Source organism: Alligator mississippiensis, chromosome 1, assembly GCF_030867095.1.
Source record: "Alligator mississippiensis isolate rAllMis1 chromosome 1, rAllMis1, whole genome shotgun sequence".
Taxonomy (NCBI): Eukaryota; Metazoa; Chordata; order Crocodylia; family Alligatoridae; genus Alligator; species Alligator mississippiensis.
Window position 1 is genome coordinate 153,517,469 of NC_081824.1, and position 104,853 is coordinate 153,622,321.

The window sequence follows — 104,853 nt, forward strand, 5'->3', positions numbered from 1 at the left end:
TACTGTGAGGCCTGAAGAAGCCCGGCAGGAAATAACAGCAGACAACTCAGAAATGGAGGAACCCATAATGTTTGACCTTTCATAAAAGTTACTGTACTTTCTTGCATGCTACCCCACTCTAAATAAAACATGCACCTGGATTCATACTTGACTGTGACAGAGTATCCAGGAAGTGTGGCATCTCAGGAGACAGTCTGGGTCAGGCCGCAGGAGCTCCTTGGTGTGATACTACATCAACAAGGCTAGGCCCCCCCCCCCCCCCCCCCCCCCCAGACCCTTGAAAGGACAGTAGTAAGACTGTTACTTCTTTACTCTAAATTCTTCTTTATATATTTTCCCGTAAATAATAAAGCGCTGTTTCTACACCACAAGCCTCATCAAGATACTACAGACTGCATGCAACAGCTCATTCACCTTCAGCCAGCATAGTGGCTCTTCAGCCAAAAGCTACTGCCTCACCAGTGGCTATGAGAGGGTTAACACCAGACCGAAGAAGTGACAGTCATCTTAGCAGCCGTGGGTCACAGTGCCTGCTTATGCTATTCCACCCTGCTTTTATTCCAGAAAAGAAAAAAAACAGCTTCTCTACTTAAGTTGCATGCCCCAATTATGGAGGTATGATTTTGGGAGAAAATACATATGGTGTGTGAGCAAATATGGTACTTATGACAAAATTCAATTAGTCATACTGTTAGATACTATTCTATTCAGGGGCCAGCAATAGTAAGGACAGCTTACAGAGCTGTACAAAACATGGCAGCTACAGCTAAAGTACTTGGGGTAGGATGCCTGGGGGAAGCTGGTAAGTAATGGAGAGGGGAGTAAGGTGAGTGCTAGGTATCTGAGAAAGGTGGAAACCCATTGTTGCAGAGGGGCAAGGTTTGTTAGCCACTAGTGGCTGCTGGGTGCCTGTTTTCTGGTTGGTGAGAGAGCACTGGAGCTGGTAGAAGGGGCTGGCAGGTGGGTTGTGGGTGGCTGGTGCTAAAGGGATGCTGAAGTTTGTCCTCTGGTGAATGCTTCTGCCCTTGGGGTTGATGATGGGCTTTGTGGTGGCCTGGTAAAGCTTGCTGTGGAGGAAGGTAAGGGAGTAAGTACCAATACTGGGCCCCACACCATATGTGGTACCCTACCATTTACCCATGCTCCTTTCTAGCCTGGATTCAGCAAGAAGCTTTCATGTTAGGCCAGCAAAAACCAGGGCAGCCTCTATCAATTAGAAACTGCAACTGCAGCTCAGTCAGATGTGTTAGACCCAGGATGAGCTATGTCTGATCATGACAGAGCCAGCAACTATGAGTGGTACAGGAGGAACAGGACATTTTGGCTGCCCAACTGACTGGCTAATGTTCAGTGCAGGAAACGCATGCACCAGACTGAGAACCAGATGATAAGTGGCTGGACTGCTACCCTTCTTTTCAGAAATCATGACTTAAGAGAACCAGCCAAACTGTGCCACTACTGTTTAGGCAACTTATTAAAAAAACAGTCACCTAAGCATGACTCCAAATACTTCTTCACTGGTTTCTTCAAGTTCAAGGCCTATGCTTTGATCTCCCCAGGCAAAGAACAGAACTCTGTGGAGGTACCAGCACTAACACACAATTACAAATAACCACTTTATAACTGAATGCTAATGGCCAGTAGATGGTGTGTAGTTACCAGAGTTGTACCACCGCCTCCATTAACCATGTTCAGAATTTCTGGATTCTTCTTTTTTTTGAAGCTTGGAGTTATGTTTGGTAGGTCCTTCTGGGGAGACTTGGTGCCTGAAGCCTTGTGTTTGATCTATATGATCTTTCATATATGTACATAGGTGCTTTGATGTGGGATCTTACACAGGAGAATCAGAGGCACTATCATGCACGTCATATTACAAACAAAGGGTATTTTTTTGACCAAGGGTAAAATTATACAAATTTCCCTTCCAAGAGGAAAATTATTAAGGAAAGTTTGAGGAGTGAAAGAGCAACGTGTACAGCGGGCAACACTGTAAGCTGAATAAATAATGGGGGTTAAGAAAACAAAGGAGAGTAAAACGAAGCTATGGTCTGCATGGGAGGGGAGGCTCTGTTGTGAATGTCCACCCTCCCTTCCATGCTGAGAAGGAAAAGCTGCAGGTTTCAGTGTGAGAGGAGGAGCTGTTGTGCATGGACATACCACAAAACACCCACTTTGATACCATTACTAAAAATGCTAAATTCTTATTTCCAAGGGGTCAGAGATCAAGACCCACAGTTTAATTAGCTGCTATAAGAAGAGGCCTTTCCCAGCTGAACTTCTTCCACTCGCTCCCCAGCCAAACTGAACACTAGTGTGGGCTTGAAAATGAGTAGCAATGTTTCATTTCCTTCTGGTCTTCCAAAATTCAACAGATCAGCAGACACCACAGGTTCTACTTAACTCATTGTGACCAGCTCCACTGATAATGAATCCGTGTGATGTTCTGCTATTTAAAGTCATTCATGTTGTTTGAAGTGGAATTTCAAATCAAAGCCAGGAGCCATGACCTCTGGGGATTTTTAATTGTAGGGTACTCCAGCAAGATTTCCTTAAAATGCTAGTCTGCACATGCAGCAGCAATTCAAAGCTGTCATCTTGCAACTGATAATGCAGGCTGCTGCCCCCACACAGAGTCCCTTTGATATTACTGAACCTCCATTAGCTGCAGCTGCTCACCCACTGGCTTGAAGCATGCCAATCTTGGCATGAGTCTAGGGAGATCAGTGGCATATTATGACGAATAGGTCTGTGTGAAATTTCACCAGCCATTTCATTCTGACAGTTTTGACCAATTTGGAGGTCGAAACAGCAAAACCAGAACAAAACAAAGGCTCTCAAAATAGCCTAGAAACAAAACAAGGCTGGTTGAAACATTTTGAAAGTCGAAACGTTTCAACCATAGGCTGGGGATGGAAAGTCAGTCCAGCCAGGATGACTTCCCATCCTCATTGCAAGATCCAGCAGGGGGTGGCGAGGCAGCCCAGCTGGGCTGCTTTCCTGTCCCCTGTGCTACATTGCACCAGGGGTGAGATGCAGCCCAGCTGGAATGCTTCCTCATCCCCCATGCTTCAGCAATGTAGCGTGGGGCACAGAGAAGCAGCCCAGCTGGGCTGCCTCCCGCCCCCAGGTATGATCTAGCGCTGGGGACAGGAAATCACCCCAGCTGGGCTGACTTCCCATCCCCAGTGAAACTCAAAACAGCCTTTCTGTTTCAGTGGAACAGAACAGGACAGCTGTTTCGACTTGAAATGAAATTTGTTATAAAACACTGTTCTGTCGAACCGTCGAAACTCAAGGCGAAATGGAACGGTGCCGTTTCGCATAGCCCTAATGACCAACTACAGGGGCTGACAACCTTTAAAAGTTGCAGGCCAGACTGACCCAATTCAGGGCAGAGGAGGGCTGGTAGGTAGGTACTAGGATGCATCTGCTGCCCCCTCTGCTTCTTTTCCCTGCACCTTCATGGGGAAAGCACCTGCCACTGCTGCTTTTTCCTGTGCCCACCAGGGAAAAGTGGCAGCAGGTGCTGGATAAAGCAGCGGCAGCAGGCACTTTCCCAGTGCAGATGGCGGGCACTTCTCCTGTGCTGGTACAGGGAAAAGCAGCAGTGGTGAGTGTTTCCCCTGTGCCCGCTGTGGCTGCCTTTCCCTGTGCCAGCTACTGCTGCTGAAACCCCATGTCTGAGGGCTGGATTAAAAGACTCTGTGGGCCAGATCTGGCCCACAGGCCATAGGTTGCTGATCCCTGACCAACTCCATCTGCATGAGCTTTATACAAAATAAATGTATATTTGATATAAAAGCACAAGCTACCGTACAAAGCAAAATAACTCTGCCTTGGAAATCCAGACAGTCTTGACAAACCTCTGGAAACTCTTCTTGTGTCAGAATGGGTTTGGGTCAGTCTAGGAAGCATGGAGCATTACACTGACTTACGACAGGAAAAAAAAGCTGAGGATTTGATATGTTCAGCAACCCAGCTGGCACCTTCACTGAGAGGCCTCTGAGACTACGTAAACCAATTCTGTAACAAGTATCTGAGGTATTCACATATTAGTTCTATGAATCAGAGTATCACAGAGAACCTGGGCTGGAAGGGCCCTCCAGAAGGTATCTAGTCCAACACCTTATCTGAGGCAGGGTCATCCCTAATCAAATCATCTTTTACAAATCCATTGTTTAACCTTTTAGCAAAACTACACAGTCAATCCTGACACAAAACCCAAGACATAGCATCTTAACCTGCCACAGGTGATGCAAGGAACCATACAGCTAACATCCTACTGTTGCAAAGGTTGTTAAACCTCAGCTTGAAGGCTCATAGTCAATGGGTGTATCTACACATTAATTAATGCGCTGTAATTATGACATATTAAGTTTGATACCTGTAATTACAGGTACTACCTTAATGTGCCGTAATCAGCACTACTGTGCATTAGCTGCAGTACATGTTTTTTTGGTGACGCTGATGCACAGTAGACTAATTCTCCTGCACATTAGCTCATTAGCACAGGTTTTGTCTGCCATGCTAATGCGCAGGAGAATTAGTCTACTGTGCTCAAAGCATCTTGTGTAGATGCACCCATCGTGACTTACTGAAGCTCTAAATCAGATTATGTTAATGCTGTCACCAGAGTGAACATACAGCTAAGTTTGTAAACATCTTGCAAATTGTTAGACTATACCAGTGACTAACTGGAGGATAATTAAATATATATTTAGCAAATAGATAAATGGCTGATTTGAATAGATCACTCAGATCTGGAAATGTAATTTGAGTTTTGCTGCTTGAGGGCATGCATAGATTCCTGCATTTCTAATTGAATTCTGTAAACTCCATGAAGGTAGACTGCATCTGGCATTTCTGAATATTTTGATGACATATACTTGAACTGACGGTCTGTTTTAGAAACTAAAACTCACTGGCACCAGTAGGAATGAAGAATGGATCAAATGCAGATTGAATGAGAAAATAAAATTCAATTTGACTCTTCCTTCCTCCTGAACTTCCATTACTTTTACATAAATACATTAGTGTAATTTTAAATAGTGATTTTCTATATACTGTATACTAACAGTGCTTGAATTTTAAAAATCATATTTTTTAAAATATTTCAGTTTCTGAGAGAACCCTTTAAACAGCATGCCCTGGACTTATTTTAAAGCTGTAAAAAAACAGGCTTTTTCCTGCTGCCTTACTATTTATAAAGATTTTTACAGCAAGACAGGAAATGGTGTGAGCCTTAATCCTGTAGAGACATGTGCTTAAATTTATGCATGATGAATTACTTCCCTGATTCAAGAAAACTATATCTGAGAGATAAGCAGTGGGCTTAAAGTGCAGGCAGGCAGATTGAGATCAAGCCTCAGGGACAAAAAACCATAAATACCTGAGCAGCTAGATATTGGAAAACACTTCCAAAAGAAACTGCAGAATCTGCCTTACTGGAGACTTCAAGACCAGGCTGGATAGGCAGCAGCCAAAGATGGGTTAAGTACAGTAAAACTTGTTTAATGGAGGGCGGGGGGAGTGGGGGGACATGGACTAGATGATCCTTGAAATCCCCTCAGTCCTTATGACCCTCAATATCCTGCAGTTAGGCTTCATTAGGAGGGATTCAGGGACACTTAATTCACCCCAGTCTCAGAATTGTCTGGTGGTTAGGATTCATGTGCTCTCTTCGGTTATAGGAAAGTAGGGCTGGAAGGGACCTCACAAGGTCATGTAGTCCACCCGCCCCTGCTCAAGACAGGAGCATCCCTGACTAAACCATCCCAGCCAAGTGTGTCCAACCTGCTTTTGATAGTTTCCAAGCATGGAGAATTCACAGCTTCCCTGGGTAGCCTGTTCCAATTCTTGACCACCCTTATAGTTAGAAAGTTCCTCTTAATTTCCAACCTAAATTTTCCCTGCTGCAGCTTGAAGCCATTGCTCCTAGTCCTGCCCCCTGTGGCCACAGAGAAAAGCACATTTCAAGCTTCTCTATAACCATCCTTCAGGTATTTGAAGACTGCTATTGAATTCCCCATCTGTCTTCTCTTCACCAGACTAAATAACCCTAGTTCTTTCTGCCTTTCCTTATACGTCTTGTCTCTCAGGCCCCAGATCATTTTTGTGGCTCAGTGCTGGACCCTGTCCAAATTATCCACACCGTTCTTAAAGTGTGGGGCCCAAAACTGGGCACAATACTCCAAGTGAGGCCTCACCAGAGTATGACATTCAGGTTCAAATATCCTGGAGGAGGAAGGAATTGAATACAGGTCTCTCTAATCCTGGACATGTGCTCTAGCCACTTTGCTATTTCATCAGCTAATTCACAAGATAAACCCAGAAATATCAGAGGAATCCATGATGTCCAAACCATTCTGACCTGTTGTGGTCTGAGTTTTTTGCAACAAAAGAATTGTTCTATTATTTTTCTGTAGTCAAAAAGCAAGTGAAAGCTAGGAGCTGGTGTTTTTCGAGGGGTGCCTTGAGCCTAAAAAGGTTGAGAACCAGTGCTCTATGCCTTTCTTGAGGTCTAGACAGACAATGTGTTGTGTGAGTCATCTGTGCGGGGCCTGGGAATGCTCAGAAAATGACATGATTCAGCCCAGTAACACCTACCAGTTTTCCGTGTTACTATGCTTGTAGTTTGGCCCATGTGCATCATGCAGTCCTGACCAAAGCAGAATTGCCACATAAGTCAATGGACAATTTGTTTGAGTGCAGGTTCAAATCCCATGATTACTTCCATTAAGTACAGTTTATTATCCTGTAGGAGTTTGTTCATACTGTTGTTATTTGATTTGGCATAGCACCTAAAACCCCTCATCATGGACTAGGACACAGTGCCCTTCCTCCTTATAAGGTCTTCTAGATGGTAGTAAATAATAGTTGGAGTTTTACAATGACTTTCACACAAGCATCTCCCAGTACTTCATAAATAGGTCTCACAATACCCTTAGCAGCTTGAGAAGAGCCACCTGGCTCCTTTTACAAGTGAGTAAACTAAGCATAGGGATGGCTGAGCCAAAACTTTTGAGAGTGGGGACTAATTATGGGTGCCCAATTTCTGACTTCAAAGACCTGATTTTCCAAGGCACTCAGAGTCCAGAATTTCAGCTGACGTTAGTGGGAAATGTAAGTGCTCAGTATCCTGGGGTCAGGCTCTATATCTGAGGTGGGAACTCAGAAATGGTGTGCTTTGGAAGAATTGGTCTTGAGTGACTGGTTTGGTGTCCCCTATTGAACTATCAGGAGAGCCAGGAAGAGATGTGAATCCCAGTTACCCCGTTCTCATCACTGTACACCCTGCCCTCCTGTAGGATAGGTCTAGGTCCCCACTCAGAAAGAAGACAGTCAACCATACTGAGTCCAGTATGCAGCTCCCTTAGTTAGTTTCAATTCCAGAATAGAAAAATGGTTCAAATATAAAGGAACTACAGCCCACACCAGCCCAGCCCTAAGGAGCCCGATCTCAACTTCAACAGCACACAGTCAACTTCTTAGAGCAAAACTGCTTCCTCCCAACCTCTCCCACTTCTCAGACACTTCTTGGGAGTCCTCTGAAACCTCCAAGCTGTGCTCCAGCCTCATCAGCATGTACCTCTTACCTGCTGGCTGTTCCTTGGTTTGCTTTCAAAGGTGCAAACCAATCTGTTACACCTCTCCAAAATAGACTTACCTACCACCACCACTGCTAGTTCACTAACTAGGAACCTGATAGTGAGTGTGTCTTGTTCATGAAAGAGTATTTTTGAAAAGAATGGTTTTTGATCAGCAATGCAGCCATTTTCCTTGGGTATTTCTGCACTCAAACCCAGCTCAAGCTGAGGGGGGGAAAATACAAACCACGTAACTGGCTACAGCACTGGTTGAAACATGTGAAGTTGGTTTCCTTGCAGCTGACCAAATAAGGGATCAGATTAAGTGCATGAGAAACAATTTAGACATCTCATTGCAGCTTAAAAATGATCTTAATAGAGAAATGAAATGGATATATATAATAGCAACTTCTATCTGGATGGTTCTAGGCAAGATTTCATCTATGGAATATTAATCTCCCCAGAAGTATCTGTCCCAAAGGAAAACTTGTTTCTGTTGTTTCAGTATATTAATTTATGGCTAGTATTAAAAATACCTTTATTAGAAAACTCCTGACTCCCAAATTAATTAATTTACCTGTTCAGTTGAACACCTGAGAAGAGCCTAAATCAGTGGCCACATGGAATCTAACGGAGGGGAACCTGAAGATTGTAGCTGGCATGTAGGTTTCAGCCATTGCAAAAGTTGATCCTTCTGTGACAGGACATAATAGGTGTCTACCTATAAACACATATTGTGGTAAATGATCCCTCCATTCTCTTTGCTTGTTTTCTAGACAGACAATCAGGCAAACAACACTATGCCACTGAGATAACAAGCACAGAACCAACAGTGACCTGAACAAACCATTTGCAAAGACAGGTTGAAATACTTTCACAAAGGGTCAGATAAGGCTCCCAGTTACTTCAATGGCCAATAGAACATCAGTTGAATGGCAAGTACAATTGTAAACATAGATAATTTTCAAGCAAAAAGTGGACAAATCCACTAAATACATTTTTTCCTGTGAAGAATTTACTGTTTTTACTCTTGAGCACAAAAGATAACTGAGGATGGAGAAAGTCCATATATAATTATAGCCAAGGGAATGATTTCTAACACATAATTTGTTCAACAAAATCTGTTTTTCTCTGCCCACAAAGCAGCTGGTCTTTGATCATGGTTTCCTGTTCATTTATTGTACACAATTATGCAATCATCTCATTCTGTCACTTTTAACTGTTTGACTGTATTGGATACTCCAGGTGTGCTCACTGCCTGGGCATGGTGAGATGGCTATTCTATAAGATGCCCAATGGAAATGTTGTAGTAGATGACGGTCCCTGTGTGATGCCGATATGTTATTGTAGCAGGATGCTGGAATTAGAGAATGGGAACATTCTCAGTTATTTTGTTGATCAACCCTTTCTGGGCACGGCATGAGCAGCTGAGCCACTCAGTGCTTAATCAAACTTCCTGAGAGTTTTAATTTGTATGGTCAGAGGAAACAGCTCTTACTTCCATCTTTCTGACCTGCTGACCTATATACACAAATAAAGCCATTGGCAGAATTCAAGTGGAGCAGAACTTAAAACAAGGGAAACAGTTTAAATGGTTATTGTGTGAAATGCTGCCAAATCCCCAGACATGTGCATTGGATCTTGGATGTAACATTTAGTTCTTGTAAACAAGACAGTTGTACAGTCTATTTCCTCCAGTGTTTCACAACCTGGCTGATAGCAAGAACTTTATTTTAAAGCAGGTTCTTGTGCTGTTTCAAACCTTTTTTCACAGCAGAATGCCATGAGAAACAGACCATATTTAACCCTACGTTAAACTGATGCAGTGTGACACTGTCACTGAAGAGCCATTTATCCTCTTATCCTCTAATAAATCGCCTGTCATTCTTCATTATAAGCCCATGAATTAAAATCTAATGTGTTGTGACAAAATGGTGTATTTGGAGAACTGCAGAGCAAGAAGTCTGCCAACTTGGAAAGGTACTTAGGAGGATGCTGCAATTCTGTGAGCTACTCGGAACTGGCAGCTGTACTAGGAGGGAATGCTATGGGGATAACAAGCAAAGGAAGAACAACAGATTTTTCCAAATGCTTCTCAGATATAGAAGGAAATGCCAGATCCCTCATTTCACTAAAATGTAAATGTTTCAGCTCCTCCCCAGTGGGGGGAAATCAGGGACATACTTCCTGGCAACATATATAACAAGTTTACAGATTAATTATTTTATAAGTGCTTGGTTATATTCTATTGTGTAGGGTAAAGTGACTCTGCAAGCGAACTGAATGGTCAAGATTTTCAAGCAGTTTAGGGGATTAAAACACTTAGTCTTTCATTTTGGGGGAATGCTTTGCATCTGAACTCTTGCACTTTATTTACACTGCATTGTATAGTGCCTCCTGGCTAGCTCTGTGTCCCACTGATCCTCTCACGAACTTGATGCTGAGTTGCAATTTATTTCTTTTCAGATCCTTGCTGACACAATTTTCGTTATGGGGTAACTGCAAGAAAAAATTATCCACATGTTGCTTACTTAACAATATACGTTTTGAAGCCTTTAGGAGTAGACCTGAATGGAAACATTTCTGAAATCTTTAGCTAACATACATCTCCAAGAAATCAGAGAATAATTTACCCTTTTTTTGTACTAGTGAGTAAAATCACCCAACTTTCTAGCTCATAGTTTCATAGTTGGTGGGGTCAGGAGGGACCTGAGCAGATCATCAAGTCCGACCCCCTGCCATGGGCAGGAAAGGATGCTGGGGTCAAATGACCCTGGCTAGGTGATCGTCTAGCCTCCTTTTGAAGACCCCCCAAGGCAGGAGCGACCACCACTTCCCTTGGAAGTTGGTTCCAGCTCCTGGCCACCCTGACTGTGAAGTAGTGCCTCCTGATGTCTAGCCTGAACCTACTCTCCATCAATTTATGGCTGTTATTCTTTGTTACTCCCAGTACTGATCAGGGGAACAGGGACCCTCCCATGGCCTGCTGGTCCCCCTTGGCCAGTTTATAGATGGCCACCAGATCCCCTTGCAAAGGCTGAACAGGTTCAGATCCTGTAGCCTCTCCTTGTAGGGCCTGCCCTGCTGCCCCCTGACCATGCGAGTGGCTCTTCTCTGGACCCTCTTGATGCTGTCCATATCCGTCCTGAAGTGTGGCATCCAGAACCGGATGCAGTACTCCAACTGCAGCCTGACCAATGTCACATAGGGGGGAGTCCTTTTTCAACCCAATTCAAAACAACTTGAACTCCCCACTTCCCCAAATCATATATTTCTAAAATCCACAGCATCTAAAGAGATGACTGACTTCCAGTGGTCATATTGGTATGGACTGGGAGTTTTTGCCTTCTTCTTTAGCAGGGGTGGTGTGGCTCTCTGACCAGGACCTCTTGAGACATATTGTAGAAGCTACTGTGGTCACCCTCCCTGCTTTACCTGTGGCAGGTTAGGGTGTTAAGTTTATGCTGTGTCAGGGTTTAGACAATGGTTTGTATGGGATGGTTTGGATAGGGATGACCTTGCTTCTAGCAGGGGGTTGGACTAGATGACCTCTTAAGGTCCCTTCCAGTCCTACTTCTCTATGGCTCTGTGACAGTCCAAGGCAATTTGTAACTGAGAGCCACTCAAGAACAGCAGATTCTGTGGTTGAAGGTAGATGGTGCACAGTACAGGACAGTTGGGTAGAGAAACAGGTGAGGGAATTTGGCCAAGAACAGCACCAACAGCTTCTCATTTTATGAAAGGTGCCATAACAGTCTTTGCATTTGGGCAAAAGCAACAGTATGTTCAGGTTTTTAACAGTTCTTTCAATATATAGTAACTAAAAAAAAGATGAATGCCTGAGCCAAATCTACTGGGATGGCAGAGCCAAGCTAGCTTACAGGAAACACCTTTCCCCACACAAAATGTAATTTAAGCTCACTGCTGCAGTACACTGCTGAAGCCTCAAATTTCACAAGATTCAAGGCGGGATTGGACTTTTATATGGGTAACAAGAATTGCCAGAGTTATGACTTAATTGTAACAAAAAATCATTTGGGGAGGGAACAAAAACTAATGTTACCAGGTATAAATTAGTCTGCAATTATAAGGAAATGAGACCTTCCAAAGAGAGGGATTTCTTGCATCTTCCTCTGATCTGGTGCTAGCTATCATCAGGGACAGGATAGAGGCCCGAATGGGCACAGTATTTATAACAGCTCCCATTCTGCTGAGTGCTTAGGCTTGACATCTAGGCCAACATGTCAGTCCCTCAACACTAGGTCACTCCAGCTGGCTACTTCTAGAAATACCTATGGAGACTGGCCCAGGAAATGCATAGGCAGGACGCACTCGGCTGGGTGGATGGGATGGGGCTGCAGGCGCGCAGGGAGCAGTGTCTGGCAGTGGGACAGGCAGGCGGGGCCAGGACCATGGGGCACTGCCTGCACAGGGCTGGGGCCCAGGGCAGACCCGGCATGCCCCTGCCCATGGAAGCAACGCTGCTCTTGCGGACACGCAGGCAGAAGAGCATGGCTCTGACACTGGGCCTTGTCCAGCGCTGACACCACTCTGCAATCTGGGCCTCAGCCTTTGTGCCACTCAACCATGCCACTCGCTGATGCTGCTCCCTGCCCACCCACGACCCCATCCCATCTGCCTGGCCAAGCATGCCCTGCCTGTGCGGGTCCTGGGCCAGTCTCCCCAGTGACCACACTCACCCACTCTGCCTGGAGCCTCTGACTGTGCATGTGGGGCAGATAGGTCAGGGAGCCCAGGCAGTGGGGCTGGGGCTGGCAACAGTGGTGACGTCAGCAGTGGGAGCTGGGCAGTGAGCTGCTGTGCTGGGCTGCTGAGAAGCAGTCTGACTGTTGCATTGCTGCAGCCTCGTTGTGCACCTGTGGGCAGTGGGAATGGTCCTATGCACCACAGCCTGGGCTACCCCGTGCATCTGGGCTAGGCAGGACCAAGGGATCTACCATAGGCCAGATGCCTTGGCATGTCAGATATCCCCATGGGCCATATTTTGCCCACCCCTGGATTAAAAGGACTGACATAACCGGGATAGGGGAAAAACAGGTAACATTTGCAAGAAGATAACTTACAGGCACAAGATACCACTTCCCCCCCACTCCTTGCAGGTGAGACCTTTTTTTTTTCTTTTTTTACAAAAAAAAATCTTTATTGGCTGTACTACAGATAGCTGTACAGAGTGTAAACTTTAAAGCACCACCTGATATTTGAATAATTCTGGAGGAACAGGTATTAAGCACCTTCATATCAGCACATTTTTTTGGTATTTACAGTTTAAAAATGTACCTGATTAAGTGTAGATATAAAATGAATTACAAAAGTTATAAAGAGTTATACAAAGAACTTTAAAACATTCTATATAGAGTTTGGTATTTTTATGATAAATATATCAGTAAAAGAGGAAATTGTCACACAGCTTAGGCTCAAAATTGGCTCTGCTTTAACACTGTTTAAATCTGGAGGAGAATGGCCTGCAGATGTTAGCTGCTGTGGGGTAGGTATTATAATTTACTGCTGTGATCAGGAGTTATTAAAAGGTAGCTGCTTTTATCCAAGACCTCCACAATCATGCTTTGTTTTGCTGCTGCAGATGAGCTACCTTGCCAGCAGAAGGCACAGATGTGAAATCACATCCCCAGAAATGTGCTGCTACATTACAAGAGGCAAATGATCTTTTATTGGACCAATTATGTAGCTGGGAGAGAGGTTTGACAACCTTTTGGGCACAAACTGCCCTTTCTCAGGTCTGTCCTGAGGAAAGGTACATTGCACTCAGAAGCTTGTCTACCCCTATCCCAACCATACTGGTGGTCCAAATAAAAGATATTGCCCCAAAATGCTCACCTCTCTAACATTTCCTAGGCCATCAGGGCTACAACAACATTATAACCCCACTGCTACAGTATGGACTTTTCAGAACTGTGCTTTCATATAAGAATGTGTAATTTCTTATGGAGGGATGGTGCAGGACTCCCCTGCCTGTTTCACATAAATTCTGTCAGTGAAGACACACTCCACCTTGTGTGTCAGTTTCCAGTGCAGATGGTTTGCTCTTGTTTTAAATGGCACCTGAAATGGGCAAACTCTTTATTCATTCTGAAGCCCTGAGACAGAGGCAACACTTCTGACAATAAAATACTCAATGGCTGTGGTTGCTCATAGTCTGTGAAAGAACCCCACCCTCCCATAACCAAGCTTGCCAAATAGGACAGAAAATGATAGGATAAAACGAACATATCATTTTGAGCTTAAAGAAGAGTATTGGGTTCAGTTTTTTGGAGCCACATTTAAAAAAATGGAGAAGTTAGAGAGGGTCCAGCAGTGAATGAAAAAAATGATGAAGAGCTTGGAAGGCAAGTCATATGAGAAGAAGCTGAAGGAAATAAGCATCTTGAGCTTGCAGAAAAAGCTCTTAACATGATAACAATCTCCAAATATCTGAAAGGCTAACAGAAAGATGAGGGAGAATGCCTTTTCTTTCTAGCTGTAGAGAACAGGATGAGGACCAATGGCTGGAAATTGCAGCAAAGTAGGTTTAGAAAAGATATCAGGAAGAACTTCTTCACTGTTAGAACGGTAAGGCAGTGGAACAGACTGTCCAGGGATGCTGTGGACTCTCCATCGCTGGAGGTGTTCAAGAAAGGATTGGATAAGCATTGCTCAGGGATGCTACACCTATGCTCTACTATGGCTATTTCCTATGCTTTGCGGCTTTGCTGGTTACCACATGGGGCTAGGAAGGATGTTTCCCCACTCTCCTTTTGCTATACATGTCTGGGGGCTTTTTTTTGTCTTCCTCAGAAGCACTGGGTGTTGGCTACAGCTCAGGCTGGGGATTTTGACTGTGGCATGCCAATGCTTCTGCCCACAACAAAACCCAGAGGTTCCTGGCTAGAAAATCTTGTCTCTTTGTTCAGGGCCAGACTGATTACTACAGTTGGGGCCAGGAAGGAATTTTACCCCATGGTCAGACGGATACATTGTGGGGGTTTGCATTTCTCTGTAGCATTCCTTCTTGGATTTCTCTTGGATTTCAACAGCCTTTACAGCAGCAGGACATTGGCCACTGTTGTCCCCTTGCTTTACCTGTGGCAGGTTCAGGTGCTATGCTTTGTGGTTGTGTGACAGGTTGCCTGCATAGTTTTAGTAGTAGGTTAGATAATGGATTTGTATGGGATAGTCTGGATAGCAATGATCCTGCCTCAGGTAGGCGGTTGGATTAGATGATCTCCAGAGGTCCCTTCAAGCCCTGCTTTTTTATGCTTATATGCATCACAAACAATAGAAATGAAACACTACTAAGGAAATGTGTCCCTTTAAAAAAATAAACCAGCAACTAACCAACACTCATTTGTGATGAGTAATGTGAGTTGGGATTTGTATTTAGACTCTCAGCTCTGAGGATATTAAAAAGCTATCTGTCAGCCAGACACAAAAAATAAGGCTTTCTGGAAAAAATCCAGTGAAAGTTGTACAACACCCACTAGAGCTTGTTTTAATAGAAGAGCTCATAGAGTATGAAGAGGCAATGTGAGCTGGTGGAGAAGTCTGCTGTCAGTGTCCCCTTTAAGCTGTGTGATGCATGTGGCTAAACAGGTGCACTCATGCTGCACTGCCAGGCATGCCTGCGTGGCCACACACACTGCACAGCTTAGAGGGAATGCTGCCTACTGTATGCTAGAGTATACTCATTAAGGTTTTTTGTAATAAAATTAACAGCCAAAGTAATGGTCTGAATGAGCAGTGTGAATGTATACAATCTTATGCCACACAATCCCATACAATCTTATACCTAATAAATTCACCTGGGAGCTACTGGCCTGCAGTCTGGCCAGCTAAGGTTCAGCTGGATCCCAACTTCATCTTTAACTACAGGAAGAAAGTACTGGGCATTACACACTTGGCTGAATGCCGCCAAACAGTGTGTGCATGTATGTGTGTGCACGCACTTGCATGTGTGTGTTGTGGCTTGCTCCCTGTCAGCAGCATGGAGAACTTATCATGAAGGGTCTTCATTGTGTTGATAGCTGTGAACTATTTACAGTACATTTCCAACAGGACACTGCAGCTCTAACACATTCTGTGTGCTAGCTCTCAGTTTTGTTCTATACAATCCACTCCAACAGTGTTGTCAGGACAGCGGCAAGAGCGGCCTGCTGGGGTGGTCAGGCATAAATGAGTACAGCCTCCATTATTCACTTCGCAATAACTATGTCCTGCAAGAGAAGGGCAAGTAAAATATAAAAAAGGCATTAAAAGCAATTCTGTTAATATGTTAAATCAGGAAAGTCAAAGAAATGTAAGCTACAAAGTTAGGTGCATGGCTGCTTTGCTCTTTTGTTTTAGATACAGAAGATCCTGGGTGCCTGGGTCCGATACTCATCAGATAGGAAGTACTGATATGGGTGCCATGGGATGGAGCCAGTGGAAGGTGTGAGGCACTGGAGGATTTCATAAATTGTTGTTTCAAAGATATTCATTTTTCCTTTTATATTCTGTAGCTCAAGCTATGTATGAAGAAGGGGAAAGGAGAGAGATTTTTCCTTGAAAGGAATTACATACATTTCCAAATTTCACAGGGGGCTTTTGGAATATGAAACTATGTAGTACAATAACTCAGAAGCTTAACCATTCCACAGGATGAGCATGACTTTTCCCATCTTATCACTTACTGCTGCCTTAACTTTTCCTCTTCTACACAACAGTGGCGTCCACCGAGGACAGTTGGAAGATGAAGATGCTTGTATTCTTATGAGTTGAAAAAATAAAGGCATAAGCACTACCCTTAAAGATGAAAGAGGCATGCCATCCAGGCAATAATAGGGTTACTTTTTGAATGAAGTATTTATGTACTCTGGACCTGGTTTTAAAAGACTGTTCCATGTATCCACCTGTCTTTCGATTCATATCCACAGGCTATTTCCTCATCTCCTACCTCTATAACATTCATATGGCAGCTTCAGCAAAGACTTACATGGAATATACTCTGTGCATTTTCAGCTTCTCTCAGTGTTACTTAGCAGGTGGAAAATATGTGACCTGCCTACTTCCTGGTGACCAACAGCAAATACTGTACAGGCACCACTGGGGAACCATTGGGTAGTAAATGAAAGGAGTTATGGGATGGGTGGTTACCTGGTGGGCACTGAGCCAAGGCTGTAGTTATTCCATAGAGACGGGAACGTTTGTGGGGCTGGAAGTTATCATTCTCTTTTGAAACTGTGCGATCCACAGCTACAACAGCATCCCTGCAACAATGAAAATGGAGAAAATGGAGCAATGAACAAAGGCGTTCTCCTTAAGTGACCTCAAAAGAACAGCGTTGGAAGAGGAAGCACTAGATTCCATTTACATTTTAATACTCTACCTACCAATAATATTGACAAAGATAGCAGAAGATTAGCCAGCTTCACGGTGCTGCAGGGCAACCCAAATGTCATAGTCCACACTGTGGGCAGCAGAGAGATCTTCCAGTAGTCTTATTTGTTGTTGTTATTACTTTGAAGGATAGTCACAAGCACAAAAAGTTCCCCAACTTCTCATCAAAATATGGGTTAATGAAGAAGCTCCACCTGACTTAAAGAATGCCAATGTTGTGACCATCTTCAAGGAAGGGGACAACTCAGTGTGTGGGAACTACTGAGGCATTGCCCTCCTCTCTGTTGCCGGGAAGATTCTTACTCACATCCTGCTGAATTGCCTCCTCCCCCTTGCTGAAGATGTCCTTCCAGGATCTCCAGCATGGCTTTAGACCTCATGGGGTACCACTGACATGATTTCTGCATGACAGATCCAGGAGAAGTGTAGGGAGCAACATCAGGAGCTATTTATTCATTCATTAACCTAACCAATGCCTTTGACTCCATCAATTGTGAAGCCTTATGGAAGGTGCTGGCTAGGTTTGGTTGTCCACTGAAGTTCATCAGCATCCTCAGGCTACTCATGATGGGAAGACTGCCACAGTCCTTTGCAATGGATCAGAGATAGACCCATTTACCATCCATACTGGTGTCAAGCAGGGCTGCGTCATCACCCCAACTCTTTTCTCCATCTATCTTGCTGTGATTTTGATTCTCATCTGTGACCTCCTTGCTCCTGGAATTGGGTTTGAGTATTGAATGGATAGTCAGCTTTTCAACCTGTGGCACCTTCACAGCAAAATGAAAGTTACCAAGACTGGCATCACCAACCTTCAGTATGCTGACGACTGTTATTCTCGTGCACGCTGAGACCAAGCTATAATCTAGCCTTGACCTTTTATTCAGGTGCCTATTAAGCCTGTGCAAACAGGGAAGTATTCAATTTGGATTTGGATGATTCGGAGGACAGTGATTCAATTCAGAGATTCACATCACTGTCCCGAATCAATTCGGCCGAATCGGCTTCAGAAGATTCAGCGCCGATTCGGAGAGATTTGGTGATTCAGCAATAGACTATAGTGGGGAATCACTGAAATACCTATAACTTTTTCATCCAAATCTGCCAAAAAATGACAACAGCAGGATTGGTAGCCCCTTCTGAGGGCATGAAGCCTGCCAAGTTTCAAGGAGATAGATGCAGGGGTTTCTGGGAAACTGCACCTCAAGCTTCTGAAAGCAAAACTTGTGACATGTGTGACTGTGTGTGTGCTAAGCAGCGGGATGAAAACAGCAGGCGTGGTAGCCCCTTCTGAGGCCATGAAGCATGCCAGGTTTTAAGGAGATAGGTGCAAGGGTTTCTGGGAAACTGCACCTTAAGCTTCTGAAAGCAAAACTTGTGACGTGTGACTTTGTGTGTGTGTTAAAGCACAGAAGGATGAAAACAGCAGGGATGGTAGCCTGTAGCAGGGGGCCTTCCCGGTGCCAGCTAGATCTCTGCCCACCCACCTGTTTCTGGGCCAGTCGCCTGCCCCTCTTTTGCTCAGGCAGAAAAAGCTCAGAAAAGGGACAGAAAGTCTGCAGACAGAAGCTTATATGACGAATTTTCTCTGAATCAAATTGGCGACCAAAGCTTCGCATACCCCTAGTGTCTATCATAGTCTGGGGCTCTCCCTTAACATTGGGAAAATAAAGGTGTTCCATCAGCCTGCCCCAGCACAAGCTGCTCTCCTCCCCCAAATATTGCCATTGGTGAGGAACCCCTGGAAAACACTGAGCATTTCCTGTACCTTGGCAACCAACTCTCCCAGTTGGTCAGTCTTGATGCAGAAATCAAACATCGGATTTGCTGTGCCAGCATATCCTTCAGAAAGCTCTTTTGCCATATCTCTACTGACCAATATCTACAGATGGAAACTAAGATCCTGGTCTACAGTTCAGTGGTTATCTCCACACTCTTCCACCAGGTAAGAAACATGGGTGACATATCAAAGCCATCTTAAGTGCCTGGAGTGGTTTCATCAGCACTGCCTCCGGAAGATCCTTCAGATTAGATGGGAAGACCACTGTACCAATGCCAGCATCTTCTCTTCAGTTAACATAGCCAGCATTGAGGCAAAGATCATAAAACACTGACTCTGCTGGGCCACTGTGTGCAGATGGTTGACACTTGTCTCCTGAAGCAAGTCCTCTTCTTGCAACTTAGTCACGGTAAGAAGACCCGCGGAAGACAAAAGAAATACTACAAGGACACCCTGAAAGCATACCTTGGGTGGCACTAACTTTACAAGTTGGGAAATACTGGCTGGTAACAGGTTTCAAAGCCACTGCACCAAACATCAAGCTACAGCTCACTTTGAAGAGAACTGTCTTGCTCAGGAAGCCAAGAAATAGAGGAGGAAGGAAAATCCACAACATCCTGGCCAACAGCTTTGCCTGGCACCACCTATTATATCTGTGGAAAAAACTCTTCAGTCATCTTAAAACTCACCAATAACCCCCCTCCCCGCAAACATCATCCTTATATCGAGGGACAGCCGAAGAGACTATGCTCCACCTCTTGCCTTCTCAATCCCTGAGGATTATCCGTGGCATACACATAATGACATGGTCCATTGTTATAGAAAATACTCTATTTGAAGAGGAGTCTGATATTCAAAAAGGAAAGAGGCAGGCACTCAGCCACTTGGGTGAAGTTATTACTGGTTAGAAGCAAAAAACTAACAGAACTGTGACATTTTCTATTTGTTATTTATAAAAGACATTCTAGAGTAACTTTTCAGAGATATTGGATCAAAACCTTGCAATCTCTTACTCGCATTAAAAGCTCTTATTGCTGACCAGCCTCGTTGAAACCAATGGGACTATTTGTGGAAGAGTCTTCAGCTAAAGAGCTTGAGTGACATTTTTACTTGGATTAAAAGCAGTTATTTTTGGAATATTTAGTCCAGAATTTGACTAGCATCTTCAGGTACAGTTTTAAATTATGTTAAAGGTTTAAATAATTTGACTTCAGCAAACATTAATGTATTGAAAGCTACATTTTAATTTTGTATTTTTTGGTGGAATGTTGATATACAAAGACCTGTAACTGATGATTTCTATACATCAAAGCAAGTGCTGCTATCCAGAAAACACATTCACTCCTGCCTCTTTTTCCAAGAACTGCAGGGCACTTACATCGCATCCCCTTTCTATAGATGCTTGGGTGGCCATCATAGAGGACATTCCAGTTTTCTGCTACTCTGTCCTCTATTGATATGAAACCCGATGCCTTTATGTCCTCTATTTTTCTTCAAGAGAAAAATAGAGGACATAAAGGTGTCCGGTTTCATATCAATAGAGGACAGAGGACAACTGGACTGTCCTCTATGATGGCCACCCTCATAGGTGCCCACCCTGCTAATAGGTGCCCACTGCACCAAACCAGTACTCCCACCCCATGTGTACAGAGTTGCATGGGACCTCCCCCCCAATACTGCACTGGCGCTCCTGGGTCACCCTGAGTCCCCAAGCCACAGGCTCCACTGGCCCTGTGGGCTGTCACACTCCTCCCCCAGAGGTGAGCATGGGCAGTGGAAGCTGATGGAGGAAGCAGTCTGGAATTTTGGGAGGCAGCAACAAGGAGAGCAATGAGTGGGGCAGGGCACAGACTGGAAGCCAGGGACCCACAAGTTAGCTCCTTAGGGGCTGCATGTGGCCCATGGGCCGCCAGTTGGACAGCCTTGACTTACATGACAAATTACTAACCAAAAAAAACAGTTAACAAGGGACATTGCTAGGTCAGCTCGAAATATCCACTACGCCCTACCTCAGCTGATTGCCAGGAAAGAATAATGGAAGCCTCCCAGAAAGAATACATATGCTGCCAGAAGGACAGATGTATTTTACTTCAGTTTCTACCAGACAGTGAAAAAGATCAAAATACAACTCCATAATTTCTTTAACTGATAACCTACCTCCTCCAGTCTGTGTAATACAAATTCTTCCCATAGCTTGTAATGCTGAAAGGGTACAGGATTCCTTCAAGGACCTTTCGTCGACCAGGCTGACTGAGGTTCATACATTCCAACTTCTTGGTGCCTGAATAAAGTAAAACAATTTAATCTTTGTGTGTGACAAATGGTTCTTTTGTGGGGATATGATGGGGGAGAGCTGTGCAATGACATTTACAAAACAAGTATGTAATGAGTATAGCTTCTCAGTGCTCTCTTTTGCCCTGCCCAGCCAAAGCTTGTCCACGTCACATCTCTGCCTGTGACAGGGCCCAAAGGCTATGTCCACAAAAGGACTTGGGTGCTGTAGCACTGAGCGCTACAAGACAGAACTTTTTACCCACTTACTTAGTGGAATGCAAAATTCCAAGTTACATGTTGAGACTCCCTCTGCAGTGCATAGGGAAAAGTATGAGTCTCAGAACTGCACCCACAAATGTTATCACACCGAGCAGGAAGCCTCCTAAAGCAGCCAACAGAAAATGCTGAGGAGATGGGTATGACACAGGCCCTGTCCCTCTCAAGGACTTGGAACCCAACTCCAGGCACAGGAAAGTACTTATCGCCATCTGGGATTCACAGGCTTCCTTGTGGCACTGTGCTGCATGGTTGCTCCAGGCTGCCCATTTCCACTAGGGCAAGGGTATACAGCAGAAGCTAGGGGAGGGTAGGAGAGCCCCAAGCAGCCATGACACTAGGGGCAGACTGCCAGTTGGACAGCCTGATATAATTAAGGCCAAATATTGTGGTTTTATAGACATGGATCTCAAGCAAACTAGCATGATTCCTTTCTCTGATGACACTGCAAGTTTGGTATACTTTGATTCTGGTAAGGTGTTTGAATTGGTGCCACACCACAGGGTGGGTAACCACTTGTCTGCCATTGCTATCCCTGCATTTTACCTGTGGCACCTCATGGTGTATTTCTGATTGGAGCTGGATTATTTTTAGGACGCTTTGGGAAAATGGAAATATGGAGGACAGGAGTAAATTGTCCAGAAGGCCCTTTGCTGTCTTATGTTCCTAAAATAAAATAATATTACATCTGACCAGTAAAACACACATTTGATCTCATAAGTAAATTGCAAATGGAGAATCCTGGGGGATGATGATTGGGGATGATGACAGCATGGTGTTGTAAGGACTGGCATCATGCCAGATGCTACTCAATACTGTATGAATATTGAAGAAATTTAAAATAAATTTAAGCATGAATGAACTGCTGAAAATATTTGGCAAATAATGAAGAGGGCACAGTAGTCATAAAAGGCAGTAATAAAAGGCAAAATAGGATTTAAACACAGCCACATTCAAGGCCATAAGTCTAGGAGCAAGAAATATAGGCCAAATGGGAGACTACATGCTAGAAAGCAGTAACTCTGAAAAGTATTTGTGGTCTTAACAGACCAGCAACTTCACATGAGCAGCACATTGCTCTGGCAAAATAAAAGGCTAATGTAATTTTTGGATGTATAAGCAGTGGAATGATGAGTAGAAGGTGACTTTTACCAGTTTACATGGCACTGGTGAAAGCAACACTGGTAAACTGTGTTGTGTTCTGGTGTCCATGTAGTATAAAAGTTGATGAAAGATTGAAGAGGGGTGCTGAAAAGAGCCCCAAAATGAGTAGAGGCCTGGAGAAAATCCCCCTCAGTGAGAGACCTATAGGGCTCAATCTGTTTACCTAACCAAGAGGCTTGAGAGGTGATTTGATTTAGAGTTTTGGAGAGAAAATTGTGGGCACTAAAGGGCTTTTTAGCAGAGAAGCCATAGCAACAACTACAATCTGGAGGTGAAGTCAGAAATAAGGCAGACATTTTTAATAGTGAAGGTGACTGACCACTGGAACAAACTACCAGGGGATGTGGCAGATTCTTCTCTCTCGATATCTTCAAATCAAAATTAGAAGACTTTTTTGGAAGATATGCGTTAGCCAGTAACAGGTGTTTGGCAGTAATAAGTGGGTGAAATTTAACAGCCTTTGTTATCAGGAAAGATTCTGACCTGAGGTCTGTACTATCTCTACCTATTCTGGCCTGAAGCATTAATAATCCATCAAGACCCAAATTCCAAAACTAGGGGTTAAATACTGATTAAAAATTAGCTTGTTTACAGCAAACCCAAAAGAAAATCTATAGTCTTCCTGGAGCTTTCTCCTTTCAGAACGGGAATCCTACAGCACGTAAACATATTCTTAGTGAATTCAAGCAAGAGTTAATAAATAAAAGCAGTGGATGACTCTGAGGTATATTTCTGAAGCCTGAGAAAAACAAAGTCCAAAGAACTCCATGCATGCTTCACTGCATCACTGCAGGGGTCAATGTGTTGAGTCTGCTCTGAATTTGCACTATGGGAATCTCTCTTTACCTGCATCTGCCCAGCACAGCATTGATGAGTAAATGTCAAATGTCAGCCCATTTGGTAATCCAAGATCATCCTTTACAAGAATTCTTCTGTTTGTGCCATCCATGTATGAGGTTTCAATTTTTGGAGCATCTCTGTTCCAATCTGTCCAGTAAAGATTTCTGGATGGGGAAGAAATGCGAAAGTTAAACTGAATGACCAAAACCAAATTACTATTTTTAACTGAGGAAATCCTTCAATGAAGCAAGAAGCAGCAAGGAGAAGTAATTAAAATAGGAGGAAGAAGCATATGTAGCTCTGATACAAGATACCTGAAATATAGAGAAGCTGTATCAAATGTAGCAGCTCCTTAAACACATGATGTCTCTGCATTGTGTAGGAGTCGATTTGTCAGATGCCAAATAAAAACCTCCATGTCAGCCATACAAAGTTAGTCAAGTTACTGTTTTCTTTATGGAGTCCTCCAGCCTACTATTTCTACATTGACTAAGGAGGAGGAACATGTGCTACATGTTTATGGGTTAAATCCACGTGAATTCAGGAAGAATATTTGAAGAGTCAACTTCTTGCCAACCACTGTCTGCTGCCTCAAAAAAGACTTCTCATGAGACCATATAGCAATGACTACCATTAAATCAGCTTTTCACCCACTATTTTGCTGCTTTGGATATGTTCCCTGAAGTTGCTAATTAATGTGTCTTCTTGAAGGAGCACTTTGTTGAATAGTAAGGAAAACTATGTGGGGGATCTACGTTGGTAAGCAGTCACATGGGCAGACTTTTACACCCACATGGAGTCCTGATAAAGCACTTCAATGATGCTCTGCACAGATACGTAAGAATGTGTGAATCCAGTTGTACACCTGTCTCTCTGATTGCACATGTTTTGCTGTGCACCTTGTGTACTTACATTTATCCACCTCCCAAACTCCATTCTTCTAGGTAGTCTGGGAGAGGAGCAGAGAGGGGGCTCAGCTCACCTTATAGTTAATTACAGTTTCATAGATGTTAGGGGATGGAAGGGACCTTAAGATCATTGGGTCCAGCCCCACTGCACTTGGGCAGGAAAGACTGCTGGGGTCATATGACCGCAGCAAGGTGGGTGTCAAGATGCTTTTTGAAGATCGCCAGGGTGGGTGACTCTGGGTACCAGGGTACCACCTCTGTGGGGAGCCTGTTCCAAACCCTTGGCACTCGACTTGATGAGAAAAGCTTATCACATTTAATGTGAATGAGAAAAATTAGTCGCACTATTTATTCTTAAACATCTGCATACTTTAACTGTCACTGGCTTGTTGATTTCATCACAAATCTTGTTCAGATAACATCTGGAGAGAGGATGTTCCTTCCAAAGACTCACTCTCCTTCTAGTGAGAAATCCATGATTCATTCCCCAATTCTTACTTATAAACATATCAAATTCTTGCTGCCTTGGCTGAGAAGTCATTGTTCTTTGCAGAAAACTGCACGTTTTGCATAGCACTATTTTTAGTGGCTCGCCATTTTCATTCAGTTTTATTAGAAATTAAGCACTTGGATAAAAAACCCTTTTCTAGGTAATAGCCATATAATTGGAAAATTATTTTTTGACAATAGAAATTAAAAGATACAACATTTAAAAGAACATATATGAATAAGAACCCATCCTGCATTAGCAGGATATTTAAATTTAATATTACATACTTTTTTCTTGATTAACATTAATTTTCTTTTGATATTTGGCAAAAAAATAAGTCACATAATAGAACTGCATTAAAAAATGTGACTCCAGTTCCACAAACATATAGGACATGTGCATACAACTATTACAGAAGTTACTCTGTGCTTATTGCTCCTGAGCACACTCTTAATCCATGGCAGACGAAAGCCAAACCTCAGTAGTTTACCTCACTTTCTTTGAGGGCTAAGTTGCTGAGGTTTGCTCTCTCATGGCAGGTAAAAGTATACAAACAGGCAGCTACCAGACAACAGCTGTTTAGTAGTAAAATTTGACCCCTATTTCCTTCTCTTGCACTCTCTAGTTTATGCGCCCAGGTGGTACAATAGAAGTGTAATTTTATGTACTCCAGTGCAGTTTCATTAGCCAAAAAGATTATTTCTGTGCTTACACTTCAACATTTTAGGTACAGGGTTTTCAAAGTATTTAAGTGTCTAAAGATGCACATAGACAGCCAATGTGATTTTCAAAAACATCCATGTGCCTAACACCATTTGAATTCAAGGAAGGAGCCATGCAGTATTTTTTAAACTACACCTGCCATTAAAACAAGGAAAACAGCAACTGCTTATTCTAATCTAATATTTTTAACTACAGCAATTAACTAGCAATATTGTGAAGGAGGGAACCACTTCTCAATGTGAGCAGTGTGCTGAAAGCAACTTTTCATGCAATATTTATATGTTTGTCTCTATCACTTTATTATCTAATTGGCATTTTGGTAGAAGTTTTTACTTCCAATAAGAGTCAGAGTTATGTAACTGCTTAGTTGGATTTTTAGGACTGAATAAAGGATAATGTCACTTTTACACTAGCATTTCAAGGCAGCCTAAAGTGTGAATTTTCAATATATGAACATAAAACATTTTTATTTGCAAGTAAGAGCATTTTCACAACATTTACACTGATATTGACTTTGTGGCAGGTTATAATCTGCCTGATTCCAGACAGACTTTGCTTATACTAGAGAAGATAATAACCCTCTTCCTTTTTGAAAGGTCTTGATCTTCCACTAATCTAGCTAGCCTTTCATCTGCTATCTCTGGGAATCTCCCTCTTCACCAATTTCACAGTCCTGAAAACTGTTTTTAACCTTTCATCTCTCTGCTTTGTCCTCAGACATGAAGAAGAATGCATTGCATTTGAAAACTTGTCTGTGTCTATCCCAACCATGCACTTGGCCCAATGAGACACCACACATATATCCTGGGTCTTCCTGGCTATAACATCATTCTAACATTATAAAACATTTACATACCCCTTCACAGCATCTGCTACGATAGCTCTGGGGTTCACCAAATCACTGTCAAACAGCACACGACGCTGGTTACCATCCAGACGGGCCACTTCTATTCTATCAAGTTGTGAATCAGTCCAGAAGATGTTGCGACCTAGATGGTCTATTGCTATTCCTTCAGGGCTTCCCAAATCTGGAACCAATTAAAGAAAATGAAACCTCAAACAATGTGTTTTTTCATAATATACAAATCCCAAACACTTAACAGCTATTTCAGTTGGAAAAGTAAGATTCTCCCTAAATACTTTGTACTAGTTTCCGTCCAATTGCAATTAACAGCAGGCCATTTCATACCTGGGATATTAACACTTTAGAAAATAATCACACAAGCTTTACTTTACAAAATGTAAATGTAAAGAATTCATTTACAAAGTAGGCACATTTACAGGTAAGATCTTTGCTCGGCATCTTAAACATGGCAAATCTAACTGCTAGAAAGTGCAGGAAGAGTGACTATTCATCACAGCAGGAAATAATTAAAAAATAAATAGACATGCATGTGTCTTAGGCTTGAAAACTGTGTAATTCCACATGGGTTCAAGCATTTTTCCAAATACAGGTTTCCCTCGCTTTATGTTGTACATGCGTTCCTGGAAAATGACGCGTAACTTGAATTTGCATTCACTCTACAATGTAACGAATAGGGATATGTTCCAAGATCTTGACTATACTGACCCCCAGACCTATTTCTACCACTTTTACAAGACGATTTTGGTACTCACCAAGAGCAGACATTACACACAAGCACAGGGTGGTGATGAATGTTACCATAATGGGGATGGCAACTACAGAAACACGTGTGGCAGATGAGTGAGGAGCACAGATCCAAATAGGATACTATATTTTGATGTGTCACTCCCACAGTGCACTGCACAAAGCAGCTGACTGCAGGCTTCCACCACACCAATCGCATAAGAATGAATTTACCTTGCATATAACAGGTTTTTGGTATGAAAAGGGTCATCGCATATGAATGAATTTGCACATACAGAACCTGCATAAAGCAAGGGAAACCTGTAGATCTCTAGGCCCAGACAGGGGTCCCTGTCTCAGATCAGTAGCAGTTAGGAACAGAAGCTAGGTTTCCTGATTGTTAGTCTACTGAACTGAGCACTGGATGCAGCTGTCTCACACAGAAGGCATGCAGCAGGCACAGCTTTCATGCCTCTGTACACATTTTGTTACCAATTCACCAAGGTTTTCATAGTGCCTGATTTGGTAGACACAGGGTGCGTCTACATATATGCTTATATGCAGAGTAGACTAATTAGCTCCACAGTAAAGCATCAGCGTCCACACGTGTGCCGATATTAAGGTGCAGTAAACTAATTAACTCTGCCATAAGACAGTACTGCTGGGGGCAGTGCTATCTTACGACGGAGTAATTATGTCTGATCAAATGCACGGGTAGATGGTGACCACGGGTGTAAATACCACCCGGTTAGCCCAGCCAGCCAAGGGCCAGACTCCTGCCTGAACCTCATGCCCAAGTCAGCTCCTCTGCTGCTCTCTGCTGCCACCCTGAATCCTCTCCGCATGGTCCCTGCCAACCTGGAGCTGCTCTGTTTTGGTGCAACTTGGTGCTGTCTGTGCACATGTATAGATGCTGTGCCTGGGAGCATTTTACTTTAGCTCAAAGAGCTCCAGAGCTTATTGCATTACCTTAATTGCACATGTAGAAGCACCTAGACGGCGTGTCCTCTCATGCAGGGGCGTGCACTTGCAACATGCACTTTGGTGTGGGGCAAATTGCCCCACTTCAGGGAAACTGCCCTTTCCCTGCTCCTCCTTCTCCCAGCGTGCTAGAGGAGCCAGGGACAACTAAAAGAGTGGTCTCCTGGGAGGACCTAGCCTCCATGTCAGCCAGTGATACTCCTTTTACATGCATTGCACCACTTTTTTCATGCTGCTTTTCTTTGCTACTGGGATTTTCCAGTAGCAAATTTTGTCCCCGTGCTGCAAATTTGCAGCACAGGGCACATTTAAACATTCCAAGTGTGCAGTCTGTGGCACCATAAAGAGGTCTGTGGTGCAACAAACTGCATGTGTCTGCATGTCTGGATGCAGCCAGTGTCTATTGAATTCTAATCCACACACTGTTAGTGAGTAGAGTGGCTTTCACTGACTTTAATGAACCTGAGATCAGGCCCTAGGAAAACAAAGGTAAGATAAAAAGAGAGGCAAGGGTAAAAAGCTACTACAAAACAAATCATGGTTATCGATGCTTTTCTATCAAGGAAATAGATCTGCACTTACTAACAAAGAAGAAGTAAGCAGAAAAACTTCTCCCTAGGATAAGAGTCATGGCTTCTCAAAGGCATTCTTCCCTTGCTTCCTAAACAGCCATTTTTATAGATTTTTTCCCTTTACTTCCTTCAGAGCAACTTTCAAGTTTAGGATTCCATTCTCATTCTGCTCTAGATGGAAGCAGAAGGGTATTCCCCAATTGACAGCTACCTCCCACTGCTTTCTCAGGGAACCTTATCCTCATACTCTTTTGCTTCCTGTGGGTTTCCCCCATTACAATCTTCTTAGGTTAATCTCCTAGGATTCAGGTAAAAATCATAGAAAAAGAGGGCTGGAAGGGACCCTATGAGGTCAGCCCCCTGCCCAAGGCATGGTCAACTTGTCTAAATCACCCTGACAAATGTTTGTTTAATTTGTACTTAAAAACTTCCAATGATGGCGATTCCACGACCTCTCTATATAATCCATTCATGTGTAACCACCTACACAGTTAGAAAGTTCCTAATATTCAATCTAAATCTTCCCTGTTACCATGTAAGACTTACTTTTTGTCCTGCCCCTTGTGGACAGACAGAACAACTGATTACCATCCTTTTTTATAACAGTTTGTGTACCTGAAAACTGTTATCAATCCCTTCTCACTCTTCTCTTCTCCAGATTAAATAATCCTAGTTCCTCCAGTCTTTCCCTGTAAATCATGTTTCCAAACTTTGGTATGTGTACCCCTGGGGGTATGCAAGACCTCTCTGGGGGGTATGTGGGAGAAACTGTCTGATGGCAGATTTAATTTTCATAACAATAATATGTGGCATTTAAGGGGTTAAAATATAAAACATATGCTGGCAGGGGGATGCAGGCAGCTGGTAAATCTGGAAGGGGGTATGCAATAAGAAAAAGTTTGGGAACCTCTGCTCTAAGTGAAGCCTTATCAGTGCTGAACAGAGTAGAAGAATGTAGGCAATGTTCTTATTAATACAATATTATTATGTATTCCATACATAATTATTATTATGTATGGAACATACATCCAAGTATGTTACTGGCTTTTTTGCACATTGTTGACCTATATTCAGTTTACGGTCCACTACAGCCCCCAAGAACTTTTCTGCAGTGCTACCACCTCACCAGTCATTTCCTCGTTTGTATGTGCACATTTGATTGTTTCATGCTGAGTGCAGGATTTTGCACTTGTTGTTACTGAATTTCACCCGATTACTTTCAGACCATTTCTCCAATTTATCCAGGTCTTTTTGACTTCTCATCCTATCTTCAAAGCATTTGCTACCCTAACCAGCTTGGTCTGCACTTGTTTCTATCCTCCAAATCATTAAGGAAATATTTAACAGTAACAGATCCAGGGGAATTCCACCTGATAATACCAAGTTAATATCATAAAGATAACCTGACACGCTTACAGTATTTGTTCAGAAAAAATACTTCACATACTGTCTTCATTTTCCACAAACAGAATGAATGTGTCTATACTGTGGCTTATTCTGAGATAACTATTTTAGTAAAAAAAGACATTTAAAAAAAAATCACAAAATATCTGACCTGGTCTTAGAAAATAAAGTGTAGAGAAATATTTACTATTTGTTTGTAAGATTTTTGTTCTAGGCTTTTAGAAAAATAAATGGACTTTGCAAAGATATGGGCTGAGTTTGCAAATCTTTAAAACTTGGCAGTACAAAAGGAAAGAAAAACAATTCATCCTTCTGAAAACAACAAACTTACGATGTTTTAAGTTTTAGGTAGTGCAATACTTAAAAAGGTTAATCAACCTTAATGACCAGTTTCCAAAGTGCTAATAGCATCCATCATAGTGACGTAGATGGAATTTACATCCAGTTCCAGATTTTCTGTAGAGGGTTTGGGCTTTTTTAAAATATATTTTAGCATTGTATGTGCATAGTTCTCCATGGACAGTTATCTGTTCCAAAAGCAACAGGAAATAGCAGATAATGACCTATTACTTTGGATTCAATGGCTTGTAGCTCAGAAATGAAGCATGAGAAAAAATAAATATTTTGAAAATATAGATAAAACATTTAAACTCCTCTTTACTCAATGTATGTGAAAAACTATTTGATGATCTTCAGAACACGTCTATCCATGGAAAAGAACGGGGTACAAAATCCATGCAACTGAACCCAAATGAAAACACAGTTCAACATCATTCAGATTCCTCTGGTATCAGCTGTTAATGAACCAAATAAGGAAAGACTGTATGGGTTTATTTCTAGAGTTAGAGTGACCCTCCACAAAAAAACAGCTGTCAAATGCAGAATTAGAGACTACTGGTGAATTTCAAAGAAAGGTGAAATGTGTGGAGTTTGTCTTCTATTAATTTTAAAATATATACTTTATACAATCATTAGAATAATAGAAATTAGGCTTGTAAGGGACTTCAGGAAGTCATCTAGTCCAATCCTCTACTCAAAGAAGGCCTATTCCTCATCTATATCATCCCAGCCAAGGCTTTGCCTAGCCAGGTCTTAAAAACTTCCAAGGATGGAGATTCCACAACCTCTGGGTAACCTGTTCCAGTGCTTTATTAGCCTCCTACTGAGAGAGTTTTTCCTAATATCTAACCTAAACCTCCCTTGCCACAACTTGAGATGGTTGCTTCTTGTTTGGTCACCTGTTACCACTGAAAACAGTCTAGCTCCATCCTCTTTGGATCCACCCTTCAAATACTTGAAGGCTGCTATTAAATCTCCACCCTCATTCTCTTCTCCAGACTAAATAAACCCAGTTCCCTCAATTTATCCTTAGAAGTCATGATCCCCAGCCCTCTAACCATTTTTGTTTCCTCTGCTGGACTCCAATTTGTCCACATCCTTTCTGTAGTTGGGGAGGAGGCAGCAAAACTGAACACAGTACTCCAGATGTGGCCTCACCAGTGCCGAATAAAGAGGAAGATTCATTTCCCTTGATCTTCTGGCAACACTCCTACTAATGCAGCCCAGCATGCTATTAGCCTTCTTTGCAAAAGATGCAGTATTCTTAACCTAAACTGGATTTTTTGGGAAAAAACCAGATAGGATGAAACAAAAATTCTAAAATAGCTGAGACTGGGAACTATGAATAACTATTGGATGGACTTTCATCTGCAGAACCTAAACTGGGTAGCTGAATTCTTCAGGACAAATCAGTCTATGTATATGTTGGAGGAGTCTACCTCACCTGAGGCTTTGCCTATGGACAAACTCTCAGGAAAGGCAAGGCAAATCAGTCCTTTGCTTCCAGTGACTGAACACATACTGACTCATAAGCACTAATTTCACACCTTTATCTGGATTTTCCTGGACCCTCCTGAGAGTCCCTGTATAGACATTACCTCTGATCTGCACAGAACTGATACAGGGGTAGAGGGCACACCTCAATCTGCTCCCTGCTCTAAAAACAACATACCTGTTTTCCATCCTCTCTTCTGGAGGACAGCAGGTGGCGGCACTACCTTGTTTTGGGGGGCACACGCTGAATGGCAGAACTCCTATTTTAATTATCTGCAAGTGGGGGGAGGAAGAAGATGTTCCCAACTCCATATGGGGAGTCAGAGAGGGCAGAGGGTTAGAGACCAATGGCTAATGTTTCCTAGGAGGCCCCTGTGGCAGATTTCCATTTTGAGCTCCCAGGCAGGAGATTTAAAAAGGCTGTGGGGCCTTAGCTAAATATCTATCCTGGCTCACTGACAATCAGCCCAAGAAACCTGGACCCAGCTACGATGTCAGGGAGCATACTAAAGCAGGCTCTGTGCATCTCCTCCCCCACTTCACCAGTCATTCCCAGCGGCATGCCTGCATTCCTGGTATACTGCTGTCAGGCTGGACTCACTCACAGACTCTGCCTCTGGGAAAGGGACAGGCTTGTGCAGGCATGTAGGGCTGATATCACTCAAGTTAAGGACAACAAAGGGGAAAGTCTCCCTGTGGAATAGCCTCTGCAGCTGTGGAACCTGGGGAGCCTGAAGCCTCCGCAGGCAATGCAGCTGCGGAGGTGAATGAGAGCAGGACAGGGCCCCATAATAAAGCATGCCCCTGCAAAACAAATCAAGCTCCAGTCACAGGAATGTTAATGAAAAATAATGCTCTCTCTAAAAACAGTGTGTGCAGACTGGAACAGCCAGCTAGAGTGCATAGAAAGGAGGACAAATGCAGAAGCAAAACAGGATCATCTGAAGTGTCTTTTGAGACTGGGAAAAGACATCTGCCATTTTACATTTCAACTTTGGCTAGCCAGACCTAGCATGGAAATGCTCATTCAGATACCTGATCGAGGAGACAACCCTTCAGTGTAAGTTAGCTTGCTCAATGCTCTGCCCCCACACAAAGCTTGTTTGAAGCTGCCTGGGATATCCTGACATTACATTGCAGTCTGTGCCACAGACAGCACCAGCAACAGGCTCAGTCTTTGGACAGATACGCTGCTTCTACAGTAAACAAATAATGAAGCTTTGTTACAACACCGCACTTCACTGTACTTAGGGTACCAACTGCATTTCCTGGTACATATTCCTAATGTCGTATTACATGCCTCCAGAACATAAGACACATTGGAAGAGTTTGAAACATGGACAGTTCATTAAATAAAAACAGTTTCTACAAAGTCACTCCAATACCATGCTCACTCCACTATGTACATTATCGACTGTCAATAACAACGGTGCATGTTAATATTCTGTGTTATGCCTCCCTCACCTCCTAACTTATCTGCATGCCAGAACAACAGAGATCTTTGGCTCAGGTGTCCCTAGAACTAAAAAACTGGAAAGCAGAAATAGGTCCTCCAACCAATCTGCAGCTAACATGGCAAAGGATAATGATAAATGCCTAACAGTGCATCTGAGATTACCAGTCTTGGACTGGAAAGAGAGTCTCAGGAGCATTTCAGACCCCAGGCTATAAAGTATGTCCTGGTGAGAGTTGCTGTGTTGTCTGAGAATTGCCATAGGGAACCTCTTTCCTTTCCTTAACAATCCTTAACAATGCCAACTCAGGAGGCAGCAGAACATGATTGCTGTCACTCTCCGAGCACAAGGAGAGGTCCATTTGCTTGTGTGAGGAACTTGGAATTAAAGTAGTAGTAGTTTGATGTTGTCAAACTGTAACTTAGAACACTGTTTGGGTACATCTACACGTGCATTAGATCCAGGAGCAGTTTACTCACCCATAAACTACTCACAAGTAAACACTCCTGGGCAGGCATCTACACATATAGGGAATTGGGAGCAGATTTGCTGCTGATAACAGCAAACTGCTTTCTCTTCCAGGGCCCCGCAATAAGCCCCTGCCACCACCAGAAGGAGCTATAACTTCCCCCAGGTCAAGGGCAGGCAATTATTTTGGATGGAGGGCTGCTTAACGAGTTTCAGTGAGCTGTCAAGGGCTGCAAGGGTAGCCTCATCCCTTGACATGTGCCCTGCCCCCTGGTTGCCATCTTGGGACCAGAAGTCCTGCCTCCTAACCCCTGACCTTTGCCACAGGAAGCCCCTCTCCTTGTCCCCAGAAGTACTCCTTTTGGGAAGGGGGTTTGCCATCTTGGAATCAGAAAAAACCAAAATATATACTAAAAATCAAACACTAACAATAACATATTTGAATTTTATTAAAAAAAAATATTTTTGTCCTGATTTGTGTGCATTTGCATGGTGTATATAGAGGTGATTGCATAATCGCTCAAAATGAAGTCTTACTCTTGTATATTGCAGGGGTGTGGGGGGAGTATAGGGTTTGTGGGGGAGCTGTGGGGTGTGTGGAGGGGGAGCATGGCTGGGGGTGTGTGGAAGGGGTGGGTGGGGGACTCTTCCTCCACACTTTTCATCTCTGTTTATGCCAACTTAATAAAATGGCTTGGAAGGCAAGTCCTTAAAAGGAGAGGCTGAAGGAAATGGGCATGTTCAACTTGCAAAAGAGGTGCATAAGAGTGCATATGATAGCAGTCTTCAAAAATCTGAGGGGCTGCCATAAAGGAGGAAAATGCCTTTTCTCTCTTACTGCAGAAAGTGGGACATGGACCATTGGGCATCTACACATGCCGCTGACTGTGCATGTGGTACTGCACAGTCATTTAGTACTACACAGTCATTTGGTACTTGCTTTATCTTTAGCAAGTACTAAATGACTTGTGCAGTACCCACTGGTACTGTGCAGTTCCGGCAGCACACGGTTATTTTATTGTCATTGTCATGGTTTGTGCCCACCAATGCTACGTTGCTGTAGATCTCATGTAGACATGCTCATTAATGCACATGGATATTAAATCTAGTACCTCCATCAGTACTAGAAAAATGTGCATTAGCTTATTTTAATGTGCATTAGCTAAAGAGCATGGTTTTCTGTGATGCTTTAATGTGCATTAAAATAGACTACTGCGTATTAAAGTGCATGTGCAGACATCCCCATTGGCTTGAAGTTGCAGCAAAGTAGGTTTAGATTGGTTATCAAGAAAAACTTCACTGTTAGAAAAGTGAAGCAGTGGAACAGACTGCCTAGGGAAGCTGTGAAATTTCCATCACCGGTGGGGTTCAAAAGAGGCTGGATAAGCATGGGTGCCAGGAAGGACACATGGTACCAGGAAGTAACTTTCCTCCTGCTGCTGCTGCATGTGTTGTGTGGGGTGGGACAGGGGTTGTGGGGAGGGCTCACCTTCCTCAGAAGCATTGGGTGCTGGCTGCAGCCAAGGATGGGGATTATGGTCAGTGCTCAATGCCAATGCTCCCACTGGGACTGACACCTAAAGATTTCAGTTTCAGAGATTCCTGGCTAGAGGTTCTTGCCCCCCACTCATGGTCAGACCAATTGCCATATTTAGGTTTTTACCTCATTGTCAGATTGGTATGAAAAGTGGTGGTTTTTGCCTTCCTCTGGGGAAGTGGGGTAGGGGAGGAAGAGAAGGAGGACATGGGAGGAGGGGGTATGGCCCTCTTCCTTGGATCTCTGGAGTTCATTTTAACAACCTTTGCAGCAGCAGGATTTGGCTGGCATGGTCCTCCTGCTTTACCTGTGGCAGGTTAGGGTGCTATGCTTTATGTCTGTGTGATAGGGTGGCCTGTGTAGTTTTGCTAATACATTAGGTAATAGATTTGTATAGGATGGTTTGGATAGGAATGAGGCAGGAGGTTGGACTATATGACCTCTAGAGGTCCCTGCCAGTCCTACTTTTCTATGATTTCTATAAAGTCTTTGTTTTATGGATTACAGAAGGAAGAAGACTGCAATCTAGTTGTGTAACTGGCTATGGGCATTTCAGTTGTGGTGCTATTCAAAGCCTGCATCCACTGCTATAATCTCCTGGGAATCTGTACTTGGCTCCTAGCTATTGAGATGGCAGGTATGTTTAAAATTAAAAAACTGTCCTTGTTTCTGGGATGTTATTTAGTTGGTCTAATAAGATATCACATTTACCCAAAGAACCTAGGCTAAACTGTCCTTCAAATTCCTTCCTTTAAGCATCATTCCTGCAGACACCTACAAAACAATTCGGCAAAGTTTGGGCAGCTGGTGCCCTGTGACTGCTGCTCATACCTCAAGGCCATATTGCACCGCCTTCATTATGTTATCTTCCCCCCAGGTTTAAGACAATTTCTTGTCCCTTGTCCTAATCTTAGGCTGTAGGCTCTTGAGGGCAAGGACTGTCTTTTATTATGTTTGTAGTATGCTTAGCACAGGAGAAGTGAGGTCATGAGGTGCTCTTGAAAAACAAACAGTAATAAAACAGATTCATTTTTAAATGTAAGGCTCTTGATACACTTTGATTTCTGCCAGTTCGATCTCCTATGAACATACTACCCTTGCAGTGGTAGAACAGAGCCATGACTTGGTTAAATGCTGCTGTATGCCAGGTCTTACAAACACTGCTAGACATTAGTCTGTGAGGAAGAAAGCTATCTTGCTACCTGTTTTGATGATGGCTGTTGGCTCCCCACCATGCAGACTGACTTGACTGATGGAAGGGCCACTGATGTCTGTCCAATAAACCATCTTGTCCTTGCAGTCATACGCAACTCCAATAACAACTTTATCCTGTAAATCAATGAGAGAATTACTGTAGCCTCAAATTCTATAACAGATGAGAGCATCAAGTTTGAAATGCCTGAATTCTGTGCATGGGCAGAGTTAAAGATAAGGGCCTGGTGGGCAAATGAATAGATTCAGCAGTGACTGTAGTCAACATACACACACATGCGCACACACACACACACTTCTCACTCATTTGACTGCAAGTGCTCTTCAGTGGTGTCCCCACACTTTCCTCTCTGAATACTGAGGCTCTCATGCAGTCTTCATTAAGAGCTATTTTCTTCCTCCTGTTCCTTACACTGTTATACACTGTGCTGTGCAATGTTTGACTGCTGTCCTTCTCCCAAAACTTACCAAAAGAGGCTGTATTTTCACAATCTGTGAACTGCTCTGAGATAAATCATTATATATAAAATACAGATAGTAAAATACAGACAGTAAAACTAGAGGTCTGGTTTAATAGGTTTTATATATATATGTGTGTGTGTGTGTGTGTACATATATGTATATGCATGTACACATATGTATATATATGTATATACACAACATGACTTATTAAAATAGAATTCTAGTTTTACTATCTATATTATTTTGATTTAAAATAAAAACTTTTCTCTTGAACAGCAGCAAACATACATTTGAGAATCTAGAATGGAAGAAAAGAGAGCTTAAATATCACACATTTACATTTAAAGAATCTTTCTGGTAGCATTTATTTAGGACTCTCAGCAGGCCTTTCATCATTTTGTATGCATTCCTGAGTCTGCCTCGTGTGATGCCTTAGATAAGATTCTGACAGATTAGAAGAGAACGAGTCCAGTGATCCCTTTAGAAAATCTCTCAAAACTATTCATTAACTTGGGATTTATGTATGACATTTTGGCCCATCCAATAAGAGATATTATAGGGTGAACTGCATATTTGCATATTGTAGCATAATTGCTGCCTCTCCCCGCCAACACATCTCTGTAATTTAGAAATCTTGTTTGGTAGCAGGATGGAAAAATAGGTGCAACATTAATCAGAAATCAAACTCAGAGTTGTAACTTATCTTTGAAGCCCTTTGCTGGAGATCCTTAATTAGATTTTTAATTAGATTTTTCAGACCCAGCAGTGTAAGTAACTAAGCCAGTTAAGACGAATTTCCAGTCCTGTGCTTGTGTTTATGTCAATGTGACTGACCAAATTTGTACTTGGTCATGTACATTATCTACAATTTACAGTTTATTATTGTATGGAATCTGCAAACAAGAGATGAAGGGTTCAAATTTGCTCCTACATGAGTTGCACCAGTTTACTGGAATCACTATGGAACCTCCAGAGAATATATAATAAAGGCAAAATGGGGCAGTTACAATACCAGACGCAGGTGCCATTATAAACAAACTGGAGCTGTGATGAAAAATGCAATGCCAAATATTGTGGAGAACAAATGAACGTGCTGAAGTTGGGTAGTTGAAGGAGTCAGATTGTACCACTTAATAAAAAAGCATACAGGTAAAGAGTCACAGGCCAGGAAAAGAGGGTGGAATTTGAAAAGCATCCGGGATTCTTTTGGATAGAAAGAAGCTTTTCAAGACAGTGGGGAACAGTGTGGGAAAAAGGTTTACCACCCACTGGGCTCAGACAGGAGAGGGGACAGAAAAAATTGAATCTGAGGAGTGTAGGGAACTGACTGGAGAGCAGGAAGAGATGAAGACAGATGGCAGTATTGGGGGGGATGGGGGAGAGAAAAGCACAGTCTATGGAAAACCTTTAAGAGCAATTTGGAGTTTTATACTGGAGTGGGAAGTGGAAAGAGAGCCAATGAAAACAAGAGGATGGGGGTGAAGTACTCCCATACATTAAACTTTAAGAGGCTCTTTTGAACAAAATGAGGGACACGTTTATTTATCAAAAAATCAAATTCCTTTATAAATAACCCTTTTGCCAGCTCAGTTTTGGTATTCTTTATTAATGATGTATTACACTAAATTTGTGTGGAGTCTAATTAATTTGGGGATTCACATAAATAATGGATATGTCAGAGGCTTTATCCATCAGTCCGTAAGTTCACTCTTCATTGACTAAGGTGACATTTTTTTCAAAGCACACATGGTCACTGTATATACAACAGATACTTACTGGAACATATAGCAAAGCTTTTGCATCAGTTTTCTTCATATTATTCCCCTCCAGTGGGACATGTTCAATCTTCCCACTTTGGGCAAAGAGTAAGTGTGTTCCTGGGGGCAGAGGAATTGAATCTGGTCGAACAGAGGGCCCAATAACAACTGGAGGAGCAGCTGTGCTCAGACCTTGTTGATAGATGATGAAAAACAGATGAAAAAACTCATAAAAATACACTGAGGCAAGGCATAACCTACAGCAGACAACTGGAGCCAAGCTTCTTAGAAAGAAACAGCCCTCTCCATGGACACTAATAAAGCAGTTCAAACAGAAATGTCAAGCAGCTCTCAAGTTTTTCTTAATTGGCAGGGAGGGGGAGTAGATGACCCAGGATTTTCCATCTCAGATTTTTGCTGAGTCTACAAAATGACTGCTTTCTTTTCTTGAAAAATACACCTGCCCTTTCCCTGCCTGTTGGCAGCAGGAGATAAGGAGCCTGTTATTGTGCCCTGGGGTAACAGCAAGACTTGTGCAGTCATTATAGAGGATAGAGCTGCTTCTTCATGAACCCCTAAGGCTTAAGAGACTATGTAAGACAGGATGATAGCCAACCCGCTCACATAAAGGGCAGAAAAACTGGCTGGATGCAGTGCTGTGCATGGCTAAACAAAGCACTCTGTAGCCCCTGAAGAGGTGTAGCCATAGGCATGCTTCTCCCTGAGACAGTACAGTTTTGTACCACTCCAGTGTGTCACTGTGTTTTAATGGTATGACTGAGTCCCATGTTTGTGAAACACCCAAATCTAATGGAGAGATCAGGGGAAGGAAGATAAGTTTCCCAGCAACTTACATGGGGGTCGGATTCCTGGACCAGATCTTGTGCCATCAATCTCATTCCCATAACTGTCCACACACCAACAGTACCCAGAGCTGGAATGGCACTGGGTTGGTTTGTAATTCCCATATTCATCACACTGTGGGATAAAATCACCAACAGGTCTGGACCCTCTGGGGATGTGAGAGCCCAAAGCCAGTTCTCGTTCATGCTGACATTTGGTTTTCTCCACTTCTGCAAAAGGATAAGAAACAGTGAATATTTCTATTTCTAATCCAATCCAATGCTCTTCTTTGTTGTATTTTTTTTTTTACAGTTGACCAGCTGCAAGATTGAACAGCAGAAGCATATTAAGAAACACATTAAAGTAACATGTAACTGTTACAAGCCCTGAAGTCGTATCTTGGAAGATCAAGTGTTATTTCACTGACAGCTTGGAAGTGCAAAACCACTGTCCCAAAGTGATGTTATTTAAAATGCATATCACTACTAATTTAAAGAGTGTCATTTCTTGTACTCTGAGCCCATGCTCTAATTTTACACTGCAGACTGGGATTTAGTAAGCAATGACACCGCATCCCTAAATTATCTCCAGAGGGAGCATCATCTGTCCCAAAGGATGGTGTCTCTAGCATTGTTCTATTCTCTTATCCATACATGTAAATGAAGGGCATGTCATAAAGAACAAATGCGCCCCCTCCACTTAGAAATGGAGAAACTAATGATCTGCAGAAGCCACAGTATCTGTGGATCTGTTAATGCAGAGGTCATGAAGGAAGTGTTAGCATTCCTGATTATCGAGGGCATCATGAATAGACCTCCAAAGAGCAGGTTTTGTTAAGACTTCACAAAACAGTTTATGTACTGGTAATCTTTCTCATGCAGTAGGGAATGGCATATGTGTCACAACGTTTCCATCAGCTGTGTCTGCACAAAGAAACTCAAAATATACAATCCAATGACCTTTTCCCTTCTCCAAGCACAACTGACTGGGTCAGCTTTATCTTCCTCTGAGAAACCCTGCAGGCTTGTGTGCACAAGAAGAAACAGATCTAGTTGTGAATGTACATCCTCTAGACTGCTTCTCTGCTTGCAGAACCAGCTCCCCAGCCAGCTAAAAACAACTACAGCAAACTGTTTGATGAAAAGGTCTGTACAATCACACTTAGATATATATATATTTGTGTTTTACATCCACATTGGCCTTGTGGGGAAGAATGGAAACTATTATTAGCTTGTGCTGCTGTGATGCTTGGGGTAGGCCAGACTTGGCAGAACACACAGCTGATCCTTCGTGCCCATGTATAATCTGATGTTGTCGTCACACAAATACAAACTTTAGATTTCTTTATTTAAACCATGCAAAGAAAGGCTTGGACAAATATCATGCACCTGGACATGATTAAGACCAGGAAATGTAAATTTCTGGGAAACAGCTCAGCGTCTCCAAACAAATGAAGTATTTGGCCTTAGCTCTGGCGTGGGTGGTGAAGAGCTTTTAGACAATGTACAGAACAGATCTTTAAAGACCACCTCCAGTATGTGCCTAGTATTTTGCATGCTGATCATTCTGTGTGCTCTGTGTGTGTGCAAACTGATTGCTTCCTCAGCTGTGCCTTATACAAAAAGTAGACTCTAACAACTGGGAGGGTTAGGCACATTATTTGCTTTCTAAGAGGTCATGTTCTGTACACAGCATCATTCACCAATGATAGCAAAAGCTGTACAGTAGCTGGACACTGAGCCTTCCTTTTCCATTGTGTGATCCATTCAAATTATATTTGGGAGAAATTATCAGACTCTCCCACCTGAAAAAAATAAATTCAAATACCAAAAGTTGGCCATTTTTCCCTTTCTGTCCCAGAGTCCTAGAATTAAACTACAGAACCTATAAAAGTCTAAGTTTTTTATTAAAAGTTCAAAGTTATAAATGCAAATTAAGATAAGGAATTAAAAAAAAAAAAAGAAAAGCAATTCCTTATTATACAAAAGAATGCATTCGTTTCAGTTGTGATGTGGCTATTATACTGTTACACAGAATGTATTCTGACTATAGCTAATTGGAAATTTTACAATATCTTAGAGTTCAGATAGGTCAATGAACTTGTTCCGTTAACCTGATGGGTATCAGTTATAGAAAAGTTGACAACACAGCTGCAACAAAGCCATGAACACAGACCCCACATGATCCCCATAGACCCCACACAGTCACAAAGGTTTGCTCCTGTGGATCCAATTGCAAGATTGATGCCTTAGGATAATTCCTTTACAATTACTAGTTACTAAGAATTTAGAATGAAAGTGTCCAGAACTTTAGTCTTCATGGAAATTAAAACTGTGGCCTGTTGGTGAGAAATGTACCACAGTAAAGACAGATTTCATATATAACAGCAGCAGTTTGCGCTGCAATTTTTTTAAGCCTCACCTTCAGGAACATATGATTTATTTTCTATTGCAACTTCAGAGACTCATCTTGCAAACATTTTGGGTGGCTTTCTATTATGTTGTTCTGGTGTCTAGATTTACACAGAACAGAAAGTCCTGTGCAGATGACTAAAAATTTGGAGAACAAGCAGGGTAGATTTATACCAGATAGACTAGTTAAATCAGAGATGTATAGCGTAAACTTTCATAAGCAGAGGGCTTAATTTATCAAAGGCTGTAAAATTTTGGAAGCATTCTATTATTTTTGCCCTAGTCATTTAGATTTGGGCATCTAGACTTGGCTGTGCCCAGACCAGGGTACGTGGCTATATGTCTGAGCCTGGACCAGGGTGCCTAGAACCTGGACCTCCCTGGTCTCCCCTGTTCTGGACAGGCAGCTTAAGTATTGGGCAAGTGGGATATTGCCTGATCCTTTGAAGGGTGTTGTGAGGTGTAAGGAGATAAATTAAATGTGAAGAGAAGTGCAGGCTCAGCCTTGTCCCTGCCTGGACCATCCCCTACTCTCACTGTCTGACCCCTCTGCAGAGAAGAAAGCACTGTAATATATAAATTAGTTTTTCTAACTAATTGGGTACCACTTAATTCACAAACATTAGGGAGGGCCGCCTTGAGTCCAGGAAGGTTGGGAAAGACTAGTCCATACTGTCAGGGCATTTGTAGTACTGTAAAGATGGAAGATATGCCACAAAAAAAATCCAGATATACTACTGGGCTGTGTATAGGGTAAGGGTAAAGACTCCCTTTGGGAGGAGAGCACCACTCCACTTGCCCTGTTTGCCCTCAAACCTCTGAGATACACTTCTGGGTGTGGGGCTGTGCTGCCTGGCATCTATGGGGCAAAGATTCCTGGGACAGGGGAGCTTCTGGTGCCTCCCCATAGGCAGCACTTAGATCTGGGGCCCTGCTGCCCCAACAATTCCAGTTATGCTACTGGAATTGGGAACATTTGGAGCTGGGACCTGGGGCCTGAACAACAAAGGATTTACATATTGCAGTGCTCAGAATTGTAGTGCCTAACTGTTACAAATGGCTAACAGGTAGCCATTTGACTTCTTTTTTAAAAAACACAGCTGAAAAAGGAGCTGGAGATGCCCTCTTAATGCCCCATGAACCATTGGTTGGAGCTGTCACCCAGGATGTGGAAGAGCTGGGTTAAAATCCCTCCTCTGTTTGATGAATTCTGAATACACATCTCCAATCAACTGAGAGGGGGGGTTAAACTCAGTGGGGAGGAGACCTGGTTTCCCTGTTCCAATTCATCCTGTATCTTTTCACATACAGCATGCACCTTTCCCCCAAAAAATCAGCCTTCCAAAATTGGGATCCACGTTTTAAGCAGGGAAGCTGTTGTCTTTGCTGGAAAAGGAGCACTCTTGGGGACACTGTGCATGCCATGCAGCTGCCAAGATGTGTCTGCTCAACAAACTGAGGGGGGCAAGGTCTTATGTTAACCCTCTCACAGCTGTAGCTATTGGGCAGCAAGTGGGCAGCTGACAGTATCTTGATGAGGCTTGTGATGTAGAAAGAACACTTTATTTACAGGAGCTAATATAAAGAACCACTTACAGTAAAAAACTGACAGTCTTGCTACTGGCCTTTTTTAGGGTCTGGGGCCTAACCTTGTGCGACACAGAATAAGTCCTCCTGAGAACATCAAGTAGCAGAAGACAGGCTGCCACACCAGGACGTTCCTGATGCCATACCTCCTGGACACGCTTTGTTCCCAGGAGGACTCACTCTGTCAGAGACAGCCATGACTGGAACAAATCTTTTTTTCTATGCTTTGCCCTCCAAAAACAAGATGTGACTTTTACTAGGGGGCATGCTGTATGTGAGAAAATATGGTAATTCATGTGTACCAACTTGATAAATCTGACCTGGCTAAAAACTGGGAGCTCCACAGCTAAGCAGGAGTTTTGAAGATCTAAATGTTGGGCTTAGGTGCCAAGAATCATAGATTCACAGGACCAGAATGGATTTTGAGGGTCGTCTTGTCCAGTCCCCTGCAAAGACGTACGATTCGTTGTTTCTAAACCATCCCAGACAGATGGCTATCCTGCCTCTTCATGAAGGAGATTACTAAGGCAACCTATTCCAATGTCATACTAGGGAACCTATACATGTGCCTGATGCCTGCTCCAATGCATGCTAATTAGCATGCTTTGGAGCAGACTCTATTAATCTAGAGCTAATTAGCACACACTAGCAGCTTTGATGTCATGTGTATTCAGCATCCCTGCGTTTCAAAATGGTGCCAGGGGGTGCTTTAACTAAAGCACATTGAATAAGCTTTAGTTAAAGGGCCCCTCTGCAATTTTGAAGCACAGGACGCTGAATACACGAGAAGTTGTGGACACTTTAATCAGAATGGCTTCTGAGAGCCGCTCTAATTAAAGCATCCCCCCTCCCACCCTGGAGCATGTGCAAAGACACCCGCTGTTCTTACAATTGGGGCATTTTTCTTCGGATGTAATTGAAATCTGATTTGCTGCAGTTTAGGTGTGTGGTTTCTTTTGTCAATAGGGTCCCAACTCTCCTTTCCCGTAAGTAAGTAGCCAGGCATGTCACCAACATTATTTGTAATAGGTTTTAAATGTTCCCCATTATTTTAATACTGTTTACAATGCTGACTGGAATACCCTGCCTGTTAGCAAACATCTGTTTGGTGCCACATGTTTACATGGTGCTTTTGTCGTAAGTTGGCCTGATTTTCAAGACCTGACTCATGTGTTAATACTTTGAAGCTATTTGTTTGCAGGCTTGTAGAATAGATAAATCACATCCCTGCCCTGATGATTCAACAGAATAAGTTAGACAAAACATACAACAATGGTTCTACACATATTTCACTAGTGCAATACCCATTGTATAAGTCAGCTTCCAGAAAAAAACTCAAATATTATGACTATGAACCTTCTTTTCCTTCAATACATCATCCCCTCTGCCTAGTCGGTGAGGTACTCTTTTAATGTGTCTGCTTTAAAATGCATGCCTTACTGCAAATACAATAGAAGTTTTATAGATGAAGGCTCCCACGATTGCTCAGAACTCACAATTTCCCCAAGTCATCACACAGTATTAAATACACAATACAATTTAAATTATGAACAGCTTTCTTGACTTCTTACCCAATCAAAACTCCCATTGACTGCACTGGGAATTCCAAGAAACAGTACTGAAAGGGATCTAAATTAGTAGCAAATATCTTAAACATCTAACATATGGTATCAGTTAAAAATGGAGCAATGGCTCCTATGAAGAGGCCAATGGTTATAAAAATTGAAAACAGTAGTTTTACTGTGTTGTATCAACTGGAACCAGATCCCCTCAGTGTGCTGAAAATCGACAAGTCCCACTGAGTCAAACACACTGGGTGTAGGTCTGCGGTATCTGTCCTGTTTAGTTACATGGGTGGAATTTAATTGCTCTTTATCTACCTAAGTGGCAATTTTTTAACTGTGTAAACAGTTGTTATAGCACTTACACAGTTTGCAACTCTATTACCTGTGCAGTGTGGATGTGTAAGTGTATGTGTGTATGCTGTGCACGCTCAGAGGCTGTGCTGACCAGGTATGTACATGGCTACCTATGTACACAAGTCACAAAAGTCTAGCCAAACAAAAACGTGACAGAAAAGGAGGCCTCTTCCATGTTTTAGCACCAAGAGCTGCCTGGTTAGGGCACATAACCAGTAGATTGGAGACCCAGACTCTATGCTTTTCCTGCCAGAATGGGGTTGAACACATGTCTTTCTCATTCCCCAGCATAGTTCTCAACACCACAGATTAGGCATCATGCAGGCTCCTTTTGAAGCTGGCTCTCTGGGCAGCACAGGGAGAGAAATACACAGCACCAAGAGAAATCAAGCAAACTAGAGTGTGTGGCTCAGCAAGATAGATACTGCTCTGGAAGGGCATTTGCTCTGGATTCCAGCCTGACTCATTGCTCCCAATAGGGCAGAACCTACTGTGCTGCTTACCATTCATTTTATCCAAAAACTATTTAATGCTGCCGTGGCTCAGCTTCAAAAGGGGCACTGGAGAAGGGACTGGATAAGGCTTAAGTTGTGGTATGGTGGTTTGAATTGTGAGCACTATGTTGCAAAGGCAGAGAGACTGTTGTGTGCCTTTTGTCAGAGAGTAGTAAAGAATGATGGGGACTAGAGGATAGCCACTTCTGAAGAGTAGCATTGAACAAGGAATGGAGAAAGGAAGGCTTTGAATCTCTATGTCCCATTCTGTGTGGGCCCTGTATGCTGGGAACACGGTGATCCAGGAACCCAAACACCTAAGTTCATCTCTGCTCAGCTCCTTAAAGGAAGTATCCCTGAAGAAGGTTTTACTCTTATGCCTGAGTACAGCTCTGATCTACTTCATACCTGAAAAGGAGGCAATGCTCTCATTAATGCTTACAAGACATTGCTTTAAATACACAAACACAATTAGACCTGCCAGAGTTGGTAGGTCCAACATTTTTATCTTTGTTCAATTCTTTTGTCTTGTCTTATACTTGATCAAAGTTACAAGAAATAATGGCCACAAGCTAGCAGAGAGCAGATTTAGATTGGACATTAGGAAGAACTTCTTCACAGTTCGAGTGGCCAGGGTCTGGAACGGGCTCCCAAGGGAGGTGGTGCTCTCCCCTACCCTGGGGGTCTTCAAGAGGAGGTTAGATGAGCATCTAGCTGGGGTCATCTAGACCCAGCACTCTTTCCTGCTTATGCAGGGGGTCGGACTTGATGATCTATTGAGGTCCCTTCCGACCCTAACATCTATGAATCTATGAATCTATAAAATAGGCCAAAAGGCCTATAAGCATAGCTTAAGCAAACATGTACATTAACATGTGTGCAAGGACGGGTGGATAGTGCCTAGTAAGGAAAAAACATTGACAGTAAGTGCCACAAACAGCTTGATAGCATTCTGTTCAAACACTTTCTAGGTGAGAATCTGGGTATCCCACTTTTTGCTAAAGGATGGGAGTCCTTCCTACTTCTCCTTTTCCAGGACTTGTCCCAGTGTACGCACATAAGTAACTATGGTGTCTTCTGAACACGTAATCCAGAAGACCAGCCTTTCTAAACCAATGAATGTTTGTTTTTGGTCCGACTCCCTTTCGGCATTTATGCCAACTTCAATTACGTACGTTTGGGTCCAATGATGTATTGGACACATCTCCTCCAACTTCACTTCACATGCAAAAGTAATTAGGTACTGGCTTTGATATTATGCCAGACTCACATACTCAATTTTATATGCCATTGAAATCTATTTAACTTCTGATCTAACAACTCAAACATTTTTGTTCACAAACTGAATCTACAGCAAGTGCTTTGAAAATTGTGCCCACAGTTGTTAATGTAATCTAACAGTAATTTCTATTTTCTTGCTTGGTTCAGTTTATTCCAAGTACCAGAAGAAGCTACAGAAGGCTTTTCAATTGCTCCTCTTAAGACAATTAAAAAAAACCCTAATAGGTTATAAATGTCAGCTTTAAAAATTCACTTTGCTTTTGTCATCCTTCGCTTGTGGTGATGTGCTGCAAATAGAAAGCAAGACCACTAGTGAGTGTCTCATGTGAAATGGATTATACACATATTAACAATACTAGTGACTGGCTTTTAGTGGTCATAACTCCCCAGTCCAAGAATCTGGATTGGTTTCTGTTTAGTAAACATAGTCTCCGGGGTCTGCAGGAGTGGGAACTGACATCTGTTTCTTTTTGAACTGAAAAAATGAAGCGTGAGGAAATAATGAAGTACAGACATTCTTAATAGCTGCTGGAATGCCACTACTTTCATCATTAACTCTTTCAATAACAAGCTCACTAACCCTGGAATGAATGTAAAACTCCAGACAATTTCCTATAGTTGCTTCCGAGAAAAGATTTACCATATGTTTAAAAAGAGGAGCAAAAAACCAGATTGCAACTAGCCCTATGGAACTCAATATTCAAGATTAGATTTCTATCTGTAAGGATAAAGGCTCTTTTAGTCTTGTCTGACTCCACTTTTCCTGAAACCAAAAACCTTAAAGTTTACTAATAAAGTTCAGATCTAAGTCCAACATTTGCAGCTCAGCCTCACCATTACTTTTCAGAGTAATTGTTTCAAGAAACCCATTTTCCAACAGTGGCTAGGTTCACTCATATGTTTTGTATTTTAAAAAAAGCAAAGCCGATACTTGTACATGATGAAGGGGAAAATATCGGTCTATTTAGTGTGAAGACTGAGTATTTGGTTGAATGACATTCTTCAGGCTGGTTATTAGTGGATTCATTTAGGTCAAGGGTGTCAAACATTGCCCACACATCAGATCTGGCCTACTGATAGTCCAACAGCATAGCAGAAGTTGAGGGGCAAGGCTACCAGGGCCTGGCCTACAGAAGAATTTGGGGTCTCTAGGCCCAAAACCAAGCACATGGCTGTTGGCAGCAGGGGGTGAATGATATTCCCTTTATGCCATTGCCTGCCCTTAGACTCAGGCACTGCCTGTCCCTGGACCTGTCATATGTGCCACTATTTTCATAGGTCTGGCCCAGAAGGCACTCCTGTGACCTGGATCCAGTGTGGGGCCCAGGGTGAATTTGACACCTGTGGTTTAGGCAGGGACAGGCAATTATTTCAGCTGGAGGGCCGTTTAATGGGTTTTGGTGAGCTGTCAAAGGCTGCAAGGGTAGCCCCACCCCCTGGTCGCCACCTTGGGGCCAGAAGTCCCACTTCTAACCTCTGACCTTTGCCAGCCAAAGTCCCTCCCCTTACCTTGGAAGTACTCCTTTTGGGAGGGAGGGTGTACCATCTTGAAACTGGGGGGGAAATCATATACTAAAGAAGTCAAACATCTGCTCTAACTTATTCTAATTTTATTTAAAAAAAATTGTCCTGGTTTATGTGTGTTTGCATAGTGTATCTAGAGGCAACTGAGTAATAGCTGAAAATACAATCTTACTTTTGTATATTGTGTGTGTGGGGTAAAGGGGTAGATGTGGGAGTGGGTGGTTGAGGAGTGTGTGTGTGTGGTGTGGTGTGTGTCGTGTGTTAGGGGGTATGGCGGGGGGGTGGGAGTGTGTGGGGGGGCTGTGGGAGGGTGTGGGTGTGTTTGGGGGTATGGTGGGGGTGGGGTGTGTGGGAGACTGTGAGGGTGTACTCTGGATGCCCATTTTGCCTTTCTGGGTTAAGGCATAAGCACCTAATTCTGATAATTTTCATTTCTTGGGCAATGAGGAAATGCAGAGGGTCTTAAGGAGGAAGGATAAGGAAAACAATAAGCTTCAGTTACAGAGCAGATCATTGCTGTAGGTCATGTAAATACATGTGGAGGCGAGCTTTCAAAAAGATCAGGATGTTTTAAACCATATCTAGTCAAATATATGGTTTTAATAGATGACACTTAGCGTTGTGTGGTATTGCCAGAATGCATATATAGAGTGAGCCATTCTTGAAAGAAGCTTCAAAGGAATTACTACACAGAGGTAAGCTTCAATTAGGCCCTATATACACCTGAAAGCCTCAGGTCCAGAAACTTGCCGTGGATACATTATCATACATTAAAATAATAGAGGCAGAAAAACTTTTTTGGCACGACAGATTTTGACAGCTAGAATAATCACCAATTTGATAAATGTAAAAAAATAAAAAAGGGAAAATGGTTATAAAGATGAATGGCACCTATGCATGCGCATGGAGGCTGCTCCCGTGTGCTGGAATTCCAGCATGTTGGAGCAAATTAGATTAATTGAGTCAGCAGAAGCATGACAATTGCCATGCTCCAGCAGCCTCCTGAGTCTCATATATCAGCATCCCCATGCTTAAAAATGGTGGAGGGGGTACTTGAACTAAAGCTCGCTGAACAAGCATTAGTTCAAGGACCTTCACCATTTTTAAGCATGGGGATGCTGATACAGGAGCTGCTCTAATTAAAGTGCTGCACCCCCTACCCCCAGAGCATGTGTTAACGTGCCCAAAGACCCCAGAAAGAAAGTGGTTTGTCCTAAAGAGGAACTTGGATAAATATTCATCTCTGATTCCTTAACTTTCCTTCTGATCCTAAATACAAGAACTATAAATTTTTACCTCCTAACACACACTGGAAACCATCCCCGCGATAACCTGCCTTGCACTGGCATCTGAAGGACCCTGGAGTGTTGTAGCAGAAAGCATCTGGGTGACAGCGGTTCTGTTGACATTCATCTACATCTGTAAAACAAAAGGTCAGGCCAGGTACACTTTTTCTCATGAGAAATAATAGGCTACACATCACACACAATATTTTCAAGTGTACTTATGCTGTTTAGGAGCCTAAGTCTTGTTTTTAAAAATGACTAATTCTCCTAGGAGTCCAGATTCTATTGACTTTCAGTGGGACGTAGGCTCCTAAATTATTTGGCTGCTTTGAAAAATATTATCTCTTTACTGTCCCTAGAAGTAAGGGGTTGAAGTCGATACATAAAAAGCTAACAAAAAGCTCTGATAATTTGTCAGAGCAATAACCTAGCCACTTTTATTTAAAAAAAGAATAATTCTAGTTTCTCACACAACAGAGCTGTAAATCAGCAGATATTATAAAATAGGTTCAATTTGGTTGTTGATGGTTTCAAGGCACAGAATTATGGAAAGCCATTGCTGCACTGCAAACTAACTAAATGTGAAAGAAAGCAAATTGCCAGTTCAGAGTTGCAGGTACAGGTTTCCCTCGCTTTATGCAGGTTCTGTATGTGCGAATTCACTCTTATGCGATGACCCTTTTTATACTAAAAATTCGTTATATGCAAGGTAAATTCACTCTTATGTGATCGGTGTATTGGAAGCCTGCAGTCAGCTGCTTTGTGCAGTGCATTGTGGGAGTGATGTGCACCAAAATATAGTCTCCTGTGTGGATCTGTGTTCCTTGCTCATTGTCTGCAACATGTGTTTCTGTAGTTGCCAATCCCATTATGATAGTGCCCTGTGCTTGTGTATACTGTCTGCTGTTGGCGAGTACCAAAATTGTCTTGTAAAAGTGGTAGAAATGGGTCTGGGGGTCAGTACAGTCGAGGTCTTGGAATGTATCCCTACTTGTTCACTGTAAAATGGGTTCCCTTTGTGCAAATTTGAGTTATGAGCTGTTTTCCAGGAATGCATGTATCGCATAAAGCGAGGGAAACCTATATAGTGCACTAGATTCAGATGAAAACAACTTGTATAATTCTATATTGATCTACATCAACTAAGGAACTGATCTTAGGTCACCATAACTTTAAAACTGTTTAAGACTTCTGCAACTTTTGTAACACACCAGGCTGCTTATCTACTGCACCTATGTTTATCTCTTACCAGTTACAAAATGACAGAGTAAGGGGGTTGGAAGGAACAATTTAGAGACTGAAGTGTGTTTGTCAAGTGACCTGTCAATCAGGACATTTAAAATCAGTCAGCTATTTAAATTAGAACCAGCTAATATATGGTGAAACAAAACCCACATTGATATCTGTTGACTTATTGGCACCTACAGGGATCAGCAAACTTTACAATAAACAAAACGAGCACATCAATAAATGGCACTACACACCTACACAGGCACGTCCATCTCCAGAGAAGCCAGAGAGACAGGAACAGATGAAGGAAGACCCACCAACATATGTACACTGGGCACGCTGAGGAATATCACAGTTGTGCGTGCCTGCCAGGCAATGGTTTATCACATGTTCGATTGCTGTAGGTTAGATGCAAACAATTCATAAAATGAAATTTGAATGTATAAAGTTTCCTTTTTCCTTAACAACTTGCATCTGGAGATAACTTTCAGAGAAAAAAAATTTTTTTTAGAGGTCAGTAAACAGAAAGGAAACTTAATTTTATTTAGCGCTCTAAAAATCTATGCAGGCCAGGGCCATTTTATAAATTAAAGACCTGATCATGCAAAGCACCTTAAAGGTTTGGGCCAAAAGCTTGCTGATATACAAACAGGGATCCTAACACTTAAGGGATTTTTTTCCCTTTATGTAAGGAAATCCTGGCTGCCAAGAAGTTAAGAAAATGGCCCTGCGTGGGCTTTTTACATGTTGGCTGAACTAGCAGTTCATTGTACTGGGAATGATTTACTATCCTGCTAAAATAACCCACATATGACCCAAGATTGTCATCACTTGGCAACAGAAAGATACTCTGTCTCAGGAGGCACATATGTTTTTAAATTAATGGAGAGAGGCTTGGGATATCTGCAGGGGCTTGGTAAGACCCCACAGTTTTTCAGATTTTCTGTTATTACACCATCTACTTACAATGGCATCTACTACCACATTACCTACCTTGGCTGCATGTATTGGACACACACATATTTGTGGGGATGAGGATTTTTTTTTAAATGTTATTATTAACATGTAAAATTTTGGGGGATGTCTTTGCCCTGGGTGGCATTTCTCATGGCTCTTCCCACTCCCACCTGTTATGCTTAAGGAGCAGAAAGAGATAACTTGCAATTTAAAAGTCCCAAAAATAAAACTAAAGGTTTCTCATGGTCTAAATATTTGATTCTGCAGGCTGTATTTCCCTAATAGTGTTTCAACTGCTGCTGCAACCCTGCTCCAGCAGTCTATCCTCCAGTGGGTCTGTATTGCGAAAGACAGGGAGACTGCAAAGCTTGGATTGCTGCTGTCCCAGCAATGTACTGAGGAACATCAAGATAGTATCAAGAGAAAACAAGATCCATGAAGAGAGTCACTTTCTCAGCTTTTCCAAATGGGGAGCCCCAGCAGACGGCAAAGTTGGAATGATTCAGAAGATTTGTTCTGCTCTGTGAAAATAAGCTGAATCATAGAACTATGACCATAAGGCACTATGTACTCTGGGCTCCTAAGCTTCAGCCAGTAATACAAGAACAATCCCTACTTTCAGCTCTTTCCCCATGCAATTTATGGGTCAAAGAAGCAGTATGAAAAAGTTGCTATTTCAGAAAAGGCAGTTCAGACTGTTGGTCTCACAGACCGTCACAGGAGCACAATGAAATATAGGAGCCTTCCCTTCAAATGGGGAAGGAGGAAACAAGGAAAGAGGCACCAGATGTATTTTTGTCCTTCAAGAAAAATCATTTCACTTTTCTCTCCAGTCCTGCGCCCTTCAGAATGCACCTTTACCATGTCTTTCAGAGAAAAAAGGGAGCAAATCAGGAATCAGCTGAGGAAGAATTTGCCAAGAAGTATGCATCAGATGTGCTACAAGGATAAAACTTATTGAGGGGACAGCAGACTGAAGGTGGTGTCACCAGGTGGGGAAAAGGGTGGAAAAAGTTAAGAAGAAAGCACTGCATTCAAAAGATATTACAAACAAAAATCCTTGTCTCTTGCATACCTCTTTCAATATCTCATCCTAACCCAGTTGGGAGGAGAAGGGACAATGGGAGGATAGGTGTAAAGAGACAGAGTTTCAACATCATGGATAAAGGCAATCACTTGGTTCCACTGTTTGACAACCCAGGGGAAGATCAGAGTATCATGCAGAAGGAAGTGAATGACTTAAAGGGCTGGAGAAACAACACAATGGGATGAACTTCCTTTGCATTTGATTTTTGACTTCTTGAGATCTGAAACATATCCACTATCCCAAAGAACCCACACAACACTAAAGATGGGGAAAATTCAACATGAACAAAGCGTGCCCCCAGCGGCTGGGGGGGGAAGGCTGCACTGGCAGCAGTGGGAGCGCGGTGGTGGTAAGTGTGGAGCTCCCGCACATGCCACTGACACTGTTGGGGGGGGGGCAGGCAAGCACCTGCAGGTGCTGCCAGAAGTGGTGGCAGCAGCCAGCGCCAATCGTAGACCACCCACAGATGCAGCCGGCAGTGTCAGTGGTGGGGTGGCAAGTGGCGACTGCCCGCAGGCGGTGGCACCTTTTTGTAAGGGGTGCACGGCCACGCCCAGGGGGGTGCACATGCACCCACGTGCCCTATGCGTCGACCCTGAAATTCGACATAGAAAATTATCCTGTATTTAAAAGTTAATCACTTTTAACAAGTCCTGCACTAACTTCTTCAAACTTTGCCAGCCACCACAGAAATTAAACATTTGCAATTTTATCAAAAACCTGAGAGCAAGAAAATCTTTCTGTAGGCCTAGATAAGGATCTGCCTAATTATATATTCTAAGATTCATGTTCCCACCAGGCAGAGATTGAAATAACCAAATATGTAAAGAAGAAAAAATTTCATTAAAATGAATCTACCAAGTCAAATTATTAATTGAAAGTTTTCACCAGCTACTTGACATTATCATGGCTTAAAATAATTTTCCACAAATCCTTGAGACTGAGATTGCCTAAAATGTTCTGACAGATTTTTTTAAAAATTCACTTCAATTAATTTCCTTCGGGTAAGATCTGGTATGAACTTCAAGACTGCCATCTGCCTCCAGGAGAAGTCGGGTTAACTGGTTTTAACTTCCACTCAATATTATGCAAGTAAGAGCATTACTTTGAAGACACTATGCTGAAAATATATGAACCCCCTTCCCCAGATATGAATTCTCCCTCTTCCCATCAGCTATTGCTGAAGAAAAGTGAAAGAACTGTCTTTTATAGTCCCTAACATGTATATAAGCTTTTTTTTTTTTACAAATTAAAAACTTGCAAAATAAAATATTACCAGGGCAGCAAGCAGGCCTCTTGAACATAGGTGTTTGAGTCCCTTTCAAAGAATTGAAATACCATGTTCCAGCCACATGGACTGTAACTAGCTCATCTTTAGACTTCCCCCACAGTACATGGCTCAGAAACAGAGGCCTGTCCCCGAGTAGGAGCAATGTACTGAGATGGTTTACAACTGGAACAAGATTAAACTGCCTTAAAAACTGGGGATGTGACATGAGATGGCATGTTAGCAATCACTCCAAATTTTTCTCCCTTGCAAGTTTGAATTTCATTAATGTTTTCAATCTACAGATCAAAGTAACTGATAAGTAGGAGGCAAAGGTGAAAACCAAAAAGAGCTACTTTAAAATATAAACTAGAATGAACTACAAGAAAAACTACAGAATTTGATCCCCCTGCTATCCAACCCAGGGACTTTTTACATGCTCCCTAAAATCCACAAACAAGAGAACCCAGGCAGACCAATAATATCCAACCATGAAACCCTAACTGAGGAAATATCCAGTTACACCGAATCCATCCTAAAACCTTTTGTTACCCAAAGAGCGAGTTTTGCCCAAGTTACAACAACAGACTTTCTATGAAAACTTAAAAACACAGACCACCTTCTCAGCAACACCCTCCTAGGCTCCATGGAAAGTATCCGCTCATATACCAACATCCCACACTGGGATGACATCCAAGCCTGCCTTATATATCTACAAGAACAAGATTACAACTCAGAGTACAGACCTCAAGATATTATTGAACTTAAGAGCTTCATCCTCTCACACAACAACTTCACTTTCAATAATGAACATTTCCAGACCATGGGCAAAGCTATGGGCACTAAAATGGTCCCACGTTTTGCCAACCTTTTTATGAGCCACCTAGAAGAATTCCTCAAGGATTGCACCATCAAACCCATGCTATACCTAAGATATATAGATGACATCTTCATCAATTGGGCTGAAAGCCTGCGAACTCAGATTGATTTCCATAACAAATTCAATAATCATCATCCCTCCACCAGACTGTCTCTTGAATACTCCAGCACCAATATTTCCTTTTTAGACACTACGATCACTATCCAGAATGGTAAAATACAAACCACCATATACGAGAGACCCACGGACCAACATACATATCTACGCAAAACCAACAAATCACCCTAAACACACCAAGAAAACTGTAATATACATCCAAGCCCTCCGAAACCACCAAATTTGCATTGAGGAGAACACCCAAGATTGTCACCTTGCAAATCACAAAAGGGCTTTCACCCAACAAGGACACTCCTCCAGAGAGATAGATCACACTTTAGAAAGAGCCACCCAGATACCACATGAAGAATTTTTGCAGTACAAAATGAAAATCCCCACGAATTGCACATCATTAATTATGACATACCAACCTTCCCTGGAACCTATATGGAAAATCCTCAAACAATTACTACCCACATTATAAAAAGACCCAATTCTTAAAGAGTTCTTTCCAGAACCACCCTCCAACCTTAAACAAGCACCAAACCTCACCAACCTCATCACCAGAAGCAAACTTCCTATGGCCTGAAGCACACTGAATGGATCCAGACCATTTCAGGACAAGAAAAGTAAAACCTGCCAACACATCTCCACCACTCCTACAATAGCTACATCCCACAACAGAGCCATCACCATTCCTGGATCTTACATCTACACCTCCAGAAATGTAATATCTCTCATGCAGTGCATTGAATGTCCTGATGGAAAATACATAGGAGAAACCAAACAAGAATGGCATAGCAGAATGAATGCACAACGAAAATCTATCAAAGACAAAAATTCCCAATACCTGTGGGTGCACACTTCTTACAAGAAAACCACTCTCTCTCCAATCTCTCACTTCTAATCCTCAAAGAGAATTTACAAAACATCTTTTGTAGATAAGCCTACAAACTTCACTTCATAAATCTACTGGATACAAAAAATCATGGACTAAATATAGACATTGGGTTTATGCTACATTATAACCAGCCTGCCATCCGATGACCCCAGGTAACCTCTCTACATTGTACCAGCTAAATTCTATCATCAAGTCAACATTCCCCTCTTTGTTGCCCCACCTACATATTTCACACCTATTGTCTCCTGTCCCCTGATTTTCCCTGCCATGCATTTGCATTTTCACAGACCTGCATGTTGCATATTGGTTTACACTTCTATTCCACCCAAGAGAGAACACAAACACCATCAGGCTCTCCTTATGCCTGAAGAAGGGTGTTTGTGCCCAACAGCTTGCAAAGAACAATTTTTCCAACTATTTACTTGGTCTAATAAAAGATATCACATTTACCCCAAGAACCTTTTCTGCCTGTGTCCTTAGATCAATCCGGCTATAACCAACACTCCCGAATTTAAAATACAGCATTTACCTAGATTTACACTCAAAGTTCAGGGCAATTTAGTTGAGTGAATCTTAGCTGCCAAGATAATATTTTATTTTAATAAAGATAAAGAATACTGTGGTCATATAATCATAGAAAAGCAGGGCTGGAAGGGACCTCCAGAGGTAATTTAGCCCCCTGCTTGAAGTAGGGCCACTCCTATCCAAACCATAATCTAAACTCTATATAAGAGATCTGTGGGTTAAAAGAATTCTAGGTGCTTCACAAATGTTGGTAGCTATCTTTCTCTCCATTTGAGATGGCTCCCAAAAGGAAAAAAGAAAAAGGTTAATGCCCTTTGATCTTTATGATGGCTAAAAAAAGTGAAGAAAGGAAGGCCTCAATTAGATATACAAAAAATATGACAAATAGGGAAATGTACAGCAAAACAATCTCAGTTAGAAATGAAGTGTTAGGTATTAATATAAAAAGCTACAGATATCAGAGACAAATCTGTGACTGGGAAGACTATCTTATGAACAAAGCAAAACCTAGCAATAATAGAGGCCTATTCCTAGAGAGAGATGGTAAAACTCATGAATGATGTGTACCCCTGGCGGCTGGAGGGGGCACAGTGGCGGGAGCACAGTGGTGGTGGTGGGAGCACAGCAGCAGTAAGAGGGACCTCCCGCAGACACTGCTGGTGCTGTTGGCGGCGGGGGTGGGGGTGATGAGCAATGACCAGGGGTCAGCGATCACCCACAGATGCCACTGGCAGTGTCGGCAGCAGCCAGCGGTGATTGTGGATTGCCCGCAGATGCCACCAGTGCTGTCAGTGGCGGGGTGGCGAGTGGCGACTGCCTGCAACCGCCATCAGTGTTGGAGCCTTTTTGTAGGGGGCACTACCATGCTCAGGGGGTGCATGCGCACCCGTGTGCACCCCCTACACGTCACCCCTGGTAAAACTAATAGAAGAAGGAAAAAAGTTGAATGGAATACACAAGGTATTTGTGTATTCCAATGATATATGCCTAGTAGGAGAGGAAATGCTACAAAAGAACACAGGGATTATAGAATCAAATGCTAAATAAACTGGGCTTCCTATCAATGTCAGCAAGACTAAATACATGATCACATCCAGAAATAAATCTCAAGAGCACAGTAAAATAAGGATAGGGAATAACAATGTGGAAGAGGTAGAGAAATTTAAATAAGTAGGATATAATACATATTCAATGAGGATAATCAAATAAGGAATCAAGGAAAGAATTTACAGTGCTAACATATGCCTGTTGAGCCTGGATAAAATAATATGATCATGGAAAAATTTCAAGGAACCTTAAAACCCAGCTTTATAGCACAATTGTTGAACCTGTCTTTTTATACAGATGTGAATCCTGGACCATGGCAAAGGAAAAAATTAAAAAGGCTACAAGCATTTGAAAACAAAGTGCTAAGGAAAATATTTGGTGTGGTACAAGGAAATGGACTATAAAAAGAAGACATAATCAGAAGCTTGAGTACCTTTACAAAAGACCTAATGTCTTAAGATTGATAAGATCACAGAGAATGAAATGGGCACGGCATATCATGAGGACTGATAGGAGAAGACCCATAAGGCAGATTTTGGAAGCTGAGGTGGAGGGTATCAGACCTCAAAGTAGACCAAGGCATGGATGGGAAGATAAAATAAAAACTGATCTTCTACAAGGTGGAAGGAAATTGCATACAAGATAGCAGGAGATGGAAAGCCTTAGTTAAGGTGGCTGGCTAGCTATAGGCCCTTGAGGCCTGTGAGATAGAGTGTGAGAGAGAGAGAGAGAGAGAACGATTCAGAAACAGCAGAAAAGTCTTGGATAAATAGACCTGTTCTATATTTGGAAGGTTTCAGAGGAACCTACTCATACCCTGGAAGGAAGATAAAGTAATTTATAGTCTAGTTACTGAGGATGATGTTAACTAACTAATAAACACTTTTGAGTCAGCTGGTATATGTCACTTGAATCTAAAAGTTGGCAAAAGAGATTTCTAACAACTGATGTTATGTTTTAATATGTCTTGAAATCCTGGGGGAATTCTAGGGGACTAACAGTGCTCCAATATACAGGAAGAACAAGCAGGATGAACTGGGTAAATAGAGGACAGTTAGCCTCACACCAACAGTGACATAATAATGGAAAAGCAGATATGGGTTTTAACTGATAAAGAGTTACCATGAAGGTAAGTATATCTTGTCAAATGAACTTGATTTTATTATCCAAAGATATTATAAAATTAAGTTGATGTAATCTGTAGATGTAATCTACTCAAAACTTTTGTGAGGCACTTTACTGAGTACTGCAGGACATTCCAATTAAAATCACTCTACAATAGCAATAAATGATTAAGAACTGATTAACTGTTAGATTTCAAAAAGTGGCTGTCCATGAGGAATCATTTTCGAGTGGGGATGCTTCTAGTTCTCCTTAGAGCTTTAGCTAAAAAAAAGTTATGGCTCAAGTTGTCAGTTCAAGATAGGAGGTAACTGGATGAAAACTAAGGTCCTTTGATATTCAGAGGGTCTAAATAAGGTAATTTAACAATTCCTTCTGCCTTTAATTATGAAGAAAAGGACATAAGCTCAATTGTTTGAAAATATTTTCCCCAACACTGTTAAGCCACTTTTCCAAAGGAATGAGTCAATGGCAGAAGCAGGAATAGGGCTCAGGAGATCTGAGCCCTATATTCTATACAATGGGCCATACCATGCAAATATGGCAGTATATGAATTTAGAGATGCTATAATTCAACTTACCCACACAACTCCGCCCATCAGCTGAAAACTGATAGCCATCAACACACTCACATCGGTAAGTTCCCGGTTGGTTATTACAGACTGCATTGCTGCCACATACAGTTGGTTGCTCTGAGCACTCATTAACATCTAGAGAGTTATAAAGATTCTAGTTATAAAGATATGCACAATATACATTCTGAAAACAAGAGCAATGTACAACTGTTACATTATAATGACCTATTCAAAAAGGTTGCCATAGCAGGACAAATTAATCTTAAAAAAATGCACCATCACTCTTGTTAAAAAATTCCAAATAGAGAATCAATAAAGGCTTTTTCCTAATTAGAGACACATGTACACAGCGGTAAAGTGTATCATTACACTAAGGTGTAGAACATATCAACATTTCCTAAAGTAACCTTAAATATGGTTTCAAAATAAACTATATTTCTGTGGTCCAGATATGTGGTATATAGAAATACTAATGCTAGAAGTTTATTACTTCTGGAAAAACTAGATTACTACTGAAAGTAACTGACAGAAAACACAAATTCAAAAACTAAAATAGACTAAGACCAAATTAACTTCTGCCACATGGCATCTATAGGTTAACTGAACTCAGCATGTGGAGGACGTATAGGCCAAGGATACACATTACACATAAACTGGTATAAGCAATTGGAAACACATTTAAACTTGTAACAGAACAGAAGTGCAGCCCACATAAACTGGTTTCAAAAGGGTCAAACTGGGTTTAAGATAAACCTGGATGGATGTCATATGCGATGCAAAGGGGGTACACACGGGTGCATGTGCAGCCCTTGAGATTGGCCATGCCCCCCCTGAGAGAAGTGCCGGCAGCACTTCCGGGTGTGTTAATGGCACTTCTGGTTTTGCTGCTGGCACTTCTGCTGGTGGCAGTGACTGGCCGCTGGGGGACCTCCCTGGTCAGCAATTGGCTGCTGGGGGACCTCCCCCCACAGCCGGCAATTGGCCACTGGTACCCCCACAGTATTAGGAGGCACCAGTCACCCATGGTGGATGTAGTTATCAGACTTAACTGATTTAGGTTAAACTGGTCTATCAAACTTCTATCCCAGACCCCCTCCTGACTCAAGTTACCTTGCAGTCCCCCTAGCATCCCAGGATGCTTTGCGGCTCCCTGCAACCCTGCTCTTGCAGGGTGGCCTGCTGCAACATGGGTCACACACTACTGCTCCGGCCCAGTGTGTAGCTGGCCCCACCCCTGGACTATCACGGAGCCACCCACACAGCTCCTCTGCCTAGCTGTGTCTCCCGGCAGCATACAGCTCAGAGTAGGCAGTGTGGGGGAGGAGGGGAGAGACGCTTCATACAACCAGGTCTTATGGCCGTCTAGTCAGCAGAAACTGATACAGACAGCCATGAGATTTCTAATGAGACCTGTGATATGATGGAGGGACTCAATTATGAGCAAACCCAAATAAAATATGGTGCTATAGCACCTTACCATGATTTAGCTTTGTCAGTCTAATAAAATATTTCATGCCAAGATATCCAATAAAAATGGGTATTTACTTTTTCCTTAAGTTGTACATTAAGCTGCAAAGTCCTGTGAAATACTTAAAAAGTAAGATCTTAGATAATTGGAATGTTACACACAGCTGAAGAGCAGAAAGACAGTGCTTCTTAAAGCTGTAATTTCAAGTCAGTTTTTGTATATATGGTTCTAATGACTTCTACCAGTATTTTTTTCAACATAGTAAGATAGTAAAATGGGCTGTTTAAAATGAAACTAGGGTTTAGCTTCCAATTCTTCATGCATTTCAGAAAATTAACTTTTAGAGGACTCCATCATTCATGATTTTTTAGAAGTAGGTAGAAGTTTAGTAAATTTGCTTGAGCCACTTCACACATCTACACAAGACCTAACATTGCCGTAGCAAACAAACCATGACCCCGCTGCTATGTTGCTGTAGTGACGTAGCATTTTAAAATAACTGTGTGCTGCCAGGACTGCGCAGTAGTTGTAGTAGTACCTGATAAAGCAAGTACTAAATGACTGCGCAGTACCAAATGCACAGTCAGGGGCACATGTAGATGTGCCCACTGAGTATTACTGAAACATATTCTATCCAGTTATTAAATGAGAGAGGTGAGGTGCAAGTTTTTAAAATTACATAAACATACATGTAGTAAACTCTGGGAGTAGAAAAATTCTTATCAAAGCCCCTCAGCCTGAGAAACCTAAAATACCTTCTGATAACTGCCTCTTTCCTCTTTTTTTCTCCCAGTAACTAGTATTTTAAGAGACTGCCCCAGGTTAACATTTTGGAGAAATGGAAAAATTGACAATTACATTAAAGTCAATATTCATCCATAGTTATAAATACCACATTGCTATATTCACAATACCACATTCATTTCCTTTTTTAAAGTACTATTTTAGTAAACATATGCTTTACACTGGTGAGGATATCAATTTACTAGTGATTTACACAGATGAAGAGTTCTGTGTCCCCATCCAGCCTCTTCGCAAAGCTTTGGAGGCATAGCTGGAACTTTTAAATTATTTATTAAACCTATTCCCTATTCCTTTTTAAACAGCTAAATTGAGATTGCTTTAAAATGAAATCCAAAAAAGCACGGTAATCCCTACAGAGTATCACATCCTCTCTCTCTCTCTCTATATATATATACACACACACACATACATATACTATATACAGTATATAGTATAATATATAGTACATATATATCCCTGCAGAGTATAACAGAATCATAGAAAATTAGGGTTGGAAGGGACCTCAGGAAATCATCTAGTCCAACACCCTCAAAGCAGAACCATTCCTAACTGGATCACTCCAACCAGGGCTTTGTCAAGTCAGGTCTTAAAAACCTCCAAGGATGGAGATTCCACCGCCTCTCTAAACCCGTTCCAGTGCTTCACTACCCTCCTAGTGAAAAAATTTTCTTAATATCCAACTAAAACTTCCCTTGCTGCAACTTGAAACCATTGCTCCTTGTTCTGTCACCTGCCACCACTGAGAACAGTCCAGCACCATGCTCTTTGGAACCCCCCTTCAGGTAGTTGAAGGTTGCTATTAAATCCTGCCCCCCCCCCGGTCTTCTCTTCTCTACACTAAATAAGCCCAGTTCCCTCAGCCTTTCCTCCTACGTCACGCGTCCCAGCCCCCTAGCCATTTTTGTTGCCTCCACTGGACTCTCTCCAACTTGTCCACATCCTTTCTGTAGTGTGGGGAGGGGGGGACAAAACTGGACACAGTACTCCAGATGTGGCCTCACCAATGTCTAATAGAGGGGAGTGATTATTCTCTTCTATCTGCTGGCATGCACCTACCAATGCAACCCAGTATGCCATTAGCCTTCTTGGCAACAACGGCACACTACTGACTCATATTCAGCTTATATACTATAACTCCCACTATATCCTCCAGGTCCTTTTCAGCAGAGCTGCTGTTTAGCCAGTCAAATCCAAGCCTGTAGCAGTGCATGGGATTTTTCTGTTCTAAGTGCAGGACTTTGCACTTGTCCTTGTTGAACCTCATGAGATGTCTCCTCCCAATCCTCCAATTTATCTAAGCCACTCTGAATCCTAGACCTACCCTCCAGAATATTTACGATTCCCCACAGCTTGGTGTCATCCGCAAACTTGCTGAGGGTACACTCCATTCCATCTTCCAGATCATTAATGAAGATGTTGAACAAAACTGGCACCAGGACAGACCCCTGGGGCACTCCACTTGATACCAGCTGCCAACTACACATTGAGCCATTGATCACCTGTTGAGCCCAATGATTCAGCCAGCTTTCTATCCACTTTACAGCCCATTCATCAAGCTCATACTTCCTTATCTTGCTTGTAAGAATGCTGTGGAAGACCATATCAAAAGCCTTACCAAAGTCAAAGTATATCATATCAACTGCTTTCCCTGAATCCACTGAGCAAGGCATCTCATTATAGAAGGCAGTCAGATTGGTCAGGCATGACTTGCCCTTGGTGAATCCATGCTGACTATTCCCAATTACTTTTTTCTCCTCCAAGTGCTTAGAAATGGATTCCCTGAGGACCTGCTTCATGATTTTTCTGACAACTGAGATGAGGGTGACTGGTCTGTAGTTCCCTGGATCCTCCTTCCCTTCTTAAAGATGGACACTATATTTGCCCTTTTCCAATTGTCTGGGACCTCCCCTGATCATCACAAGTTTTGAAAGATAATGGCCAGTGGCTCTGCAATCTGCAGTCAGCCAACTCCCTCAGCACCCTCAGATACCTTGCATCTAGCCCCATGGACTTGCACACAGCCACCTTTTCTAAATAGTCCCTAACACATTCTTTCACCACTGTGGGCTGGTTACCTTCTCCCTAAACTATGCTGCCTGAAGCAGCAGCCTGGGAGCTGACCTTGTCTGTGAAGACCAAAGCAAACAAAAGCATTGAATATTTCAGCCTTTTCCTCCTCATCTGTCACTAGGTTGCCTCCCCCATTTAGTAAGGGACCCACACTTTCCCTGACCTCCCTTTTGTTGCTGACACACTTGTAGAAACCCTTCATGACCCTTGCTAGCTGCAACTCCAATTGCACTTTAGTGTTCCTGATTTCATCCCTACATGCCCAAGCAATATTCTTATACTCCTCCCTAGTCACCTATCCAAGCTTCTACTTTTTGTAAGCTTCCTTTTTTGTTTAAGCTCACTGCAGAATTCTCTGGTAAGCCAAGCTGGTCACCTGCTATATTTGCATTATAACATCTAATTATATAGTGTAGTATATAATACAGTACAGGATAGTATATAGGTAGAATATAGACTGTGCTATACTATAAATAGTACTGTATACTATACTGTACTGTATTCTACTGAGATGGAACCGAATGACAACTCATTTACATGGGAGATGGGACAGCACCTTCATTAGCATTCAGGATGGAGAACAGAGAGTCCAAGGCTAGGACCACACTGAACTCTGGGACCAGAGAAGCAGGGGAGCACTGTATGATAGGGGATCCCTCAGGGTAATGCCATCCATAGCCAGGAGTGATCAGTTCCTATTATCCAGCATATGAGCCATCATTTACTCATAAACAAACCTAGTGCTCTCCCTTGAGCCATTGTTAGTTCTCTACAAAAACCCCTAGCAAAGCTCAAGTTTCTGTCCTGGTGCTTGGATCCAAAAGCTGCACCAGTTCCACTCCTTTGCTGCCTGGAATCCCTCCACTGGCCACGCTGAGGGCTCTGCCTGTCTGCAAACTCCAACAAACACCGGGGAACCTTGACTGGTTCAAGCTGCGTTGAGTGGTGGTCTCTCTCTCTGACTCCAGGAACCTGACTTTTGCTTTCTTACTCCAGGCACAGCTTTCTAAACCTGACTTTTGCTTATCAAACTTGAGCTAGACTTTCCCAAATACCTAACTGAAACTACGTAGTATTGTAACTGTTTATTTGTCTCTCTTGTATGGCTATTACTACTGGCATCATCATAAGTTCATATTCCTGGCAATAAAAAACTTTTATGGTCAAGCTGGTTGCTATACTCTCTGTCTGAACCTCACTTACTCTTCCTTCCCCTTGACCTCCCCATTTGCTTTGCAGCAACATTCTTTTACCTAAGCCAAAGATCCCTGCAATGCCCAAAACTATGGTGGGGTCTGCTCATTAAGGGAGTTACTACTAAGACCATCGTAACAAGAAATTGGGACGTGCCACATTTTGAGGAGCACGAGGGTATCAGATTAAAGTGCTGATCGGACCTAGCCTGCTCAGACGTACTGTGTTAGTGTGTGTGTATGTGTGTCTAACTGCATTTATTATTGTCCTGCTGAAATAAGGGATAAACTGAGTTCGAGGCACATGAGGGTGTCAGCCTGTCAATGCTGAATAACCCAGCCTGACTCAGCTGGGCTCTGTTAACCCATATGCCTGTGTCTGACTGCATTTTATTGTTGCCCTGATGAACTGAGTTCAAGGCATGTGAGGGTGTTAGCCTGACAATGCTGAGTAACCTGGCTTGGCTCAGGCATGTCCTGTTAATCCGTGTGTGTGTATGTGTGTATGTTTGACTGATTCGGTGGTTGGAGGAACCCAGCCCCACTGAAACTGAGTCCTGCAAGATAGCTCCACTGGGGGTGAGGACTCACAGAAGGGAGAGATACAGCTCCATATAGAAACACAAGTAACACAAGCAGCACACTGATAGAATTACAGACCCCAGAAACATACCTCTGATAAATGAGCACACCCCAAAGTGATGGGCAAACCTCGTAACACTGTAGTTTTTGACACTTGCACATAGCCTGAGATTCAGCATAACACATGCTTGTCTATTGGACATGCTCAGCAGGTTGTGCTCTGGCCAAATGGTTACCTGTGGTAGAACAGAACTGCCTAGGCAATGTGTGCAATGCAGGGCAAGCCCCAGAAGTTAAAACACAACTCACAGGGGTTAGACAGAGGAGGTGGGCTCTTCCACCTTTCAGCTCAACAACCTAGTACTTTGGAACATCCTCATTTATATCTTCTACTTCTCAGTACACTGCTCTGACCTCCAGACCATGCCCTAGGCATTACGCTCTCCAGCCCTTCTCTCATAAGCTGGCCCACTGGAAAGTTGAGAGGGAGGTATGTGAACCCAGGAAGAAGGGCTGAAAGCTGGATGTGTGGCTCAGTGAGACAGTTGCTACCCTAGGAGGGAGGGAGCTCTGGGTTTTCAGCTGGTGTTCCACTCGCATTAACCCAGAAATTTTTCCCAGTGCTGCTTATCCAGTGAATATGAAATGCAAGGGCAGGGCTGGAGAACGTGTACTTAGAACATTTCAGGGAGAAGCAAGAGATGCTTTTCAAACTGCATCTGGGAGATCTGATATAGAGAGGCTGGACCTCCTGCTTCCTGGGCAAGTGTATCAGCTATTGAACTAAGTTGGGGTGGGGAAAGTACGGCCCACAGGCCATATCCAGCCTGCAAACTGAACCTGTCTGGCCCACTGACTGCCACCAGGAGCCTGAGAAGGGAGAGTTGTACCCCGTGCTGCTCTGTTCTGCCACAGCCAGGACCTGGACAGGCCGCACAGTACACAGACTCTCATTGCAGCAGGTGGGTGGGACGGCTACTCGATGCACTGCATCATGCCCTGTCTCACGCGGGCCTAGCTGCTGGCAGCTTCAGTACCAGGACCACACAGCACCAGCAGGAAGTGTGGGGGAAGGATGGGGGGGCAGAGGAGTTTGCACACTGTGTAGCCTGGTCCGGCACTGACTGTGGCAGAGTGGAGTGGTGCAGGACACAGCTGTCCCTTCTCAGGCTCCCAGCAGTGGCCAGTGGGCTGGATAGGAGCAAATGGCATCTCCCTGCCCCCCCACCTTTCCCCACTGCTCAACAGAACTAATTAAATGGCCCTCCAGCTCAAATAATTGCCCACCCCTGGGAGGACACTTGAGCACAGAATCCCAAAATGTGCTCCAGTGCCAAAAACTGCAGTTACACAGCTACACATTTGCCACTAAGACATACAAAGAGTAAACAGGATCTGGTCCTAACTGTTGTAATGGTATCTGCTAAACTCAATTGTGTTGGCTATTTAGATGTGACCAAAGTCATCAAGAACTCTAGCCTCTTTTGTGCCATAAAACCATCTCTTAAGTTATTCCTTCTCTCAGAGATAGCAGCTGATTTGCAAGTTAATTGTTAATATTTTGTTTTGGTTTAGCATTTCTATTCCCCCACAGTAAATTTATATAAAGTTGTGTAAAGGCAATGTATCATTTTGCAAGTGATTTCTTGGTACAAAAGAATTCATTTAGCATCAGTGAGGAAAATCCAACCATTATTTTAATTGCATGACAAGGAAAAATATGTTTTCTAAATAATGTAGTTTTATTAATCTCCAGGCAGACCCTCAAACTGGCATCTACTAAGTATTGACCACTAAATAATCTAAAGAGGCCCAAAGTCTGCTGAAGTCAATGAAATGACCTTTATTTGCTTTAATGGGCTATGATCAAGACCACTGTCTGCTTTAGGTTGTCTAAAGTATGTAGAAAATACCAGTTTTTCTTGCATTGTGCATTATTTGTAGGATTGGAGACAAAATCAACTCTTTGGCTCTTGAAAAGCAAAAACATTTTAAATGTCTGGTCTTTATTACAAAGCATTTGTATATACACATGAGCAAAGAAAGAGGGGAAAAAAAGTTAATATTTTAAAAATTATTTCCTCTCCCACTGTGACTTTTTTACACTGAAAAGAGAGAGAACAGAGGCCAACCTATTACCACTGTTACTTGTTTGTAGCATAGTTGTACTCAAGGCTACAATCTGTTTCACTGCATTAGGCATTGTAAAAATACATGCTAAGGGAGTCTCGCCTTGAGAGCTATGGAAAAAATTACTAGCAAGTTTTGTCATGCCCTCTTTTAGAGATTTACAACAGAAATGTGTTAGTTTGGACTGTTAAAATGTTCATGGATATTACGAATACAAAGCAGAACATATGAAAGCCACCACTGATGCACAGAGGTTGTTCATACCGTAACAAAAACGTCCATCTCCCTGGAAGCCTACAGAACATTCACAGGAGAACTGGTTTCCTGTTCCTGGGCGACATACTGCGTTGCTATCACAATCATGGCTATTGGTGTAGCAAGGATTCCGGTTAATATCAGCAGAACCATCTGTCAAGAGAAACATTATTAAACCACAGAAGCAGCTAACATGAGCTCACATTAAATGTAACTCTCTCAGATTTCCATCACTGATATAGTGCCTTTTAAAGACTATCAAAAAATAGTCTTTAAAGGGCTGTCCCCGTCACAACATTTAACATTAGGGCTAAAGAAGGCTGCTTGCACCGGGAGAGTGCACAGAAAGGGAAGGCATGTCTGCACCCATTGTGCAGTTTGTGGTGCTGCAAACCTCTTTGTGGGACTGCAAACTGCACACAGCAAACATGAAAATGCGCCCTGTACTGCAAATTTGTATGTTGGGGCCAAAATTTGCTATTGAGATTATCTGGTAGCAAAAAAGAAACAAAAACACCAGCACAAAAAGTGGCGCAATGCACGTTCAACAAGCATGCACAGGCATACACAGAAGCCAGGCCATGCAGAGCAATATTCTTGCTGCCAGTCAGACCTCTATGCTGCCTGACTTGTGCCCCTGCTGCTCCAGGCCACTAGGCAAGACTGCTGAGGCCAGCACTGGTGCTGGCCCCAGCCTCCAGCTCTGCCTGGCTGAAGAGTTGGGAGGAGCTGAACAAATTGTTCTGCAACAAAGTGCGCATGCAGGGGTAAGCACTGCAGCAATCTGTGCTGCTGCAAACACATGCCCCTGCATGTGACCATTAGGAAGGAGGGAACACACAAGTGATACGATATAGCACTAGTGATATGACAACCACAGATAAAGTCCTCAAACATGACAGCACAGAAACTTCCCTAGAATGTCTACAATAGAACACAGCTACATTTTAAATGGGACACAGATGACCCTTTTACATGGAAAAGCCCAAAACAAATTACGCACATATTAAAAAAGGTGAAGCCAAATGACTTGCAGAGTCATCTTCCAGCCCCCTGACTCCCTAAGCAGAGCTGTAAGAGATCATTTATTTTTAAGTAATTGAGGAGGCCTGTTCTACCTTTTTCTTTGTTGCCAAAAATAAACAGATGACCTCCTGTACTCACCTAATATCCATTTTTATATTACTCCTTCAAACACACCTAATTTTATCTTATACAGAGAATTCAGCTACCTGATCATCATAGTTGACCAAGCTTATTACGAAACTTTCCAGAAAAAGAAACCTTAACGAGAGCCATAACATCATTTGACATTAATGAAACATTTTGTACGAATGACTGGCTCCAAAGATGAAGTACTATGACTGGCTGGAAGATGAATCTTAAAAATTAGCCTCATTCTAGTACTTTTATTTCATCTGGATTCAGAATGTAAAGCAACATATTACTGAAAGAACAAATTCATTTAAAGATAAATGTACAGAAGGTACTGAAATCTGTGGGTGAATTGGTAAGGAAGAAAATTCAAATGGGAGTTTTTAAAGTAACTTAGGCAGCTAAGCACCCAAATCCTGCTAAAATTCAGTAAGGGAACAGCATTACAAGAAGTCTCTAGTTGACCCTTAAAAAGCAAACAAAAACCCCAAAAAAACAAAAACCTGCACACACGTACATTTCTCCCTCTGATGAGCATCTCACATTCAAAGTACATAAATGAAACTATATAATTTTCTTAATTACCATTCAAGTAATACAAGTAAAAATCAAATCCTTCTCATACCCAAAAGAGGAAAGAAAGAATTACCACTATACACATACCACTAACTGGGCCAATGGAGTTGCTCATAGCATAACGTAGAATTTGTTCATCTTTGTTATACAGTACAAAAATGCTGTCCACTGATAGCTGCTGTGTCGCAGAAACAGGATGATGCGAGTCATCATGGATACATTCATCAAATGAGATGGTCTGTCGCCACTGGTAGGCAGCAGTGTAGCTGGAAGAAGAGCCATCTCTTTCTGGTGGCGTCACTGTGTATTCCCTGGTAGATGATGAAGTGATCACTGAAACACAACGAATACCAGACTGAGAAGAAAGGAAAGGGAGAGAACACCACCCATTTCCTTTTGCAGCCATGAGCCAAATGCAGGATAAAATTTAGCATAATTTGATAGAGCAGCAGCTTTCTATTTCTAAGGTATGGAACAAGTTTCACATGGCTTTCGCTTTTATTTTGTCTTCATGTACCAAAGTTTTAAGTAATACATTATATATTTATCTGCATACAATTTAGTAAGTTTTACCTTGTACAGTACATAGGACACAGAGAAAAGGCAAATTCAGTTTAGGACGCAAAGGCTGTTTGCAGATGTTAAAAGCAAACAAACAAACAAAAATGCTCTTTACTGAAAGAAGTAACCGGCTCCGCAGCATCTGTATAGATTGTGTGCTTCAGGGAGGCTTTTTGGCACTTTTATCTAATAGCTGATTGAATCAGCTATTAGATAAAAGCATGAAAAAATCCCCACTAAAGTGTCCGATCTATACAGATGTTGGACAAGCCGAGTTCAACTAATGTGATGCCTCTTCTAGGCATGCAATGGGCTCTGATGGGAGCATGCCAAATTTAAAGTGCTGGGTTTTTTTATTTCCCATATCTGCAAGCAGCCAAAAGGACTGGTATGGGACAAAGCATGTGGTAAAGTTAGCCTCAAAAGGGCTAGCTGGGACTTCACTGCTATTGTTACCCTTGCTAACTAGAAGAAACTACCAGAAGCATGATAGCACATGCTCCAATCACACCTCTAGTTTGCTTTGCTTCTACAAAGAGTGTAAAGAGAAAGAAAAAAGCTGCTCTGAAAACAGATGAAATGGACAGCAAGTCATGATCAGGCAAGGCCTCTTAGCAGGTGTATTTGTTTAATTTCTGGGAAAAAGAAGTAGGAAGAGGAGAAAAGATGGCCCAAAAACCTGATAATGCAATAAAGAACCTTTTGCTTCCATATTGGACAGGATGAACGTGTCAGTGACAGATGATTGTTGCTATGAGATAGCTGGTCAGTGATATGCGAGTGGACTTAATAGTAAGTAACAAGATTTATTGCTTTTTATCAGTATATCTGTCATTTACAAAAACAGCTCAGTAGCATTAACCACATTTTGCAGATGAGGAAACCAAACATAATGAGATAAAAGGATTTGCCCACAGCAATCAATTAGTCATAGAATCCTAGAAAATTAGGGTTAGAAGGGGCTTTAGGCGGTCATCTAGTCCAACTCCCTGCTGGACCACTCCCAACTATATCATCCCAGACAAGAAGGCTATCATCTAGCTGGGTCTTAAAAACCTCCTAGGATGGAGATTCCACAACCTCTGGGTAACCTGTTTCAGTGCTTTACTAACCTCCTATTAAGACAGTTTTTTCTAATATCCAACCTAAATTTCCTCTACTGCAACTTGAAACCATTGCTCCTTGTTCTGTCATCTGCCACCACTGAGAACAGTCTAGCTCCATCCCCTTTGGAATCACACTTCAGGTATTTAAAGGTTGCTATTAAATCCCACCCTCAGTCTTCTGTTCTCCAGACTAAATAAACCCAGTTTCCTCAGCATCTCCTCCTATGTCATATGCCCCAGCCCCCTAACCATTTTCACTGCTCTCCACTGGACAGCTTATTGTTCACAGTAACCCCCAGGCCCTTTTCAGCAGAGCTGTTGCTTTGCCAGTCAGCCCCCAGCCTGTACTGGTGCATAGGACTGTTCTGTCCTAAGTGACGGACTTTATACTTCTTCTTATTGAACCTCATGACATGATTTCTTTTGGTCCAGTCCTCCAATTGTCTAGGTCTCTCTAGCCCTACCCTCCAGCATATCTACTACTCCTCCCAGCTTAGTGTTATCTGCCAGGTCACTGATGAAGTTACTCAACAAAACCAGCCCCAGGACTGACCCCTGGGGCACTCCACTTCATACCAGCTGCCAATTAGACATTGAGACATTGATTACTACCCTTTGAACCTGATGACCCTGACAATTTTATATCCACCTAGCCATTAGTTGTATTGAAAACTTCTGGGTGGGGGTTTTAGTGGTGAATTACAATTTTGAAAATATATTTAAAGTAATGTATAGATGAGTACAGGAGTAAGCTATACAGCCTTGGATACAATATTGAGTACCTGGTATTTTGGGGTTCTCTGTGCTAAATTTCTGCATGTTTCAATGCTGTGATCATGAGATTTCTTTTGGTCCAATCCTCCACTGTCAAGGTCTCTCTGAATCCTAGCCCTATACTCCAGTGTATCTACTAGTCCCTCCTGCTTGGTGTCATTACTTAGGCCAGTGACTAATAAGTGAACTCAGGTCTCCGCTTTCTCCATTATGTCACTACAAGTATGGAGGTTTCCATTCTGTGTTTACTGGATAACTGTGTGTTTGGTAAAAAGATCCATATTAACTGGCATGGTGGGTGGTAGTCACAGAAAAGAGACCAACAAGGGGTGCCTTTAGGGATGCCAAACCAGAGCGTTTTATAACCATGCAATTCATAGAAATGTTAACTAACTCAAACAAAAAAAGATTATGAGAATACAATTTCCAGGCAAACAAGCCAGAAGTACTTTAACAAAAACAAAACAAACAAACAAACAAAAAAACCCAAGAAACCCAACAACCAAGTCAATGCAGTCAAAAGTATACCATTTTCATGTTGTTATTTCTAGCAGTCAAAGTATACGATATTAAAGAACAATATTTAAAATAAGAATGGACGATATCTTTCAGACTGTCCTCTATATTGCCTGAGGACCTTGGACTATTTAATCATGTTGCTTCTTACCAGATGTAGAAGAATGATAGAGCTCAGTGTATGGCTCTATGTGAACTGATGCACCAAATGAGATCTCAGGAATTCTACCCTCCATTTCTGTGCTGATTGTAAGATGGCCATGCTCATCAATTCCGTTGAACTTCTGCTTGATAACCAGCTTCTCATTATTGCCAAGGAAGATAACTTCAGCTTGTCGTGTAAACTCACCACCTAAAAAACAATTTCAGTTACCTCGACCTAGTCTGAATGCCTCCAATCAAATTGTTGCCCCAACCCCTCATAAAAACAGTAGTAAGTGTTTTCTACACAAAATACTGAAAAATCTTCTAATAGAAAACAACAGCTGAACTATATATAGAAATTATTGCTACAGATACGGTATCTTACTTAATGCACAATAAAAAAAAACCTGCACTTTTCTTTAGTACTAAAAGCATGAACTACAATTATACTAAAAGGAGAAGATTGAAGATCAAGAAAGGTCTATTTTGCTTCTGCAAAAACCCAACAGTAGACTTTATAATATCTGGTACAACTGCAAAGGGATTGTATTCTTTAGAAAAAATTTCTCTGTTAGGAATACATTCCAAGTTGAAACAGACCCACCACATCTTTGCTCCCAAATCAAAGCCAAATTAAATGTAGTACATAAATTCCAGAACTGCAAGGAAGCCAAACACCCAAAACAAACCCAGCAAAGCCACAACAATAAAACTGTATATTCAATTGCCATATAATGGACATTGATAAAATGTATACAATAGTAACATCAAATAAAACAATTCATAAACTCCTGAATCAGATGGTAGGTACACATGATTCTGAACTGTGTAATATGAATCAATATAGGAATTCAGGAACACCTCTAGTTATCCAGTGTCTTTACTTGCAAAGTTCTCCACACATTTCAAAACTAATAAAATGTCACTTGCTTCCCAAAACTATTATTCAATATTTTGCATTTCCTTAGTGATAGCTTATGGTCATTTTAGTACCTAAATTGAATATGCTTTTCTTTGCAGTTTTAGGCCTTCATGGGGCCTGATTTAATTTATTTTCATGGATTTTGAAGCCAGATCCAATTAGATGGGACACTCCATATTAAAGAAATCTCCAGCTGACCATGTCTGAGTAGCAACATGGGAATATGTTGAGGCATGGTAGGGACAGTCCACAACACAGATAGTAATGGTTCTCTGGACAACTGAAATATATTAGGATGTTCTTCTAATCTATACAAGGGCTCAGTGCATCCTAGACTTACTTTGATAATCAGGGACCCCTTACTGGCTCCTTAAGAGCCCTGCAATCCTTCTATAGGAAACAAGAGTACTGCAGAGCAGAAAATGCAGATCTAAGTCTTTCAATGACAGAGGAGAAATCAGATCCTTGCACTCCATTCTTGGGTCAATATTTGTTTTTGCCTCATTTTCTCATTTTTATTGTGGAATTTTTAAAATCCTAGAGTCATTTAAGAGCACAAATCCCACTTAAACTGAATGGTGGCACTCATGCTCCTAAATATTTCTGAAAGCCCTGTTCTCTTTGATGCTCTACACCAACAGCACCAAAATCAGTCGTCTGCTTGCTAACATTAGTCCATTGAATAGAAACTGGCTAATCTATTTTGCCTCAGTGCACAGGGGTACAAGGTAATTTATATATGCATTTATGCTGACTCTAAAGTAAAATCCCAGATATTCATATTATACTAGAAGAATATGCTGAGATCTGTTGGTCACCTAACAACCACTTCTGGTCTGGAAACAATCAGCTTCTGCATCATTGTCTAGTTTAATAGTATTTCTTTTACCCTGAGCTACAAGAAAAGGTATAAACAGGTCTTTTCAATATGTTTTAACTGAGAAGTTACCAGTAAGACTGAATCCGTTTTTATATCCTTGCTGTTCCACAGAAAACATCCATCCTATGATACCTCCAACAGAGGCTAGGGGAAGCAAAGAATAACCCAGTGTCTCTGGGATTGTGCTGATAGCAGTGTAGGCCCGCCCCTGATTCATCACAACATAGGAATGGAGGTCAGTGTTCTCAAACACAACTGGCACTGGGTTATTCCCAACAAAGATTCTTCCTTTGACTTTCCCATTGACTCGCTGAGGAGAACCTGGTAAATCAGAATAGTAAAGTGTTAGCAACGGTAATCTCACAGAATATATTTCCGCAGTTCTGTATCAACTATGTACAAATAAACATTGAGGCGCTACGGCAGAAGTTGGCAATTATTTGGGCTGGAAGGTCACTTAAGGAGTTTTGGTGAGCTGTCACAGGCCAGGTCAGCATCTTTTCCACCCTCCCACCCACAATGGCTCACCAAAACTCCCTAAGTGGCTCTGTCCCAGGGTCCGGCCCAGCACTATCACCACTTGGCAATTCCAGGGTCTTCATGGAGACCGGTCCACATGGGCAGGGTGGCCAGGCAGATGGGATGGGGCTGTAAGTAGGTGGGGAGCAGTGTCCAGGAGCAGGCAGGGGGCAGGGCTGGAGCCAGGATCATAGGGCAGTGACCAGGTGGAGCCAGGGATGTGGCAGAACTGACTGCAATCCACTCCCACCACACCCATGCCCTTGGAACCGGCTGTTCATAGCTCCAGGTGGGTAAAGTGGGTGGAAGGCAGCCAGGAGCCGATGTTGAAGCGCTGAGCATTGGTGTAGCAGCTACCTGGCTACAGCTTCCTCCCCCCTGCCTGGCTGGGCATGTGATACCCGGCATGCATCCCCATGGCTTTCCCACGGAGCAGTGCAACAGGAGGAGAAGGAGGAGGAGCTGCTGGAGGCAGGGGGAGCTCAGCAGTACCTGGGCAACTGCAGCTGCACTGGGAGCAGCCCCACTGGAAAACTATGCACATTGGCTGGGGCATCAGTGGGCATGGGCGGGAGTGTGGAGTGGGCTGCCCCAGGTGAGAGTATGCAGCACTCAGCACTATTTTGTCCACCCCTGAGTCGGAGTCAAAAAAGGACTCAGATGCCTAAACTGCGCCTTATGTGGAATTTACTCATTTCAAACTAGGAGTGCTAAACCAGGAGAGTACCCACACAATCACTTATGCACTTCAGTCAAAACATCACTACAGAGCCAGCTATCTGTATCTAAAGTGGTGATTTTTCACTAGTAAAGCTACTTGTATCCTGAGGCTCTGCTACAGCGCGTGACCAGAGCTATTGCAATATTGGCCCAGGTGATCATCTCTGAACCTGTCTCATGCCTAAGGCCTTTTGGGATTCTAATACTAGGTGTCCCCGAGCCTAAATCCCCCGGAGAAGCCTCATCTGGTTGCCGTGATCTGAACAGGCACCAACAGCCTGAGGTTCAGCACAAAGCACAGCTTTCATTCAAAAGCACAGCAAAAGGATAAGGTGGTGATGCCTATATCAAATAATAGACCAGCAGTTACAATACTCATACAGGATTTAATGTTTTCTGCAGCTTGAAGTGGTTCAAAACCACGTCTCACCTCATAAAAGAATGTTCTAGCTTGCAACATAAATTATGATGTGGGGCACCTACCAGCTATCTTCTTGAAGCTAGGTCATTGGTTAGAAAGGAATACAAGGTGCGTTGGATTAGAAAGAAAATAAGCAAGAGGGAATATGATGAGGGTGGTTCCCAGACATGGGGAGTCCTGAGTTCTGCTCCCTGGTCCCAACATTGCTTATATATTTTATCCAGTAATGGTTTAATATAACATGCATGAATAATCCTGAGACAAAGACTGAAATCCAAGACTCCTCCCTCCAGGTCAAGGTCAATGAACTCAACACTGAGCTATGCAGCCATGTGCTCTCTTACTTACATTCTCACTGGCCCTAGGAACTTTAACTTTTTATTGCACCAAGAGACAACTTGATGAGATATGAAGGGTACCCCCACCCTAGTCTTGCCTCTTGCCTGGTAGTTAGGGCAATCTTTTGGGAGGTGAGAAATACTGTACTGGTTTGAACTCCCTCAAGCTGAAAAGGGACTTTTCCACTTCCTAGACAACTCCTCTAACCACTAGTTTATTATCTAAAAGGTGGGGGAGCAGGACTAAGAGCCAGCCATCTGTACCTAAAATGGTGATTAAAGCTATGAATCCCAGATTCACAAAAGGTGTCTCACAAGGGGTTGCAGGTAGACAACCTAAGTCCAAGGAAGATGGAATTTCAGATACACCCGTCTTCAGGATTTCATATTGTCCACTTAAGTACCCACCTTCCCTCCCCCTGTTTAGTGTCCTAGCTGTTATGAAACCCATTTTAGGTGATTAACTCTGCTCATCTGGTACATAAGGAAGTCAGGCACTCAGGTCATGAATTCCAGTCCCAGAGACAGATGCATAAAAGTTAAGCATGTGGGTCACTTTGTGCATCTGGGACAATGTCAGTACCAAAATATATATACTCACAAACAGATATAAAAAGGTACCTATGAACAGGGTATACATTTGCAGAAGAATTTATGGTTCTATTTCTATGCAAAAGAGCAAAGGGATTGAATTACAATAGTTAGATGCTTGCTGTTATCAGTCTTTATTGTCCCTGGGGATACATGTTTGAGTGAACAGCCTATGCTGTCATAGTACCTGCGACTAATGAATGCCATGCAGTAGAAGTTGACAAGAGACCACGCATATTATACACACATTCTTGCCTTTAGAAGCTGCCCTAAAGTGTCTTCAGAACTAGAGAGAATGTTTGCTCTTCCTTTATTAGAAGGCTAATGCCATTAAACAACCAAGCTTTTTTTGTTTTCTTGTCTGGTTATTTTTGGCAGGCTTCACTTTATTGAAGATTACAGAAAGACTCTCATTATAGCTCCAACTTTTCCATAAGTCTATAACTTCCCCCAAAATGCTGCTATATACGATTGCTCACTAATGTTGCAGGGAGGGAATTTTTTTGTAATATTATCCAAGACCCTGTGTGTAATTCTAATGCATGAAATAGCAGCTTCAAAATGTGTAACTGTTGGATCCTATGTCTTCCTTTCCTTGGACACATTTGCAATTGAATTAAATGCTAGTTTTTGCATTTTATGGAAACAGCAATACAAGCAAAGCTGTTAGTCATTTATTTTAGCTGCACATATAACTTGAATTGCTAGAAGAATTACAAGTGTATACATAAGAAATTCCTTTCTGGATCTCACATAGGCACAAAGTTTAAATACAGTTCCAACAAAATCAAGCAGCTTAGGTCTTTGCTAAACAAGCTGAAAAGTCAGACCAAACGGGAGCTACATTTTGGCTTCAATGATAAAAGCTGGATTGTGCATCACTTTAAAGAGGTTTATTTCCAGAGGAACAGGCCTGAAGCAGAACCACAGATCCAGACCACCTTGGAGCTTTGCAGCTCTGCTGAACCTGAATAGTAAATAATATATATCGTTTCAGGATCAGGAACACCGTGTCTAATTCTACTTTAGATGTTTAGTTGCTCTAGCAAGTCACGTCTGAATAGGGTTAAAAGCTTGTGAAATTTCTAAATAATACATTGAATGTCACCCATCGGAGATTCTCAGACTGCAGTTCTCAAGCCACAAGGGGCTCTTCAATTTATTATCTAAAGCTGTTTCAGGAAGAGTGTCACTGCCATAAAAATGTGTGAATTCATTTCAAACTGGAGTAGTTTTAGAGACTGCATATTCTGCAAAATAGGGTTCAAAGTTTCCCTTTGTAACAACAAAGTTACCTGCTTGCTGCTTTCCACCTCAGTATTAGTACTAAACCCGAGAGGCCGCAGAAGACTTTAACTCTTTTCTCCCCCACGAAGCTCCCTGGGGGGAATTTTTTCAAGGGAGTCCTTACACTAAGAATGTTAATAGCAACTAGAACAGTGATTCCCAAAGGGTGTGCCATGGCAGTGAGAACAGAAGTGTGCTATGACAAATTACACTTTATCAGTACCAGATCTGGCCTCTGGAGCCACATCATCTGGATCATGGGGTGCTCCATGATACAGAAATTCAGTGGTAGGGGAGGGGGAGAGGGGGCAATTAACACTGCTACTGATCTCTTGCTGCCAAATTCCAACTCTGTGGGGCAGGATCTGGGGCTAGCCAGGCCAGCCCCATGTGTTGGGATCGGACCCACAGACTGGATCCAGCCCACAAACCAACCCAACACTGCTCATCTGGCCCGCAGGGTCAAAAGGTTGCATACCACTGCATCTGTTTTATATACAATACACACACACACCCCTTTTCAGGTGTAAGAATGAAGTGTGCCGCCAATTTTAATCCAGAAGAAGTATGTCCCAGGTATCAAAAGTATGCCCCAGGTATCAAATACAGCAGACTGCAGAAGAAACATGGAAGATTGTACGTGCTATGCAGTGGCTGGTTCATAGATGCTGGAGATTCCCAGTTTCAAAGCCTGCTTTAACAAACACTCTGTTACAATAAAAGCTGTAATAACTGTGTTGTTCAGTGGGCATATGTGAGAGTTCTACAAATGAACCCTGGGCCTCCAAAACATACAGAACTTAACATAACTAACTTCGCTAAAAGACAGGCATGCAATTTTAAGGAGTGGGCGGACAAAGCCTGTAATATCTCTGCTAGCTTCTAAGTGAAATGTAAAGGAGACATGCCTACTTCCAAGGGGGACGAGAGGAAGCCAGAGTAAACACTGACAGCTTGAAGTTGTGAATTGTTTACTCTGGTAAACAAACGTTGCAGACATCCAGATAAAAATGTTCTTGCCTCTGTGACCAGCAAAGGGATTTTCCAGACATGAAGTCTAACAAAATTGGTAGTAATGGGGTTCACTTCTGAGAGGTCGGGACTTAAAAAAAAAAAATAGTCAGAAGCAGCACCAATGCCTCTTCGTAGCAGAGAGCTTTCTCCTTATATCCAGTTGGATGAAAAAAAGAACCCTACTGCAGTATTGTTAGTCTATGTCAGTTAAAGGGAGTCTAAAGGATGCTCCCAAGGAACCCAAAATGATTTCTTGTGGTAACACGAGACACTTGACTGTGGATGAGAGGTCTCAATGTCTCCATGCCTCAAACTCCAGTTCAGTCTCAGATCCAAGTCATTCTAAAAACCTTAACCTAAAATGGAAGCCAACATTTGGCAAGAAAACTGACCACTCAAGAGGCCTACTTAGACACAAGACAAGCAGCCCAACAAACAAGGCCAAAACGAAAAGAACTGTCACATTAAATCAGTGTAAGAAAAACTCAAGTGGGATTTCTCCTTGTTGCCTTTCAATTGCTCTGAACAATTCTCTTGCCTACGTCCACCCCCCCCCCCCCGATCTCACAGGCCTTATAGGCCTATAAATGCCTTAACTAAAGCCTACCATCTATCTCTTACAAAAATCTCCTTCCACCTTGTCATAGCTTTGCCTATCCCTTCCAGATCAGTTTTGTGACATCTTCCCACCATTGCCTTGGTCTACTGTGAGGTTTGATACCCTCCACCTCAGCTTCCAAAAATCTGCCTCACGTGTCTTCTCTCATCATTTCTCATGATATGCCCTGTCCTTTTTATTCTCTGTGCTCTTATCTGTCTCAGGACATCAGGTCTTTTGTAAAGGTCTGCAAGCTCTTGATTACATCTCCATATGCCCATATGTTTTCTTGTACTGCACCAAATGTTTTCCTTAGCACTTCGTTTTCAAACACTTGCAGCCTTTTTCCATTTGCTTTTGCCAGGGTCAGGATTCACATGCATATAAGAAGACAGCTTGAACAAGTGTGCTATAAAGTTGGATTTTAAGGTTTCTTGAGATTTTCCTTGATACCATTATTTTATCTGGGCTCATCAAGAATATTTTAGCACTGTAAATCCTTGCTTTGATTGATTGCTTCAGTGATTCTCCCCTTCTCTGCCCAATGATTTACTCTTTGAGGGAAGAGAATGAAAATTGTTTCTGTTGGGTAATCTTCTCGGAGGAGATCTGAAGCAAAGTTGTCAGGCAAGGAAACTCCTTTTCAGACCACTTTCTTTGCTGTCAGTCAAACAGCAAAGGACCACCGCTGCCTTTACATGATGCTCAGCATTTTCCCTCACAACCTCCTGATGCCCAGTTGCCACAGAGGGCTGCTGAGTGGGATAAAGAATCTGAATCAAGAAAGAGGTCCCATATAAAAAAAATTGCAAAAAAAGTATCTCCTACAACAGTAATTACAGCAGATCCTGCAATTCTGGAAACAATTTTGGCTGAGCAGTGTTTGCTTTAAAAGAGTAGAATATTATGGAAAAATGAATAGACAGCCAATGCTGATGACAGTGTTTTGGAAATATTCCTGCTGTGACCCTAGGTTTTAAAGAACAATTCTTTTCCAATCTTAAATTAAAGATTGGAAGAGATTCCAATTACATTTTACTTTCATTGTAAATACCTCATCTTTATTACTCATCTAGTTCCACATGTTGGCTTCTTTAATATTTCATATAGATATTTCTTTAATGTAAATACACATAATTTTTTTCAAGATAATTTAGGACTTTTACTTCAACTTGTGGCTTTCACCTACAACTTATAAAACATTTAACAGCCATGTCCTTATCTATTGCTACACTAATAACTCTCACAAAAAAGTATTGCCTATTTATCCATACAACTCACTTTCACTATCGGGTGCTGGTCAGACCGCAGTTGGAGTACTGCGTGCAATTTTGGGCACCGCACTTCAAGAGGGATGTGGATAACCTGGAGCGAGTCCAGAGAAGGGCCACTCGTATGGTCAAGGGCTTGCAGGCCAAGCCCTATGAGGAGAGACTAGAGCACCTGGACCTCTTCAGCCTCCACAAGAGAAGGTTGAGAGGCGACCTTGTGGCTGCCTATAAGTTCATCACGGGGGCACAGAAGGGAATTGGTGAGGTTTTATTCACCAAGGCGCCCCCGGGGGTTACAAGAAATAATGGCCACAAGCTAGCTGAGAGCAGATTTAGACTAGACATTAGGAAGAACTTCTTCACAGTTTGAGTGGCCAAGGTCTGGAATGGGCTCCTGAGGGAGGTGGTGCTCTCCCCTACCCTGGGGGTCTTCAAGACGAGGTTAGATAGGCATCTAGCTGGGGTCATCTAAACCCAGCACTCTTTCCTGCCTATGCAGGGGGTCGGACTCGATGATCTATTGAGGTCCCTTCCGACCCTAGCATCTATGAATCTATGAATCAACAGTAGAAAAAAACCCAGTCTCATAAAAACCACCATGTACATCATGCAGTGTAAGAATTTAGTCTTGAAAAATAAAATTACCTTCTGCTACGCATTGCCTGCCATTCCCTTTGTAACCAGCAATGCAACTGCAACAAAACCCATTTGAATAGTCTTTGCAAACAGCATGAATGGAGCACTGATGGCGGTTGTTAGCACAGGTCTGTTGGACATCAGTATTGTAGCGGAATACTGTAAAAAGAAAAAAAACAACAACCATTCACTCTTCCCATAATATATTAAAAATGTAGGAGAAAAAATTTCAGAATAAAGCCAGCTAGAACGTGCTACTGTTATAAGGGTGTAGGTTGTAGCTGTATTGGTCTAAGGACATAGGCAGAGAAGGTTCTTTGGGACCAAATTAAAGAGTTGTAAAAACTAAAAAGTTGGAAAAATATATATCAGATTCACCCAAAAAACCTTGTTTGCCTATTGTTATAAGAATTTCATTAAGTAAACTTCAGAATTCCATTAAGCCTATTTAATCAGGTCCTGGGAATAGCAAACAATAGCAAAAATATTTTACTTGCCTCGCAATATGTCAAATATTCCTAACAAAAGAGTCAGAGCCTCAGCAGCTACATGTTAGCATAGTTACTTGAGTGGAGATGTAACAATCTACACCGGGGTGAGCCACCCTTTGCAAATGTGAGCCGCACCACAGGCCATCATTCCCCTCTGGCGGCTCCAACAGTGAGCAGAGCCTGCAATGAGGAAAAGCAGACCACCATGTGGGCTAAAACAGCCAGAGGGGATCAGTGCACCATTAGCAAAACATGAACAAGATCTGGCTAGGGAAATGGAGCACCTTTAGTAGAACGCAGACTGGATCAGACCTTCACAGGCTGTATTCAATCCCTTTGCATACCACATCTGGCCTGGCGGCCATAAAATTCTGATCCCTGATTTACACCATCTGACAATTTGACCACCTGAAACTAAACATGAGGAAAACCTCTTATAGGTTTTGTTTTCCAAACAGTACTGAAGTGGCTCTCTATGCACTCATGGTCAAAACCCACCTCTATACTCTTCCAGCTCACAAGTGTAACAACTCCTGTGTCTGACTTCAAGGAGCACTCTGAGTCTTGGCAGTCAAATAATTAGTGTCCCACACTGAGTCACTTTTTGTTTTCACAGTCTAAAAAAATTAGCATTGCTAATATAGTGCTTTTACCAAAATCTGAATGGGTAGCCTTCTATAGCAGTATCATTTATACTATTTTCCAGCTTTCTCAAATCATTTGTGCTCAGCAAAAGATATTAAAGACTAATATACATCTAACACAATACTATAACTAATCAGATCCACATGGAATTTCAGAGGATGAGGCCAAATGTATGAAGCTTTTCTGGGAAGCAAAAGAAAGCTTTAATCAATGGTTTAGAAACACGTGCCCTTCACATGCCTCCCCATGGCTCCTTCACTCATATGGTCTCAGGACCACCTCTGATGGGCAAAGTACAATATTTACCTGAATCCAAAACAACCCTCATGTATTTTCCATATTAAGAATCTAATAATTGGAAATTTGTCTTAAATTTGTGCCCCCTCTCCTCCCTGCTCACAACTGCTACAGTGGGGAAAGCAGTGGCAGGCTGTCAGGCAGTGGGGCCAGTGGAGGGTGCCAGAGCGGGAGGGTAAATGGCAGCGGGGGGGAGGGAAGGCAGAGATGACTGAAGGGGAGGAAAAGAGGCTGCAGGGGGTAGAGGAAGTGGGGCAGGTGGTCAGGGACTGAGGTTCCAACTCTGGCCCTGTCAAGGTTGGAGTCAGAGCCGCAGCAACCACCTGCCCCCCTGCTGCCTAGTATTCAAATCCAAGATGAGAGGATTTTCCCCCCTATGTTAAGGGGGGAAAAAAGCCTCTTCTCTTCTTGGACTTGAGTAAATACAGTATGGATTATATGGAGGGACAACCAGGAGTCAAAGTGGAAGCCACAATAAGGTGTAGAAGATGGGGTGGCTGGGAAAAAGCAGGTCCTGCAATACAAATGGCCTTACCAATCCCTGTTTCATCAAACTCTTCCACATCTATAACTTGGGGTTCCTGCTGGTAGAACCTCTGGACTTGAAACGGGTCAGGTGGTGTTTTCCCAGTGACGAAATCTGCCTGACGATTGAGAGAGGACTCTATTGGAGGGATCCCAGTTACAACTGAAGACTTCAAGTCTTCTTCTGTAGCTGACTGAGGAACTCCATAGGAAATATGCTGTTGATCGCCACCTTTTCTGTGAACATCATATGTTACATGTTGTTGGCCTGTTTCAGCTGAGTTATGGTATGATACAGATGGTTGTAAAGTCACCTCTTGATATTCTTCATAGTCATTATACTCCAAACTTTCTGGACTGCTGCTGACTTTGGCAGGCAGGATGATAGATGAGCTACCAATCTCAAACACCCATACTCCAGGCTTTCCAATATTGCTGCTTCTAAAAGAAGACAATACATTATAAATAATGAGTCAAGTAAATACTACTAATCATTATCATTATGTTAAGTTCTGAGAAAAAAATCTCAATACTTGATTCTATGCTCTGCTGACAGATACCAAGAAAACTGGCTGAATGTACATTTTGCATGTGGCACAAGACAGCTACTACTTATTCAGCTCTAGAAAATACACTTTGGCATAAACTACTGCAATTTTGGCCCATACTGACAATTTGTTTACTCTGCAGAGACACCCTTCTCCTTGGGCATTCATTTGAAGGCAAGGAGGGGTGTGAAGCAGGGTGAAAAAAAACTTGGTGTCAGGGGGACCATATCTACCTTGACAGTGGCTGCTTGAACTTTCTTAATTGCTCCTTTCCTACTTGCCTTTTGACATTTATTTCTATATGGAAGATTTTCCAGAAGGGAGTGTATAAAGTCAGGCTCCTAAGCAAACGGGACTGAGCATGCAGTGGTTCCCACTAAAGACAATGGTAGCACAGACTGCTAAAAAAAGCCAAAATCTCTATAATCTTCAAATGTGTTTTTATGTATGAAAATTCATTAAGTCAAACAATGCAAGTGCAGTGAGACCTTTGCAGCCATGATTTTCAGCTTATAAAAAAACTGCTAAAGATTTTAACTGTGGGGTTGTGTTTTGTTTTGTTTTTGTTTTTTTTTTGGGGGGGGGGGGAGGATTTACTCTATTAAAATAAGTAAATACAAATGAAAGACCAAACCAAAAAATGAAGCCATACTTGTACAGGCTTCTGATGGACTCTTCATCATGAGCAACTATGTTGTAGGATCCCAGTTTTTCCCAGAGTAGGTAGTTTGTAGACGCCTGACTAAAGCCAACAGTAGCAGGAATCTTTTCCTTGGCATTCTTGGAGTGTGTACTCCAGAACTGCAAACCATCTTCTGGATAAAGGAAAACAGCATAGGAACTGGAATCAGAAGAGGCTAAAACAGCCTGGAATGTGTTTCTCTGTAGGGAAGATTTAAATTCCATTTACTTATGGAAAATATTCAAGAGTAGACAAAAGGATGACACTTTATAAATCAAAGTCAAGATTTGGATTTAAGCAGGAGGTTGTGCATGATACAGCACTTAAGAGATTTGTCTCAATGCATGGTACTTCAAACAGATTCATGTTTTGCAAAGACTGACTGTGATGACTAAACAACACCAAAACAAATCTTCCTTACTGCATATAAATTGAAGGTGATCTAAAAAACACATATAGGATACAGGTTTCCCTTGATTTATGCGGGTTCTTTATTTTTGCTCTTATGCGATGAGCATATTTTGACCCATAATTTGTTATATGAGAGGTAAATTCGCTCTTACAGGATCAGCAAGTAAGTAAGTCTGTGGAGGGAGGAGAAAGGACCATGGCCCCATTCACCCCAGCCCTGGCTGCAGCAGTCCAGGGAGCAACCAGCGCCAGCTGCCTGCAACCATTGGGCTGCACCATGCCTCCCCTGTCCCACCACACCTGGGCTCTGGGTTGAGTGCCGTGCACTGTGCCGCCCAGGGTCCACTTGTCCACACTCACCTCTGCTCCTAGGCTGCACCGTGCCCTGGTGCAGGCACCTGGTGTCAGCTGCTTCTGGGGCCACTCCAGCACAGAGCCCCGGGGGCGCAGCACTCACCCCAGCCCCAGGAGCAGCCAACTCCAGGCGCCCCACACCTCCTGAGGCTCTGCTGGTCCCCACTCGCCCCAGCCTGTGCTGAAGTGGCTCCGGGAGCAGCTGACACCAGCTGCCTGCACCAAGGCACAGTGCAGCCCAGCTGCTATAGGCAGCTGGAGTTGGTCGCTCCCAGGGCCACTGCAGCCAGGGCTAGGGTAAGTGTCACTCTGTTCCCTCTGGTTTGCTGCCTTGTGCATTCCCGGGAGCAGCACCCTTCCCCGCTCCCCTTTCCTAGTCCCAGCCTCACTCCCTCCCTCCCTGCCATGGGAACCTATCCCTATTTGTTACATTATAAAGTGGGTTCACTTTATGCGAACTGTGTGATGTGCCTGTGACTCTTGTAACTGGCATCTTAAAATGATAGAAGTACTTGCACAGACTAGAATATCTAATGCTGTACTTCTACAAAATGAAGCAATAAAGGCTTGGTTTTCATATGAGAACGATCTTACATGGCTTAAGTTATCTGATACCACACACAATTTCCAAGTATCACATCTGTTGCAATTAGTTTTCAAAGGCTCAAATCCCAGCTAAAGGTCACCACAGAGATTTAAAATAACTATAGCAAGCAAACATAGAAACTGCCATTTTAAATTTAATGATGCATATTGCATAAGCTGCTCTAGTGCAATCCATTTCAAGATAGCTTGGTCCAACATAGAGGTAAAGAAACCCAAAGGATGTGATGATTTGGGTATAATATAGGATCTCTCTTCAGTCCTTGCTAACCAAACAGACTGTTCCTTTTATAAAACTCAACTGATACTAGATCAGGAGTGTCAGTCATCCAGGCTGGATTAAGGTTGCTGGGCTCATCTGCAGGCTGTGCTGGGATAGACTACCTGTGCAGCATCTGCAGTGCCACTGTGCATATAGCATATGGGGCCGATGTGGGGCGTGTGCTGCCTGTGTCATGTGGGTGGGACCCCACGCTGCAGATAGCACAAGGGGTCAGTCCAGGGCGCCGCATACAGCCTGCTCTTTTTGACTCCCTGTACCACATGCAATGCTGGGTTCAGCCCATGCATCATGGGCAGTGCACACCCCATGCTGGCCCCACATATTGAGTGCCAATGAGCCCTGAAACTAGTGTGTGCTGCATGCACAAGGGACAGGGGGTCTAGGGTGTGGGCAGGATATGGCACCCTGCTGGACCAGCTCTGCATGCCAGCTCTGGCATGGCCTGATCCAGACAGGACCTGGAGACAGTGTGCAGCACCAGTCAGGTGCTGCATGCAGAACACGTAGTGCAGTGTCCAGCCCGCTCACCTCATGTAGGGCCAGTTCAGTGACCTGCAGGCCAGATCATACAGCTCTACAGATCCAGTCTATGGGCCGTATGTTCAACATCTCTATACTAAACCAAAAAATTCAAATGAAAGAATTCAAAGGTAGCACAACAGACCAGATTCTGAGAAGACAAAGAATCAGAAGATCTGGTGGTACTGCATTAGATTCTATTCAATTAGTGTTTAGATCCAGAAAGAAGGGAAAGTATCTAATTCTCTCAGTGAGTTTTGATCTTAAATATTTATGCTCTGGACTGCCAAGCAGTAGGAGGATGTTGGAAGAATAGTATTCATTTATATGCAGAGAACTTCCATGCCATTACAATTACAGTTCCTGCTTGGGAAGTGCTCTTGAGAAGGCCATTTCCCTGTTCTTACCTGTTCACTGCTGTCACAGTCTAGGCCCCACTATAAGCAATGTGGGTGCCATTGTTGTGCCCAGTCAAACACAAGAAATTGATTTTTGACAAAATAAGACCCTGGCCTTGCAAAGATATATACATGTTAATAACTTTATGCTTTTTAAGTAGACCCACCCACGTGCTCAAGCATGTTCAAAATATTTAGAAGAGGGGGTCTGATGGAGGGTTTATGGTCTTATAATAAAATACAAAGCCATGCCATCATTAAGGGATTGGTATTGAATTGACTAAGGAAAACTGGATGCATTGGTTTCTAACGAATGAGATGTGACGCACACCAAATTAGGAGGAAAAAATGATTATTCCCAATAACTAACAAATTTTAAGTGCTGTAAAATTAAAAATTCCAAGCATATTTTTGTTAACTAAAATGTAAAAATATAATAGACTCAGTCCCTTCTCTCCCTGCAAGGGAAATTGTGTCCATTTCCAAATAGATGCAAGGAAAATATCCCAAAATTTTCCTACAATCGTTTCATGATAAACTAAATTGCATGCACCACAATAATCCAGGCACGCCTGTTTCTCATGAATGCTATGCTAAGCAGATAAAACCAGGCAAAGAATTATTTAAAACACAAATATTTTCTCTTAGAAGTATAAAATATTACATTTATGTGGCATACAATTTCAATAAAATACGTATTTTACCACGTTTCTCGACAAACAAAAAGAAAGCCTGTTTACAAGCTGTAGAATGTAGACACTTAAAAGCAGCAGGCTGTGGAATTATTCTTCTATTAAACTCAACTTATAATGTATCATAGAACTCTGCCCAATATTCACCTTGTCTTCCAGAACAGCATCTTCACTAGGAGTACGGTAAGGAGCCACACGCGCCCAGGTAACAATGACAACACTAATCGGATCAAAAGTAACCTCCGGAAAACCTCTTCGGATATAGCTGACAACAAGCTGCAAGACATCAGGGGATGAATCTTCTCTATAAAACACCTTCCCATGTCCACTGGTAGTGTCCAGATCAGCCATAAAAGGAGCAATAGCCCCAAAACTTATTGGGAATCGACCAAGGTATTTTTCTTCTTTTGACGGTTTGTTCATTCCAATGATTCCATTAGTGGCAACCTAATACAAAGGATAAAAATTATAGAGGGTAGTAAGTAGTGTTCACATGACTGTTTCCCATCTTTGTGTTCCTCTTTACAATGTTTTGTTTCATTTTTAAACCTTCTGAAGTATTTCTAGTGTCCAGACACCTAGTAATCACTGAAGTTAAAGCTTTAATTTGTGCAGTAATTGAAGATTAACAGGCTTTTTACACACAATTTACGGATTTTAGGCCTTGAGCTTCACATAGAGCATAAGTAGATGAAATTAACTGAATATTTTTCTCTATTAAGAGTAAGACGTTCAATAGCTATAATACAAAGGTTGCCACAGCTCTCTCTCCATGTGGTCAACCTGTACATAATCGACATATCTCATAGATTTCAAAACACTGTGAAGCATTACAGGTCAAAACCCAGTATATTCAGATTCTCAAGAATGTTGTATGGATCCCTTACATCAGAGGTGTCATGCTTACTTGGCCTCCCAGGTTGCATATGGACTGAGGGGCTTCTTGGGGTAGGGGGCAGATGCCAACCCACTTCTAGTGGCAGGGCGAGTGCTGCTGACACTCATCTACAATGGAGCTCCAGACCTCAGATTTTGGCAGCAGGTCCTGTTCCTGCTTGCCCTTTCCCCAGTTTCCAGGCTCCACGGGTCAAATGACACAGCTCTGCAGGCCATGAGTTTAATACTGCTGCACTGGATGACAGAGTTGCTAGCTTTTTTGCAGTTATTCTTATATAAAATGTTTTTAATAGAACAGTGCTACTCAGGATGGCAGGAGTAAAATTAATATTAAAAGTACAATTATTTAAAACAAATACTTAGGACAGTTAGTTTGTTGGCCAACTAAGTGGTCAAATTCTTACCCAAGTGGTGTTGTTGCACTGACTCCAAAAGAAGTACATTGATTTATACCACCTGAGAATCTGGGTTTGTCACAGCAGTCAAAATTCAACTTCTTATATTTTGTCTGCAACTTGCAGTGGCTGAAGAATTTGACATAAACTATGGATTTTGGATATATGGCCACTAGAAAGGCTATTTAGATAGCTGAAACATCATCAGGATAGAAGGTACCAAACTCATATAAATCAAAACTAGTCAAAACTTCAAGGAAACTACCTTTTCCTACCTCTAATCTTTAGGGTTAGGGACAGAAGTTAAACACAAACTGGTTTAAGTCATTAGAAACTGGTTTAAACCTGTAACAGAGCATATGTTCTGCGCACATAAACCGGTTTCAAAATGGCTGAAACTGGTTTAAGATAAACCTGGCTGAATGTAGTAACAGCCTTAACTGATTTGAGTCAAACCAGTTTATAAAACTTCTGTCCCAGATGCCTTCCTGGTTCAAGTTCAATCACAATCCCTCAGTATCTCAGCACGCTTTCCAGCCCTGGGTTTTGCCGTGCTCTCTGCTCCAGCAGAGAAAGGTTGGGGGGGGGGGGGGATGGGGGCAGGGAATGCCCCACCCTCAGGCAAACCCCAGCTGGGGCCTGGGGCTAAACCCCTCTTCCCCTCAGTATAGAGTTGCCTTGCCCTGCTAAAAACTTACTGCTGACTGTGACTGTGGACTACAAGTCCCAGAGGCACCTGGAAGCAGGAAGAGGAGGTGATTAGCAACCCTGCAGAGTCCTACTGTTGTGATTCTGGACTGCAAATCCCAGAGACATCAGGGGCTGCAGGAAGAAGAATCAAATACACAGACCATGCTGGCTACGTGCCAGACAGCCATGCTCTAGGTTCCCTCAGCTTCTGGCCTGAGCCACTGCAGGCATGTGGCTGCATTTCCTGAAGCAAAAGTGAATCTCTCCAGCTGTTTCTCAATTGAATCTCTGCAGTTTAGACTAACCTGCAAAGACTGAGTTGATTCAGCCTCTAGCTTTTTGACTGTCTGTACTTAGCCAAGATGCTTGCCATTGAACATTAATTTCCTAGTTTGTTGAAAACATTTGAGGTAACTGTCAGGCTAATTAACAGTTGTTAAATTTTCACAAAAAAACAAACATTTTCACTTAAACATTACTTAATGTTTGGTTTCAAACAGTACAGAGAATAAAAGCCAGAGCATTTAAAAAAAAATTATCGTAAAAAAATTACCCTAAACTGACCTATCTAGGCTCACTTTACAGAGTAAGCCAAGTACAAATAACAAGATGCACTATAACTAATGAAAAGCTCTTCTGTTTAATTTCCCTAATTGATAACCTAATGTGTTTGTATTGATGTAGATAAAATGGTTTTTACAATATGGTTATATCTTCACTATCTTTTTTAATCTCATATGAAACCATGCTTAATATGACTATGAATGAGTACAAGCCCTAAGATGAATACTGTTGTTTTATTAAAAGTAGTATCCATACATAAAAAGGAAAAAAAAAGTGGCAAAAGGTGCTATCTAAAGACACCAGCTGCACCATTCATCTTTGCCTTTCATGCTATAACCGCTTAAATTGTCACAAATGTTTTTAGCACTTTAAATTTCTCCATTATACAGATAGTTAAGTTACATTTATGGTCAGTAGTAAAACATATCACACAGTATTTATATAAGTACGTCTCAATTGGCTGGAATGATTTACACAGGACGATCCTGCCTTGAGCAGAGGGTTAGACTAAGTGACCTCTTGAGATCCCTTCTAGCCCTAAATTCCCACGATTAGTCATATAGGGGCAGGAAAGGAAAGAAAGCAACCCCAAATACTTCTACAGAGTCAAAACTTCACACAAGCAGGGGATTTTTTCAGTGTAATTATTGGATATCATGAGAACATTAGGGAATTTGGGATAATTAAATAACAAAAGGGAATTTGGGATAATTTAGTTTGTTTATATAATTGAGTACCAGTATAGTTAAAGCAGCAAATTTCCTAAACTAGGAAGGCCAAGATTAATAGTATCACTTAAAACATGTTCACAATTGAAACTATATACAAACTGACTTATGCTCCGTTAAAGGACTGTAACCCCTCCCCAAAAGAGTGAAAAACCCTATCAGAACCCTCTAAATTAGAGCCCCCTGTAAGTGTTATTCTAGTTCTTAAAGGCCCACCTCTGAAAACTATATTATTAACAAAACTGCAGTCCCCTTGATCTACCCCTGATTTGCTATAACACTCCTGAATATCCTATTTAGACAAGGACTTAGAATGTGCTAGTAGTCCAGGGGTGCTCAACTTCCGGCCCACAGGCCATATCCAGCCCAGGGTATTCAGCCTTCGGGGATCCCCACAGGTCAGGAAATTTGGCAGCAGGGGAGCTGTGGCCATTAATAACCCTCCTCCCTGCCAAATAATTGAGCTCTGTGTGCCCAGATGCAGCCCCTCCCTCCCTATGTATCTCGCTTGGGGCCATGTAGCCCGCTTACAGATGGACTGAGGTCAGGTCACTCCCTGCCCCCCTGCACAGCCAGATCAAGCAAGACCCAGGCAAGACCCAGGCCTTTCCCATGTCCCTGCCTCCACCATGACCACACTCACATATATGATTGTCCACCGCCACCCAATACTGAAGAAAAACAAATCAAAACAAATTCAAACCCTTGACAGACGGCCATGCCCTGAAAGAGGAGGCCACAGGCAGCCACAAACATCCCCCTTTTCCTTGCCAGCATCATGTACAGCCCCAGAGACACAACAAAAGCCTCTGGCTTCTTTGTGCTCAGGCCTCAATGGTCTCAGCTGCCCCACTTTGGGGTTTGGCATGCCACACCGAGGCCTGCACCTTTCCACCCCGGAGCCTTGTCACTAGTCCGACTGGTTCTGGGGCCCATGGCAGCTTCCATATGTCATGGTGAAAATAAAAATTCTTGTACACCCCTGTCCAGGGCACACACCTAGCTTTGAAATGTACAACCGTCTGGCCCAGGACTCAGCAGACAAGCCCCTAAACCACACACCAAGGGCAACACCCGGGCCTTTCCCATGTCCCTGCCCACACCATGACCACACTCACATACATATATGTTTGCCCACCACCACCCCACATGTAAAAACAAAACAAACAAACAAACAAACAAAAATATTCAAACCCTTGACAGACAACCATGTGCCCTGCAAGAAGGTGCTCCCCACCCAGCATGGCTTCGTCGCAGGTAGGTCTTGTTTTACCAATCTCATCTTCTATGACCAGGTAACTTGCCATATAGATAAGAGAGAGGAGGTCGACATTGCATACCTAGACTACCAACAGGCCTTTGATCTGGTATCCTATATTGTTCTCATGGGAAAATTGGAGGATTGTGGGCTTAACTGCTTGACAGTTAGGTGGGTAGGAAGCTGGCTAAGGGGTAGGACCCAGAGCGCTCTAATGAACTGTGTTGTCCTGGCAAGAAGTGGCCACTGGTGTCCCTCAGGGGTCTGTGCTTGGTCCAGTGATTTTCAACATCTTTATCAATGATTTGGATGCGGCGGTGAAGAGTTCACTGGCCAAGTTTGTGGATGAAACTAAGTTATGGGGGAGCATGGTCACACTTGAAAATAGGCTGCAGATACACGCGAACCTAGACAGGCTGGCAAGTTGGGCGGATAGGAACCAGATGAAGTTCAACATACTGAGAAGTGTAAAGTGCTCCATTTGGGGATGAACAATCCCCAATATACTTATAGGTTCAGTGGCACCAAACTGACTAGCACCATGACTGAAAGGGACCTAGGCATAATTATAGACCATAGTATGAATATGAGCCATCAGTGTAATGCTGTAGCTGGCAGGGCAAACAGTACTCTGGCATGCATCAACTGATGCATCTTAAGCAAAACAAAGGAAGTGATTCTTCTGCTTTACTCAGCATCGGTGAGATCGCAGCTGGAGTACTGCATCGAGTTCTGGGTGCTGCACTTCAATAAGGACATGGAGAGTCAAGAGAAGGGCCATACATATGATCAAAGACTTGCAAGGCAAGCCATGCAAGGAAAGGTTGAGGGACCTGGGACTCTTTAACCTAAAAAAGAAAGAGAAGGCTGAGAGGGGACTTGGTAGCAGCTTACCACTATATATCAGGTGAATACATCAAGGACTCAGAGAACAACTGTTCACCAGGGCACCCTTGGGGAAAACCAGGAGTAATGGCCACACATCCTGGAAGACCATTTCAGGCTTAAAATTAGGAAAAACTTCAGTTAGGGTGTCTAGACTGTGGAATAAACTCCCTCCAGAAATAGTGCAATCACCTACCCTGGAAATCTTCAAGAGGAGATTGAACTGTCACCTTGCTGGGGTCACCTGACCACAGTTGTCTTTCCTGCTTGGTGCATGGGGCTGGACTCAATGATCTTGCAAGGTCCCTTCCAGTCCCTTACAAGCTATGAATCACTCCTCCGTACAGTCAGATACAGCCCTACTTCAGCCATTGCCGTACGGCTACCACTACTACCCACCACACATACCTGGATCAAGGCTGGGCCACCTTCCCCACCGCAGCTGGACTGGGCCCCTGCCATGCCCACTGGCCAAGTCTGGAGTTGCCCATCCAGCCCATGCGGCAAAAAGGTTGGGTGCCACTGTGCTTACCTACTGGGGAGGGGAGTTGTAAAGAAGACAGAATAACATGACAAGGTGTAACAGGGAACCCTGTCATCTTCTCACAATGGAGGAAGAGGAGAGGGGAACAGACCCCCTACAGGATCCAGACTGTGGGGACTCACAGGGGAAAGGGGTGCAGTGAGCAACTCGCAAGAGACTCAAGGCTGGAGGCCAAGAGTTGCTAAGGTGATGGGGAGGGCTGCAGGGCAAGAAAAACCAAACAGTTCATTAGGCTGGGCAGGGACACGGTAGCCTATCTTCAGGGCCAGCAGCCAGCTGAATGGAAGGGACAGGGCTTGGCTACATATAACCCCAGTCACTAAGCTAAAAAAGAGGCCTGCAGGTGGCAGGGAAAGAAATGGAGGACAGAGTTGACTGACAGTGAAAAGGAGGTACCCTGGGGCTGGGAGGAATTAAGGCAGCTCCTTGTGAGGGTACAACTGTTATGGCCCCGAGGGGTTTGTAGCTGAGCTATAACTAGGTGGTTAACTTTTTGTGTTCTGGTTTTTCTCCTATGTATTAAATTTTAAGAACAGAGCACTGGAAGTGGCTGTAGGGGCAGAAGAGGCCATGAGCGGGGTACCTGGCAGGCACCCTCCACTGCAGGACTGAGGACAGAGAGCCAGAGCCCACATCAGTAGATCTGGGTTGAGGGGTCTCAGCTAGAGGAAAAAGAGGCTGAGGTCAAAAAGGATGAAGCCTGGACAACGGTTGGGACCTAAAGGCCCCAGCATTAGGTCAGTACGCAGAATGAGAAAGGGCACATTTAGACATGCATTTAAGCACAACTAAATGTAATGTGCATTAAGATAATTTGTCAGGTGTCTACACGTGCAGAGACTTGGCACTAACTTTAATGTGCTTTAACTAAATGCACCTAAATTCACCATTCTTAATGCACATTAAGTGCACACATGTGTAGATGTGTGCCCTTAATGTATATTAAATTAAGTGAATGCACATTAATGCATCTTGTGTAGATATGCCCAAAGAGTCCCACAAAGGGGCAGGTGGAGAACCATCAGAGAGGCATGGATGCGGCTTGGGGGCCTCAAGGAGGGCATTATAACAGCCTGAAAGCACCCTCAAAAGGACTACCCTGGTCCCAACAATAGCTTCCCTCCACATATACTGGTCACCAGCAAATTGTGGCAGGCAAGGAGATGGAGTGGGTTGGGGTAGTACTGATGAGAAGAGGCAGGAATAAAAGCCTGGACTGTCACACAAGGGTATCACAGGTTGAAGGTAATGTACTTTATTTACCCCAGACTCTTCAAATACAGTAGTCCAGTCCTCTAAAACTCTAGTCCAGAGAAAGCTTCAGGAAAACAAAGCAACACCCCATTAACTAGACAATGCCCTAATCCAGGATCTTTTACCATATCAACAGCACTATCTGTGGAATAGTATCAGATTTCACTCTGAATGCTGATAAAAGTGCTAATTAGCAATAATAAAATCTCACACTGGAAAAGCTGAAAAGCTGCCTCATCCAGATCTGATAAAAAAAAAAAAGTACATAGTTTAGTTACATCAATAGATATGTAACCTGCAGGACAAATTACACCCCTTCTCCCACTTGACACTGGTAGACTCCTCAGAGACATAGCTGCACTGTTCCTATCTGCTGCCAGTTTGTGGCATGTTGCGGACGCTACTTGATACAAACTGCAAACAAGAGAAATGACAGAAATGACATAAGAAAATCTTCATGGCAGAAGAGTAATTATCTAGAGGGTAAATGTTAAGTAATCATCACTCAACACTAACCTATCCGTCCAGTTACAGAGAAAGAGACAATGCCCTATAATCAATTCTGGATTCCATTGTCAACACTATTACAGAAATAAATAGGAAAAACAGGAGATGGATCCAAGGAAGTTGGTATGGACACTTGTCCATCATCAGAAGGAGATCAACAAACAAGGCCAGTGCCCATATTCTATGCATTATACACACTATGGAAATGTGTTTGGGTCTCGAAGTTAGGAATACAAATGCATAAGCATACATGTTTGAGAATTTGAAACCTCCAAGAATTCAAACAAACTAAAAGTGGTTCAGAGAAGGAGTGACAATATCCCTCCTCTCACCTGGAATACCCTGCAGGTGGGGTGGGTAGGGCATTCCTGGGGGTGGAGATGTGGGTTTGAACCCCTGCAGGCAGGGAAGGAATTTGAACTGAAATCTCATAAATATGGAATGAATGCTCAAGTCACTAAAGTACCGATAAGAGTCCAGCACTGCGTCTTACTCCTTCTCCATGGCCTTCTGAAAAGAAAGTGGGGGGAGGGGTCTTCCTTCAGCCCAGAGTAGGACATGTAAGCCACAAAGACAGAGGGTAGTCAGCTTTTTCTGCTGGAGACCTGGGGGGGTTCTCCCTGCTGTGCTGCCTGGCTCTTGTGAATCCCAAGTGAGACGTTTAAATTTGTCCTCACACACTGCACAGAGAACTCAAGCACCTACCTGCCGACCAGGAGCGCATGCACACACACACACAGCATAAAAGTGGTACTTAGCTGGAACCAGAGATGATAGAGACAGAGGAGCCTGGCAAGTAATATGAAATGTAGATGCAGTATAGGTAAGCAATTCTGTGCCATTTCCCATACTGCTTGCAAACCCAAAGCCTCCACAACTTGATTTGTGATGAGAATCTTCAATGAAATCAGACACAATTCTGTATCACTTAGTGAGTTAATCAGAGACTTGATACAAAATAAAAAAGAGAACCACTCTGGAGGCTGGGTTTAATGAATTAAAAACAAACAACCAACCCACCCTACACCATATGTAGTTCCCATAAAACGCAGCACAGCCCCAGGCTTAGCTGTAGCCAGCTGAGTTCTCAGTCAAATGCAACTTCCAGGGCACCCCCGTGAGGTGTGCAGCCTGTCTGAGAACAAGACCGGATGCTACTGCCACTCAGGCAACCTGCCAAGAAATTAATTCCAGCCACTGAAAGGGGTAGGGAGGGTTAACCCCACAGGGGGATTTAAACATTTTCCTTTTAGAGAGGGAGGAAGGAAGGAAGGAAAGCAGAAGAATGAAAGAACAAGAAGGCAAGCAGGGGAAGGAAGGAAGGAAGGAAGGAAGGAAGGAAGGAAGAGCGGGGAGGGCAGCCGCTACAGCCCCCTTGGAGCCTGCCTGCCCTGAAGGCTGCAGCTGCACAGCACAGTGCCCCACCCGGCCCGCGCCGCAAGGGAGATGACGGCAGAGCCCTGGAAGTGCAGCGGGGAGCTGACCTCCAGGGCTGTGTCATCCCTTGGCTGCAGCTCCGCATGGCCCAGCTCCGAGAGAAAGGGAAGGAGCAGCCGGCCACAGTGCCCGGGCCCAGCCAGCACCAGAGGCCCCCACCCCATGGTGCTCCACCCTGCGCAGCGGCTCGGAGCAAGGCTTTAAGGACAGGCCAGGGTGCTGTGACTGGGGCAGATGCAGGAGGGGTCCTCGCTTTGCATGTGCAGGGCACCACATTAACAGCCCCCTGAGCAGTCATCGCGGCAAGAGCTCCCAAGACACCAATGCAAAGGGCAGCATCACAACTCCAGTTCCAGCCCTGAATTTTCCCAAGTTTGCTCAGGTGCTTTTCTGTCCTGTTTCTGACATGCGCTGCATCACCCCCGCCGCGTGAAAGTGCCACTTAGCTGGAACCAGACACGATAGAGGAGCCTGGCAAGTAATCGGAAATGTAGATGCAGTCTGGGTCAGCGATTCTGCACCCTTTCCCATACTGCTGGCACACCCAAAGCCTCCACAACTTGATTCATGATCATAAGAAACCACTGAAATCCGACACAACTCTATATCACTTAGCAGTGAGTTAATCTAAGACTTTGTACAAAAAAAAAAAAGAGAACCCTGGACGCCGGGGTTTAATGAATTAAAAACCCACCAAACCCACCATACACCACAGGTAGTTCCCATAAAACACAGCATGGCCCCAGACCTGGCTGTAGCTGTCTGAGTTTTCAGTCAAATGCAACTTCGAGGGCACCCCCGCGGGCTGATAACAAGACGGGATGCTATTGCCACTCAGGCAACCTGCCAAGGAAGTCATTGCAGCCACTGACCTGGGGGCGAGATGTTGTAAAGCTACGGGATGATTTAAACATTTCCCTTTTGGAGAGGGAGGGAGGAAGGAAGGGAAGCAGAAGAAAAAAGAAAGAAGCCAGGCAGGAAGGAAGAGCAGGGAAGCAGGGAGCCACTGCAGTCCCTCGGAGCCCGCCCCAAAGCTGCGAGGCCCGAGCGCTGCTGCCCCGAAGGCTGCGACTCACGTGCACGGAGTGGACGGCGGAGCCGTAGAAGTGCAGCGGGGCGCTGAGCTCCAGGGCCGGCGAGGTCACGTCGTCCCCGGCTTCCAGCTCCGCATCACCGCCCTCCGACCCGAAGGGCAGGAGCGGCGGGCCACAGCGCCCGGGCCCGGCCAGCGCCAGGAGCGCCAGCAGCCCCCAACCCCAGCCCATGGTGCTGCGCCCTGCACCGCGTTTGTGGGGGCTGAAGTGCCGAGCCAGGCTTTAAGGGCGGGCGGGGCGAGCGGCGGGGTGCAGCGTGCAGCCAATAAGCGCCCGGCGCCAGGGATGCGGGGGGCCGAGCAGCGTGCACCCGCCCCCTCCCCTCAGCCTGCCTCGGAGGCCGCCGGAGCGCTCTGGGGGTCGGCCAGGCCGCTTTGAACGAGAAGCAAGAGGCGACCGAAGTCGGGTGGAGGGGACCTTTGGATGGGGCAAGGAGTCATGGAGAAGTCGGGCTGGAAGCAACCCCCAGAGACATCTAATCCCACCCCCTGCCTGAGGCAGGATCAGCCCCATGCAGAGCATCCCCTGCAAACCAGGCCCTTCTTCTTTGCAGCTGCCTCAGCGTTGTGTTGGGTTGGGAGCGGAGGGCTCCTGCAAGAGGCGTCTCAGACCAGGGATTCTCAGCCTGGGACTGCAGCACCCTGGGGTGCAGGAGGGGTCCTTGCTTTGCATGTGCAGGGCACCACATTAGCAGCCCCCTGAGCTGTCATCAGGGCAAGAGCTCCCAAGACACCAGTGCAAGGAGCAGCATCACAACTCCAGTTACAGCCCTGAATAACTTGCCAATGTTTGGTCAAGTATTTTACTGTCCTGTTCCTGACACACACACACCTGCTTCCTCACCCTCCAGCGGGGCAGTCTAACCCGAGCGCTGCTGCCTGGAGCTCGAAGACAGAGGAGGTTGCCGGCATCTTGCAGCTGGGACAGTGCAGTGCCCCCAGCCTGGCTGGTGCTGTGCCCTCCTTGGGGGAGGCAAAGGCAGAGCTGTAGAAGTGCAGCAGGGCACTGAGCTGCAGGGGTGGGGAACTTGCATCATTCTGGGCCCCCAGCTCCACATTGCCACACTCTGCTTTGAGAGGGCAACAGCAGTGGGCATCAGCGCCCAGGCCCAGCCAGCGCCAGCGGCACCAGCAGCCCCCAGCAGCAGGGGCAGCAGCCCCGAGCCAAGCTTTAAGGTCAAGTGTGGCAGGCATCCTGGGGTGCAGCGTGTAGCCAACAAGCGTCCAGCACCAGGGACTCTAGTTGGCCTGAGGCTGCATCTGCCCAGCCCTGCTCGCATCATCCTGCCTCAGGGGCCACTTGGGCACCCTGGGGGTTGGCTCTGCGTTGTCTCCCTGCTCAGGCCTGGCCAAGCTGCTTCAAGGTAGCCAGTGAGGGGTGTAGTAGGGAAACCCACCGGGTGGGGGAAGGAATCATGGAGAAATGGGACTGGAAGGCACCTCTGGAGGCATCTAGTCTTACCCCCTGCCTGAGGCAGGATCAGCCCCATCCAAAGCACCCCTTACATACCAGGGCCTTCTTCTTTGCAGCTGCCTCAGAGCCATGGCGGGAGCGGAAGCTTCCTGTAAGAGGCACCTCAGACCAGGGATTCTCAGCTTGGGGCTGCAGCACCCCAGAGTGCTGTGAGCAGGGTGGATCCAGGTGCAGTCCTTTGATTCAAAAGACCCCCTCTTTGACTCCTGCTTTACCCAAAGTTTAAGCCCAACTGCCCGGCAGTAGCAGCAGCAGCAGCATTTTTCCTCAGGCAGTGCTGATGGACTCATTCCACTTCATGCCTCATTATTGCCTACCCAGTTCCATCTCAACTCTTCATTCCCAGGGTGTTAACAACCCTCTCTACCTTGGCATGGGCTTGATGTTCTAGTAGCCCAACTAGACTGTTTCTCCACGCTGCTGTCTGTTCACTGCTCCTTGTCAGGCAGCTCTTATTTCACAGCCCTGCAGCTTTTGTTTTTCACTAGTTCCAATTACATTGTTTTTGTCTCTGCTTCCATCCCAAACTGAACAACACAGCCTTAGGTCCCTAGCTTGTTAATAAAGCCCCCAGTTTCCCTTTAACTGGAGAAAAATGTGGGTTGTGTGGTACGTGAGGATGCACCTCTCCCTCTGCACCCCACTTTTCAAAATCCTAGATCTGTCCAGGGCTGCGAGATTCTCTTAAGGGTGATGCACAATATGAATGCTGTCAGGTATGCAAACACCTGTGCACCCAGAGATTTCAAATGCAAACCCATAGTGTCAAAGCCCTTCTGACTGCTGTGGTCTTTCTGAGTGCTTTGCAGCAGAATTGCTCTGTTATTTTGCTGCAGGCCAAATACAAGTGAAAGCCAAGGGCTGGCATTTTCTGAGGGATGCTTTGGCATGCCCCAAATCTTAAGAAGGTTGAGAACCCCTGCCTTAGATTATGTGAGGTAGTGATCTGTGTTTCTACTAATGAGGACTCACAATATTTTTTTCTTAGCCTGAGTCATAAGCCACTTGAACTAAGGAAACTGAAAAGCTGATTTAATTTATTACTTCCTCAGTGGGACTAAAATGACAGAGTCCCTTTGCGATTCTAGCACCAACTTGCTTTGCATGTGTAGGGCACCAGACTAGCAGCCCCCTGAGCAGTTATGAGGGTGAGAGTCAGGATCTGAACTCCACTTACAGCCCCAGATATACCAAAGTTTGCTCAGATGCTTTACTGTTCTGTTTCTGACACCCCCCACCCTTTCCAGGGATAGATAGTACACATAATTGGTTTAAGTGATCAGAAACTAACTTAAATCTGTAACAGAACAGACATTCAGTGCACATAAACCAGTTTGAAAATGGCTGAAACTGGTTTCAGATAAACCTGGCTGAATATACTATCAGACTTAACTGATTTGGCTCAAACCAGTTTATGCAATGCCTGTCCCAGACCTCTTCCTGGTTTGAGTTAAATCAGAGACCCCCAGCATCCCAGCTTGCTCTCTGGGCAGGGCTTTCTGCTCCAGCCCAGCCAGGCTGGCCCCACTCCTCTGCTCCACAGCCCAAACAGGGACGGGGGTGGAGGGTGTCTGGCCAGAGAAGGGTTTAATTCCGCCCCCACTGTGCCACTGGCAGAGACCCAAGCCAGGTCTGCCCACATCCCCGCCTCACTGCTGTAGCAAGGGGGCACCATGGCCCCTGAGGGAGAGGGGAACAGGGTGTAGAATTAGTTTCCCATCTACCCCACTGGCAGGTGGGTGGCCCCCTGCTCCTCCAGCAGAGGCTGGGGGAATACCCCTGTCCCTGCCCACCCCATCCCACCCCGGGGCCCTTTTAGAGAGGGAGGGAGGAAGGAAGGATGGATGGACAGAAAGCAGAAGAAGAAAGAAAGAAGAAGAAGGTAGGGGAAGGCAGGCAGAGCAGGGAAGGCAGGCTGAGTAGGCAACCACTACAGCCCCCTCGAAGCCTGCCCCAAAGCTGCAAGGCCTGAGTGCTGCTGCCCTGAGCTCACCGCAAAGGCTGCAGCCACACCGTCCGGCACCACGCACTCACGTGCAGGGAGTGGAAGCTGGAGTTGTAGAAGTGCAGGGGGCTCCGACCTTCAGGGCTGGGGAGCTTGTGTTGTCCCTGGCCTCCAGCTCTGCATCACCCAGCTCCGAGCCAAAGGGCAGGAGTAGTCAGCCATAACCTCCAGGCCCAGCCAGCACCAGCAGCGCCAGCAGCCTCCAGCCCCAGCCCATGGTGCTGCACCCTGCAAAGCGCTTGTGGTGGCAGCAGCGCCAAGCCAGGTGTTAAGGCTGAAAGGGGCAGTGCTGGCAGCCTGTGCCTGGAATTCCATTAAAATTATGGAATGTACCTTCAAGGGCTAGCAGTGGGATGACTCAGTTTCCTCTCCAGATGCCCTGTCTGTGGTCAGTGTGCCTCCTGGTGGTGATGAGGCTGAAGTTGGTTCCTTATTCCCAGTTCCTTATTTCTTATTCCCGGTTCCTTTTTCAAAGCTAATCTAGACCCAGTAAAAGCTTGTTATTCATGAATTCTACATCCTGAAGAGAGAGAATTGCATTAGGGTGCTAATTAATTGCATAGGTACTAATTAATATGTAAAATAATATCCTACATCAAGTACAGAGCCCTAAATGAAGGTCAGATTAGGATGTGATTATGGGGCAAAATACTTCTTGGGCTACCCCAAATTTCATTGTGATGCCACTGGGGGACCATCCCAAAGAAACCTGACCACAGTCCCACCCAGCCCAAAGCATGGTTTAGCTGTGCCAGGATGCCAGCTAACAGGCCCCATGCCCACTATACTAAGTATAATGGTTTTCAAGATGGGATTATGGCTAGAAATCCTTCTTGGGCCACCCCACGCCATGGTGCCTCTGTGCCACTAGGGGACGCTCCTGGACATCTCTGACCAGAGATATGCCCAGCCCAAAGTGGGGTTTGGCCATGCCAGGCTGCCAACAGACAGCACCCCAGCCACTGTGCTAAGTGTATGGACCCGAATAAGGAACTGGGTTTTGGGCTGGGATTATACCCAGAAATCCTTTTTAGGCCATCCCAGAATATCTCTGTGCTACTGGGGGACATTCCTGGACATCTCTGACCAGAGACTTGCCTGGCCCAAAATGCAGTTTACCTGCGCCAGGTTGCCAACTGACTCCCCGGGGGTTACAAGAAATAATGGCCACAAGCTAGCAGAGAGCAGATTTAGATTGGACATTAGGAAGAACTTCTTCACAGTTCGAGTGACCAGGGTCTGGAACGGGCTCCCAAGGGAGGTGGTGCTCTCCCCTACCCTGGGAGTCTTCAAGAGGAGGTTAGATAAGCATCTAGCTGGGGTCATCTAGACCCAGCACTCTTTCCTGCTTATGCAGGGGGTCGGACTTGATGATCTATTGAGGTCCCTTCCAACCCTAACATCTATGAATCTATGAATCTATGACACCACCCATGAGGTACTGTACTAAGTATCTGGAAGCAAATGAGGACCTGGATTTCGGGCTGGGATTATACCCAGAATTCCTTTTCAGGCCATCCCACGCCATGCCCCTGTGGCACAGGGAGTCTCTGCTGGACATCTCTGGACAGAGACTTGCCTGGCCTAAAGCATGGGTTGCCTGTGCCAGGCTGCCAACAGACAGAACCCCAGCCACTGTGCTAAATATATGAACCCAAATAAGGAACTGGAATTTGAGATGGGATAATAACTAGAAATCCTTCTTGGTCCACCCCAGAACATGACTCTGTGGTTCTAAGGGACTATCCTGGACATCTCTGACCAGGTACTTGCCCGGCTCAAAGCACAGTTTGGCTGTGCTAGGGCTGACAACAGCCAGCACCCCATCTACTGGACATTCACTTGCCCAGCTCATCGTGTTTGGGCCGGGCAAGTCTCTGTCCAGAGGTGTCCAGCAGAGGTCCCCTGTACCACAGAGGCATGGCATGGAGTGGCCTGAGAAGGAATTATGGGTATAACTCCAGCCCAAAACCCAGTTCCTTATTCGGGTCCATACACTTAGCACAGCAGTTCTCTCTCTTTAGGATGTGGAATTCATTAATAACAAGTTTTTATTGGGTCTGGATTAGCTTTGAAAAAGGAACCGGGAATAAGGAATAAGGAAGTGGAATAAGGAACTGGGAATAAGGAATCAACTTCAGCCTCATGGAAAAAAGGGAAAAAGAGAAAGAGTGTGTGTCCCTCTCTGCCAGCATCTCCTACCACTACCTGCTGTGGTTCAGACTCACTTCCAGGGCAGTGTCCAGTGGAGGGAGGCAGTGACACCCCAGCAGCAGCCGCCAGGACTGAGGCACTTAGGTCTCCCTAACCATCTTGGAGCAAGGGAAGCCCGGGCCCAGGGCTGGGAGGATGGGCCCTGATAGGGCTAGGGAAGGCGGATGCCCCGACCCACCCAGGCAGGGGCAGACTCGG

At 43.5% G+C, this 104,853-nt stretch overlaps 1 protein-coding gene across 1 annotated transcript; it reads right to left on the reverse strand.

Annotated features, from left to right (window-relative positions):
* Positions 1-2,500: 2,500 nt before the first annotated feature.
* On the reverse strand, positions 2,501-99,162 carry NID1 (nidogen 1). Its single transcript, XM_006258185.4, has 20 exons — positions 98,946-99,162; positions 88,858-89,157; positions 85,421-85,650; positions 84,231-84,661; positions 82,272-82,421; positions 74,937-75,188; positions 73,073-73,273; positions 70,052-70,297; positions 68,243-68,386; positions 59,738-59,866; positions 51,529-51,672; positions 50,055-50,177; positions 39,554-39,772; positions 38,719-38,891; positions 36,471-36,597; positions 26,288-26,459; positions 23,317-23,474; positions 20,914-21,037; positions 16,734-16,846; positions 2,501-15,814 (listed from the first exon to the last, which is right to left on the reverse strand). Exons 1-20 carry the CDS (start codon positions 99,132-99,134, stop codon positions 15,693-15,695), a joined length of 3,747 nt encoding a protein of 1,248 aa, XP_006258247.1. The 5' UTR covers positions 99,135-99,162; the 3' UTR covers positions 2,501-15,692.
* Between the last annotated feature and the right edge of the window lie 5,691 nt (positions 99,163-104,853).

Bases quoted from the DNA above. Each gene is read 5' to 3' on its own strand.
- NID1 (XM_006258185.4), bottom strand. From the start codon at position 99,134: ATGGGCTGGGGTTGGGGGCTGCTGGCGCTCCTGGCGCTGGCCGGGCCC. The intron at 85,651-88,857 runs GTGAATATTGGG...TCTTCCCTACAG, and splicing joins ATGCTGTTCTGGAAGACAAG to AGAAACACATTCCAGGCTGT. The intron at 51,673-59,737 runs GTAAGTTGAATT...TCTAACCTACAG, and splicing joins TGATGGGCGGAGTTGTGTGG to CAATCGAACATGTGATAAAC.